This window comes from Neodiprion pinetum, chromosome 3 (assembly GCF_021155775.2).
Source record: "Neodiprion pinetum isolate iyNeoPine1 chromosome 3, iyNeoPine1.2, whole genome shotgun sequence".
Classification (NCBI taxonomy): domain Eukaryota; kingdom Metazoa; phylum Arthropoda; class Insecta; order Hymenoptera; family Diprionidae; genus Neodiprion; species Neodiprion pinetum.
Window position 1 is genome coordinate 39,178,534 of NC_060234.1, and position 143,209 is coordinate 39,321,742.

Genomic DNA, 143,209 nt, shown 5'->3' on the forward strand with positions numbered 1-143,209 from the left:
GCTTCAATATAAGCGGCGTGAAACCCTGAAAGAATGATAAAAGTTACCAAAAATATAACGCAATTGAACTGACACTGCTTTAACCGAGTCGAATATGGTGAAGGGTTTAATTTTTAAAGCCAATAACACTTCTCCTGACGTGAAAAAATTAAGGTGAAACAAAATGAATTTTATACGTTACTGCAGAAAAATACCTGCAGCAAATCATTTTTTCCCATTGAATAATCTATGTATATTCTCATTATCAATGACTGTGAAGAAGCGGTCTCGAACATTCATTAGAAGTGAGACAAAGAGACATCTGAGCTAAGAATCTCAAACTTTTTTTTCTCATGAATAACCAAGCAGGATGATGTCTGGAAGAGTGATAAAGTCTCTCCAAGTATTTCATCCTTATTACCAGGAACCGATGATGGTGATCATCCGAAGGTCGCAATGCTACCCAAGAATCCCGTTATGGCGTGTGCACAAGGCCGTTAGGCAGATTGTATTCATTAATGGTTGTCATACTGGTTGGAGTCAAGTTGTCACGGATTAGAAAGGACTTGGCGAGTTTTTGAACTGTTCTACGATAAATTTATTTCCTGGAGATTCACTCGCGCCACGAATATTTTTCGACGTGCAGAACGCCGTGCAAAGTTGTTTTCGACAACTTTGCTTTCATTTATTTTTATTTTATATACTCGTATATATATATATTAAATTAATCGGGAGTTGTTAATGATTGGGATATACCACTTGAATTTACGATCATTTAACGTTGTCTTTCGTATGAAAAATGAAGAAAAATATATCTCATCCATTGCCTCGGCATGCAAGACTACAAAGTAACAAGAAATAATTGAACGAGTCTTAAGTTATAAAATGGGCCGTTCAAATTTTGAGCTTAACCGAGAGCCAAGTCGAAAGTCGATATATAGTACTTTAGCTTGCCAAATTTTCATTTAAATTGTATCAGTGTACTTTAGTTGATATCCGGAACCTTAGCAGAAGTTGTTTAGAGATCCGTGCCCGATTTGTAATTTGTCCATTTCATGCAGCTCTTATTTGATGCCCTTTTTTGCTGCAACGACCGCATCGAGAGTTCGGCGACCCTGTCGATGACTTGGCAAGGACGAAACCTGCGCGTGGCATCGTACAAAAGCTTGACGAAAACTCGTCGGTATAGCATATAAAACTGTAGCGGTGGGAAATCAATTTCCGAAGTCGAAGCTCGGCGCTATTATACGAGCACAATTACGTGCGGTTAGCCACTAATGAAATGTAAAAAAAGACAACGAATAAAAAAGAAAAAGAAAAAGCAAAAGTTGCGCACCTTGCGGAACTTGGACTGACCGCCGATCGAAACGTAATGAATAATTCAACTGGAAGGAAAAAAAATTCGTACAGAAATAACGGCGATAAAATATTATAGGCGTGATATGTGAGGCTTGCGATTTAAATCAAGATTCGAACTGGAATTTCTCTGATGCAAACTGTGGCCTTATTTGCGTGCAGCGTGTGTACTACTTGGTCTACCGCAAGTGAATTAAGCGCCTATCTAGCCAGACAGAATTCGTATCACGCGCACCATCAGTCTGAGCGCTCTGAACATGTGTAGAAGGTATTTTTGTGCCCGTATGGTGCCTTTTGCATGTGCGTGAGCAATTCGCTTTGCCGATTTAGAGACTGGCCAGTCGGCTAACGGGAGGGGAGGGGCTGATGGCCCGCAGACGCGAACTTCCCCAAATAAGAGTAGTAAACCGGCGCAGAAGACGATCTTCGCAGTTCTTGGAATTCGAAACGAAACGCTACCTGACGACGAGAAGCGAAAGGAAATATTTGCTCTGTACCGCGTTAGCGCGGATACCGTGAAGAGAGCCGTTACAGATGTAAACACGGGAAGTTTGCCGCAGAGACAGCGAGTTTACAAGCTAAAATTCTCGGTCTCTAGAGCCAAGCCCGGGCGTAAAATCATGCCTAAACTATTCTTGCCATCGTCGTGTTTGGCGCGAAATAGCGATCGGTGATTGACCAGCTGCGGAAATGAGCGCAGAGCCGAAATTAAATTGCAGGCGTGTCAACGGCGGCCATCTTTCCTCTGGCGTCACCGTTCGAATATTTGACAGACACTTTTTTCCGTTACTTTCTACCTTTGAATAGGGTCGAAAAATACTTTCGTACACGCAAGAATTCGTGCTTCCAGGAATTTTGCCGAGATTATAATGATGAGCGTACATATTAATTTGGCTTATTCTTAATCGAGAATACGAGAAGAGATTTCTTACTTTCCTGCGAAGATCTTGTGATTGATTGATCGATCTAGTTTCAACCCTGTGTGGAGACGGAAGCGTATAAGTAATAGTGAAAGTGAAGATCCTGGATCTAAGTTACCGCTTCTTCATACCATTTGCGATGATCATCGGCGTCTAATACGGCCGATGACAGCAGTGAGTGAGATGATAGACGATGAATAGATCGATGAATAGCGCGACTAACTTTCTATCACATGACACCATCGATGAATATAAAATAAATGAATGTGAAAAAGAAATAAATAACTAGAAATTCGTATAGGTAATATAGGTACACACACGTATGCCTACGTGTGTGTAACAGTATAAACAGGTATATCCGCATGTCCCGCACGATACTATAATAATTTACACATGCGTTGATTAATAACCGTCGATATGTATAAAACGGAGGTGAGCACATGCATACATACGTGACCGTGCCACAATAACCATAATAATCAAGTATATACACGTACACCTATGATCTTCGGGATGAAAATATTTAATAAATGTGTTTACATCACTCTTCTATTAACAACAATTGGATACTTGCTTACGAAATTGCCAATTGACGTCATTGAACGTGTCTCGCATTCATTGCTCGGCAACCAATTGGGCAAGGAACATTCGTAAACATGGACAGATGCTAGATATGATTGCTGTTACGTTTTTCATATACAGCTGCTTCTACATCAAACCACCTTATCATTTGCTATCAGTACGTTTCTTTTCATGCTATTGTCAATCTCAAAATCTCAGATCTCTTCGTTGTGTAACATCGTTGGGAAAGAGCGATAAGCTGACAACTCCGGTGTGATTATCAATAATCAATTTCATTGGTTTTTCTTATTCCACTGACGTGTTCATCCCGGCACTGAACACTTACGTTTTTTTATGTTACAACTCTTATTTGCATGGAATGAAAATTTTGTAATTATATGAAATAACAAATCTCTAGTATTTTTTGTCTTTTCTTAAGAACGTTCGTTTATTACTAAAATATAATCGTTTCCACTAAAGCAATAATAATAATAAAAGTATAACATAAGTTATAATTAATAATTTGTTAGCTAATTTACTAATAGGGTAAAACGTGGCTATGTACAATACCGAGGAGAGTTTTTAACACGTGAAAAATTTTGCATACAGATATAAAGGGATGAAAAGATTCAGAGAGAGGTACGTCTAGATAGGTACAGGGAAATTATCTTTCCGTCACGAGGATTGTTTATACAACAATTAACTATAATAAGTTAATCTATAGTATATTTTGATGCAGGGCTTAGCCTATAATGGGGCTCATACCTCGCCTATATATATAAGATATTTTACATATAATAATATTCGTAATATAATAATAGCAATATAAATAAATGATAATTAATTTTTGTAGTCACGCTATAGTCTCTCTCTCAATATTCGCTTTATACTATACATTTAGGTATATTGAACCGTGTGTTATTAATTTGTTTCGTTTCACAATATAATATATTTCTTTCTATTTCTTTAAAATCGTATTTCGAAACGATATTGAATTCATCTATCATATTATATCTATAACGCGATTTTACGTATCTATTTATGTATATATAGATATTTATACACCGATTGTTCGATCCAGAATTGTTGAAGAGGTCACAAGCGTGAAGGTTTATCGCAAACTTGACTCGAATATCTCCTTTTATCAGAGCAATTATTGCCGGTGTACGGAATAATCTCCCAACTAATATACAACATTCGATCCGTACTCGTAGAAATTGACGAAAAAGCGAATTTAAGAAAGCGAAAAGACGTAGGAAAAGTGACACAAAAAAGACGATAAACCGGTATAAGAGAAAACGAAATCGTCCGCAGGATCGCTTACAATTATTCAACTATACACATTTCAATAATAGGCATTAAATAAAATTCAACGATAATCGAGTCGACAGATGCTTTGGGGTCAGACACTCGTTATTTTGCAATTTTAAAATTACCTAAAGTTCGGCAAACCGTTAATAAATCATCAACAAACACAGATTTTGTAAATTCAACTTCTTGAGTTATTCTAAAAGTGCAAAATAGTAATTTTTCTTACAAAGTTTGGATAGGCTAACGTTACTAACTTCAACTTCATGCATTGGGGATTATCCGGTACGCGCGAACCTCTTCGATTTATTCCATTCAACAGATATGTTTCGTTTCATCTCGTCATTTCATTAACATTGTCGTTTCGTTCAAATTTTTGTAGAATACATACACACACATGTATATATATATATATATATACATATAATATATATATATATATATATATCGTCGACGGTAAAAAACATGTCGTTCGAATTTTTTTAAAATACATACACACACATATATATATATACTATATATACATATAGTATATATATATCGTCGACGGTAAAAAACGTGTCGTTCCAATGTTTCCCACAGATCCATCTGTTATCAGGGAATCGTTCCCTGCATCCTCGGACAGATTGTCCGCGGTAAGGACTCGCCGCAGCCCTCGAGGGCGTTCAGTTCCATCTCCAAAGAATGTCCGGAGCGATTGCGATGAGGAACGATAGGGAAGCGAGACGTCGCGTCCGGATTCCCGGTCTTCTTCTTCCCTAGGTTCTAAGCCCGGCGCCTTGCCACGTGTGGTTTACGTTGTTGACGTTGTAGACGGGGCTCTTCGAATCTCCCTCGTCCTCGGAGTCATCGTCCATGTCCGAGTCGCTGTCGTCCTCGGAGTCCGACTCTGGAGGCGGTTGCGGTTTCGCTCCAAGCCTTATAAGCTCCCTCGCAAGCTCGAGGTCGCCGCAAGCCGCTATTTGGTAGGCGGTTATACCGGCGTAAGTAAGGGCGTCGAGACACGGGGCGCACTCCTGGAGTAGAAACTTCGTCACCGATGTCCGATGTCGCTCGATTGCCAAATGAAGCGCCGTCCTTCCAGCGAGCCATTCGCCAGCCTCCAAATCGGCCCCGTTCCGCAGGAGAAGTCTAACCAGTTCAACGTGGCCTCCGATCACCGCCGCGTGGAGACAGGTTTGTCCTGGAAACAGAAAATTTCGATATTGATCGTCAGTTGGGATGCTACATATCGCATGTAAATCAGTTCCGATATCCGCTAGTTAGAAAAGCCACTTGTGCAATTATATCGGAATTTACAATGTACATGAAATTCAAACTCATGTACAACATATGATATAAAAGATTTTGCAAGATCATTGTACATTCTTAGATCGGTATAAACCTAAACGTTGATTTACTCGATTGCAATTGCAGCTTCGTACTTTGCTTTTTCGCCTGTGATGTTGAACGTTACAAAATAATTTGTACACAATCCAGAAAGCAGGCAGAGGAGTTGAATTTCAAAAGGTTATCGACACATACATGTGCCGATTCATCATCGTCACAAGTAGGTACAAAGAATCGAGCGGACGTTATAACCGTTTATTCGCATATACCTTATACAGCTGTATGTATAATTTTTAAACGCCACGTAATGCCAACGTGTTAATTTCTTGTTCAAAGATTGATGAAAATATAACATCAAACTTCCACCGCATCTTTGTGTCATAAATACATACGTATAAATTAAATTAATTATCATACGTGTACGACTTTGATATTTTCGCTGATTTTCTTTTTTCTCGTTCAGAAACATTATACCGAAGTACCATGGAATATAAGAAATATATATATATATATATATATATATGTATATATATATATGTACATACACGTCAAACTACCCACATTACGTACACATCACAGCCAAGGAGTGAGAATGACTTGACCTAGTATAATAATTACATATACTAATATATATATATATATGGAAATATATGGAGACGATGGAAAAATTTCGAAAAATTAGAGGTATCATTTTTGACCGAAAAGAAAAACCAAAAAAATCTATCGGACATCAAAATCTAAGGAGGTGAGGTCCATGACCCGTTGGTTTGACGTAGAATACTCCATATACATAAAATTAAATGGTGTGCGGTTTCCGCAAACCGAGTGAATAATAAGAAAAAAAAAAAAAAATTCTTTATCCGCCGTCCCTATTTGTACGTGTATGTGAATGATATATATATATATATATTTTTTTACCTCCAGTCACGCGGTTTTCACAGACGTTCCGGAGCGATATTTTTTTTGCGCGCGCATGCGAAGTGCGAGAGGAAATGCTCGCTCATGTGTGAGTATAAATAGAGACAGGCGAGTATAAGAAGGATCGTCGATGCGTCGAGCGTGTGCAAGAGGCGGACGTTTCTGGTTTGTTGAGATAGAACAAGACGCAAGACGTCGGTCACATGCCTTAGCATCAACGAAAATCGGCAGTCGGTGGAAGGAAAAGTTGAAAATCAAACGCAGACTCGCGCACGGAGATAGAGGATAGAACTAGGAAGAATTAAGAACGGGCATGAGATGGGTGAGTCACCGTCGGAGAGGTTTGGCTGGCTGCCTGCGGTCCAAACTAGGCTCGCCCCGATCAAAGCGCCGCTAAATTTAACCACCCTGAGTTAGCACCGGTCGCAAGCGTCATTGGCGTAAACGATGGAAAATTCTTCGATCCGTCTCCCCCTCTATTCCGACGATTCGTTTTGTTCGATAATTTTCCTCGTCTTTCGATCGTCGTAAAGTGAAAACAATTTTCACTTCATGGAATTCTCCCCTATACTTTTATGCATTTTCTCCTCCAACTTGACCGCGAATTATTACAGTTTTATTTCGTCTTTCCCTGACTCGATATTAAAAGTTTCTATTTTTGCGTATCGTTATTTTCTCATCTAGAATGTTACTTTCGTCCGTAAATTATATTTCTTACCCCATATTTCAAATGTATTGGGTAATTTAAGCGCCCGTGTGGTAATTTACTGTTCTTTTCTCGACGACCTTGGGTAAATAACAAACTTCCAAGTTTATCGCGGTGATTATAAAATAAGAGCAGGTATCGGGTATTAGGTAGTACTTGTATACGTGTATACGTGTATCTGTATGTTTGTACAATGTACCTACATAGCAGCAAGTGCGCGTCACGGAGAATTGGCGCGATATAATACATGTATGTATGCACATAAAAAAACAATTGGTATATAAAAGTTTGGGAAAATCCCGCGACACCGAGACCTCGCGTTGATTATATACAACGAGACGTATTCTATTCATCTGCATGTTATGTACGTAGACGTACATGGTGCGAAAAAATGGCGTGTTATTTTCTTCCCACACTTTAATTAAAGAGACAGTTATGTATATGTATATAATATATACCGCAATCCGTTACATTGAATCACCACACACGTGACTATAATATAGCAGGTATTAAATGTTCGTCATTTTTCGTATTATGTGTCAATTTCTTTCCTTTCTTTTCATATTAGCAGAAGGGTTAATGAGATTGTAAGGAAGAAAAAATCTGATAAATTTTTAAGACGAGAGTGAAAGAGAGAAAAAAATAAATAAATAAAAAATAAAAAGTTAAATCAAATGCAAACGAGATGGAAGAAAAGTGTTCAAAATTTTCCTACGTATATTATACACACACATATTGGTGAAAAATACGTGGAAACGATCGCAGAGCTGTGGATAATAAAGGCGTTGCATACACTGATTGGAATGAGGCTGTTATTCCAGTTTAGGTGGTTTAATTAACTGTCTATAATACACCCCAGCGAAACGATCAGCAGCTGCATGGTATTTATATACATATATACAGATTGCAAAAGAATTTGTCTGTGACGCAAATGAAAACAAATATCTCAACTCAACACAACATATGTGTAATAATATTATATATAAAAGCTGTTATCAATAACGAGAACCACTTAACAAATATATCGAACGACTGACCACAGGATCGCACGTGTTATAACATATCACACATGTGTTCGTTTGTGTTTGCGAATAAATTGATTGCTCAATTATTTAGGATTCGGAATTACGTGAAAAACAAAAAAAAATATATATATATATACATATATACATATAATTAAGAAAGGAACGCGTCGTTCGTCATTATAAATTATTTTCGCCTCTGTTATCGATTCACGTTTCTCTTTTTTTTTTTTTTTCCGTTTCCATTTATCCGCACTTTCACTTTTTTCAACCATATTTCTTACTCTTGATTTTTTTCCCGCCGAGGGGATCCCGTCTCAACGTCTACGCCAATGTGGGATTTCCCGCGGCGAGAATGCCGCGGTGCGCAAATAGCCGAGTGAGTATTTTTAAAATATCAAAAACATCTGCTACAGGGGGCTGAATTTCTCTACCCGCTACTCCGTGATGTAACGGAATCTGGTTGTGAACGCGTGTCTTTACGCCCGCGATGAAAAATGTGCGCATTTCAGCGTGCACGGAAGCGAATAATCGGAAAATACAACTATTAGCCACAGAGCGAAGAGCTTTGCATTTTTCTTCCCCGTTCAATTCTTTCCTTTGTTAAAATCATACTTGCAACTTGTATTGTCAGTTTCAAAGGAAAAGGAATCACACGAGTCTTCATTTTATCGGCTGTCATCCTGTTTTTTCATACCCTCTCAAATTAAACCTTTCTTTCTTCGATCTGTCGATCCGTTGTTATTTTCACGGTAATTAATTTATTCATCAATTCACGGAGTCAAGAGATACAGGATGACCCTGCAACGAATTTGCGTATAGTCTGCAAGAATCGCGAATCGTGCAATATTGTCGCTGCGCTTTTGCAATTCTTGCCGCCATACAGAGTCGATTAGATATTTCCGTAGGACAAAAAAAATCACTGCAATGTAAGATGTAACACTTTTGGATAATATGACAACTCGGATGCATGCACGTATATTATAATCTTTCGCAATCAGATAAAAAGAACCGGGACAGATATAAGACAGTTTCAATAAATATGTTATTTATCTGCGCATGTAAACCTTTTATCCATATTTGACAGTACATATCTATGATTTACATTACTCGAGATAACGCAAATGAGGGAAAAACCCTGATGACAAATATACGGATTGAATTTCCCCCCACACACACACAAGCACGTATGTATGTATAAACAATGCCATACATATCTAAGTATATATATAACGATATAAACACGCTATAAATAATTTATATACATTATTGTTTGTCGATCACGCGTTTGAATTTTCCGACACATATCCTATAAAATACGTTACACAATTATTCCTGCGCGTATCGTAGCAGTTTTTTCGTCACCCATTTTGCCATCTTTTTTATGATATATATCGGACCGATTTTTTGGTATATTTATTATAATATTTATTAAAAAAATTTATACATGGATCGATATCCAGGTCTTTTTATTCACGTGTCAATGTGCGTTGTATTTAGTACGTGTATACATATATATACATATACATAGATACGTTAGTAAAAAGACTTGCATTCATTCATTACATAGAAAACCGCTGCTGAGGAAAGAGGGAGATTTAAAAGTGGGTCAAACTGTGTAGAATAGAGAGCATGACTAGCGTTATTCAAGAAGTCTGTAATGTGTATGTAGGTATATAGCGAAGCGAGGCTCTCCTACGACAGGTTAAAAGCGCAAGTAGATATTAGCCACGGCAACGTCTTACAAATCTTCTAACGACCGCAAACGTGAAGGAAAGAAAAAAAACAACTCTGCTTAATGGACAACTGCGACTGCAACTTGCTTCGCGAATTACAAACTGTAGGAAAAAACACATTCTTTCAAAACGTCGCTCATGCGCAAATATTATTCTCATATCGATACAAAAATCGTTATATCATTCATACAACATACATCCTTCATTCGTAGCAATTCAGATCGTACGTAGATTAAAGTCGCTATGTTTTAAATAAAATAGGAAATCGTTTGAACTTTGACGTGTTATTCAGTCATCAAATTTTAATGACTTCAATAATTGATTAAACGCACGTATACCGTATATAACCAAAAAAATGGAAAAAATATAAGGATATTCAATTATAATTTTATCGACAATTAGTCCAAACCTTTTCTTTCTTAATTTTTTAAAATAATTATTTCTTCCCGCAAGCCATTGCGGCGGTGTTAATCGAATGGTCGTATAACATAATGTATTATATCGTATATTACTGGCATACGGGTTAAGAACCACGTGCAGGTCGTCATCATAGACACGTGTCTCCGGGGAACTCGAAAATAGTAAAATTAAAAGTAGTATTTTCACCCCGCGGCGGCTGTGATAATTGGAATATATGCTCGATGCGAGTGCAGGTTGCATATTTACGTACGCATATATTTTACGACTGACTCGCATCAGCGAGAAACGAAAAAATAATCACGCGTAATCGAGGTTTCTTTCAGTATCGTTTAACCGTTATTTTTCTTCTCGCGAATATGTCTTGCAACGTGTTGCATTTATGTACTGCGAAATTTGAAAATATACGCGACCGTAAGAAAAGCGAAGTATCGCGTCGCAACGCGTTGTGATTTCTCTGGAATTATTAATGAAATCTCCTTGCATTGTACATATATTGCGTACGTTGTACCGTAGGTGTATATATATGTATATGTACAACTAAAAGTCAACAATAAAATAGAAAAAAAAATTACAGATATACAGCAATAATTATAATACAAGAACATGAAATTTGCTTTTCAATACATTAACCAAACACTGGCAATATCGACTGTAAACTGTTATATTGTTAGAGCTAAATTTCGCTACGATAAATTGTTACTATGATAAATATAAAATGCACGTGCTGTTAGTCTGTCGGATTATTTTTACAATTTTATAATTTATTTTTGATGTGCATTCTTTTTATTATTCCGTAATAATCAAACTTGTTTTTCGAATAATATTCGATCAGATCGCCGGCTATATTCCCTATTACATACCTTGATTGCCATAGAAAAGGATATGGTTACATCTGCAAGGTGACGAACCGCTACATTTATAAATGATGCACTATTTCTCTTAAGTTTCTTCTTATTTTACTCCAATATTATTCCTGTTTTATTTTTTTTCGTTTGTTTCTGTGATGTTGGTTAGTTACATACGCGACGTTCCGCTACGTTGCGTAATTTGCGATAGTTGGGTATACATACCTACATGTATTACATAAATGTAGATATGGATATTTACGTAAGAAATGTACATACATTATAAGATATATAAATATTATCCGTGTGTGTATATATATATATATATATATATATATTAAATTAATCAAACGTGACGATGTAGCGCAGCGTGTTACCGTAATATGCTTCTTGGTTCATCAGGATAATAGTTATTCAATTATATAAAGACGAGAATAAGCGGACATATTAATTTTAACGAGTAATAATTCATTTCTGAAATCCACGGGATCGGTATTTTATTAACGATAAAGAAAATGAAAATAAATAAAATGATAACAAAATCATCCGTCGTTGTGCAAATGTGCAAGTCACTCTCTCCATCGGACGAGTGCGTGCAACCGTTACATCGTTTATTCGTTCCTTAATTGACCTTTATTCAACTAAATTGCAACTGCTACGTGTTTTGTGTGTTATTCGAATGAAGCTAAGATGTGGTGAAAAAAAAACTCCATTTCCGGCTACAACCGACGGACAAACCAAAATTTAAATAAGAATGTCGTTTAAAAAATTTATAGCTGCTGCGGGGAATAATTTATTTATAATATAATGTGTATAATTTATGCAAAATCCCATCAGTTTAATTCTTCCGTTTTAGAAAAAAAAATAAAAAATTATAATTAGTCGGGTATGAGAAAAAGTGTAAATAAAATAATAACCAAAGTGAATTTAAGCGGAAAGAGAAGCGTGTGTTCATTTTTACAGTCCCGCATGGCTCGGGATTTACGATTAAATGCAGATCAGGCTGGACATAGCTTCTGTGCCTTCTGGCATATAACCCAGCGTAACCCTAACCTAGCCTAACCAGACGCGCAAAAATGGTGTACATCTATACGCATGATGTATTTAGTTGTGAAAAAGTCGAGGATTTCACCGGCAGATGTCGCTAAACGTTACAATCTTGAAGAAGATATCACATGATCGGTAGAATTAAATATCTCTACACATACGTCCACCGCCTACGTGCAACGTAAATATGCACTGCAAATATGTATATATGTGACATACTTAGATCGACGCGGTTGAGAAGTTTGCACGACGTATTTTCGCAAAATTGCAAATATATACAGGAAGATTATACCTTGTGCGGATATACGTACGTATACACAAAAGATCACGTAACCGTCGAATATATGTATACATACACGCGTACCGATCGTACGTATGGAGAGAAAGTTGGAAAAATTTTACAATCTCGCAAACAGATAACGATCGAATATACATACTGATTCGATCGTTACTCAGTCGAGAAATGTAATTCTTTAATTTCCCGAGAGTGTTTCCTAACGATTATTCAACCGTACATTTTTCCCCTCGACTTAAATGGTAATATTGAAGTTTGAAAGCATACGGTGTAAAACTTTCGCGCGCTGCCATATTTATCCAGACTTGCTTACAAGCGAAATAGAAGCCGCAGAACCTCGAGCCATCTCATTTTCACTCCACAAGTTGCACACTTTGGTCAGGATAGTCTCTAGGTACAATAATCGTGCGCGATATCCAACCGTCACGTTGATGAGTGGAGTACATTGCAAAAGCCAAAACTCGCGCGACAAGAGGATACAGTGGAATTACGACGAAACGGATGGTCAGTAAAGGTGAAACGGTTGCCGAAGGCACGACCGTCTCTTGAAAATCCCTTTTCTACCCGTTTTCTAGTGGAAGGTTTTCAAAAGGGCTGACCACGGGTGACCACCACTCCTCACTCGGTGCAGTCAATTTTCCAGACGTCCCGAGTGCATTCGAGGAGGGCATCCACGCCTCTCTTCGAAGGTCTCGACTCGGGCCGCCAACTTCCATATTCCATGGCTCGTATCTGATCGGTGAGCGTGCTTGCCCTTCGGACCCTGGTTATACCGTTTCAAAACTACTCAACGATCGTCCTTACATGCCGACGGTGAGACGGAGTGAATGTATTACCCGGCTTGACTTTCTCTAGATTTACCCGCAGACTCAAAACGTTCGGGCCCCAACCCTGCAGTCCCGAGTTTACGATGTAAAGGTGTTTCTAAGCCGCAACAATCCGCCTTTGTAGTTGCAATTAACTTAACAACACAATTATTTCCCGACCCTGGACAAACATGTCCTGCGTCAAATGCTTCGCGCGTTAGTTACGACGATCTAGCCTGGATAAGGTCGAGTATTGCCAATGTTACAAGAATTCCCTGAACCCGATGTGAGAATTAATCACGGAGAGATATATTCGCAGGCAATCGTAAAGCGGGAAATTTACGGCATTCCTAATTACTGCCACACCGAAAGAAACCGACCCAGTCAGGCGCTCTCAATATTACACACCTTGGCTGTACGGGCATGGCATTGGTTGTAATAACGGCCGTAATAACAACATGCGTTAAGGTGCGCGTAACGCTTATGCAAATGAGATCGAAGGCCAGACTAAGAGGCGAGACTGCGGCAAACTGGACTAACCGATTAGGAGATATTCACCGCAACGTGCCACGTCAGAGTTTAATACGTACCTAGGTAGGTACATCAATTTTTGACAGGATATCCGGAGTGGATTGAAGTTCGTAAAAACGTTAACGTAACGATGGATCTTTATTACGGGGAAAATCGCTACTTGCGGTACTACTTCGAACATATACATATGATACGTGACATGAATGTCATATTAAATTCCCATGTAAACAGTAAGAATTGAACAAAGCGAACAAGCGGTTAATTATTACATGTAGTTTAGAAATTTAACTTCTTGCAAATCATTCTCAAATTTCAATCTTACAGTGATTAATCATTTTTCAATTTTTCCTTACCTTAACGCGTTTTTTACACTATAACATTGAATCGGGGTGAGCAATAATTTTTGCAAAATAAATTTCATGGAATTCTTCTCGTCTGGATACTTTATATACCTACCACCGATTAACGATTCACGGCTCAAAATTCCGAAAGTTCAAGTTACGGCAGAGCAAAATATGTGTGTGTGTGTGTGTGTAATATTTATATTTCCAAGAACACGATTCAAGTTTCCTGCGAATTTCTGCAAGTTTACCATGAAAATTTTGAATGTTCCACGAGATTCCCAGGTCTTTCGTGTGAATGGCCGACCACGATGCGGATGTGAAACGCACAAACAACAGACGGACGAACAAACGTGGCGCGCATAAACCTCGGCAGAAATAATTGCAACAGTCCGATTGACAGGCGAAACGGTCGACATAATTCGATGCGGTGCAGCGATGCGAACGGTCTCGGATTATCCGCGGTATACCGACTATGTAACTATATATATTACACTCGGCGTCGCGAATTCCGCAGGTATTGTGTTTTACAACCGTCCATGATCTGTCCCAACATTTTTTGAGTTTTCTCACACCGACGATACGCGATTGCCTAAAATTGTTAACCCGTTGTAAACTTCGTCGAGTGGATCCCCCCGTTTTTTTTTTTTTTGTTCATGTTATAATTGACAAACCGCCGTCTCGTCTTTTCTCTTTCACAGGACCGTTGCTAATCCTCGGTTCCTTTCCAGCCTTTTAGGTTCCCATCGAGTGTGCAATTTTTACGCTTAAATGCATTTCGTTTCCACCGACCGCGTTGCAACTACACGATTTTTACGTACTTGCAACATTATCTCCGGTACGACAATTGCATCGAAAATAATTGTTTATTCTCTGGGTGTGCTGTGTGTGTGTGTGTAATTTTTTTACGCACTCTATTTTTGCACAAAGACTATCGACGAAAACGCGAACTAAATTGCTACTTATTCAAGTTTATATATACAATCTCATTCATTTACTTCTCGACGATTCAAATCGACCCGGATAATCTCAATAGGATAAAAAAACTCGCCACTGATGAAAAATCGTCACCGATTTTCTGCATTTTCACGATCATCCGAACAGACTTTGGCGATGAATAATTGTAGAAATTAAACGGATTAAAAAATTCTAGAATATTTTTATAAAGAATAAAACAGATCTTGAGGTGGTTGTTTGTCGGCTTCAACTGCAAATTTGGCAGTTGAAATGAAAGGCAAAAAAAAAAAAAGAAAGGAAATGCGAAGCAATCATTTACACGGTAAAACGAGATTCGAAACCTTGCCTCTGGACATTTTGAAAGTCGAAACTAAACGGCCGAGGCGTTAAAACGTGAACCACGCTTATATTGGTAAAAGGACTCGCAGTATTATTATCATACCCACTGCTGGGGATTCCCCAATAGCGTGACTTTTTATCACGGCGATATATTGGCATGATTTACAGTTCGTTGTCAGGATACAGCATCGTATTGCAATTACACCCACGCACCTTCTGTCGTATTATTATTTTGCGTCAACCCATCACATTCATATTCTTAGTTTTATAAAATTTAAAAAAGAACCGCACACTTTTCCATGCGCAAAGAGTTAATTAAGTGTAAGATAAGAAATCATTCGGAATAAATAATGCAATCTACGTCTGCTCTTCCTCTTTGTTTTCTTACCCTTACACTCAACTTGCGTATAGCAATGCAAATTTATTATACAACACGTGCGCACTTGTACATTTGTAAGTATATTAATGAAAAAAAAAAAAAAAAAAAGAAAAGAAAACAAAAAGAAAAACTTTTCGCCCATCTTGTTACTCGCGATTATAAGACTGAACATTATACGCGCAGATCTCACGTCATCATCAGGAAATGGTTGGTGTTATTTGAATTTGTTTAAAAATGTTGTTCCCGGCAATTTTTTCCCTACTCATCCTTTTTATCATCAATTGTTTGATAAAAACAAATGAAAATTACGTTAGTAGCTCAACTGGCACCAATAACGGATATTCAATGTATATAAAGATGAGTAAAAGGGGCGTCACGTCTGTGAAATATTCGTGAAAACGATATTGCGGAAGTCGTATTTCACATTAGCAACAAAACTCTAAACTTATCGATGCACAGTACCTTCTACTAATTTTAATAATTTTCGAATACTCGTATCGCGCATCGAACCTCGTTGTTTGAATTCATTTATAAATTTGTGTATTTTTTTTCAAATATCTACAATATGTTTATCGCGGTATCGCAGCATGTGTACTTCTTTGTCGTTGTTCTTCAAACTAATTTACCGTGTATCGTTTAATTTGATTCTCGAATTTTTCAATTCATGAAATCACGGAAGTGATTAATATATAGAACAAGGTGAAATTCAATCGAAATATGATTTCCTGGATGACGAAATGATAAGGTTACCGTTACGTTAATTAAATATATAATGATAAGTTCCGCGCGTCGCATCGAATTCATCTAAGATTCAGTGACGGCATTTTTCCTTTTACATACGTTATATACGTAGTACAACAACCATACCGTACACATATATTTATTCATTTATTTACTTATATTCACATATATATGTATGCACAAGTATAATGTAAATCTGAGTGGCAAAGTGAGCGAGTACTTAAATATATTAGCGAGATTAACGCAGGCATTTAAATTCAGAAACATTCAAACGGCAGTAAAAAAAAAAAAAAGAAGAACAACAAATAAAATAAATAGAAATTAATTTAAACACAACTCGAGAAAACGTTGTCGAATAAAAAAAACCATTCGTCTTTTAGCTCGGTTCTTTTTATTTTATTCTCCCTGTCCCCAGATTCATCGGGATGTTTAACGTAAGCTTTTCCGTTAAATAATATTATTATTAAAATAGTACATCGTCTTTTATTTAATAAACGACGAGCAAAAAGTCTTCAACTTGTCGCAGACACGACTTTGACCAGTGAACCCGTTCAGCGCGGTGCGGCACGAAACACGATTGTCGGAATTCCCCAACTCAAGATCGTCAATTAGCATGCGCCCGAGGCTGCCGTAATCGCTAGGAAAAACAAGGATATCTTTCTCGAAGCCTTTTCAGAGGCATTAACGCGCGCAACGCGAACTAAAGAGATAACGATGACGACGACGACGACGACGACGACGACGACGACGATGATGATGATACATCGCATGTGCATTATAATAAGACCTTACACCGGGTACTCAACGGTCTCAAATCTCTCCTTTACATGCAACAACAAAAGAGTATTAAAAAGAATGAAAAAAAGTATACACATTATAATAAGTGTACGTTATATATGAATGTATAATAAATGAAATACATGCAGAAATGCGTGACGCTTTCAAATCGTTGATGTAAAACAGTTTGTTATAATTCTCCCACCCATTATGTGTGATATGAATGTGATAAACACAAGACGAGTGGGATGAAATAAATTTTATACATCAATTAAATTAAATTCAACGACTAATGATTTTTTTTTTTTTTTTTAATATCATAAGAGCCGAAGGCGATACGCGATTTTGTATTTCGATCATATTATTTATCATAAGCTTCAACTCGTTACTCGATCGGTTTTCAAGCTCTATGTAATATGGGAGAATGGAACACACGCGATGTGGTATTTATTGTAGGGTAACACGATAGTGAGAATTTCTCATACATGTGTATAAACATATGGTTACCTATGGTAAGTAAATTGGAGAATAAAGTTTACAGCTCGGGTTATATCATATCACATATCTTACAACTACTAGTACACGGTATACGATAGGATAGGGGCTTGGAAATTCCAATGACTAAATTACAAATAAATTCCGCTTAACGATAGGCTACTGCGTATATCTAATATACTAAACCGACGTATGCCTGTATGAGAAAAGTTACATGTACATAATGCACGATGTATAAATGTTATCCTGTGTAAATCACGCATGTTCGTTTATCAGCTCTTTTAACTGTGTATAAGGTTATGCACTGCTGTTGCTTAAAATTCCCATCTTTAGACGCATTAAGATGAGCGTATATGTGAAAAATTGTGCGCCGACAAACTCTGGCAATCCGATGATAACGCGTTTTAGATTTTCACTAGACTTGCGGGTAAACTCCGATGATCAATATCGTCAATTTATTGCCACGATTTGCATTTCCTAATTTCTCGCGAATATGCCGTCAATTCAAATCTCAATAAGAATTGTTGCTGTTTTTGTCAAACTATGTACTAAAATATTTTCTGCACGGAATGCGTTTCGGATATAAACTGTTAATTCGACTAAATCTTCAGTTATGTTTACGATTAAAGGTGATAGTGTTCCTGTATAATTAATATCAGGAAGCAGGAATACAGCAATAAACTGCGAGTCCAGCTGATTGATTATCCAATTGAGAATATAATAATAATAACAATAATAATTATGGATGTAACAAATAAAAATGGTGATGGCTAATAATTTATAAGCATTCCTTACTAGACACACACGCTAGTCATATTGTAAAATTGATATATCCCAAATAGAAGGGAAGAGGATTCTCAAAGTCGAACAACGATCTAATATGTAAGCCTTGTAGCTGTGAAATAGCAGGAAGTCTGATATGTGCGGACGCTTGTATAGAACTTGCAGATACCCCCCCCCCCCCCCCCCCCCCCCCCCCACATAGCCGAGGAAGAAGAAATCTCGTTAGATAAATATCCAGCTATAATCCGAAAGGAGAAAAATATATTTTTCAAGCCAAATTGACGAGATCCGAGAAGAATATGATAATGTTTTTTGAAGAACATCACACAGCTTGAACTTATCATCGATAAGGAAGTTCGCAACTGTATCATTTTCTCCGAAAATAACGAATCGGGGAATTTTTGCTGATACGTTAATCGTCGAGGGTCAGTTTACTGAACTACATTACGACATTGCCTCATTCGTCATCGAAAACAAGTGATAAACAAATATTGATGACAGCTATATGCCTACAATTGTACGTAGTTATACGTATACCACGAAAATCTCTGATGAATCTCGACTCGTTTCTTATCACGCGGTTGATCAGATATTTCATGGTTGATTATACTTCGCTTTCCGAAGTTTCATATCATTAAGAAATATTCGTCAAAAGTCCTCCAATGAAAAAAAAAGGACTTGACATTCTTTTCACCTAAACCGTGTCATCGTTTTATCAATAATAAATTCCACAAAGAAAACTGGATAGTGATGAGCAGGTTGCTTAACGACTTGTGAGAAATATTCGACAATAGTTCACTAAATAGGTCGCAACGTATCAACATTCTTGATTATCAACAGTCCAAGTGCAGCAGCAGTCATATACGAGTGACCGCGTGTTTGATATTACTATAATAATATAATAACTAGGTGTATATATATATATATATATATAAATATATACAACGTATATAATTATACATAAGAAATCCTACACGTACAACGTGCACCGGCATAATTAAAGCGATGACGAATGAAAACAGAGATCATAACGATGTCGAACGAGAATAAAATACATAAGAAGAAAAAGACGTGCGGCGGAGATAAATTCTTCTCGAATGAACAATTTCAACGACACACCGCCTATCCGCGATTATTCACAACCGATCATCGAATCGGTTGCTACTGCCTGCTTTTCCACCAATCAACGATGCGACACGTGTGTACAAAGTGGCGAAAATTATACGGTTCTACCTTAGCAGCACAGGTACGCACCGACACAAACCTGTTCGACGTGTATATTCGTCGTTTTGCGAGCGTTGGAAACGTGTGGGGGGGATTTCGTCACGCTGGGGAATCCCCAGCATACGTCCTGAGAGCGATATAATAGCCATACGTGTAAGTGAAGAACTCGGTAATCGCTTATATTGAAGGTCTGATTTCATATGAAAAAATTTTCCTACGCGCTGATTTTGGCTATACGTGATAATTATCACGCTGTAACGAAGACGGAAGTTGGTAACCTGATTGTAACGATTCAAGTTTCGGTAGAAATCGTTGTTTCGCGATTTCAGGAATGTCTGACGTTGCGGTAAGTTATAATGAAGGAAAATATATTCATATTTTGAAAACTCAGCCATACCTCAGTCACTGTAAAATTGCGACAGAATTTTTTTTGCCCCCTAAAGCAGTTTCGCTCCGTTTTTCGATTTGCGGTTCACCTCGGGATCCACTTTGAGGTCGGACTTTGACTAGTTTCTACTGCTTTGACGTATTCTTTTTGCATCGTCATTTTTTTTTGTGCACATTATCGTACTGACGCTCCGTGGTTGTTATGCGATTGTGATTCAAATCCGTAATCTGAGAAAGTGACGAATATTCTGGGACCAATTCCGTCATATTCTTTGTTCTATGACTGACTCGGTTTCTGCAAATCAATTTTCTTTCTTTCTCTCTCTCAATTTTTCCTGTAAAGTTTGATTCAGAAACCCACAGGGGATTTCTTTGAAACGCTAATGATTCCAAATAACAGCACAATTACGCTTGTTTGTTCTGATTTGAAATTATAACACCACTGCCCTGCATTTTCATACCCTAATGTTCGAAATTATTTTTCAAGCATAGTTTTTATCGGCTCATGAGTAGGACAGAAATATTGAACTGGTTACGTGCTCGTAGATTGACTCATTTTATTCCAAGAACAACCAATAGTTCATCGTGTGCATAAATTACTGCACCGCTATAAATGAAAATTGACGAGACTGCTGAACAGGTAACAAGATCATCTCAAGCCTTAAAATGATCGTACACTTCATGTGTGCAGGAACAAATCCCGAAAATTGAAATACGAAAAAAATGCCATCGAAGCTCACCTTGATAGTTTCTTTGCTCAAGGTCCTGAGGTATCGCAGGTGCAGGTCCTCCAGGTGGTGCGCTTCTCTTCTCGGACGACGATAGAGGGTCGGTCAATGCTCTCGCACAGGTCAAGTCTCCCGAAGTGCAGGCAAGATGAAGAGGCGTGTTGCCATTCATATCTCTGAGGGCTGGATTAGCCCCCGCGAGAACCAAACTCCTAACAATTCTAGCCTGGCGAGTCAACACCGCTACATGCAGCGGCGACAGATGCTGATCATTGAGAATATCCAGGAGGCAGGGATGCGGCGCCATTTTAATCAGCGGTAACGCCACCTCCAGAAAACTCTGGCATATAGCGTTGTGCAGGTGTCTGTAAAGTCAAAAATTTTCATTATAAATAGGCAAATCTATTTGTGCGAGGCGAAAAAGAGAAGTGAGTGATGGAACATTTATAACATGCTTCGGACCAACAGATCTATATCTATATATGTATGTTGTCGGCTGCGCTGCTGAATATGCTTTCAGCGAATAAGAATTCTCAACGTAATAAATAACCGATAACTCGTGTGTTATCTTGATCAAACACATATTCTGTTATCTCCAGCAAGCGAGCAGCTTGAAAAGAACACTGCAGGCTGGAGTTCAAGTATCTGACACCTGCACCGTTCTGAGTTTTGAAGATAACAACAAATCATCGATCGTCTGCATAATAATATGCCAAAACCAGAAAAGTAAGTCAAAATACTTACGTGTCGCCGTCGTCGTCCTGCTCCATGTAGAAAGCCGTCCAATCATGCTGCTTGTGCTGCACTTGCCTGTAGGGAATGTTGGCGATGGATGGACCTGATTTGACGCAAGTAGGCTGCTGATGTTGCTGCTGTTGAGAAAGCTGCGTTGTTACAGGTGTGAGTTCTATAGGTTCGGCCTGGACCTTGCCTCCGAAGCGGTTGCAGTTTTGGGTTTTCAACGACAGCAGGCTGAGGTCGTCGCTGAGACCGAGGTCGACGCCGCTGTCGCCCACCACCATTGGTTCTTGGGTGACAGGGAGCTGTATCGACGAAGCGCTGTCGATCTCCAGATCGCCTCCACTGACGGTTAAATTAGTCCCAGACAAAAAGCCAGAATCGACGTGACCCGAGTCGAATCGTTCGCCGTACTTCTCTCCATCTGTAACAGTCTTCTCGTTTTTTTCACCACGCATAGAGTGGGACATTTTGACAGTCTAGACTATTCTCTTTCCGAAATTAAAGTGCGATGTCGTATTTTCTTTGATTTTCACTTCCCGCTGGTTCTTGGTATCGTTCACATGTACACACAAACACATGCACACACAACAGAGAGAGCCACAAACCACAAACGAATTGGGGCGATACGAACTAACTTTGAACAAGGCTTGATAATGGTAAACAACAAGAAAGAGGCGGTCGGTGTTTATCACTAAGTTACGGACGTACGTAGACGATGTCACTCCCGCACGTCACTCACACCACTCTTCGTGAAATTGCCCGACAGTCAACGGTAAACCGACAACGATTGAGATAGAGAAGGAAAACGCAGAGGGAGGGATATTAGCGCGATGGAATTCCTCGTGAAAATTGATGCCGCCTGGTGGGGGGGGGGGGGGGACAAGATGCGTACCACGTGGTACGACGGAAAACAAGATAGGATCGACGAAATTCGCCTGTCGAACTGTGTAATTAAACCGCGATAACTAGACTCGGGTTCAAGGTGAGAAACACCGGCGACCCTGATGATATTCAGTTTTTCAGTCTCTTCGTATTTTACACTCTCATTTGACTAACGTTTCTTTCCAATTACTGTTATTATTATTTTTATCGTTATTATCGCACAGAGTCGGTCGCAATCGCGTAGTTATTGCGACGATCGTTCAACATCGGGACAGCTGCGGTGAGCGATGATTTTTCGTGTGTCATAATAGGAATGAATGGAATATCTGCGAGAGGTCGGATAGGTCGAATTTCGTTAGGGTTTCCGTGTCAGGCACGTGTTCGTTCGATATGATCACCGATCGGATGTCCAGTCAGTCGCACATGTACTTATGCACGTCTGGGAAATAGGTTACCCTTGGAGTGAACTTCGCGGTCCTGCTTCCTCGAACACGGCGGGCACTTGCAGACAAATTTCGTATTATCGTCGGAGGTTGCCTCGCGATTTCTCCGCGCTCCTCGTCCTCGTTTCTCTACTTCTGACAAGCCTAAAGAATATCTCTTTCTCCTTCTGATTTTGCCAAAGGGCGTGCGATCATTCGTCGTGTCGAGGAAACACCTTCGTACGCACGGTGATCCTCTGTGTGCGCGCGTAATAGTGTGTAAGTGAAGTGTTGCTGGTTGGATTTTCGTGCGGAATATTCGGCCTTTATTCGAATACCTGATCGCCAACGACGTCTTCCCGTTTTCGTCGATCACGTGCGATGGCACGCCGCGATCACCAGTTTATTATCACTAACGCTGGCACACTTTCTCGTTTAAAACACGCTCCGTCCTCTGGCGCGTGTCGACTCGCCTCGCTTTTAAGAACGGACTGAACAATGGCTGCCCTCGCGACACTACCGCCTCTGACGGCCGAACGGCGAGGCTACGCCGATGGGAAAACCCTATCGGCCTAATGATTCTACCTGCTGTCGCCGCTCCCCGCCTCGCAGCGTTGAGGTATTCCGATATTTTACAAATATTACCAACACGAAGGCAGGAAATCCCCTTGCTCCGCGCCACCTCTGAATCGCTCGACTTTCGATTTCGATTGTTTTTTGTTTTCCTTGTAATATCAGGTAATATTCTTTCGCGTATCTTTCGGTTAAAACGCTTACCGAGCGAGACGTCACTTTTCTTAATGTTCAAACTGCAACCGCTTACGATTGCGGTTATTGGATTTTGCACTAATCAAAAAAGAGATTAAAAGTTAAAAGAGAAATCGGGGATAAATTTGAAAGAAAAATTTCAACTTAAGCAACGGGTAATATAATATAATTGCATATACCTTGTACACCTCTCGGGATTCCCCTTCCTCTGCGCAGAAATATACTTTTACTGATCAAAATTTATCTGCTTCGCTGGACCGTAGAATATATACCCGATATATTCACTTTGCGAATTGATCGGATTTTCTTAGGGAAGAATTGTTCTCGACGCGGATTTAATTATAACGATTTATGATGGAATTTTGCATATCGCAATCGTTTCAATTAGACAGTTATCAGTCAATTGGATTAAGTGAGGTGTAATATTCCTTATTTTATTTTTCGCACTTATGAGAAATTCGGTGGCAAAATATTTCTATCTAACAATAAAGTCTCCGCTTCCAAAACAAGATGTCTTCGATATAGCAATCGTTATAATTAGACAGTTACCAGTCAATTGGAATTAGTGAGTTGTATTAGTCACCCGTTTCTGATATCACGAAAATATTCCTTATTTTCTTTTCCACATTTACAGCGAATTCGATGACAAATTATTTCTATTTAGTAATGAACTAAGCTTTCAAAACAAGATATGTTTTTACCCTGTATTCGATAATTTTTTCAATTTACATGCTTACGTTACACGTATATGAAATTTTTAATTTCCAGTTCTGGATACAGTTTCTATAGTTATAAAAGATGTACGTCTCGCGTTCAATCCCGAGGTTATCGATATTACTGTACGTCATAGATACCACGTAATCGTGTAGTTCAACAAATCGGTGTAAATCCCCGTAAAGTATTCGTATTTTTAAAGGCTAGAGACATCCAATTATTTCTTCAAAAATAGACCCTTTAGATCCGGAAGTTCCGAAGTTGAATATCGAAGGCTGCACCGACTGTACATACATCTTGGGTATGCGGCCTGCGTGGGAGCATCGACTCGATCCTCTTACTTCCAGGCAGGAAACTCGTTTGCAACATGGAAGCGGAGATCGCACAATGGAATCCCACCTCTCAGCGCTTTGTTACACATGCAGAATATGTATACAGCATTATATGCATTCTGGTTCTCAATCGGCGCTTCGGCCATCGACATCGATGCAGATCGACGCCTGCATTGTCTTCGAAAGAAACAGGCTCGTTATCTCACATCTCATTATTTCCGTTCTCACGCCATTCATGTTGCAAGATTTATTCAACATCTGCTAACGTACAATTCATAGTTTTTCTTTCAAAGAATGTTGAATGAATGACTGTCGTTGCTGCAAAGGAGACTTGTAATCTTGAGGTTTTCAGACAGTTTGTACTTTACAGAATTTCTTTGTACCTTTTATTCAGATACCTAGATTGCACTAGTATGGAGGCAGTCTTACAATAAAAACCGGAATGTTGAACTTTCTCCTTTCTTTTTCTAGTTATAGCTGACCTCAACAACTGCTGATAACGATTTTATTTCGGCCGGATGTTTATCAGGCTGTAATCGCATGTTCTGTGCATGGGTTATGTTTTTTAGAACGCGTACGATATTATATATATGTAATATTAAATATCCCTGAGGGAGTTCAAGTCAAATATATTACTGTGACGAATATATCGAATTTAGATTCATGTGTTTGATTAGTCATCGAATCCTCTATTATCTTGCTTAGTAATCGATCGATTAGCTGTATATAAATGGCTAGGAATAATTCCGACCATTGCCAGATAAAACCAATCTGCGATCAATTGTACGAAACGTTTTCACGATGGTCATTAAAAAGAGTAAAAAACATTCCCTGACTTTTCCGTAACCAAAGTCAGATTCTTTCTCTGACTAAAATGTTAAGCAATAGTGCCAATACGAGTAACCAATTAAGTTGTCTATGAATAGATCGGTGTTTAAAAATGTGGTCACAACCTATTCACGGTTGAAGCAAAGTAATTTATATTCGTATATCCGAGCTTAAGTACAGAATACTACATTGTGTAACAAGGAGGTAAACTCGGTTTTTTCAGGCTGAGCGCAAGTTTGCAATATGAGTCGTGGATGAATTCGAAAACGAATATTGCAAATACGCGAGGCGAAAAGACCGTTGCCTCTTTGTTGCACACGATTTTTTATATAAAAAGAGTATGTCACGCCTTTTTTCACGAAGTACGAAATTGAGATTAGGGTCGCGTAACGCCAAATTTGTTCGCACAGTAAAGAAAAGACCACTTTTAAAAGTGTGGCCACCTCATGAAGTCAGAAAATATCCTTCACATGAAGATGGACGTTTTTGAAATCGATGAACTTTTTTTGTAAAATCAAGATCTTGAAAACACATTTTTATGTCATGGTACCAAAATGGTATGAGAATGCTAAATACAATTTTTTTTGTTTTTTTTTTGAATTTTTGTTATTCAAAAAATAAATTTATCTTGAAATTTATTTTTAATTATGATTTCTTGTAGTAAAAAATAAAATGAACACAAGCTCCTACTAGTAAAATTCGATTTTCTTTTTGTTTCAAGAGACAACAAATCAAAAATATGTCGAGTGATAATATAATTAATTTTACCACTATGAAACAACTGCCCGGTATAATATCGATATTTATCACGAGAGTAAGATTTCATGACTACGAGTATACTTAATATGAAGCTCTATTTTGAAACTAATAAAAATTCACTGCCAATAAACAATTGAAGGTTGATAGCTAGCTACAGATTTCGGAATAGAGAGATAAATCAGATTTAAAAAATTACCGATTGATAAGAACGCAGTCTGTTGAGCAAGAGCGTAAGCCAGAGCTAATAGAAGCGAAATTTGAAAATGGAAATTATCAATTTGACAATGCCTAATGACTTACGTCAAAGGTTATTTGTACTTATCACTAGTTTTCTGTGAAATAAACAATACTATGAAAGTAATATCGAAATATGACAAGAGATACGTCATTTTCCTGAATCAATAATGTAAATTTTATGCAAGGTTCTTGATATTGAGTTTTTATTATCTTTCTTTGAATTGAGGATCGTTTTCTTCATTTTACTCTTGAACTAAAAGGTAAATTGAATTTTACCAAGACGATGGTTATTTTAATTTTATTTTTCACCACAAGAAACCGTCATTTAAAATGAATAAAAATAAAATTGTTGCTCCGTATAAAAACGTACTTATTACGTAGATAGAATATGTTTATGGAAACTAGGGCATCCTTTCAACTTATGCTAACCCGTGAATCTTGTCCACTCCATTTATTATACATCTATGGGTGCACGGGGCTAAGCGAAGAATTATATACCCGAGAAGCAATTTTTCTTTTACGGAATTTATAAAAATTTCCCTCGTCTATACTACGAAAAGCACTTTATTTCTCAACACGATTTTTATTAATTAAATATGTCTATCACGCGATACTTTCGAATTTTGATTTTTCGTGGAAGAAGGTTAGTTTTAATCGTCCCGCCGGAGCATGGCACCGTTCATTTTCCCTGATCGATTGAAATATTCCCCGACTTTTCGTTCGTTTTCGGGTTTTCCCTGACGAGTGGCCACCATGGACTTCGCTGCGAATTAAGAAGATACAACATATTTGTTTTACACAAATAATTAGAAATAGAACAATATGTTATTTCCGAAAGTTAGCTTTGCTGAATTTATGAAGCATAGTAAAAGTTTGAGTACAATTTTGTTTTAAGAAACTACGTTTTTCCCTGACTTTTCCCGGCAGACTAAATTCCCTGACTATTCCCAGTTTTCCCGATTCACCCGGTGACTCGCCACCCTGTATGTACGTGATTTGAATTCACGTACGCGTCCGCAAGTTTGTGTAACCTTTATTTCTCCGTTGTTACTCGTCATCTGTAATTAGAACGGTGCACAAGTGCGTCAATTATGCGACATATGCAGTTTGGCGTAACGAAGCATGGCTTTCCTCCGATTCTCAGGGCGATGTCGACCTTGATTAAATCGAATTTCACCCCCGCTTACATTTGCTCGATAAGCGTGAATCGAATAGTAAACGCAATTGGGAAATCGCGTCGGTCAGTCTGTACAAGTATTCAATTATTCCTTCGGGCCTTACCGATCGTTTCGGCTTCGGAGAAAATCAGCGTCGAGGTTCCGGTATTCCTTCCACGGATTACATATAGTCACTTAAATTCTTCGCGAATCGATGAGTGGTAGTGAAATTTTGAGAGACACGCTCTTTCCATGAAATACTTTTGACTTGTCAGCGGTGTTAATTGCGGGTTTCTTGAGTCAACCGCAGGTGCATGTGTACATTAGAGTGGTTAAAGAAAATCGACTATTTTTTGCTAAAAAAAAGTGCCTTTATGGCGGAATTACGTATATAACATAGTACTTGTAATAATTACAAAATGAATTGGCTTAAGTTGAACATTAATCGAATAGCATAATATTATAGCGATTGAAATGCTTTACAAAGAAAAGCCACAACATTTTGCGGTAAGTCTAGTATTTTCGCCGTTAATCTCGAAAAAAGTGAATCATTGCATGATTTCAACTTTAACCTTGAATAACTTTTTAAAGAGTTTACTTTTTTTAAAAATCATACGACACCCTTTTGTATACCATTGAATTCCCTGGAAAAATATGTATCGAATATTTATGGACATTGCCTCGTTACTAAACTGAAAAATTCAGAAATAACTAAAATTATATTCTCAAGTTAATAAAATGAAACATTGCGTTCACGAACCACTAAATATTATTATTAAGGGCTAGAGTGATAACAGGCGTTTTATTTCCTGTTCCTACAACTATTGAACAAGTGTCATTGAAAAAAAGTACTCAATTTTTCTAAATCTATCTGCTTCCTCGCTGGTAGCCGTACGACGAAGATCTGAACGCTTAGGAATGTCTTTTAACCCTGATGATGGCTGGCTCGGCCCAACCGAAACGTCGCTAAAAGAAGCCTAACGGCTTTAAAACTTAACAAAATTTGACCTTCCCCGCCGAACGTCTCACTCATAAACCAGTCTAGTGTGCATTATGTCAGGCACGAATGGTTTTGCCGAGCCCCGAACCAAACTAGGGTGTTTCACCCGGTCAGCTAACTGCTATACACATGGGCCGAGGGTCGTGTGTTCGACGACTGGAGGAACGGCTACCGAACGAGGGGTTTACGATAGTCTCAAGGGTGCGTGGAGAAGATGGGAGGATGGAATAATTCAAGGTACAACGACTATGCCAAGGTGAAACGAAGCCGTCGGAAGTTTACGGAGGCGGAACAAAGGTGTCGGAATTTGTTGGAAGTAGAATGGCGGTCTTATAAATGATGGGGATTATTTGAATACTGCAATCCTGATCGTTTATAAAACCTTCATTCCAATTCCGACAAATTCAATACAACCTATATGAGTATTACATTACAGAATAATTGTTCATATTCGTGCAACGGGTTTTTTTGGTTTTTTTTTTTTTTTTTTTTTTGCCGTCACGCGAAACAAAAACTTTTCTTCAAGTAAGATGTGATCTTTATTCAACGTCCAAGGTCTGTCGATTAATCTTCTTGAAAAGTGAAGACTCTTTTCCCCCCGAGTTGCTAGAATTGCTAGAAATATGAAATTCCGAAAACGAAGTTTACCCATGTTTCATACTCTCTGAACTTGAATCAGTGAAAATTTAATGACTCCCAGTTACAGGAAAAATTCAGTGATATAAATAACTACTTGTACTTATACTTATACGATAAAAATGATAGAAGCAAAAATTTATAGCTATGATAAAAAATTTCGAAACTTATTTATCAACATAAAAAAGACAAATACAAACTTTATAAGCAATAAATGAATATTATTGTTATTTTTCTATGTAGACAGTCGAAATTTATTTAAATATAAACTCAAAAATTAAAAAATAAAAAATTCTCCTGACCTGCGATTAATCATTATGTTTGAACAAAAGTGATTTAAATTCGAAACTGAAGTTTCTTTAATTGTTATTTGCAATTAAACACGAAGCGGTCTGTACATCTCCTTAATCTCCTAATAAATGTGTCGATGAATTATATATTTATGTCTGCTGTGATCTATGTAATGCATCATCTCGAGTCTCACATTGTCACTACCAAGCCGATACTTTTGCGGTTTTTCCTCTGATGTTTCGTTTCCTGAAATCTAATACGCTTCCGATGATAATCGTATCTTCAACTTTGCACGTATTACGTTATCGCCTTGTGAACACAACATACATCGAACAATCCGATTGTTCGCATGCGCAGCATGGATTATTGTGATTTTTATTATTGTATCCAAGGTAACGTATCACTCACTACAGTCTTGAAGGTCTTGTCAGTTATTTGATCAATCGCGCATGGAAAATGCTTTTAAGTGCTACGTATAATATGCTAATGCAGGAATTTATGCACGCAGGTAGTAACAAAACAAAAAAAAAAACAAAAAAACGTAGAAAAATTTTGAACAAAGCTAGAATGCGAAACGATTTTAAGATGAATGTGGTAATGGAAATTTTAACGTTACTCCCAGGTAACGTTTTAGTTTTAAATATTACATGCATCGTGGAATGGATTTTAGGTATGATGGCGATACGTGTCATCGAATAAATATGCATCTGTGCAGATCGAACGGTTCATTTCTGAACCTTCGGCCCCACGATGCGTGGGTACAGACCTGCAGTTGGCTCCTTCCTAAGGCATGTTGCGAACTGTGTGTTCTACGTTTTCACACGCCAAAGCTATATATTATATCTGGGGAAAACCTGAGCAAGTTTATTGGTGCAACGGTGCATGAATGAAATAAGGTACTTATCTCTGGGTTTCGACAAACATCTGGAGACGACCGTCCACGTCTGGCGGAGAAACGTGACAAAGTTTTGAGGAGTCGATTATCGTTCAGTAAAAACGCGCCTGAGATAAACGTCGAAATTTTTCCAGGCTTTAAGTGTCTGTATTGTTTACACGCCCATCCTTAGAACGAGGCTAAAGCCATTTATAAACGACCTCCGTTCCTAGTTTAAATACATATCTAAAGCTTCACTAGCAACGCCTCAAAAATTTTATTGCTCATCGCGTGATGTAATTTTTCTCGATATGCAGTGTGGACTTCTACACACGAGTCGTTAAATGCATCATTAACAATAACCTCGCAACGTGAGATTTTTATTACTGATTGTCGAGGGTCGGGATTTTTGACCTGCAGAATCAGCGCCATTAAGTGCCAGTTTTAGCACAACTTGCGCCTCGGGCCAAGATTATATGGCACCCCTTTCCAAAAGGACAAATTATCAGCTTTCTGCTCGATCCATTAAAGCGGACATAAATCAACAAACCCATGTGAAAATTTCTAAGACTTTTCGTCAGCTTTACCCAGAGCTAACGACTTAGATTTAGAAAGTTTTTGTAGCTCCTTTTTTTATACTTTTTTTTTTTGCTTGTAACTTTCAAATTATTTTTTTGCTATGAGAACGAAGGTTGAACTACAGCTTTTGATGACAAAGAGAATTTAACGAAATTTCATTTTCCACAGATTTTCGTCAGCAGATACCAAAAGCAAATCCGCAAAATCGAATTTTTTCGCAATTTCGTTTACGATGGAAAGCGTTGCTGAGTTAATGAGCCTTGATTGTGCAATCGTTGATCGTAAGTAAGTTTTTATCAGTTTAAATTTTGAAACACTACGTTCTCTACTGCCTACGGTTAGGGGAATAGTAGCGATAATGAGGAACGCGATCCATACATTCGGATACAGCTCCTGAATATTACGCTGGCTTGATAACGGAAAAATGTTGTTGAGGCTTATGAGCTTATTACACAATAAACTTCCGTACGTCCGAATCGGAATCAACTGCAAGCTTTCGTTTTAAATTAGCACAAAAACTTGCATAACTTCTTTTCGTTCGAGGATTTTTTTAAGATTGTACAAAAAAGATCATGATTCTGAGAAACAGAAATAGCTCCCTGATCTACTTTTTCCTTTATTCGCTGTACAATTTCAGCGCTGTTTCATTTCCTCTGTCTTGTTAACTCAGATTTATATTGTGAAAGGAATTACTTGTACAAACATTTCTTTCACTTCTTAAAAACCACTAACAATACTGACGAAAAAAGAAATGCTTCGTTGTTTGAAAAACTACGCGAATAAGAAGAGGAAAAAGTCCTTTCTTCCTGCGTACAAAAAATATTGTAACTTTATATCGCCAAGTATATTGAGCAAATTTCAAACGTAGAATAATATACGATTTAGTGTTTGACTTGTTTTAACGATATTGTGAATAAACTTGTTATAAACACGAACGTACATAAATATCTTGCGACGGTCAATAAAAATCAGACAAATTATCGGATGAGGAAGTGAAGAAAACGGCCATTATGAAATCATATTCACCTTCGAAGTCCCAATCGGATCTGTCAGGTGCTAATTCGCTGGTATAATATACACTCGAGACTTGATCATTGGCGGAAACAACGAGTCAATGACAGCCGAAATTGTTCTGTCGTTAAAAATTTTATCACAACTGTAACCTCGCTCAAAGTTATAAGCACCGAATCAGTCAAACCGAATTGCACTTTCTGATTTACAGTCTTACATTAGCGTTACATGTAACAAACAAGTGTCATCTGATTATTTAAAGTACAATAAGTGATAGTAATATAAGCACAATTGGGGTCAAGGAACTTAATTGCTCTCAAATTTTGCCCCCCCCCCCCCCCTCCTGCCCCACAAAAATTAAGAACAAGTGCTTAATTTATGGCGCCATATGCCCCGCGTGGTTTCATCGTGAAATTACCGACGTTCGCGTCTCGTTTTTCCCAGCTTACATTCGAAATTCTAATTGACAGCTTAAGCACGCGTGTCAATTGAACTGGAAAGGTCTGCATGTTCTTTGGTGTCGGGGAATTTTTGGATTATTTGATAAGCCCGGGGTTTTTCCGCGTAACGTATTCCTCGATCTGCACATATTTACGCTTTATCGCGAATTTTATTATTCGTGAAGCAATACAATAATCAAACAACAGCGTTTAAAGAGCTGCAGTTTTTTCCTCAAAGTTTACCACTTCGCTCAGAAAAAAATCGAATAACTTCGCGCGTTATATTATGATATTAATTGTTTTGATTTATCTTTAATGTCTTCTCGATAAAGTCTGCGAAATTTTTTACAATTGGCAGATTAGTTGAAAGTCCCCGTGCGGTAAATAACCATTGCTGGTTTTCCATTTGAAATTATCTCTCATCGTTTATTTCTATGTTTTTTACAGTCATTATACAAGTCATAAGCTACAGCAGAGTTCAGAGAGGTAATAAAATGGCGTGTTGAAAAATATCTTTCAAGATTTAGAAAATCGTAAAATATGTATTATATCGATGATCTTATCATACTTGGCGAGTCCCCAAATCATAAGATCCCATTTTGCAGTTGCTTTGAACTCTAAACCTAAACTCTAAACCTCCTCCAGATTTTGCGACAGTTTTTTTTTCAATATTTATTATAAAGGTTTTGAGTAGCACCTTGAAAAAAATTTTTTAAACGAGCTACACTAACTGATACCTACATACAGCTTAAAATAATGACTCTGGATCAAAACTTACACGCATACATTCATTCTTGTTCCATATAGACAAATTGCTTTTATTTTTTGAGACAAAAGGCCAGTAGTACAGATAAGCGCGTATTAACAGAAAAAAAATCTTTTCATTGTCGCCGTTATGACAACGAGAAATTAAGGAAGTAGAACCAGCAAATATATTTGTGTATCGTATCTTAAAGCCATGTGATAAAAGAATGATAAAAATTTTTGTAATCTTTGCGGTTACCACTGCAACAATGAACTGTTTCATAGCATATTAATTTCACAGAATTGAAATGTAAACCAATTGACGTACCCTCATACACATACATATAATACATTGTAATAAAAAAGTACAATCATAGACAGAAAGATTCTCACCAACTGAAACACTGTGAATTTTGAGTCCTCCTGTAGATTTCAGAATTGAATCTGGCATTTCACACAACTATCAACAACCATATTGCACGTGGTTATACGCAGAAGTTGTTTTGAAAAGACACGTGTATCGGTAAACGGTGTAGTTTGAAAAATTAAATCGGATCGAGTCACTTTTTTCCGTAAAATTGATTTAATTATTCACGATATGTTACAGGACCGGGCGTATTCGTAAAGATTCGCTGCACCAGCGAAATATGAGAATTGTCAGCGACGAAGGCTGCGGAAAGAAACGCTTCCCTGCTGTCTCGCCAACGAATGCGACAGCGACTGGACCTTCCCCGAGCTATTCGACTCCATTCTTTACTGGTCTGCAGCACATATGCCATTTCCTTGTGCCCGCTATGTACGCACCTATTGGGCGACCACGTAGCCCCGGCATCACTCTAAAGCCGACGAACCGTTCGAACAACGGTGGGAAGAATTTACCGGGTAGGAAATTCCTGCTGTGGCTTCAGTTGGCTGGGAAATACCAAGAGACCGTACCCCCGGTAAGGGGACCCTCCAGTCTTTCGCACCCCCGCCGGAAGGGGCCCTTTTCAAATTTAATGCAGCCTGGTCGATGCACTTTCGAGCCTGCGCTGCAGTCAAAGTCTCTTTCTTACCTGCCTACCTCCTTTTCTCCCTTTGTCACTATCCAGTCGCCCAGCGAATTTCTGTATATTTCCTCGAGTTACGACGTATTTTAGACGGAGAAAGAGAATCGGTTGCATAAATCGAACAGCTGCGAATCGAGATATTTAGGCGAAGAGTAACGAATATAGGGTAAATAAATTTTGACAGAATTTGAATAATTGAATCGTAATCGGAAAATGTATTGCATACAGAGTGAACTGCTAACTACTAGACGTTTTAATGCGCATGCGCTAAAATTCAAGAGCAAGAGCAGTTGTTTTGTCAGGGCGACCAACATTTATAAATTTAGATGATAGATCACCCTTATGTATGTAACTCACGATATAACCTGAAAAATGTTGGTCACCCTGACAAAACAATTGCTCGTGCTCTCGAATTTCAGCGCATGCGCACTAAACTATTCGGTTGTTAGCAATTCACTCTGTATATGTATATATGCATGACTTACTTTAATACCTGACAGTTTTTCAAGCGAATTTCCTTTCCCGTGCGAAATGCGATCGGATACGGATTTATCCGTGCAGTTCGACGCAGTCTGTGAGTCGATCTAAAGTGCATTTTACGGCTCTCGCAAGACGTTTCAAAATTCAAGGTCGGGTATATATTTCGATTTTGTTTCTTCTTATATACAATCGCTTTGCACAGCTTCCGACGGACAGAGTAATGGCCACAGCGATAAATAAGGCGCAGCGTAATTGAAGATTTATTGAAACCTATCTCAAGGCCTGTTCGAGAAATAGGAACCACGAGAATCGTAAATATTCGTTTTGGGCAACTACAATTTGTCCGGTTCGTGAATGAATGTTCAAGATTAAATCTGTCGCCTTCAACACAGATTACAAGCGCGTAATGAATAATTTATATTCGTGTATTGTTTTCCTAAGAATATTCTGTACATAGTTGCACTGAAAATCGGGTAAAAAATTCGACGTGATAATGCGATGTAAATAATGAGTGTACAAAATATAAAAACTTAATTTTAAAAGCTCATGAGAATATTTATCATCGTATTATTACTATAAGTCCTCTGGTACTTATAGATATATACATGGAGACTTACAAGGATGAATTTGCTATCACGGGAGACAGAAGATTTTTATAAACCATCATCATACGGAATGAAAGAACATTTACTTAAACTTTATAAATTACAGCTCCAAGCGATTTATTCACGTTGGAATAAGTATAAAAAATAAAATCAAACTCTTGCGAAAGATTGTATAATTTAGGTTTCTGGCGAATGTGAGGCAATTCGGAAATTCACGAAGTCACGTGCTGCAATACACCTTGCCTCACCAGACCTTCACACTCAGCGCGTGGCAATAAGTACTGGCTATTTTTCTTTAGGAATATCACCTCCCCATCCTCCAGATCCAATTTTCCATAATCAACTAAACATCGTACCTGCAATTCCGCAAAAGTCACCTTGACGATAGGAAGAGAAAACAACCAACAATGGTCTTGCACAATATTTGGCAAGTCATGACTGTGACTCTGAAAGTTCTATGCTACGATAACCTTGAATAAATAAAACTCCCAAGGATTATCTAGAACATCGTAATTGCAGAATGTCAGAAAAGACTTAGCGGTTATCATCAATTATCTCCCCAATTAATTGATTATCCATCTCCAGTTCAACACAGGTTTACGCAATTTACTTTTGTGTACACAAAGGATTTAAAATTCAAAACTCTGTTACCTCAATGTAAAGCGACTTTGGAGGTGTAACGTCAGTGGCTAAATTCAGCCCGTAATTATCGCCAATGGATCTCATATAAGTAGCTAAAGCTTTGCTGTATGATGTGAACCACTGTACTTCTGGTTCGGAAAGCAAGGATTTTATTTCAGGTGGTAAAATACTGCCAAATTCCCACCGCATCTGCCTTATTTTCTGCAGCCTGTTGTACAGATATGCCAAAATGCATCTCTTGTTCCTGCTTATTGCCATGTGACGAACTCGCACGGAAGAATAGTTTGGTGGATCCGTTGTTGGATTTTCTCTGCGACAAATAATAGTGGTTAGTAGTTTTTCCTGCTAATAAATGTACAGGCATTCCAAACTATTAAGAATTACTGCACAGCTGAGTAAGTGTTCAGTTTACTTTCAGACTAATTATGATTTCCAAACCAATTTCAGATTTTTTAAGCAAAAGTTTCAGTAGTAATCACTTCGGAATAAGGTTTTCATAATGGATAAAATTTGCAGAATTTAATTTATGATTTAGCGACTCATGCCAAATTAGGACGATCTTTCTGTAGTCGATGACTAAGTTTTGAATAAACCCTGACGTTATTTCCAGGAACACTATTAAGTTGCTGTGAAAATTTCTCATGATTGAACATCCTGACCATGACGGTAATAAAAATGATTAATAATAACAGAAATGACGTATATTATCGGCGAAGTAAATAAAACAAATACCAACATATCATCGAAATTAGCTTGACAAAGAATTCGCATTTCTTCTAAAACCTGCCGGATACCGTCATCCTAGAATACAAGCAAATGTATAGCGCGTATTTTCATAACCTGAACCAATGTTTACATGATTTTTACGGAACTCAAGACCTGTTACTCACGTTAAACGGCGGGATGCCCTCAGCGGAACGTTCGAGTTCCTTTATGAGCTCCAATGCTTTTTCTCCGAACATAGTACAAGCGAATACTTGTTCATTAATAAAATGCAATTTTCTATTTGCTACGCGTACGCAGTCATTTGTTTACAACCTGTACGTCACATCAGCCGGTACAGTCAGTTTGCTTTTGCGTCAATTTTGAGTTGTACGATATTAAGTGGTTTCGTTGGCCTATTCTGTTAGATCAGGCCAATGAAATTACATTTAGTGTTGAATTGTCCCAGAAAATTAACGTAAAAGACATGCAGCCTATACTGTACTATACCGTTGACTGAAGAATATAAAGACGGATATCTCGGGGTAAATTTTTGTGATAGGTTTTCGGCGTGCAAGTGCTCAAAGTTGGGTGAAGTTTGCGTTCAGTATCCTTCGATCGGCGGATTATCATTTCCGTTTTTATATTTCTCGTTTGTAAATGGGAAAGTGAATTTGGCAACACTTTGTCGATTTCTGTATTTTGCATGTTACAGACAGCACGATCTCACCCAGAAACATCTGTTTAGACCGTTTAAAGTTACGTTATGTTAGGCTATTTTTCGATAATTTGAGGTTACGTTTCGTGTTTGGTGAATGCGGTTAGGTTAGGTTAAAGTACCAAAAATGTCGTTCCTCTTACGAAGCATTTTAACAAAACTTGAGGGATGTTCGGTGGGTCGAATCGCGAGGTTCAGTTCTCTGGTGACTGAAAACAACGATGCAATAGAAACGGAGCCAATTATTTCGATAAGCGAGGCGATACAGCAGGGGCGATTTTACGAAAAGCCGAAGCAAGTATGGCTAGAAAATTTGGACACGATTGAGGAAAAGAAGCTCGGTCTGATGATGCTGCATCCAGAAGTGTTCGGGGCTCATCCTCGCATTGATATTTTACACCAAAACGTGAGATGGCAGAGGATGTACAAATTTGTCGTAAGTTGAATTACTGCTTTCAAAGCAATGTCTTTTCTTATATTCACGCTACCCTTTGAATATGAACTAAATTTTTTTTACTCGGATTTTAGTGTTACGCTCACACGAAGACGAGAGCTGAGGTAAGGGGAGGCGGGCGAAAGCCCTGGCAACAAAAAGGCTTGGGTCGCGCTCGACACGGGAGTATACGTTCCCCCTTATGGCGTGGTGGCGGCGTTGCCCATGGCCCACGGTCACCAACAACGCATTTTTACATGCTCCCCTTCTACACCAGAGTCTTAGGCCTCACTTCGGCATTGACAGTAAAGTTCGGCCAGGACGATCTGCACATTGTGAATGATTTAGAAATTCCAACGACAGAGCCTGGGTACATTGAGGATCTGGTTTACCAAAGAAATTGGGGACCGTCCGTATTATTCGTGGACGTACCAGACATTATGCCGAAGAACATCACCCTGGCGACTGATGAGATCAAGCATTTTAATCTCATGCCAGTCTATGGTAAAAATTTCCTTTAGATAGTTTAATCCATGTCCCTTTGAAGCGCGAGACATCGCTTACAGATATCCATATTATGTGCACAAAAGTTCGGTCTTCTGTTATTTCTTCTTTTCCAGGCTTGAACGTTTACAGTATGCTGAAGCACGACACGTTAGTTCTCACAGAAAATGCTGCTCGAGAGATAGAGAGCAAAATACTCCTGCAGTTGAACAGAATGAATGATCGGGAGGTGACAAAGAAGTTCCGACTCAATCAACAGTGAGGCTATTTAAAAATAATTAGTGTTTAAATTGTGTATAAAATTATTTCTTAGAGAATAAAGGAGGCAGTTGTTGTCTGAGAAAAATTACATGACACAGTTCATTTTTATTTTGTCGCCTTTTTTTTTTACTAAATAGATCTGTGTGGTTACAATCACAATTCTGAATTAATCATCACTTTGTTTAAGGCTAAACTTACATCTACGTTTTACATATTTATAAATTGATTAAAATATCTTTTCCAAAATAATGACATTCTTTCCGTTAAGGATTTCGTTCTTTCGACAGGCATCACATATTCATCAGTTTAATAAAATCGTTGCAATATAGTTGAATAATTATTTAGTATAATACACGATATCATCATTTTTACAATAACGAGTGTGTTTATGTCCAAATTCATATAATTATTAATAATGATTAACGCGTTTAATTATAACAAAGAATCATGGTAATTAATCATCTCTTTTTTATTGCCGACGTGCTGCAGCTTTTTTTCAATATCGGCTGAAAAAAAACGATAATTTTCATTACACGATTGTTACGAAATTGCAAAATGTTTTATTACACAAATTCCGTGTACACGCATTACAAATCTTGTACAAGGTTCGAAAAAATGTTTCGTTTATTTTTAAGACGAAATTATGATTGTGAAAATCTGGGTTGGGAAACACAGCAGCATTTCTTCATATACTTATAATTCTCAGCGTATAGGTTTATATCTTTTCCTAAGATGTTGCCAATGAGCCTTCTAAGTGTTTGCTTTGCACTGGTCTCTTGTGAATAAACTTCCTTAAATTTAGAATTGGATTTATCACTGCAGAATACGCGACATGACAAAGATTCAGTTCTGTATTTTTCTTCAATTTTTATACCATGTAGTCGATGTCTTTTAAAGGCATCGGATAAAGTGAGAATTGATTGCGAGCTATGAGTAGTATTGAAATTACATGGCAATTTGAAATTTGTTGAGCGTGCTAAAACTGATTCAGAAACACTTTTCAAAGAATTCTGTCTTCTATCCAAGTCAGAACTCAGATTTGCATTATGCCTGACACAATCGTTTAAAAATTGTTTCTTAATTTTTCTTTCCTTTCTTCGGTATATCTTACGTTCCTTACAATCCAAAATATTCAGAGAATCGTACCAATTATCTCTAAAATTTGCACTTATTTTGCACATCATGTTATTTTGCTGAAATCCAAGTAATGCAGAAATATTAAATGAACACCATGGATATTTTACCTCAATTCACTCATGATTCTGTACTAAAAAAGACTTAGAAAAAAGGAGTAAGGGCAAACAAATTAGGAGTTACTTACCCGTGGATTTGGATCCAGTCCAAGCATTTTTTCCCTTACCGCCCACCTGACTCCAGCATGATTCTCCTCTCCAGGCAGAGCAAGCTGCTTCCATTCTTCTTTGTACTTTTGATACAGCGCGACTGGATCAGACTTTGTATTCGTGCAGGATCTATGGGACTCTGGCTGAAGTCTCCAGGGCCTTATAACTGGATAAAAAAAAAATCTAAATTATGATCAAGATACAGCGAAATAAGAATTATCCAAAATTCTACCAATGCAATTTAACTTTTTGATCGAGGTGAAATAATTCGCTCCTCACATGATTTTGGTCTTGATTGAATGGAGCTTCTCGATGGCGGTGGATTGGCATGAACTTCGGTAGTTTGACTGCGTTTGCAATTTTCAGAGATAACTGGAGCACTGCGAGAACTTGAAGCCTTTTGTCCTGTGGATGATTTGGCAGGGGCGAGATTTGTTTGTTTCAAATTTTGTTCAGATCTGGTGGCTCTGCTCCTCGATTTCTCCAACGATATATACTTTGTACTGTCTGTGGACGCGCCGGCACTGTGATTTTGGCTAATATTATTCAACCGATCGAAGTGACGATGAGATTCATTGATCAAACTCGAGGAGCTGGTATTGTATCCGTTGTCTGAATTGAGGCTATTTTGTCGAAACTCCTCAGCCCAAGAGGTGTGCGTTTTAGCTGAGCCAGTTTTCTTTGCCGGTATAACGTAGTTGTGGTGATTTTCCTTTGCTATTTCGTCCTCCTTGTCTTTGGGAAAACAACGGATTTTCACTGTTACTAATTTGCAAGATGAGTCATCATGAAACGTTGAAGATTCTGACGATATTGTACTTTCTGTCCGGCTGTTTAAACACCCTGTCTCAGTTTTATGCTCGCGCAGTACTTCTCTGTACAGCTGCTGCTGCCGTAAAAGGATTTTCTTCTTCGTATCCTCTTTCCACTGCTGTCGCTCCCTCTCTCTTATTTTTCTATGCATTTTCAAGTCTGCGTAAGATATAAAATTACATTAGATTTTCTAGATTTGAAGGTATAAAAAGCAAAAATGGATCACGGGGATGCAGCAGATTGAAGCATAATCGTTGGTATTAGACATTTCCAAGAATCTCTGAGACTTGTGCAGGCAGTTGTGTAGAACTATTCCAAATATTTATCGAATTACGAGAAAAGTACGTGATTTTAGAACTGTTTCAAAATCTAACCTCTCCCAAGGATTTTAGCATAAGAAATCTACCAAAATGAGGTTTTAATGACGAAAAAATTGCGAATGGGGTAAATTCTGGCATTTTCAAGCTTTAGACTATTCAAAGCATCGTTTGAATTGTACGTTACAGGTGTGTTTACGTGTAGAGAAATAACGGTTATGAATTCTTCACCTTTCATGAATGCCTTCAGTTGCTGTGCTGTTATTCCGACAAATCCGAGAGAATTTAAGAGGGACAATACTTCCCGAGGATCGTCTTTCTTGTCTGCCATTGTTCCAGCGATAAGTTATAATCAAAATCTGAGGTAAATAATAGACTACATCGCGAGCACGTGACGAGAAGTATCTTTCAAAGACCGCGAGTATCACGCTTCGGCTCTTCGCCACGACTGGTATTCGCTAAATTCGAGCGCTGCGATTGGCCGAATGACCCGCCATATTGAAACCTGCGCAGATGACATGCGCAGTACAAGTACAAATTCTAATTTAAATTTCATTCGAACAAGGATTCGAACGACCATTTTCTTTCGACTTCGAATATTTACGTATTTTATCCGACTGCTGCTGAGTTCGTCACAGTTTTGATTTAATGATTCGACTTGAATGACTACTGGATTCATAAATTGTCTAGTATCATTGCACGATTTGTTTTGAGATTAGGGTTCTACGCAAAAATATGTAGTTTTACATATCGATGTGTCCCGGGATGAATTCTGATAACATCGTGATGAAATTTCAGACAGTAACTTAATTGTTCCTTGTGTACTTTCATCCCGTTTAAAACGCTTTTAATTACTATTTTATCAGCAATTCAATACTACTGAATAAATGTAACTGTATAGAATTACGTAAAGATGTCCAATCCGTAGATTTGAGAATATTTTCAAAATTCAACTTCCGCTGCACTCATCGAAAACAGGATCGCATAAACGAAACCGTTGAAATCGTTAGTGAGAACAAAAGCGGAAAAATTTTTTTTAATAATGCGGTAACTAAATAGGAAAAGAATGAAAGTTCTGATGGATATCAGGCAACTACGGACAGTTTTTTTTTTAATTCAAACATTCAATGAACGTACGTTTGCATGTCTAATTTCAGCGATCGGTCGTCATCTGATAGTTGGCTGCGTGAATGAAACAGCCGTACGTGCATATTATAGGTATAGCTGTGCGATGAGTAGGGTGACCATAGTTTGAACGTTACCCATCAAAACACCGACGCGTACATGAATTGCGTGCGTTCCATTTAAAACACGGTCAAAATACGTCATCTTACGATTAGTTTATTCCCATTGATTCGAGAATGATCGGACCAATTGTTATAATCGTGCCCTGTCAATGCAATAATAATGGCAGAAATTGACATAATTTAAAGATCGGAGGGGGAAGTAATAAATTAATAATTGACAGATTGCTCGAGGGTGCGCAGAATCTCTTGTGCGATACCAGAGTGGACCCCGACTGACTAACAAATATAACCCAGCTAACCAACGACCCGCGTAACCTACTCAAGAGTTCGCAGATCAGTCAGCGTGTCTACCTCTGCGAGGGATGTCGTCCTCCGTTATTTTCCTTACCCTGGTCACTACGCTCTCAGGTTTGTGAAAAAACTTACCAAAGCAACGAACACATAGAATATACCACGCGACAAAGAAGTAAGAGACAAAAGATTTCTCACACATATCATGATAAAGTTGCTTTATATGCAGGTCAATACCGCATGAAATTTGAATTGCAACCATTTCTATGCGCTGTTCGCCGGTGAGAAATTACCTACGATTTTATCTAGGTGCCTTATGCATGTCGCTTCTTATTATAGACACCGAATAAATCGATGTGGAAGCCAATGTGTTTAGTTGACGTGGATTTACTGTGACTTTTTGTCCATTCGATTCTACTTTTCGCACTGCCATATTATCGGAACATTAGCTGAAATCTTTATTTATAAAACTTTATACGCCCCAGCAAGTGAAGTTACATAACCGTGTAAGATGACATTTAGCAAACCTAATATGACGCCTTACGTAGCTGGTTAGTAGCCAGCAGCTGTCTCGTTGCTTGTAGTTTTCTACTCAATTCAACGTTACAATCACGTAAAATTTACGTCACCATGTTACTATCGGTTGTATTTCCAGTACTTAACAATGGCATAACAGTTAGGTAACGCGTTGTGATAAACATGTTAACAGGTCCGTATGCTTTAAAATCTCAACTCGAATCTATCGCATAGGCATGATCCTGAATGTGGCTGTACGTAGCGGAGCATATTTTCTGAAATAAAATATCGCTTGCGGCTATTTATTGATAGCCAGTTTGGGTGTAAACTAGTATTTTCAACTCGTCGAAATTAATCAACAACCGAAAAAGAACTTGGTAATTCCATCATTTTTTAAGTTAACAGAGGTCGCCGTGAAACGAGCTTACGCCGTCAGTAACCATTAAATTTTACACGCTTGGATGAAGTCTCAACGCATTATAAATATGACGGATTAAACGACACGTCGTGATCAATGGGGCATTGAATTACGCTTCTGCCGCTTCTGCCGCTTCGTCGATCCAGTCATCTGGATCACAACAGGAAGCTTTTAGCATATGTCGTAGCTCGGCAGGTTCTAAATTGATTGATCGCCGCCTTGACCCGTTGATATTCCAACCTTGAAGATCTCTGAAGCGGTTTCAGAAGCTTCGACTAAACGAACCGGTGTAATTCGGTTACAGAATTGCCTCTAATTGAACTATTCGGGGTTCCAAGATGAATGTCGAGTACCTAATGTAGTAGCTCCTCCTCAATGGGTACCGGTTCACATCGTTTGACGTTTCAGGGATCTACGGAGCCCGGATAAAAGAACTCAATGTACCCAACGTGGTCCGGAATGGAACGGGGCCGGTAACTCTGTCCTGCGTATACGAGGTCAAAGAGGATGAAAACGGTCTCGTTGTTAAGTGGTTCCACGACGAAGACGAGCTCATTTATCAGTGGATTCCACCGAGTGAGTGTATACCCCACAATGTACCTATTCACAGCACGTACGTCCATTGAAAGTAGTGGAGTAGTGGAGTCACGAAAGTTGATTGAGTAGGCTCTTCAATTTCAACCTAAGATCCATTGACGGTAACAGTAATTTATACCCGTGGGAATCTGAAAGATGAAAAGGATGATGGTGTGGTCCGTGCAGGCTATCCTCGGTATCGCGATGCGGAATAATTCGTTGTTCTTCTTCTAGTGCCTCCGCAGGACATCGGCGTGATAACTGGACGGGCTGAATACCCCGAGGAGCTCCTGGGTCGTCCTCGAACGCACTCGATAATCAGACTAAAGGAAGTGACGATCGAGATGGGAGGAAACTACACATGCAGCGTGAGCACGTATCAGGAAGAAGAGATGAAAACGGCGCGGATGATCGTTTACGGTATAATAATTGACCGTGGATACGCGATGTCGTGATACATTAGAAGTAAATGAATGCCAGTGACGATCGTTTGCTTTTACGTTCCGCAGCCCCGGAGACCAACGTCACCATCCACACACCGGAGTTGAACGCCACTCACACCCGGCTGACCTGCACTGTTCAAGGAGCATGGCCGAGACCCTCTTTCGACTTCCGGATCGACGGAGCCTCGGTCGAAGGTCGCATGGTCTGGAACGGCATCGAAAACTACAAGAAGGACGGGTTCCTCATCAGGTACGACGCCGTGGTACCGAAGCCCACGGAACCGGCGCTCGTCGAGTGCGACTTCAACATCCCGATGACGGACTATCGCCGACGGGAAAGCGTCGTCTACTACCCTCGTTCGCATCGTTCCACTTCTACTTCCATTGCCGCCTCCACGACTCCCAGTTCTTCCTCTTCTTCGTTGGCGCCCACCTCGAGACCTCCTTCAACCTTGACCTCAGCTACCATCCACTCCGCAACGTCCACCGCTCCTGCTTCCTCCACTTTCGTCTCTTCCTCGCCCCGGACGTCAGAGCACGCTGGTCCCACCACGCCATCGACGAACCCCTCGGAACCAACCGCACGGATCGCTGTCAGCACTCCTACAGATGCACTGAAACCCTCGACCTAGTTTTTGGTTCACGCAGTATTTTGCTCCACGTTGAATTTTACCACCCTACACGTCCATAGGTATTACCAGATTTTTCTTTACCTTGCTGAGAAATCTTGCTCTCCGATCCTTCCTTGGAAGGTCACGATTTGTATATGTTTCCACTTCTCAAGTATCGGTAGTACAAAAATTTCTCTTTCATTTTTACATGTTGTTCCTCATATTTGTAACTACTGTAACAGTAAATAGGTATTCTACTTAATTGAGGCCAGACGAAAAATCGCACTTTAGTCACAGTATTTACCTTGATCTTTTACTCACTCTACATACTGATGTCCGCAGCGCGTATTACCCACTTTTTAAAAGCAATGTGAATAATCCAACTAATAGGAATATCGTATTACGTCATTGGATATAATCGCACGGACTATAATTTGCAACAAGATCCAAGCGTGGATGTGCAAAAAAACGAATAAACGCAGTGTTTGTGTTCGATTCAATGAATATCCGTCTAGACTTGAATAATCACCTTCTGTATAATTGTAGCTATCAAACACCGTGATCTGGTTCTACCTTTCAACGCATGTTCCACTTTTTCAGCACTGTAGCTTCGCGCCCAGTCTCGATCACGGAATGGTATTTTTTGAATTCACCAATTCAGAGGATTCGTAGTTTTGAGACATGAGCTATCTGGGAATTTGACATGGGTTTACCCACTTTCTTAACGTTTCAGACGAGTTACTCCGGAAAGAAGCAGCATACCAGAAGAACGATTCGCCGAAATCAGGAAATCCGTGCATCGCCGTAACGCTCCTAGCATTATTTCTAGTCGTATAGTATAATAAATTGAGTAATACATCATTGCAACCTGTCTAAAATTGTCAGAAAAAAGATCGACGTTGTATGAGGTAAGTTGTACCAGTTACCGTCCCTGTCCCAATTATTGCCCTCCTTTTGGTTGCATCTGTTTCAATCTTAGTTCTAAAATTTACCAAATAATAAATTTGTAGCGTCTAATCATCTAGCAACCGGCTTTAGTAATCGATAAAATTACAATTTGTGCCATAAATTAATAATTTTGAAAAAATAAGAGGGTCGATAATTGGGTCTAAACGTGTCAATAACTGGTACAGTTATCTTACCGACTACAACTTTCAGCTGCCATGTCATTGCGATTCGTAAATACAAAAGTTTCAACAAAAACTCCCGTTCCCCTTCATCCGGGTATTTACTTCATATGTTCACCGGTAAAATTGTGTCTATAAAAAATTCTGACTTAATACGGCGTGACTCGTCGATATTAATCTTTCCGGGAACTACACCTAATAAAGAGCTCTCCAGATCACAAGATATTTTTCGCACCTTTCTTCTTCACGTGGAGACGAATCCCACGCGGATATTACGCGAACGCGATGATACCGGAATCCTCTGTCGGTTGGCTTTCAGGGTTCGTCGAGGTGTGAACGGTGCATTCGTTCCAGTGAGCATCGTCGACGCGAAGGGTATACAACGGAGGGGAAAACCTCGGAATCCGGGTCAGCCCGGTACAATCTTACTTTTTTCACATTACATTATCCTGCAGTGTTCAAACACTCGTCGACTCTCTGACCTACGCGTGTCACACGTGCGAACGCACATCGATGCTCATAAGTTCTGGTCTCTCCCGCTTTTCGGTTTCACATGCCCGATATTCAGGTCACGGGTAAAACCCCTGACGAGTAAGTACGCTTTGTACACATCTGAAGTGATTGCTCCGCATACGATTGTAGCCAAACTATAACGTAGGTGTAATTTAAATAGTTAAATAATCGTCATGCATTGGCTAAATAATCACTCGCATCGTACGTACGATTTCTCAATTTCAGGGCGAGCCAAGCTGCTTGAGGTTTCGAGGGTGGACTTACATCGGATGCTCGGAGAATTGACGATCACGCCTTTTGAATCAGAGTTTCATAAATTTGATTGTCAAATGGTCTGATTTGACCTCCTGGAATTATATTTGCTAGCGCAATACTGACACGCACTTAGAACAGAGATCAAATATATGCTCAGACTAATTTCTATCGCATAGAAGAAATATTTTTCATTCACTCTAACCGTCATTGGCGGAAATAATATTGCTGAAGACATTTTAAACGGGTTTTCTTTTAACTGATTCTAGCTTTCGATTCGGACTGCTCGTCTTATTTTTCCTCAAGTAACTGCGAAAAAAGTTTGCTAATTCATGGAATCGAGACTGCGACCGTAATTTAGTGGTACACGAATGATTGAACGATGCGTGAAAAATTGGTCACGAAGGTCTTGAGGTATATAACATAGTTATTCAAAAATCATCAGTCACCTCTATGCAATAAAATTAAAACCGTGACCTTTCATCACTTAATTGAATGGTAAAAAAACATTGTATTTACCGGTTTCGACATTCATTTAGCCATAGGTCATTCGTTTTATTTACACATGAAGCAAGAACGATTAAGGTACTTGAGAAATATCACCTCATCGTAATTTTCGATGAGATTTTTATTCGTATTTTGTTTTTTGACAATTCTGATTATTCTGAAAGTGTACAAATGCAACTCTGAGCTCACTTCGTTAATCACATCTGCAGCGAATAACCTTGAAAAGAAATACCAGTGCCGCGTAATTTCCGTTCATTAATTCAAATTACATTGATACACTTTACCCAGAAGTTGATAAAGGTAATTGCGATTATATAAAAAAAAACACGGGGAAAGCCCCGAAAAAGATTAAATTTATATAAAAAAATTCCCGATTGAAGATAAGCGGTTTCACCGGGTAACCGCACTCACAATCAGTTTTACCCAACGCTGGGATTTTCCTGCAGAGATTCGTTAGAGGCTTTTTTCTAATCGTAAGAAGAACGGCGATACGATGATTGTACCCGAGTTTGATAGAAACCCTCCGTTTTACCGGATGCGAGTGATAACGGACCCGGAATACGACCAGGAAATGCTGCAAGTGATTAAAAACCGATCGAACCATTACTGGTCGGTAATCGATTTCTTTAAATTACACCGCATCTGCACATTAATTTGCACCATACAGTCTGTGAACGGATTTTTATGTATGTATTACGTAGGCGGACGGTATCAACGGAGGATTAATTTCTGGGGATTTGAATTTATTAATTTATGGGACTCATAATGATAAACGGACCGGAGAACAGCAACGCTTTATGGTTTGTAATTGTTATTTTGTCTTTCTTTATCGATTCTAATACCCGACTAATGGAATTCGACGTAACGATCGTTTACGACACGGTTCAATCGAATTTTACTCAAGCCGCTTTAATTCCCACCTCTTTGAAGAGAAAATTATGAATAAAAATGCTGAAATCATTGCACAAGAATCGTTTATTTAAGATCTCTTTGCAACAAAAGGTGGCAAGAGTGTGAAATTATGATTTCCAAACAGGGCAAACAATGCCAGCGAGAAATTTAATCAGTCTTCTTACAAGTTGTCAGATATGTTCATGCTCATGTAACCTTGTGTAAGTTATCAGAGCAAGTTTCGATTACCCTTTTCTCTAAGATATGCTACGAAGACGGCGGCACATCGTCATATAGCCACGATGGCGATGCTCGTGCATGCTGATCAGGAAGATTGTAAATATATATTGGAATTAAAGGATGCCGGTGCGGGGGGGGGGGGGGGGGGGGGTCGAGGGATGCTTTTCCATCATCGGCATCAACGGGGGTGAGAGAGCTCGGGGCCAACGAGCTGGTGGGGGTTGTTACCAGAAAGAAGAGCAACAGGCGATAAGCAGCCCCGTGGATTGTCATTCGCACCCGAGCACTCGCAGGACTGAACGCAGGTAAGTTTACACATCATATTTTGGGTGACTGTGAGAATCTGCGAAGAATCATTTGTCAGTTTTAAAGACGTATAATTTCGATCTCGGATTTAAACTGAAAGAAGAATCAAATCATCGATGAATTAACGATTTTTTTTTTACTCTGTTAGCGAAATTCTTTGAGATTCGTATAAACGATAAGTCTACGGATTATTATATATAGTGTCAATTTTTCTAATATAAAATTTCTACAACCTTTTTTTGGTCTCTGACGATCGGTAACGGTGTCAAGTCTCCCCGGCATAACTCGTACCTCCTCATTATAGGATTAATCATCGTATAACAAGATGAATTGCATTACCAAATTTTATCGTTCAATGCGGCGGGATTTTGAAATTATTTTTGAGAATTTTTATTCACATCTCTGTTATCACATCCTGCCGATTTCTCGGAGTTTATATTTATCTTTGCCTTTTTATTTATTTTTTTTTTTCTTTGTACCCAACACGTTACATAAAACGCATTAAAACAGATTTGATCGATCGTGTTGTAGAAAACACGTGATGCGTAGCTTGTTAACGTTGGATCAAAGAGTTCGAAATTACAATTGGACGAAGCGAATCAGTGAATAAAAAAATATCCGCGTACCCCGTCGTGGATTGTCGGTATTCCCATTGGCAGCGGATTTTCTTCAATCTCATGAAAAATTTTACTGATCTGGCTCCCAGTGATGATTTCATGAAATTTTCGGAAGCTATTATGAGTCGAATTAGCTGCATAGATTCTGTGATTTGCGCACATTTTCCAGAATCAGTATTGCCTTTTCGATTACAAACGATTGATTTGAACCGACAAAATAGATTAGAATAAACTGCTACACCCACGCATCTACGGACGGCCAACTAACAAGGTCATTAACGTCAAATGATGCGGTTACAATGGCGAATCAGGATTACATTACCGTCAAAACTGGTCAATTATGCTTGGAATTCAAATTCCTTGGTCGTTAAAAACTTGACGAATGGGTATTTTTTGGTGTATGTTTCAGTGTCTACGACGTGCAATCGACTTTTCAACCGATCAGCGATACCCGCGAAACCTGCAGAAACCAAAAAGATGGGTCGTCACGCGTGCGTGATCCTCCTGCTTGCTGGTAAGATTTAAAAATATACACTTACGTTATTAATCGAACATACGTAGTTTTATTGGAAGAAAGAAAAAACTCCGATCACGGATACGCGGTCCATTAGCGTTAATGTATGGACAATTTACAAATTATCTCTGCGGCCAACTCGGATCCGGAGAAATCGAACTTACAGACAATCAAATTCTCATTATCTTCGCGAAAAAAATAATGGAATAATTTAGCCAACATCTACTTGTTCGTATTGCAATACGAACAATTTGTCCGTGACTGGTGGATTTTAATCAATCATTGTTTGAAGGATAAAGTTGTTAATAATACCTGCAGCAATAAAAGAAAGAACTATTTGCTCGTTTTATCTAAAAATAATAGATATAACTAGCTTTTAATATTCGATTTCCATCATAATGAATCAACTTTGTTATACATGACGTGAAGAAAAAAAAAATTGTTTTGCAAGATCTTGGAAAGAGAAACGGATTAAGAAATTCTTTTTAAAATTCAATCGTAAAGTAAAATTGGATAAAAATTATCACAGGAATTTTAAATTTTTCATGCAAAATTTATGAAATTTGTTTATTCCACCAAAGCAGGAAAATCTTTAAACTTTTTCTCCAAACGCCAAATCACCGTAAATACGAATTAGGTATAAAAAATAGCAAAAGAAGTTAACAAGAGATGATTCAACATTTTATCCCATTAGCATTCCTATTTGTGACACGTTAATTTCTTGTTCGGAAACTTTCACCAGAATAATCATTTTAAAAGACTCGCAATTTATTTCAGTTTAAGATCCCTTTTCAACATTTTTTTTTGCACCCTCACTTACGTTATTAATACTTCGGTACGCACACAGCTGGCCATACATCTAAAAATTGTATATAATTTCTTCTGTGGCACGTGACGTTACAGTTTTCTGTTCCACTTCATTTACTTGTTTATTTATTCCCAATCAAATTATTTCGGTAAACGGCCGAATATTCAAGTATCTAAGGCGGCCTGAGTAACTGTAACATATATTTATACGTTTTTCATTGCTGCAGCAAAGTTTGATGTTTCAGAAATTTGTTGGAGTACAAATAATTATACTATACGCAAGATAAAACTTCTTATTATTGATCTTTGCCGAGTTTATTTACCGGCTCATTGCTCAATTGCGTTATTTTCGTATGATTACCATAAACGTTATTCTAAAGCTACCGCAGGATGGCCATAAATTTTTGGGAACAAAATTTCATGACATTTCCAGGTTTCCCAGGACCTAAAACCTAATGTTCCCCGACATTTTCTCAGTTCTATTAAGTTACTAAAACCTAAATCGTTCAGCTTATTAACTCTATACGCGATTCCAATTCAATTCGAATCGAAGAAATATATAATGTACAAAAAAGTCAGTTTAAGCCAATTTGTTTTCTCGACAAAAACGAGTAAACTTGTTACCTCAAAACATTATTTCTAATTCCCATGATATAAAACTGATATTTTCAGTTTATTCCATAACAGAATTAAAAATTCCCTTACATCTCCAAATTTTCCACGATCCCTTTCAAACACCCTGGTTTTTCCTGGTATGTGGTCACTCTGTACCGACGAAACCGGGAAAGATGAAAATTTTATCTAATCTATCGCTGTAAATCCTGAAAATATCATTAAAAAATTTACATCAATTATGAAATTTGTAGTTAAAAAATATCGACAAAGGGCGTGAATTAACGAAGCAGCGTCGACGCGCGGCATATTAAAAAATGTTGTTCCCAACGATTTCTTACGACTTTGCGAGATGATAAGACTACCGAAGGCAGGTAAAGCTCACAGCTACATAGCCAGGTATCGGTGAAAGCTCGGTGAAAAGTTGTGATTACTTGATTGACATTCATTAACAACGTCAAAGAACGTTCGTCCCCATACATAAATGCAACGCGTCGCCTGTTCACTCCAAGCAATCGCGCTTGTGAAAAACTTATCCTCGGTTCGTTTCTCGTAAGATCAGCAAAGAGTTATCCGATGGAATTCTGATACAAGCGAGTAAAAATTATTTTCGTAAAAGCCGAACCTCGACTTTCAATTTTGCCGTATACTTTTCAATTGCCTGAAAAAAATTGATCAATTCCGACTTACCTTTAATTGCAAGTCTTTGTTTTCTCCATTTCTCAAAGTTGCGATCCATCATGCGATTCTCGGACATCCTATCGTGGAAAATTATTTTTTGGTTTTTATATCGTTGCAGCTTGCGCGTTGTGGACATTCGGAGAGACACTTTCCTGCGACCAATGCGGTCGCGAGTGTGTCAACAGTTGTGGAACCCGACAATTCAGGGCCTGCTGCTTCAATAACTTGAAGAAAAGGGTGCCGGATGTTGGACTTAAGCTCTGGGTAGGCCCGCCGAGACATACGGGCCATTTACATCTCGTCTATGACGCATAGACTGAGGTGTTTTTTTCTGCTCTTCAACATCTACGAGTATCCCAGTATTAAACGATTCATTGAAACGACAAAGAGCTGATCAAACAATTTACGGGCTAATCTTACGACGAGATTCAATGTGATTTTTTCAACTTCTGTTAGATGGTCACTATTTTCCAAGTATTTCATCGCGTATCATTTTTTCATTCGCCTTGTCCTTTTTTTCTTTTTAATTTTCACGCACAGAGTTGTTTTATTTTTTGATAAAGTAATAATTGAAAAAAAATGTATTCCACCAATTCCATTATTGTGCTTGTTCTACTTTAAATCGCACATCTTGTATTTACTGTCGTTCAGTTAAAGACTTGCAAGATAAATTTTTTTACTTACTGTGTGATTAGTAATCTACAAGAATATGATACATAGTTTAATCGATAGATTATGAATAAAGAGAGTAATACAGTGATCGAAACCGTAAATCTGACTAACCACCCTGATTGTCATTGATTCGACAATGTTTCATATTTAAATACGTACTTCGTGATTCTAGACCGAGCATATACGTACAGTTTGTAAAATATGTATCATGTGAAAGAATGTATAAAATATAAAAGTAACAAATGGATGTATAATCTTCGAAAATATCGATGCATTTTGATGGAAATACGTATAATTAACGCACGTCTCAAATCAATTCGCGTACTTACTTACAAATTATATCAATGTACTATCAAGTACTTATTTCTAGTTGGCAGGATGCAACTATTACAACCAAATCCATAAGAATAGCAGCAGACAAAATTCGTTGAAAGTTTTATTATAGTACTTTTTTATTCCGCAGTAAGGAATTTTTTTATACACAGTTCCAACCATTATTGCATCAGATTATACAACGATAATAATATTAAGCAGGATTGATTTCTTTCTTGAAATGGATCGGTACAGTTTTAATTACTTTGGATTTTTTTTTTTGCTACGAATGGTTTTAGATCAAACCACAGATGTAAGTATAACAGATGTTTTATTTTTATTCATTTATTACACGAAGTTGTTGTTTTTCCGTATTCAGAAAAATGTTGTTGGCACAGTAATGATCGGTCGAAAATAAATTTGTGTGCTTGACTTACCAAATTATCTACATCATTCCCAATCGGGCATAGTGGTTGATACGTCGAAATTGTTTTTAAAAAGTAATCCAAGCGTTTTAGAAAATAATCCAGAATTTTCTCGAAACAGTTTTGATGGAAAATATCAGTTTCTTGAGAAGTTATGCAGAAATGTGCGATATTTCAGGAAACTTTACTATTCTAGATTAAAATTTGGAAATTACAATATTTCAGTTATGCATTTCAGTCGAGATACAAATATCACACATCGTCAAAGATCAGATGTAAAGATGAGTCTACTCTACTTTAGTTATTAAATTTTCTTTACGACGACTAGATTTTTCAATCAGTATTGTTTTCTTTATCCTGTTCGAATTGTCAGATTTAGTTTGTTTTTTCAGTTTCTTTTGAAGATTCTTTAGCTTTGCTCTTTCTTCTCGTCTTTTCATTTTATTCACACTTTTAGACGATAGTTCGAATAATTTTTTTGCCTGAGATTTGCGAATCTTTCTTTTCTGCTTTTTAGAAATTGGTGCAGAAATATCTACAGTCATTTCGGTTAGCTCCAACTTTTTCGACTTGGATTTTACCGACGTGCTTTCACAATTTTGTGAATTTCTTTCTGGAGATGATACGTTTTCAATTTTTCTCTTTAACTTTGATTTCTTCTTTATTTTTTTCCCAACATTTCCAACTTCTGTGCTGCGATTCTGTTCAAAGGTTTCACGATCTATTGACACTGAAAAAAATATTGGAGTATTTGCGATTGATTTACAGCTTCATTCTCAGTATGACGATAATTTGAATCAATAAAAAAAATAAATAAAAAAGAAACAGATCATACATCCGATATCGTCTGCGGTTGGTGGTATTGTATATTTTACTGCAGAAACTTTATTCTCATGTTTAGGAATTTCATTGTCTATTGTCAGTATATCGTCAGAGGCTTTAATTAGCATTGAGGATGATTCAAAGTCTTGGTCTTCAAGCTTTGAATCGTTTGGATCGTCAATTTGCGCTTTTATCAGGCCAAATATAGTTTCCTTTCCATCATCCTTCAATGGAACACTGCAAAACAATGCTGATAGAATTATAGGATATAGCTATCGAGTCGTTGAATGATGTGATATGATATACCGCAGTTCTATCACCTGTCTGTGACTTGATCGAGCCATGGTAAATCAAGCCAGTTTTTCAAATTCTCTGGAAGCTCACTATTCTCAGGAAGCCAGGCAGGGCCGATTTCCTCGAACTGATTGATGTGCTCGTAAATATTATTGTACCATGAACAGCATCTCTTGAGCAAGTACCTTGACAAAAACCTATGAAACCATTGAAATATCCAAAATATAATACAAACAAAATTAGTAAATCCTTGGATGTACACATATTTGCTGAACCGTCGGCGGGTCTTTACTTGACATCATAGAACCAACATGTTGATAAAACCTTTCCTCTGGCTTACCAAACTCTGCTTATGACGGCATAGGCAACGACTGAAATAGTCCAAGCATGTCCAATTGTGATTCTAGCATTGAAGAACCGTGCGGCTGATCGAGCGACACTTTCAACTCGGCACATGAGTTTGGCAAAGCCTTGAGTTCTCACTAAAAGGTATTCAACCATTTGCTTGGTTGGTAAGTTGATGGCGAGACTGTCAATCTCGACACAGTTTCTTATATCTGTGAACTCCTTTAGCAAGTTTATTTCTAGGTAATTTAGAAGGGCTCTGTTCACCTTCTCCATATTTTTCATACCCTTGTCGTTGCGAAATTTACTCTTCATTCGATATATCAATCGACTCAAAACCGCCGCTTCTGTGTGCAACAGGTCTTGCGAATTTAGATCTTTGATCGCAGCATCTAACGCTGACATGAATTTAGACAGATCTGAAATTATATTTATATATGTAAGCATTTGGCGAGGACTTAGTATAATAAGGAATATCATCGTTGGTAAAAAATGTTGAAGTGAATTAGTTTATAGGTTAAGTTGAAGGTAATGTTTTATATTAGAAGTGATTTCAAGTTTATCACCAATCGAATTTCGACTTGTGATCCATATGTTCATCGCTGGACGTTCCAGATTCTTTTTGTTCCACTGTATTTCCATGTTTACTTCAGAAATTGGACAATTAAATACGATATGTCAGTTGAAATACTTCGTTACTTATTCTACAATGGGCGCTGCCATTTTACTTTGACGCAAGTGATACTTGCGCCTGGTGAATGGCAACCGAATTCAGGGAGCGCGGTACATTTAAAGTTGACATTTTCCGCATCTTCCAGCAACATGTTCACTGTATTTCTTTCCCTCTGCCGAACAGTTTAATTTGAATACCGTAATTTCACCAATTTCGTCTCATCTTTTTGTATAAAACGCATTTATTAAATCCTCACTTTTCAATCAATAAATATGTATTTACAATTTTTTATGTACAATTTAACAGCATAACTTTAGAACAATAGAAATAACAATTAATTTGAGAGCAATGCCTATGGTTTGTATAGTTTTTACAATTGTATAAATAGTTCGTAGAGCGGCTCCCTTGATATATATGTGTGTATATATCAGACTGCGATGCACTTTATTGGCAATATTCGGCAAGACAAAATTGTTCGTTTTTGTTTTCCCATACTTACGTTTAGGTAGCTAATATGAAAATTGGAATGCAGAATCGAATTTATCAAACCCTTCATATTTAATTATCTGTGTGCTTATGCAGCTACTGTTTTTTCGCGAGTTTTTGAATTCTAGCTTTCAATCCTGTGTTGCCTTTCTTCACTTTCTCCACTTGTCGTTTTTCTTCGTATTTTTTTTTCGCCCGTTCCCGACGCTCCTTAGCTAATCGTTGCTGCTCCTTTTTCCATATGTCCTACAAGATGAATAAATCAGAACAATTCCCAGAAATCAAAATCACCGATCGAGCACCACGCTTTACATTTTGAAAACGTTGAACCGAATTTGCTCACCTTGAAGTCTTTACAAAAACTCAGCCACAGTACGAAAAAGTCATGGGGATCGGCCGTATCCAGTGTCGCACCCTTAGGCACGTACTGATAAAACTGCATAACAGTTTTGAATTTAAGTCTAGCCTCCTGCAAGCCTTCCTTTTCATTGGCAAGGTCGATTACAGCTTTGCCAAGGAAAGCCTCCATCTTCTCCTTGAAGGGACCCACGTTTTCGGGGTTCGAATCAGCAACCATTTTGTACTTAACGTTGCAAGCTGTAAAAGACAAAGTTTTCTTTGATGTTGTTTCGGTTGCGATGACAAAAGCTGACGTCCACTCACCTTCCAATTCCTTTCCAAGTTTGTCCAACTCCTTAGTCAAGTCCTCGAAATTGATGGTAGCGGCTGCTTCCACGTCGGCTGGTTCCGGAACTGGTAGCGGCAAGGGTTCGTCGAGGTTCTGATATTCCTCCTGTGCCAGTCTGGCCCTCACCACGTAGTGGAGCAAGGTCACGCCGGGTACCTTTGATTTGACGTCTTTTAGCTTTCCCAAAATCTCGAGGCCGAATCCGTCGGCCTGTCCGCGCATCCGGTTACCACCGTTCATGTAGTTCCCCAAGGTCAATATCAGTGCCATTAATTTTTTCAACGAGTTTGAATTCCGGAGATATTCGCAAATCGATCTAAGGTTCGTTAGTTTCGAAGAGAGGCTCGATATCGCGTCCTGGAACTCTGACTGGAACATCAGGCAGGCTATTCTCTCAGCAAAATGTGGTATGGATGATAATTGTTTGAGAAATTTTTCAGGCCTGTCAAGTGGTATTTCAGGATGGGCTTCTTCGTGAGCGGTTATTTCTTCGAGCTCTTTAGGTGACGGTCTCTGGAAAATATTTCAATAAGTTTCAACTTGCGCGGATCACTTGGATATTAACGGTATGAAATTTGAATCATTTTTGAAATGGGGTCAAAGTTGGGGTATGTTTTGGTACCTACAACTTCGTAAATTTGTTTTAAAGCCTCCAAGTTCACAACGGCCGTGTCGAGAGTGTACACAGCATTCTCTACTTCGGAGAAATCGACGTGCAAGCTTTTCTCCAGTATTCCAACCATTTTCGATCTTTTACTGTCTAATATTTTGGCAGGTTGAATTTTCGACGGTTTATCCGCCTCGTCTTTTTTCTTTGTCGGCTTTCGGTCGATTACTTGGCGTGAAAATAAGTCAGAAAACTCTGTCATGTCCAATGATTTTTCTTCTTCTATTTGTGCCCACAGCGGAATCTGTGTATAGAATTTTGTGGATAAATATTTTGTCACTTTGCAGCTACTATCTTTTACGGATAGATGATAATTGACTGAATATTAAACTCTCTGACTTTACGAGAATTCTGTCAAACTCGACGTTTCAATCAAACGATGAATGACGTATAAAGAAAAAAAGTACAATTAAAAGTATCCTTTCTTTACCTGCGTAGGAGAATCCGGACTAACATCCTGCTTCTGTGCCATCGTTACGGGTACCAGTATTCTCGTCCAATATAAGGGTTTCATTGGCACCACTGGACTCAACGGCTCTTTCCGTAAAGCTAACGGATGAAAATGAATATGAAAAACGAAGAGCGATTGCACAATTCCCAAGATTTCTGTAACGAGCATTCTCTATCCAAGTTGACAAGTTAAGACTTACTCGCTCTTCCCGGAGGATTCCATCCGCCAGCGGGAGGTACAGGAAAGGGCCTTGGGCTACTTCCTCCAGGCGGTGGAGGCGGTGGTATCATTCCCCCTGGAGGCGGTGGTGGTGGGGGTCCACCCATGGGAGGAGGTGGAGGTGGTCCCGTCATTCCTGGCATCGGAGGAGGTGGAGGACCCAACATTCCCGGCATTGGAGGTGGTGGTGGTCCCGTCATTCCTGGCATCGGAGGTGGAGGAGGACACATCATTCCCGGCATAGGGGGTGGAGGAGGAGCCGTCATTCCCGGCATCGGAGGTGGAGGAGGACCCATCGATAACGGTATCGAAGGTGGTTGAGGTCCCACCTCCACTTCCGGCATCGGGAGTGGCGGTGGCGGAGGAGGAGGGGGACCAGCACCCATTTCCGATGCTGTCAATTGTTCTCCATCGAACATTGAAGGCGGCGGAGGAGGAGGAGGTGGAGGCGGGGGTGGTGAAACTATCGGTTGACCAGCTGGAGGTGGAGGTTCGAGCATGTCAGGCATAGGAGGTGGAGGTGGAGGTTGAGTCACTGGGTTTTGAAGTATTCGATCGTCCTCCGGGCTTTGTATGGTCATCGATTCAGGCGCCGCCGAGTGAGATGTAGATTCTGTGACCTCAGAACGCAGGTTGTCGGACGTCTTGATAGTGGGAGATAGTGGCGGGCCAATGACCATGTCATTGATGGTCTCCACGATCGTGGATTGTTTGATATCATCATTGACAGAATCCTTGAGAATCAAACTATCGGTGGACTGCCTAGCATCGTCAACCATCGCCAAATTGTTTATTTCCTCAGTAAGCTTAGTCATATCCGCGCTAATCTTGGCCAGAGAAAAATCGAGATTCGTATTTTCGTTACTGGTTTCGTCCTGTATTTTCATATTGTTAAATCTTCTTGCCAGGAAAGATAATTCCGGATTATTCCCATTCTCCACCACCGGCTTCGTTCTAGGTACGGAAGTGCGGTCTTCCTTCGGTGACGAGAATCCTTGGGGACGATGCTCTTCGCTTGTCCACTGATCGAGCGATGTCTCGATCTCAGAAATCGGCGACAGTGTCAAAGCAGCTGGCACCCCGTCATATCTGGAGTCCTCGAACCTCTGAGAAAAGGACTTTTCCGAAAATTCAAGGGAGTCGTCAATCGGACTGGCTGTGAATCTACCACTTTCCACAAAGCTCTTTATAGGCGATAGCTTATCCGGTGATGTCTGCGTTGACTGACCAATCGCCAATTTCTCGTAGCCGTTTATCAGCCCCCGTAACCGACTCACCTCGCTCCGAAGAGCGCTCAGTTCCTCCTCAAGACGACGCATGTTTTCCGGGGACCAGCTTTTACGTCGCAATTTACCCGGGCTTGTTATCACCGGAATCGGGGATTCCTGGTGTGACCACTCGTACATCAGGTCTGGCTAAATACACGAACGAAATCATTCAGCGAAAACATGTCAAGTATTCAAGAAAAGGGTAGGTACTTCAACTGAATATAGATCACTTTCATACCGTGAAATTAACGTCCTTTGCGGCAACTCTGTCTGATAGTGGTTTAAGAACTCCAGCTGCAACCAGGTGGGCACAGATGGTGGAACCGAGTTTCTTCTGATCACCTTCCGTCAGCTGGTGTCTCAGGTGATCCGGTAGCCCGGCGACGAACCAGTTCATCAGGTGTTGTCCTGTACAGCGAGAAGCAACAGTGATTAGAAACGGGTTGAAAAAATTCATTGTTAGGCTGGCACGGAGGCCGATGAAAAGGTGAGACTGATTGGACAGTGACCACAGATCTCTTTGGAATTAAACAGCTGCTTCGTTGTTCGGTTTCAAACTTTCCGCTGAAGTTCTTACAACCGTTACAGCGGTTCTTGATGGCGCATCTAATACCTCGACTCAGATCGATTCTAGTTAGTAACAGTTTACGTATAGCGCCTAAATGATGCGCCTGTGTCAGTCCGACACTGTATTACAACACGAACGCGATACCGGTGAAAAGTTTATCGATTGACAGTCACTTCTCGAAATGAGCACTCGTGACTTCAATTCAACTCGTGCATGTTTCGTAAAAAAAACGGTACGAAATAAAACTTTTATATCAGTGGACAGTACCGAGGCTTAACTTTGATGCTTGTAATCAATTTTGTAAACCACGTTTGAACAATGGAGAAAATTGGTACCGCAGTGGGATCATCTTCCGGTATCATCGAATGATCTTTATATTTTTTTTCGCCTCGATTTGGTACAAGAAACTACAACAGGTCAACACTGAAGCTGATGAATTCATCAAGCAACGGTGTAAAACTGTCAAGTATGGTGGCTTTTTTACCTCATCCTGACGCCAGCCACGCCGCGGGAAACTCGTCGTTCGAAACAGACTTTTAACTGCTATAGAATCCGACCGTTTACGGCACTATGGGAGATTTGGGACACTGCTTGGACCACGTGACGCATTCGACTGTTTCGTGTAAACGTCACGTGCCCCCTGTCATATGTACCCATTGCTATATACTGACGCGTTTACTTGTGTGGCGGTAAAAGCGAACGTTATCCCGTATCCTATTACAATACCAACACATTTTTAATGCTTGCGTTGTTCTTTACACATGTACTGCCTTACGTGTCCATAGGTGAACAGGGTGGCCCACGCACAAAGACGTTTTTAGTCAACGACCATTTTTCGCTTGGACTGCAGGTGGGCAGGTAGTGTGGGTCTCTGGCTTGCCTGCGAAACATGGTTCACTGTGCCATTTCACTTTTACTGATTCAATATCTCACTGCAACAATGGGGTTCAAGAAACCGAGGTTCAAAAAGTTATCCGAATGATGGAATTTGTTGAAAAGGAAACGTTGAAACTTTAAATCTATGGAGGATCTGTCAATGCCCAAGATTACCCCAGATTCACCTTTCTTTTTAGATTTATACAGTGACTGTCGAAGTGCTTAGCGGTGAGATTTAGGCCAGTCTATTTCAATTCGTGACAAGACGATAATGCGGTTTCAACACTTTTATCGTTTATTGATTGATTTTACGATACGACCATGTTTCGAGGCGTAATGGCCTGAATAGCTTGGGGATAGTTGATGCAGACGTCGGTATGGATGTGTTCACGATTTATACTCTTAGAACACTACGGACACTTTGAATGTTGATTCCGAAGTGAGTCACGAAGAATCGGAGCTAACCATAAATTTATAACCTTCACTAATTATACGCTCAAAAAGCATTTGAGAAGTCTTTAATGAAAGCGATAACGGTTAAATCAAGAGTAAGAATTGTCATCAGGTGATCGAGGATAATAGTTGTGAGAACGATGAATGGTCGAAGACGGTGCTTCGGTGAATTGGATGGATTTTTGATTTAGCGGTTATACATATACAGTGTCATTGGAGCTTTACTCTTGATATTGAAAGATTTCACGTCACCGGATGAAAAAGGTGACATGATGAGGTTCACCAGAAGTTCAAAGTTGAGCTGACTTGAGGAGAGTGTATAAATACTAGAACAAGGCTGCGCAGCGTGTTAAAAAGATAGAAAAAAATTCCTACACCGACCTTCTCTGCTTTTAAAACCACGAGCGAGTATGTCATCGGTCATGATTATTGTGGTGAGAACCATGGTGATGTTTTTGGCACCGATGTCTTCAATGTTTTTGAAGAGTTTGAATTCCTGGTAAATTTCCCGCAGAATAACGTCCGACTTTTCTCGTAATTCATCCTGCTCTACTTTCTCCCCATTCTTCTTAGCGAAGTCCAGGTCAGCAGCTCGCGTTTTCGTCCGAAAGATTCCTAGGTTCCAATGATCCAAGAAACCGGGGTGCATCAGCATCTGTCTACGACTAACGCGAACGCGGTCCTGGAGAAGGGGCGTCAGCATAGTCGTTTCAACCGGCATCACGCACATCTTGTTGGGAAGCCCTTTCACCTTCATCGATAAAATGTACGTTCACCTCGAAGAGGTCGGTCGCTCATAAGCGCCCATCGCCAACCTCAGCTTGGTTATTAAAATTCACACAAGAGTTCAGATCGCACCTTTGAATCACGGCATCCGATGAGTGTTACAGAGGCGTACGCATGTCGGTGATAAGAGGAAATTCCATGAGTTTATCTCTCCAGCCGTATAAGTTTCACTGGGCTGACTTCGTTATCAAAAATTAACAGCGAGTCTGGCGTTCGGCTGACGATGAACCAGACGATGTTGTGCTACTGGGTAACAACCGCGGATGATGATCCGGCAGTTTGCCAATCACGGCAGTGTGATCGACGAAAGAGTGCAAAGAAATCGGGTAAGTTCATTGCTCCAGGAGTTTCTGAACGAACTTACTTTCAAGGTCGTACCGAGATTAGAGCTTATCACCGGTTGATTACATTCCACCTTATCAGTGACGTTTGCCCAAGAAATGGAAGGGTGTCATACACTGCACCGTTATTATGGGTATGTAGTACACTTCATGGAAGCCCTGTGTCACGATAAACATTTACGTGCACCGCACACACTCATGACCAATTTTTCACCATACTACGAATCCGTGACCAGACGGTATTAAATAACGACTCTCTAAGTCGTTTGCGTATTCATTTATTCAGTCTCGTGATAATTAAACACGTGACGTGTCGTGGACACTGTTTTATTGCTTTCCGAGGTGTTGCTCCTCGCCGTCTGCTGATCTCACAGACGCTCTAACGACACGTTTGGAAGAACTGTATACCGGCCCGCTAATTACTTAGAGCTCAAAATGATCAGCTTCTGCGACATGTGGTTCGGTACTAAGGCACACCCGCTCTGGCATAACGCTTATCAACCTGTTACCGTTATCAGACTGTTAAGATGCCGTTTGTTATTACAGACAACCTGTTCCAACTATATGTAGGCAATATGTGTCGACAATGACGGTGTTCAGGAAATGAAAATGGGGAAGATGCGTCAAATCACGTGGTCGGTGAGTATTTGTCGATTCTAACATCCTGATGCTCTTTTCTTACTTTTATTTTTACTAAATCGATTCACTCACAACTTGGCATCGGATTTCAGAAAAATACACGAAACAAGTATTTTCAGCCAGCGATTTCTTACGATTGGAACGACACGAACTTGAGCTCATTTTATTGTACGATTTGATCCTAGACATGAAGATTCGGAGAAAAATTTTGGTCTTTTTCAGAGCACAACGTGTTATGGAAACTTACCTTCAAATTTTTCGTACAACCGGAAGTCGAGCTTCTCCGGAACGAATCTGGGCCTGTTGTTGGATCGTCCTTCGACGGTGGCTCGGTCCAGGGTGAGGCTGGCCACTCGTCGCAGAACGTTGCTTTCAGTTGGTAGTGATTCATTAGCACTGTGACGTCGGGGTGAAGTTTCAGATGTTGGTGTCGCGGCGTTGAGCGTCGATCCTGAAATCGTTACAGACGCCACGTGAGTCCTCCTGGACTTCCGTTTGTACCAGACCATCTTGTCAAGTGGGAATGGGATAGAGAGGGATGGAAAACGGGATGCGAATATGATAAACGCGGGATGCACTATCCGTTTTCTTCCTGTCAGTCGCAGTCCAAGTGTCGGTTCGCGAACACAAATCAAGCAGCATGACAATGCTGGTTTCGAATTCGCTTCTTTATTGCTCAACAATTCAGTTCCATGGAAGACACACAAGACACAGGAGACAACGAAAAATTTACTACGGGGCTTGTAGCACCGAGGAAACCGACGCGGTGCTACTCCATCAAAGACCAACAAACGACTGATGTGTCAAGGACTGTTTTTATTTGCACATCGTGACGACTAGGGAGGATTAGGGTAAGCTGCGAAAATTAAGGTAGTTGTGTGAACTCGGTGAGTAAGCCTGTACCGGCAGATAGCGATCTGCCCACCCTTACCTTCGACTTTGCCCATCAATCGTATCCAAACAGAGGACGAGTCATTCGGGCATAATATTTGAACGCTTAGCTTCGGAACTTCGCGTGTTTTCCTTGTGGAACGAGATACACATGCACTTGTTCATTAGCAACAGTTGATGACGCAACGGGCTCAAAGTCGATCAATTACCATAATTTCTTGCTCGTCGTCAATTCATACGTAATCTCGTTTAATTGAGCAAACTTTTCTGTTGAATCTAAAGAGACGTAATGTTTAAACAGAAACTTCTCAGACCGAATGATAAAGGAAAATTGGTGAAAAAATTGCGCGTATGTTTGATAATTATTAATCCGTTGAAAGCTTCCGTTGAAAGTTTGTGATTGATTGATGGAAGAATTAATAAATGGATGTCTAATGAATGATTTTTTCAATTTGATTTAAGCACACCTATGAGAACTCTAATCAGGCAACATAAATTATAGCTTAAAATACCGTCGGGCACGAGAACTTTTACTGAAGCAAGGCACCGTTTGCGTCGTACACTACGTGGAGCGAGGTTACAGGTCACGATAAGCAACAAGTGTGCTGTGTCCATGAATGACGGAACTGTTGGATGATATTGGACTTGTTTTCAATGCCCGAGCAATAACGCGGCCATAATCGTATCTTTGTTGGAGATTTCCGCAATAGTTAAACGAACAGTTTAATTGATTAAAAGCAATCTACATCTGGAAAAATGAATTACATATACATATACATATTCAAATTGTAAGTCATTTGGTTTTGTCTCGATTAAAGAGTTAAAAGGAAAAAAGAAATAGGTACGGAGCGAAAACAAGAAAGAGCAGACGTTAATGATTTTCTGACAAGTTTGATTGATTCTCACCGTTGAACGATCGGCGGGTAATTAATGTATAAACATATAATAATCATCGATGCGTCGGTCACGTATGCGAAAACAGTTAGCAGGCCCGCGATAACGTCAGCGGCGAGATTCGAGTACAAAAAGCAGGAGGCAATTATTTTTTATAAGAGCTTGCTAATTAGGCGAGAGTTGAAAAAGCCGTTCCTTCCTAACGGATTTTTTCACACGCGCGGGTGTAACGTCATAACATTCAACTCATCTCGATCAATGCACAAGTCTCAGAGTATTTACCGCACGTCGACTTATTTTTTTCACTTAAGAATGAAACCTGCACTGAGAAAAATTTCATTTGTTATTGTAACTAGAAAAATTTAGTAAAACAGGTATCGTTGAAAAAACTGTTTGAATATTGTTGGCATTATGAAAAACGAGGTACACGTAACCATTTTGCGCTATTGTCGATCCTTTTTTGGTAATTGCAACGCCAAATTAGTTTGTTCGGTTTACTCTACTGTTTTAGTTAAATAAGGCTTTAACATAAATTTATTCTCGCACAGGCATTAAATTTTCGCAACAATTACAAAAAAATATAGTGACAGTGATCTTAATGAGAAAGAATAGTAACAGATACTAGATTGTCCGGTAACAGCTAGAAAACAAATTTTGATTTTCTACCTAGAACCATATTTTTCGATTGTGGTAAAAAATGAAAATAGTTAAGGACTGAGCGGTAACCGGAATAAAAATTTCTCTTTGTGTGGAACGAAAAAGTCGCGTTCTGTAGAAGTCGAACAAAAGCTAATAGAGAGAGAGAGAAAAAAAAAATACCTTCGACGCAAATTTGCTAGGCACGCCTCCTGGAACGTAACGATCATGCTGCTGCATAAGGAATATCGGCAATGAGGATGTTACCCGCAGCGTTGGGATCGTTAGAGTTTAGAGTTTTGGACCGTTATAAGCAGCCGTTCGCTTCGCCAGAGCCTCCGGGCACTTCTGCCGATTGCTTTAGCCAGGCCATCATATTCGTGCTACGGAATCAGCTCCGTTCATCGCAGGCTTACAACCTTTCGATCGCTTTGTTTCCCTATTTTATTATCGGCAATTTATCTTACGAAAATTTGGGTTCGAGGAAAATTGCGACTATAAAAATTAATAAGCCGCATGAAAAACTCGCTCGTTACAGCACGATTCGAAAACTCCGGCGGCCAAATCCCCCCATAAAAAATCGGAAGCCATAACAATTGACGCTGTTTTGATCGGCAGAGGGGCTGAAACGTGGGTGGCAATTTGGCAACAGCGCGTACTTTGTTTCCGGTTATTCTGGATTCCGATAATAAATTAATGGAGTATTTAGCCTCAAATTCGCCATTTCGTTCTTTCGAAGCGTATGTAAAGTCAGATTAACTCTTCAGGACTTCGTTTCTCGATCGAAGTTGAAGGATCGAACTTTCAGGTGGATAAAAAATCATCGTTGTGGATGACGGGCCGTAATTGTAACGTAAAAATTGTACTTCTCAAGGATTTTGCACCCCGTGTGAAATCGATGAAAATTGATACTCACCGTTGACTCGCTGCGAGGCTGGCGGGAGTTCGATTTTCTTGTGCCTGGCGACGGTGAATCGGGTTCTAGTCCGGTCGTCCCTGTCATCGGCAGGCAGGGGATGCTCGTCCCTGACGGGAGGCAGGGATCCCGAATCTGCGACCATGCCGCCGGGATCGGTGAAAACGCTGTCGCTGGACGATGACTCCTGGCTTGGCGGCGTGGGCACATCAGGGGTAACCAGACTCTTGTTCGCGCGATGCCACGAGTCCGTGACCAGCAGAGGAGGCCCCTCCGAGCCGACGCTGAGGGACGTGGGTGGGGGTCCCACGGGCCCCGAGCGGTCCCAGGGGTCCGGGGGAAGCGAGGATTCGAGAGGCTGGAGTGGGGGGACAGGACCGGATTCCGGAGGAGCCCTGACATCGGGGTGGAGGACGTCCTTTGCCTCTTCTTCCTCCTTCTCGTCACGCCGACCGTCTCGAAATCCGGGATTTTCCGGTGAGGCCTGTCAGTGCGAAGAGAAATCGTACGAGCGTGAATGGTAAATGGCGAGTGACGGTTCCTTCTTGTTCGCCTTCTTTTTTTCTTTCTCAAAGTGGTACTAGCATCTGGTTGACAGAGGCAACCGTAGTAAAGTATCTTCGCCGCACAATACTAGCTCGCACAGCTTCAAACTGTTCTACATTACGCGTATACAAACCTATACCAACGCTACGCGTGATGATCGTGTAGTCTTTTTAACCATCTCGTTAGTGTACATAGACCAAAAAATTTATCTCACGGAAATCTTGACTCGTCCGCATTTATACGCTATATGTATGACAAAATAATGTATAAACGTACCAATTTATATACGGCCTGTGAACTGATGTAATTGCGAAAAGAAGCTTCAATCTCCAGGATACGAAAATAGAATTGCGTCAGGGAATTTCAAATTCGCATCTAAATTTTAATCAATCGAATTGAACTAACGGAGAATTGATTTTTGAGTAAAGTGTAAATCTCTTTGAAAAAATAACACTAATCCCTGGTCCGATTTGAAAGATAATACCTGGAGTCAAACGAACTCGTAGACTTGATCGCAAGTACTTATTTGCTTTAGTACGTTGAGTTTATTTTCAACAGATATAGTACCTATTTTTTCTTGTATACGTATAGCTGTTCCCTATCTTGTTCTAAAGTTCAACAACCACTGATTGCGTACGAAGATCATTCTTTCCAGTGAGTTAATTCAGTCTACAGTGAAACACACTAATTACAAGATACACGATCATGTTACATGTTAACTATATTTAACACGGTAAACGAGGTAATCATCCAATGACTTTCCTCCGCTCGTCTGTACGGTGTGAAAAATTTATGCTCCCAACTTGACCAGAATTCAAGAATATTACTTGACAGAGAAAAACGCTAGTTTACGGCTTTTCTTTGTCCATCAATTTGCACGAAACAACATTGACTCGAACTCTGTGCAAGATGAGTGACTCCGGCATTAAAAGAGTGCGATAGTTTGAACCGTTTTTTTTTTGTAGCGTGTAACAAGTGCGCGATTCTCTAGGCTTAATCGTAAGTTTTTATGAAATAATGCAGCGAGCAAAAAGCTGTCACCAATCATCCTAGAGGATATTCGTGATCGAATTGATCGTAAAAGAGACTCACTTTCGGTGCCTTCTGCTTTCTGCCGGAGGTCTGGACCTTCTCGAAGGCGACCTTGTGACCGGGCTGGTCCAGCTCATCCAGACTCTGGGAGAGTTTCGACGTGGAATCCGGGGCTCTGCCGGTTTCGTCGTTCGGTCGGTTCTTCTTCTTCCGTTTGGCATCGCTCTGCAGATTGCCCATTTCGGGCGTTCCTCCGGCGATGCCAGCTACCCTGGCGACTCCGGCATCCCCGGCATAGATTGCCGCTCTCAACGAGTTTATCCAGAACCGTGCTATTTCTCTCAGCTTCGGTCTCGGAGGGCGCGACTCGATTCTACGAGCGGCGTTTGCGCACTCCGATTTATCCCCGCCGTTACTGGCGTCGTTCACGTCGCTCGATAACAGAGACATGCTTCCACTTATACACGCTGCTTTCGTCGTGTTGGTTTCACCTTCGTCACGAGGCACGGCGACCAGCTGTCTTTGACAGTTGATTTCCTGATTACATTCGCCTTCTCCTACTATTTCACTCGCGGTTCCAGCCTCCTCAACACCTTATCGCGCTTCTTCCCTGCCTCGGCTTCATTCTCCGCATCCCGATGCACACGGTTCATCCATGTCCATTGCATCGGTTCACAAGCTTAAAGCACATGTTATTTAATCCGGAATCGGTCGCGTCAATCGTTAAGAGAGTAAAATAATCGCAATACTTTCGAGTGTACTTACCGAAGTAACGTTGATTTCGGGACATGTGGAACGTTACGTAAACGTGATCTGATCGTGTTGATATTCCTTAGATCGAGCGTGTTTAACCATTGTAATTATATTAACTTTGCTCAGCCGTGAAGAGAACGATTCCTGCCTCATTCCCTCCGGTTGGTGTATTTTTGTCAGGACGCAAATGCACGGGCTCAGGCGGAACTTCCGCCACACTGTGGTAGTAGAATACGACAAAAGCTAAACCGGACACGAGGCCGTGACACAATAGAGCTGTAATGCTGCTGTGCTCACTGACGTACACAGTGTTTATCGACGAAATACGGAAACGGACAAAGATCGCGTTGATAATGGCTTCGGTAAATATACGCACGCCTTGACGTCATCCTCTTCAGTAATTCACATTGCTACGACCTTCGCAGGACACGCCGACGATGCGGATGAGGATTTTTAAATTACAGGAAAGGAGCAAGTGTGCGGACGAAAGTGCACAAGATCAGTTTCGGGATAAAAATTGAGTTTTCTCAGGTCTCAAAGTTCTAAAATAAATTCTTTCGTATTTCATTAATTCACCTTCTATATTTGTTCTCTATTTTTGAGAAGGTATATATATATTTTAAGTATCAAATTATCGCTGGTTCCAAATCTTGATCCTGGTTGAATTAATATTTTAACGAATTTACTGCAACTTTGTAAAAAAAACCTGAGAAACACCGGTTCAAAAGTTGGTGAAATTAAGCGGAGCGATCTTTCTTTTTACAATATAATTTTGAGATCGCGCTATTCGCAGAAGTAGCGATGTTCCTTAAATCGATTGGGTTACGATGGTTCAACAACCTCGGGGTTTACTTTTCATCTACTCGTACCAGAGGGTGAAGAAAGCCGATATCGATTAAGACATCGGGCCGTATAATTACACCGACACGTCAGTTATTTGAACGAGAAAACTGTGTTTTATTTTTTCTTCATAATGAGCGGGAAATCTGTACGACATGAACGTTAACCGTGTGAAAGCTCCTCCATCTATCGGTGCCGTGAGAGAGTAGAAAATTGTTTCACTGGTTCGTTTGAATTTGAGTCGACCAAAGTCTTTCACTGAATTTTTGTCCACGGTTAAAAATGTTTATTCACACTTTTCATTCAAATTTTGAACGGAACTGTTTCTCCGCCCGAGGATTGAAGTGAAAATAATTATAAGCTCGTATTAATTTTGATACTTGTATGCAAAATTGAATAGGAAAACGGTTCGTTGGTTCGCCGCACCCGGCCCTGGGCTTTATTTTCTCGCTACGATGCTTCTTGCCGAGCAACCGCTGGTCCGTTGACCCAGGTTTACCGCACATTGACTACCGCTGCCACCCCCAGGAAGCCTGCAGTTCAGAGGCCGGGTTGTTCGTACCTTTGCGTGTAAAAGCCGGCGCGCAGGTAGGGCTACACATGACACACATGCGAAGGTAGATTCTTCTGTATCCGTGAGGACAGGTATAAGTCGTAGTAACAGACTCTCTGAAGAAAAAAAAATTCCCTACCAATTTTTACGACTTGTAGGAACTTGAGTAATATTTCTTAGGTACGAGGCTGGAGTTAGCAACGTTAAAGTGACGAATAGTTGTACGAAAAGTCACTGTTTTGTAGCTTTGGAGTAAGTTTGAAAGGGTTCAATTTACAAAATATGAATTTAAAATTTCAGACAATATCGAAGTTGCGAAATTAACGAGTTCTAATAAATGATTCGAGTTTATCGATTCTTTCCTTCTTCGAACCTCGTTGACAAATCTTTTCAGACATTACACACAATTTGAAAGAAGAAATTAGGTCAGTACCCAATAGCTGTTTTTCTTGTTTCTTATACGATTTTTTAAATTTATTCTATATTCGATTAGATATTTTCCCGATGCGATTATTCACCCCGCCGAGATGAAATCGAGATTCTTGAATTTACAAATCATTGTCGTGCGAATGATCGTAGAAACTAACGTAACGAAACAATTGTTCTACACTTTTCAACGAAACTTTCAACATTCCTCAGTAATACCTTGAGGGACAATCTTCTACGTGGATAGTGCAGCGTTTTTTAGATTTGCCGAGCCGACAACAACTTAGCTAGGTTTTCGTGCCGGCCCGTTTCCGATGCCTGCGCAGCTTCACGATAGCGAAATAAACTGAAGGCTCGCGGGTCACTCATGATAATCTGGAACGCGGGTGAAAGGGGGCCCTATTTTCTACCGTAACAGCGATAAGATCCGACCGTGTCATATTTTTATTGCGTAACAAAAACGTCGTGGAACAGACGAACGCGAAATACGTTCTTTGCTGTTAAGCGTGGCGCGACGCACGGCTTCAAACCTCGATTCGGGGTCACTGGCGCTGCGCATTTTTACAGAATATTCCTCGCCGACTGTTGAGCGACCGTCGCGCGTCGAAACGACGCTCGGCGTCCCGACGCGGTTTCCTCCTCGATACGCAGGCGTCGGACTCGACGAAGCGCTGATCGTGAGCGGCGTAATCAAATTGTGGGAACCACGCGCTCCGCTATTTTCATTGTTAAAAGCCGCTTCCGGAGGAAATAAGAAAGGCGTTGCACTGCAGGCCCCGATTATTGCATTCGTACCTACCTGCACGCGGAAAGATTCTCACCCCTTGATACTGATGCGATTTTCATTTGAATTAACCTCTTTTTTGTCTTGAATAAAACCAAAGCAGGTTCCAAGCTCAGGATACTACATTCTAAAATGATTGAAATGAAATATTGATTTCGATACGAAAATTTTTCCCTTTTTTGTTTTTAGCAACGTCTGGTTTAATTTCGTTGATCAAACGATCACGTTGTGGCGAGAAATTTTCATCTAACAATAGCTTACAACGAAATAAAAGTTACGTATTCTAAAACCGTTTCGGTACGTTTCGAAATCGTACATTTTTCTTTGGTGAAAAACAATAAGGCTACGCTGAATTTCGTTTGGTTGTTGTTCTTTTGAATCGATAAAAACTGATCGATCCGTGAAATATAAATACCCAACCAAAAAGTGAATGTCATCTATCGATTTGACTCAGGTTTGGATAGTTTATGGTTATTGATTTATTCTGAGCGAAGTCTCACCGGATTCTGCCTGTAAAAAAGTTTTTCTCGACGGGCGGGCGACAATCAACTGAATATCGGTACCGTAAGACCGAATAGAATCTTGCCAAGAGTCCTCGTATTTCAAGATCAAAATTCAACATGGCTGACCGTGCAGGCAGCTGACGATAACGAGTTAGCATCATCAGCCGGAACCGAGATGAGTACGAAAAAAGGGAGGAAAGATAAAGAAACAGAGATCGGAAAATAACAGATTTTTCAATGATATGCATAAAAATTAACACATGGATGCGGGTTTGTGAAAATATTGAATTTCCGAATTACCGTGAATCGATTATTTATTACTCGAGGTACAAATCAATTTTATATGGAAATATAGATAAAAAGGCGTGTGAGAGCTGCTCCAAATGTTAGGTAATGTCATGGAGTCGATAACGGTAATGATAAAAATAAAAATAATAATAATAATAATAATAATAATGGATTAGATTATGGGTAAAAACTAAAACTGTCTCTTTATCATTTATTTATATTGCAACATAAAATTTGTACAAAATAATAATTCATAATATTCATTGTAATAATGACAATAATAAAAATAATAAAAAGTAAGAATAATATTAATAGCAATAAAAATAATAGACAATAATTAATATATAATATGATGTCTATGTATATACAAATTGAAATAATCGATGATCCAGACACGCTCCAATATCGGATGTTCAAATATTGAACAAAATATCAAATCATAAAATCATTCGGAAGTACATAATACATTGTACGTATAATCACTATAGGGTCGAGATTTCGCAATACGATATATCTATTCATCTATCAGTTTTGCTTTTCCTCGTGTTTTCATTCTCTTTTTCTTACGTCAATTAAGGAGTTTAACAGCTGCTGCGAAGGTTTTCACTCTTTGTTTCATTTAAGGATATCTAAAAATTTAAATAACTCATTCGAATTACGCGTTTTACGTTGTAGTTAAATATTTTTTTTTTTTTTTTTGATATATGTAATATACGAGTCTTACAGCGTAACATGTTTTTCTGCCATTCTGTCATTCCGTCTTTGTTTTAATTACTATTATCATAATATATATATGTACATATTTCTCAGGGTGTTTTTTCTATAAGTGTAGTTTTTTCGTCTTATCTATATTCTGTAAATCATTTTCTATTTAATTAAATTTCAAATTTCCTCCTAACTTCAAGTTTGCGTTCGTTTTGTTTTTGTTTATTTTCATTTAATTTAATTTTTTTTTTTTCTGTTCTTTACAAGTGATTACGGGGGCTTTTCGCTCGGCCGACGTTCGTTTTACCGCGTTACCTATCACACGAATACGTTGCGCTTTAATTCGTGTATTCACACATAGACTCTATATATTATACAAGGTTTCATTTCTCTTTCTTCATTATGCAAAAATATTTCAACTATCTCTTTCACGCTTCGCTGCTCGTCCACGCCCAATTTACTCGCGTTTGCTTGCACGCCTTATACTTAACGTAGAGCTTGCAAGCACGAACCGCACATGCATACATTGCCCTCATCAATCATCGCGTTGCACGTCTGTCTGATTCTCATTCATACCGTTACACCCGAACGCACACATATACATATTTTTTATACTTCATTATATTGTAATATAATTATATCATACAAGAGTTGTTTTTCATTCATTTTACTTTGTTCACAACTCGACCTCCGTCTCCTCTTCGTCTTCTTTCAACGCCTTATTGTTATACCATCGAAATAGATTATAAAAAAGAAATTTCCGTTTATTTATATATGTATATTATAATAACGAAATTGATCATATATCGGATAACGATCGACTCGCGTCGGCCAGGCGATCGCCCCGCGGTGTCGTTTATGACGTATACAATTAGATAAAATATGAGAGTTAACAAGGTAAATTTGAAAACTCTACAATATAACTATATTCACGCGTATTGCTGGGAATCACACGGGGCTGGGATGTAAGGGTCGAGTGAGCTGGACGAGGGTCGTGTGTGCAACTTCAAGGGTTGAAATTTTGAAAATCTATAGACGATTAGAGGAGGTAGGGAGAGCAGTGTCGAAATATACCGAAGATCGTGTACGTGTAATATACTATTTATACAGCTATAACGATGCGTGTGCGTCGATTGATCGATAAAGTAGGTTTCTCTTCTGAGTATTTTATTTCTTCTTGTTTTTTTTTTTTTATATTATAAGCCAATAGTATTATTGCCTAGTGAATATCGTTATGAGAAACAAAGATCTTGAAAAAACACAAATTCAAAGACATCCTCTCGACTACGCATTTGTCAGTTTGTGATAAGACGAGAACCCGATGCTCGTATTTTTCTTACTTTCGCATACCTTTTTCAGAAGACTTTCACGGCGGTAAAGTTCCAAACCAATTTCTAGCATTCGATTTGCATGAATTTTTGATCACTGCTTTTTCAAGTTGGCTGCGAAAATATTATCCGTCGATTTGTTAAAAATTTGTTTGGGAAGTTTCAAGTATAAATACCGGCACCGAGTAACGTTCTTGTATCTTCTTCTATGCGTCCACGTATGAATATATAAGAAAAAAATTCATTCCCCGTAATGTAAATAGCGAAGAATATATAATAATAACATTATATGAGATCACGTGTTTCAAAAAGTATCACGATATAATCTTTTTCTAATATTTCGTCAATTTGTTCCTACGTACCATTCGTAATACAACGGTGATTCAAAGACAATAGAAATTATAATGTAAAACAATAATTCTCTGATTTTATTACCTTACTTTGTTCGATTTTTCGGAGTAATTATAATACATCGCGATAATGGATAGAAATTAAAAATTTTTTTCTCACATCGATGACAACGTAAGGAAAACAGAGATAAAAATTTCAATTTCAATTAATTTACCATATGTCATGAGTGTTGAAGATTTCCCAACGGAAAAGAACCGCAAAATTTTTTTTAAAGTAATAAAATGAAGTACGAAAACGGTTTGTACTGAATATAACAGTGTTTCGAATACTTTTTTCCAAGCATGTGTCGACGAGCTACGTTTCTTCACACTATCGCATAATGTGTTAATTAATTAATTCGGGCCGTAGCAAAGCGCATGCAGACATGCGTGTAAATAGAAAAAAGAGAGAAACGGAGCGAGAAAAATAGTGAGTGAGACACAACAATCACGCGCATATATATGTAAAATGTTGGGAGATTTAGTGAAAATTTTTTTATAGATTAAGTATAAGTATACGGTTTAAGAACACATTGAGCCTTAATTGTTAATTAAGTATTATCCCTAATTCCTATTTATACTCTTTACGTAATAATATTTACACAAAATACTTTGAAATATATATATAATGTGGTACACGTGTGTAATATATGTATAATATTCAACCGCGTCAAGCGAATGATTCAGAGTCGGTATGGCTCGGAAAATTCGTTTTCTCTCGTCGTTTAATCGTCGTCTATCTCGAGGAGACAAGGAACAGGAAAATTCCATCGCTTCGGCTCGAATTAATCTCGTACATCGTGCGTAAGTGTAAGTTTGAAACGTGTTGTATAAATGTCTACGCGTTTGTAAATAGGTACTATATGTATATATCAGTGATCGTGGTTTAATAAGAGATCGTGTAATAGTTTCGTCGTAGCAGCTACCGTATTCGTATTAATTCGTAATAACCGTATTAATATATATATATATATATACCTATATGTTACATATACAAACACTATATTGCCCACATTCAGATACATAGACTGTACATAATCACGTGACATTGATAAATACAATTTTTTTCTTTTTCTTTTACTTACACATCCATTTACTCGCGGTAATTAACTTTCTCGCTTTGTTCGCAATAGCATATTTTATTTTATTCGCAACGAGACCGCGATCAATCAATCAACCGATCGATCTGCACAATCATTCCTCGAATACTTTTATTCACAGTTATAATCTCACAGCTTCGCTCACGATATAAAAGTATAAAATACACGGGATTTTCACGGATCGTTGCGTAATTGCTGGCTTCCAGAAATTTTTCATTCTGACGGGGAAATATACAGGAATAACGATTATGAATGATAATAAGAATACTAAGGATTTTACATGCTGAAAATTTCGGGCAAACTCAAGATTCTGGAGTTGACTTTGCCCGAAATGAAAAAAAAAATTAATCGGCCTCTTTGTTTTACGACAAAAAAATCGAACAATAATTATAGTTTGAGAAGAGAAGTCAAAGTGCTAAAGACGCGATTACACGCATTTGTGAACGAGAAGAGGCACAGGAACCGGAAGTGAAGGGTTTTACGGCGAGAACTTCGCTGATACCCTCTCCAATAGCGTGAGTAAGTCACTTCGAAACTAACTGGTTGAGCAGCTTAGCGCTGAGTCTTGAGAGCTTGCGGGTTGTTCACCTGAACCGCGGTCAAATCTTTTCTCGATAGACGCTCATCATCGTTTTCTCGAGCACGACTTCTCTTTTTTTTTTTTTTTTGCGTCTAGTCTGTGACCCGTGAGGCGAAGCTTTTTTTTTTGTCATCGTTCTCGCTTCATGTTTTTCAATTTTCAAAGGCGCGTCTGTATTTCCATTGATATTGTCGCAGTGTTATGATAACTTTTGAGTATTCGTTTGTCTTTAAATCGCAAAAATAGAGGGAAAAGAGCGTGTGGAATTTAGATACATAAAATATGGATTAGAAGCCAGCATCGCAACAATAACGAGATAATCATATTTTCGATCGTTTGATAGAAACTAAATTAAAATATGTGTATGTATGTATATATATATATTTATAATATCGCCTCTGCTTTGGCAGTCTTTTCATTGTAATAGTTATATTTATATAGGTAGGTACTTCCATCGATATAATAATTTGAATTAGGTATAGTTAATAATCACTTTCATATCAACGCGCACCAAGTTTTATGTATAACGTATAATTTGTTATCTTCCAACGTGTTTCCGACATTGCAGCCTCAATTCTTTTAGTTATATATACATAGGTACGTGCGTCTTCTTCAAATCACAATCAATTTTTCGGCTTAATTTGTTAATTTAAATTTATATTCTTGTTTTTGAATACGATACGATATAATTTATGTCACCGAAATTATTCATTGTTGATTTATTAACATGTTATTTTATTATCGGGAGTGCGCATCGAAAACTTGTCAAATTCGAGACAAATTCGTTTTCGAATAAAATGCAAGAAATTACCAATGACTTTGTTTCACATTCATTTTCTTTGTTCAAAAATTAGCTGAGGATTGAGATAAGGAAAAGAGAGCGAACGAGTTGTTTCGGAAAAAAAAATTATCACGAAACTTTACGATATGATCTGAAACATACTTGGCGTAAGACGTACATTTTTCAAAGTAACTGTTTCGCATCAAGAATCCGTGCTCGTGAAACTAACATTGAAGCTTGAAAAAGCAATTTTGTTACAAAAAATAAATCGAGAAAGTTTTGCGCGCACACCCCCGACACCATGGTGTATTGATATTATTATGACTCATTACCGTGCGAACAACAGCTCATCATTAACAGTAAAATAGTTCATCGTTAAGACATCGTCACAGTGTTTTTTTATTTACCCCCTTCTTTATGTCTCCGATTTACTACATTTAGATATTATACATTTGTTTCTCCTCCTTTAATAATTCGTTTTCACTATTAATATTATTACAGGTAGACTTTTAACTCCCTCATTCGCGTTAATAGTTTATCAACAATAAAACCAGTTCAAAAACGACGACGGTGAAGAAAATCGATATTCACCGTCGATCAATTAATTAACCAGTTACTACCGTCGTGCAATAAAGAGAAGAACAGTTTTGAAAACAAAAAAAAAATAAAATAAAAACCACACTAACCACCCCATCATCCTTCCTCCGATCACAACTGTTCCGACAATATAATAACCCGAAGTGTCTGTATACTATTATCGTTCTGCTGCAGCACTTTCTTCTGCCCCTTGAACGAGACTCTCCCCTCCTCAAGGCTCTCTATGGCGGTGTGTTCGCATCCTTCGGCCTCCGCGCGTTCCCCTTCGGGCGCACCGTCGCTTCCGGGCGTTCTGGGTCCCCCGTTTCCGGTCCCATTGCTGGTTGGTGGTGGTTCGTGGGCCTCGATGACGTCGGGAATGGACAGCGCGGCGGAAGACGCGAGTCGGTCCCCGTTTCTGGGCCTGGGACTGAGCCCGCCGAGCGCCTCTCCGCGCGACTTTAATTCCGACGGCGTCGGGGTCCGAACGGGACTGAACCTGGCGACCATTTGCTCGACGTGTCGCGTCGGGGGCCCGTCCGGGGCCTGGACGGCCGGCTTGCCTCTCGAAACGACCCCGAAGCAGCCGCCCCCCTCCTCCTCGGCTCTCGTCTCGGCGTTGCCGCGCTTCTCGCGGCCCCTCAGCCGGCCCAAAGTCATTGTCGAATTCGGGCCCCTTTCGGCTCCCGTCAGGTGGCGCTCCTCCGTAACGGGCCCCGCTAGCCGCGCCTTGGCGTAGGCAACGCGGTCCTCCGTCGATGGGACCTCAGATACGGACTCGAGAAGGCCCGAGCGATCGACGCGCCGCGGCGGCGTGGCCTCGAGGCGATTCGGGACAGGCATCTCCAGCAGGCCCGAACGGTCGACGCGTCTGACGGGCGTCGGGCCCTCCAGCTCCGGGCCCCCACCACCCAGCTGCAGTCGTTGGCTAGCGAGGCTCGCGAAGTACTCCGGCGGCGGAAGCGCGTGCCGCGAAGAAGACTCCCGCGGATTCTCGATCACGATCTCCATCTGGTGCTGCGGGTGCCGGGCAAGGAGCTGGGGGTGGGGGGCCCGCTGCTATAGCCAGGTGGTCCGCGGGTTTCGCGGGCCGGTGGGCTGTCCTCAGACGATTATCTCCCTGATCACCCGACGGCCGCGGCTGTTCGGGGTCGAGTATCCGGACTCCAGACTCTCGTCGTACGAGAGACTCACGTGCTGTGGCGGCTTCGCGTCCTCGTCGAGACCCTCCAGGTACGGGTCCGGTAGACCCGACACGTCGTGGTACGGGGAGTCTGTGCGAAGAAATAAGAAAATGGTTTCAAGAAAATCTTTTACACCGTGAAGAGTGACGGGAACGAGGGTTTTCGGTCGCGACTCAAAAACTTCAGCTTCGAGAAGTTGCGTTCTTAAATCGTGGAAACTTCTTTTTAAAAAACCACGTCTTCGGGTTCCTCTGGATAACGATCAAATTTCGAGTTTTCAACGATTTGTGGTTATACGATATTGCATTTAGAGTCTTTCAATTTAATCGTCATCTGTAGGAACGTGAAGACGCAGCCTCGTGAAAAAATACTTTGACGGGATTTCAAGATTTTGATAGACCGATTTCGAAAGTGATATTTTTTTGCTCAACTTTGACGGGGGTGCTTTGTGACCACAAAGGAAACCGCGCCGGGCAACGCTGCTCGACGCGGGGCAATAGTGGATCGCTTTTAGCTTTCTCTACGAATCTTTTGCTACCGATAACCCGTGCATATCGGGCTATCGGCTATTAGGATTCGACGTTCCTTTTATCGTCCGCCTAACGAGCTTCGTCTCCTTCCCCTTATCGATCTCGCTTCTTCCGCGTTCCGCGTCGTTATGCAGAAAATGTCAACGACACTGAGTTGGATATACCTCGCGATAAGACTGGGGAACTTAGCTTGGTTACAAGACGGCAAGACGTGAGGCTTTTCGAAATTGTCAGTGACGTCTAACGCGTGTCTCTCGATTTTTATTTCTTCAATATCTTCCTAAGCGTTCTTTTTGAACTCCGTTACCCAACGTTAACAACATGTCAAAATGCAATGTAGCGTTTATCTTCAATTATGAATTATAGATACCTACCGTGAATTTCTCTTCACTCGTAAAAACAAAAACGAATTACAAAAACACTTCGATATGCCTTACACAGTGCCAGTTTATACAAGCTAATCCTCAAGAAGGGTTCAAATTTAGCGTGCAAAGACCCAAGGGACGGCTTTGTACGGTCGATAATTAAATAGCGGTAATTTCTGGGAGGGGTATCAACGAAGCTCGGCATTCTTAAACGTGCTCTTTGCTAAACGGGACTTTGGGTAACAGGTAGGTATTCACGCCAAAGTTTTCTGCGAAACTGGCCGTTCAGCGCCAGGAGGTAGGCAATCCAACTCACGTTTAACGTTTGTACTGCCTTTAGCGAAAACATCGAAGTCGTAACTTGGGTCGCTTATCAGCAGGTGCCGATCGGGCAGTTTCACCGAAGACCCCCCCCTCTTGCAGATACGGTAATAAATTTGAATACTGACCCATGTGCTTCTTGGACTTGACGACAGCCGCGTAGGGATCGGGACAGAATTCCTGTCGGCTGGGGTTGTAACTCTCCCTGTAATCTTCGTGCTGGGTGAGATGAGGGTAGGTCGCGTAGTCAGGGTCCGTGGTTCCGTATCCACCGTGTTGCATCGGGTCGTAGGGAGGATTTCCGCCATTCGCAGCTGCCCGTTTCATCTGCCACAAAGAGTCCTGGGAATTGACCGAGCCTCCGTTGTTCGAGTTCGAATAGCTGTTGTCCATGTAGCCCATGTTCACTCCTGCAGACATTGACGTAAAAGCTCGATTATTATGGCTTTCGCACACTGACCCGGATCGTTAATTAGGGGAAATATGGATTAGCGAAAGCTTCGCTCCATTTGGCCAACCGGCGCCTGTGTGATCGACTAATTGTAAGCCTAACTGTTTTTGAAAGTCTCATATACGAACCAAAACTTTTACATTAATCAGCGAGATTTTTCGCTGATTATGTATAAACGCTGCGGATTATTATCTGCTGATGCGTTCAGTTAAGAACCGTGAAACCCGTTTGGGTCGAATGAAAAATTCAACCTCCAAGATGTCTGTTTCTACCTAACTGACAGCTCTCGAAATAATTATTGCAGAGAGGTAGAAGCGGTTACAGCTAAAGTATCGATGAATTTTTTCCGCCCTGATTTGTCTGTTCGTAGTTGAGTGAATTGGGAACTTTTTTACGACCTTAGCCTGCGATAAATCACGAGCCGAAGGCTGTGCGTGCGGTGAATTATTGGTCGCGATGAGTGACGCTTGTAACGTTGACTAGACTATATAGTTTTTTTCACCACTAAAAATCGATGAACAGTGGTCACGCGGGCCTGGCAATTAGGGGCAATGCCTTTGACAAGTCCGCGGCCGCGTATCCATTAGCTGTCATCAGTTTTCCCAATTCATAGTATCACGTTTCATCCGTGTGTGTATTTAACAGTCTATAGTTTACCGCGGAAACGGTGAACAAGGGCATCGGGTATATTGAAAATTTCGACAATCCGAACGAGCTTCTGCCGGAAACCAAACAAAACTTTCGCCAAATTACTGCAGGCTTTGTCACAACCGAAACAAAGCGTGTTTCTCACCGGCGTTTCACTTTTTTTAGCCAAGTATTTATAGCAGGGGGAAATTAGCGTAGGTACAATAATGTCGGTTGCAGGTGATATTTACCATTCTCACCGTTAATGTTGTGGTTCGGCTGATGGTATCCGTAGCCGGGCTGAGCGTAGGCGGGACTTTTTGGATCCTCGAGAGCCAAGGCAAGGTCCAGGCTGTGTTCGAGGGCCTTATTCTCGGCGTAGTACGGCGGCGGAGCCTGGGTCTGCTGGCCATTTCCGGTGACGAGGCTGGGCCTCACTCTGGAAATTAAATAGCAGCGTGTTCACGGTTGGTAGAAAAAGAAAAATTGTCGTGCATTCGGTCCTTGCGATTTCTGTCGGACGAATGGTTCCATGTTTCGGGTCGAATTCCCCGGCCGACACCCAATGAAACATGGAGCAAACGGTGCAGCAAAGTTCTAAATTATCGACCTGACTAATTAGAGTTTTCACCCCGGCTTAATTAATTTTAATTAATTTTAGTCACGCAGACCACACGCGGACCATATTTTCAATTACACGCACTTTGGGGTTTTGGATGAATCGATTTTTCTCACCCTTTTATACGTTGTGTTTCAGTTATTTTCCCCGTTATGGGAGAATTTTAATTACAAATTATTGCACCGGCGGCAGCGATTGGAGAAGAGTATTTTCCGTAATCCTTTTTTTATTTGAGCTTGATGACTGTCGGAATCGGCGTAAAACACGATGAAGAATTTTCTCATTTCCATAGGAGAATCTACCAAATTTTAGAATCCTGGGATTCAATTTGATTGAGTTGAGCGATCGAAAATGTTACGAAGTTTCTCATTCTCCGTGAAGGAATCTTTTCGCATAAAAAGCTCCGAACCTTCGAAACAAAACATTAATTCTTGGTATGCATCGTCGCGGGGACTTCGATAATTGCTACTGCGACTAAAAAATTGAATCGAAGACGGTAAATTAGCCTAACGGAAGCGCCTCATATATCATTTCATTACACAGCCTTCAACGAAGATGAAAATTCGATCCGAAGCACATCAAGCGAAATTTTCACGAATTTTCTCCAGGAAAAGAGAGGCGTGGACGAGTCATTCGGACTTCAAAAGTTAGCCGGTAAAGTATCCACTCGGAAGCATTAAAATGGCTCGTAAAACTTGTGGAGGAACTCTTCTCACCGATGTTGGTCAGGTGAAAAAACTGACAAGTTTATGCGTTTTCCTTGCCCTAGTTCAACTCTTTATTATCTAGGCAAAGTAGCACTCGCATGCAGCCTGGAACTCGGCTGCACGTACCCGGTTGGGCAGCTATCACGTTTGCTCGTATCCAACTATTCCCACTTATATGCGTACAGTTCCACGTCTTTCTACCGCAGCTGATCGTAAAACGTCAGATCGAGCCGAGATGATTGGTCGATCTGCACGGGGCATCAACGAATCTTACGATGCTCGTGCTGACCCGTATGATTTTATTATTTGAACTTTAGGTGTTATGCATACCGCACGGTATTGTGAAAAATTTAAACAATAACCAACGAGATGTAAAGAAGCGTTGGAAATTCAGAAAACACAACGTGTAAAAAGAAAAGCAAGTTATTTGCACAGGGCTTGTTTGGAAATGAAATTTTTCAGTATTACAGAAAAGTGTTTGGTTGAAAACAGTACAATTTGTACCAAGAAATTGATGGTTTTTGCACAATTGGAAGAGATTAGATTTGGTCTGAATTTCTGGTTGCAAACTCTGTTTACGAGATGAGGGAAAGACGTTCGTATCCTTAGATTACATATTACTTCAATGGATACCCAGTTTCAATTTTAGAAATTTTCAACCGTAACCTCGTTGGGGGATAACAGATGGTTTTTACTTTTCGAAATTGGTACTTCGAAGACGCGTACGTTCAGGGATTTGAAAATCCAATCTCCCTCACATAACGCTGTCATTGTTCAAGTCAGGAATCGAACGAACGGCGTATGACAATGAAGAGGAAGGAAGAGGAAAAGAGAGAGAGCGGGGGTAAAATAGAAACGAAGTGAAAACGGAGAAAAATAACGGAAAACTAGGGCATCGTCTATAATCCGTGTAACTATACACGCGAGTGCCGGTTCTTATACCGATGACCAAAGAAGAGCGAGCGACGCGGTAGGTGAGCCATGAAATCGATGTCACCGCCCTCGGAGAGCAAAGTGAGCGTTCGTTGCACGTCTGCAGCAAGTCGAGAATTCACTAGCAGTGTGAAGTGTAAATATGACAGAGAGAGAGAGAGAGAGAGAGAGGGAGAGAGGGAGGGAGAGGATGCATCGAGGCCATACCGAGCGAAATGTGTTTCCATTTTAAACCGAGCTTTCTAAGCTGTCGCAGCCGCCGAGTGAATCCCGTCCCGAAGCTCCTGCATTTACCGCTCAGTGGCCGCGTTGATTGCGGGCCTCCAGGAATCGAGGAAATCTATCAGGGTAACGGGGGAAAAATAGAAAATCGAAGGAGAAAAATAGAAGCCGAGGAGATGACAAATGAAACTGCAGGTCGTACTACCCCGAGCGATTTTTCCTGCGCTATATTTCCGATCACCGAGCTTTCTTCCCTGAGACAGAGCGGATCAGTTGCACTCGCGGAGTTTGCCATCCGTCCCCGTCTTCCGACTCCGTCGCTTTTCTTCTCGATCGAGAGATGTACCCGCGTCTACATTTTTAACGGTAAATGCAGCATTCCTCGTTTATATTTATATCCGGTATTCAGCAGCACGGCGCAGGAAATGTTTAATGTTTTACTCGGTGATACTGGACGAGTGGTGTGCACGCGCCATTATCTTTGTTCGAACATCTCGATTTTCGCTATTCTTCGCCATTTCTTTCAGGGGATAAGGCGAGAGTCTATTCTCGTTAACGCGGGTAATTACAGAATAAAAATAAAAGAGAGAAAAGAGAAGAGGAAGAAAAGTATGATCACGGAAGAAGGTGCAGGTGCTCGTTAGTGGCAAAAAATTCAACTCATTAACTCGTTTAAAAATGCTAACTTATTAACTTTCCTTATCAAATCTACATAGCTAATCCGTGACATCAATAGAAACAGAATCGCCACCCGAAAAACTTTTCTCAACGGCATGCGGCTCAATTTACTTCTGCTCTGGAATTTTCGGCAGCCTGTGCAATTGTGTTTAGAAAATTTTTGTACATACGATATTCTGGTTAATGAATGCGAGTGCAGATTAGCTGTAAAATGCGTTGGATTAGATGGGCAGAGATGCGTGAGACGGTAGAGAATTGCAAATAATGAAGGATTTTTTTAATCACTCTTCCCGTACGCTTTGAAACCATTTTGGTTTTTGATTTTTCAAAAATTCTTCACAGTATCAAAGAGCATAATTAAATATACTCGGTGTTTCGATCTCAAAATCACTGCAACACTGGAGTTTCTTGTTCAAATATTTCTTTGAAGATGAAAAGAAAACCTACTTATGTTCGGACACTCAATTTTTTTTCTCGGACACCTCGTCACAGCTTGTATACCTAGCCATGGGTTACGAGGTGAGGCAAATTAGTCGACGGTGTGTTTCACGCATTTGCATACAACCCGTAGTTACGATGAATAAATGATTATTCGGAAAAAGTAAAATCAGTCAATCAGTCATACGAGCCGACGATTTGCCGACTCTGTTATTTTATCAGGTACAAATAGAACGGGGACAGAGATTGTGCCAAAATAAAAGTCAAGGCAGTAGCAGAGGTCTGGTCTCTACGTATAATACGGAAGTGGCACGCGATCGCGGAAGCACGAAATATGACGGAATCGTCTACTTTGTATACGTATACCAATGCTTTCGGAAGGTTGAATAATTCAGCGAATTTTCGTCGGCAATCAAATCAGACTACAAAATTCAACTTCCTCCCTCGCATTCGAATCTCGAGATACAATTTCAGCCGCACGCGACGCACGTTATTACTATGTATATCCCGGGCGCAAACTTCTAGATATTTGGATATTTCTTCATTTCATTCATATCGTGTCCGCCCATTTGGATAAATTCAAAGTAGGGTTGGGTAAACTTACGCGTTCGAGTCCATTTCGTAGTCCTTCGCTTTCGCCGCGTGCTTTCGTCGGCATCGACAAAACAGCAGAAGCAACGCTGCGAACAGTAGGAAAACTGCTCCGCTTACCACCAAAGCGATCAACGTTGGCGTCGCCAATGTGCCGGACTGTGCAATGTAGGACGGACCGACTGCAAAAGCAAGATATTGGGGATCAGGAAGAGTCATAGAGAGTAGGTACAACTGGTTTTCGTCAAAAGTTGTAAAAATCGCCTTGCAACTGGCGAAAGATCGTGAAAAGGCCCGCAACTACTCACATTCAGCGTCGGTGTACTCTCCGCACTTCTGGTGATCAGCTTTAAGACACAGCCTGACCCTGACGCGAGGAGATTCGTTGACGGCAGCATCGAGGTCGAGAATTCCATCGCGCATGGTTGCGTCACTTCCGAGTACCTCGAGCTGCCAGAAGGTAACGAGCCTCCAAGTGTTGGCGGATCCCTCGGATTTCTCAACGGCGGCAACGAGGGCCAGACAAGTGGGCCCGACGTATATCTTGAGGGACCCGTCCTCCGGGTCGTAGCTGACCCTCTGGGGCGACGGAATCTTCGCGACGGAGGTGGTGGCGCTTATCTCTTCCGAGTAGTCGCTCTCCCCCTTGGCGTTGTAGGCCTTCGCCTTGAACGAGTACGTCTGGTGCTGGTCCAGACTGGTCACGTTACAGGGATTCGACCCTTGGCAGTCCGTCTCGAGCCACTGGCCGGCCGGTCCTCTGGGTGCCGCACAGTCCGAAGCGACGACTTCGTCGCCTCCAGCGGCTCGCCGGTAGGACACGAAGTACTTGGTGTTCGGAAGCCCGCCGTCGAAGCCGGGTTCCCAGAGAAGGACTACGTAGGAAGGGCCGACGTCCATGGCGCTTATCTTGGTCGGTTTCTCCGGAGCACCTTTCGGCTGGAGACGGATGGTGGAGTTGATGGTTCCAAGGCCGTTAGCGACGCGGCAATTGTAGTCACCGTAGTCGCGCTCCCGGATGTCGGTCATCCTGAGGATGGACGTGTAAACGTCGTAGTTGTCGAAGGTGGTGGTGATCTCGTAGTGACCGTCGCTCGACATCTGAAGCGGGGCCGTATTCGTGCCGAAGCTCCATTGGAATTCGGGCTTGGGCCAGGCCTGGACCTTGCACGCGATTTCTGCGGTCTGTTTGAGATTATAGGCGACCTTGTTGTGCTGGTGAACGGCTATCGGCGCGTGCTCCACCTTCAGCATCATCGTCGACTCGACTTTCTTCACCTCGTTCTCAAAGACGCAGGTGTACTTGCCTCGGTCACTGGGGATTATCTTGTCCGTTTGCGGACGAGAGTAACCCACGAAACTCAAGGTCGACTGCACCGTCGTCAGGTTGCTCCTTCCTCCCATCGGCTTCGTGCTCACGTCGTAAAGACCCGTCCCTGCAGTTAGTTCCTCGTCATCCTTCAGCCAGTGGACGATCGGTTCTGGCTTACCTTTCGCTGTGCAAGACACCGAGAACGATGACTCTCCCACACTGTGGTGAAAAATTTATACGTTAGTGGGGTCTGCCGTCGAAGATACTATTATTATCTGAATCTTTACTTGACCCTAATAGGTCACACGTAAGTAGAACCGCATAACGGTCACACTGGGTGATATTCACCCCAAACGTGATATTTTGCTTCGAAAGTGAGTTGTAACATTCTAAAAAAAAAATTTAGGTATTGTTTAAGAATCGCAGAAAAAGTATTCTCAGTTTTCGTAGTCAAAATTGATTGTTTAAATATTGTCACACATCGGGAAACTTGAAGAAAGTGCGAAAAATGTCAAAAAAAGGCTTTTATTTCCCATGAAGAATGGCGCCAAGGGGTCCATTTCAACGACTAAGAAACTGTACGAGGAGTTTGAAAAATGTTTGGCGTGAGATTCACCCCCAGTGACCGTTTACGGTTAACAAAAAAAAAAAATGGGCAAGCTTCTGAAACTATAAAATACCACTGGGAATTTATATCCATCGTGGTTACCACACGACTCTACTTTACGCAATTACTTGGAGGACTAAAAATTGCAGTGAGGCAATTAAATATTTCCACTGAACTGCAAAGAGGTTCACAGAATGGAGCAGAATTTTTTGTGCTTTAAATTGTTGGGATCATTATTGACGATGTTTGTCAAAAGATAAGCTTTGAACGAGTGACGAGAACCTGGAGGCAAGATACGTCTTGGAAATATAGACGGCCGACATTCTTTGAACACAGCTTTCCAAAGTTGCCATATTAAAGTTACTACATCAACTAAATCCATAAACCAAAGAGTAAACAATCGGTACTTGCATTCTCGTAACATGGGGCTGAAGTTTGGTAAGAAACTTGGGTTCCTGGTGCACGGTGAGTTTGACGTAAGCGGGTTCTCCGTTGCCGATTTCATTCATGGCGAGACACTTGTAGGTGCCCTCACTGCCCAGATGAACGGAGTCGATGACGTACTTGGGTCCGAACATTTCGCCAGATAGACCACGTGGGCTCTCGCCCTCCTTCCACCATTTGTACTGCGGCTCGGGCCACCCGGAAGGAATAGCCATGCAGGTGAGTATTACGCGGGATCCTTCAGCGGCGACCGGAGAGTCCGGAGTGACCCTGGCTGGTCCTGGCTTGTGTCGAACGCGAATGACGACCGAAGCTGATGCAAAATGCTCCTTGAACTCGCCACCGGTGGGATGGATATTGTTGACGGCTCTGCAGGTGTAGTTACCGGCATGGTCAGCGGTGACTCTTGTCAGTCTAAGGATGTTGCCGGACTGCCGAAACTCCGGGCGACCTTCCCTGGACCACTCGATGCTCGATGGTGTCGGATTTGCGGACACGTTACAGTGCACGGTCAGGGTGTCCTCCACGTCGGCGTCGCGGATCGAGCCACCTTCAATGGCGACCGTAGGGGGATAAAGGACGTCCAGGGTGAGTGAGTTTTCGCCTTTGCGTTCCAGCCCGTTGTCGGCTTGGCAGGAATAGGTCCCTGCGTCTTGTAGTGTCACCTTTGGTATCACGTGGCGGAAGGTCGTCGCGATGAAGCTGCTGTCCCGCATCCATCTGACCGAGCCGACCGTCGGTTTCGAGTCCACGTCGCAGACAAGGGTGGCGGTCCCGTTCGCCTCGACCTTGAGCGGGTTCTCAGGGCCAACCGTGACCCGCGGGAAGTAGTTGACGTTCAAGGTAACCGTCGCGTCCAGGGTGTGGCCCTTTGACATGGCCCGGTTCCAGACCGTGCACCGGAAGTTCGCCCGATCGTATTCCTTCGTCGGCGTAAGGACCAGAGTCCGCTCTTTGCCGAGGGGCTCGTTCCTCCCAACCTGGTACCACGTAATTTGGGGTTCGGGACTTCCACCTTTGGTGTTGCACTGGAGTTCCAGCCGCTTGCCTTCAGTCGCCGGTGGCGATATAGGCGAGATCACCGGAGGACCCGGCGCCCTTAGAACCGTTAACGTCGTCACCTCGTAGTGGAGGTCAGCCCCGGTTCCTCCCACCTTCACTCGGCACTCGAACTTCCCATTGTCCCTCTCGTAGGATACGTTCCTGATCTTGAGGTCGTATTTACCCTCTTCCGGCTTGTTGAACAGCTCGTAGTCGGTAGCCAGCGAGTTTTCGCTCACCGCGACGTTGTCGTGCTGATCGTGCGCGTGCCTCAGCCAAAAGTACGTGGCTTTTTGACTCGGTGGCGTAAACCGACACGGTAACAATATCGTCGCTCCCTCCTCGGTGTCCATTTGCTTCTCTTCCGCTGCCAGTGCCTGCGTCAGTACTGTAACAGAAACGGTTACTGGTGTCAATTATCACTCTACGATTATTCCTCGAAGTGCATTTGCAGTGCAAAAAAATTCAGGGTTATTGGCCGGGCTTAATGCATGTACAAAAACGCCATCCAGCAATCACGAGCACTGTACAAAGAGGACAAATTATACCGGCAAGAGTTTAAGTTTCAAAAAAGGATCAGACAATCCAACGCAACGACTTAAAGTGGACCACTACAACCAGGTAATCCTGACCACAGGCAGTAAACTACAGATTGTTCTTAACTCCTAGGAAGAAATCACGAACACCCTATAAGAATGATCAGAGACATTAACGATGGTTTGGGCTTTCTGAAACACGGAGGCAAAAAACGATTCATCAGAATGCTCAAGTGGTCAAATGCAGTGCCCGTCGCTGTGCGTTCCCTCTCGAAAGATGTCAAACGGTCAGACCGAATGACCACGTGCGCTGCCATCTCCCCTCTCGAAGCCATCTTAACAAGAAATGTTCAAAGAGTCCCTCTCCCCAAGAATCGGACTTGTCGCCTCTGGGATGTCCCGTTGATCGGGAAAGGCGATAATTCCGAGTTAGCGATGGCCCGCGGGTGTCGATGCGCGGATCGCGAGGTGGATCGACGTATCGGGTTAGGTGAATGTGGGTCGGCTTTGGGTCGGTTAACAGTAAACAGTCGGTGAATGCCTCTATCTGGTTTTTCGAAGAGGGGAGGCCATTGACTGTTGCCGCGTCTCGTCGAGTTGGCCCGCGTTCTTTTCTCGCTTCGACGTCGGCGCGGAGCGATTCGCCGTCGCAAGTGGCGCTACGAACCCCGGTTTCTCAAGCCTGCCACAGTGGGACCTGGTGGGACCGCTCAGTCACCGGAAGAGACGTACTCCACAGCCGTCTCCGGCCGACTGTGAGAACTTCTTTTTCTAATGACACGCTTCGTGGAGCTCGGCCCTGATCACAGGTGGTTTGACCGCCGATTCGATTCCCATCAGCTGGCGAATGTCTCGGGTATTCTACGGTGGGCAATCGACTAGGATGAGCTACGGCCATCGCCCGCAGGGTCCAGCGGGAACCAGAAGAAGAAGAAAACGAAGAAGAAAACGAAGAAGAAGAAGAAGAAAAGAACTAAGAAGTAAGAAGAGGACTCGAGCTTCGACGGCTCATCAATCGTGTTGCACCTTCGTCCGTGGAGAGTCGTGGGATTGACGCATGCGACGACTCGCCTTCGGCTGAATATATTCAACAATTTCAACCTCAAATTTTGCGACATGCAGTTATACAGTTTTATAACAACGCCTCCGTCTTGCATCAGACTCCAAGTTAAGCGCTTTGCGCAAGGCAGAGCCATCGACTAAACTATTTTCTCCCACCGTCCGCTACCCGAGCTTAGTAGATAGACGCAGCTCGTGTAATAATTCAACGTTGCCGCGGAACCATGCGGGCAGGAAGAACCGCGATGACTCTCGTTTACCAAGCTGTAAGTGAAACCATGAGCAAGTGCTGCTGCACTGGCTGTCCGGCGGTAAATTAAACTTTTTCTAACCACCGGGACACTTTCGGAACGGTTTATGTCCCGCCTTGCACCACCGCTGGTGAATTCCGCCAAATTGAGTCATAGTCGCTTGTTTTACGCAAGCTTTGCAACAGAATTTGTCGCCGTTTGTATGCGAGTTGCTTTGTGAATTACGACGAAGAAATTTTGAGAGCACCCGCTTAGAGCGATTGTTCGGAAAGCTTTGCATGGGGAAGATTTTCCTCTGTCTTCTTTGAAGGGTTTCTCAGCTTTTGTCAATTTCTTTGCACGGTGGCAGTTTTCTTCCCCTTGGTAGTTAGGCTGGTATTCGTGTTGTATCTGTATCTGACAAACGGTAACGAGTCGCAGCCCGGTAATCGCTTGAGGGTATCAAAAGCACGAGCTTGCATCGAGTCGAGTCCTCTGCCTATACTTTACACCGACCAGAGAAATATACTTATATCGACTTTCTCCGTTTCCTTCACAGGCTGGATAATATAGGTTCTATAAATAAAACCACCGTGTATCGATTAAACTATATTACGAATTTTTTCATTTGTGTGGATGTACTCACATCCATGTATATACGTATCACTCTACATCTGGCCGTACGTATTTATTTTGGGGGTAGTTACATATGTACTGTATTTTAAATATATACACATACATATGTATATGTGTTCGATAAAATGAATATGCTGACCTTTTGTACCAATTCTGATACATATTCGTATTTCGACATCGGGGATTTATCGGTGGGCGAGTATAACTCGTCGAGTCGATTTCGTACTTCGCGATAAGGGGTGCCTCAATTTTATCAAATTTTATTCATTCATCGTTTCGGAAATAGAAGACGGTCTTCTCGAATTTCAATCTGTTCGTTGAATATACGAGATTTTCGCGAGCTTGAGACAATAAACAAACGGGAGCCACGTGCCTCAATCTTAGGCACAAATAACATTTGTTTCGTTAACATGGATGGATATTATTATGCATCTTTATTATTTTAGTTTAAATTCAAGTGAAGTTTGAGCAAGTTAGACCCGCGCGAAAACAGATTTAAATCCTTGAATTTACTCAAATTTTTAAGATGATACGTATAAATTTCCTCGACTAAATTTGTAGACTATACTATTGGACAACGATTTTATCTGACTAGTTGTAGGAACTTCGTCACTGATTTTTTTATTTATTTATTTAGCATCTGACTTTACAATGAAAATGCGTTCATACACGAACAATGACGAGTCGACGTCTAAGATGGCGCAAGAACATCGCCTCGTTATTTTGATCACTGTAGTCGATGGATATTTGTGACGTAGCAAGACGGTTTTTCCGTTCACTTAACCCTCCGGGTTCATTACTGGAATTACTTTCTGAGAAGCTAATTCTGTTCTCGCCATGTAACTCTCATGACTTTCAGAAAATTTGGGCCTCAATAACACTTGGAAGTATTAAACCGAATGACTTGGCGCAGTAATTTAAGAATACTCGCAATATAATGAGACATACACATTATAAATTCTATTTGTAAGCTGTTTCACTTCTGAGAATGTTAATCGTCGCATATTTTCGAAATGTATCATGAATTTCGAAACGAGCAGAATTGTTTGCTCGTACGGTTACATAACTTGCGAAGTTGATCTCTTCGAGGAAATACATATCGACTTTCATACGTTCCCTATTTCTATGACATGGAATTGTTCCGAAGAGTCTTCAAAGGACTGGGGATAACCTTTTCTTGACGTATCGACATCGATTCATAAATTCTCGCAACGCATTCCTCGACATTTACCGTATCATCGTAGAAACGTGTAAGAATCCTTGGAAGCTCTAACCCGTTTTAGATATTTAAAATCGATAATCGTATAATTCAAATAAAACGTACACAGCAGAAGATCAAACTAAAAATGCTGCCTCATCCGATTATTTTTCCGAAAGACTCTCCTTCTGTGGCGTCATTTAACAACAGTTTCATCTCCTTTCCCCGAGCAATGACGAAGCGCTTCTTCATCTTCCCGCAGCTTTCCCTTATTCATCGAAATCGTTACCGTTGCTCGAGCTCTGGTTTCCGGCGAAAAGAGAACGTCTTCGGTTCGTGTCAAGGGTGCGAAATCTCTCGACGCCGTTCCGTTGTATCTATCTAAAGCGATTCTAACAACGAGTGACATTACCGAAAGTTTCCTCGTCCGATTCGACTTTTCGACAGGCCTGAAAGAGACCCGAGATGATCGATGGCTGCAGCTGCATCGCCGAAACGCGAAGCCACAGATTCGTTGCAAAAAGTTTTTTACACCTGTCGGTGCGGCCTTCGATCGGATTGTTTAACAGCGAAGATCTTACGCGCAGGTGCCAGTGTGTATAATAATAATTGAGGACGGCGATCAAGCAGCTTCGTCGCAGCTCGGCGTGGAGGGAAAGAATTCTTGTCAGTTGACGTCACTCGTACAACACTCGGTGTGCCAATGCTTTGGTAATAATTAACGACGTGCGTGAGGTGACAACACGATCTCCGGGAGTGGAATTACTCGGAAAATCGACGGCTGAGGATATTTATTAATTAGCAAAGATATTGCGACGCAGCCTGTAGCGGATTACGTACGAATATTAGTCGTAGCAGAAATCGTTCCGAGAAATGTCGATCTCAAGTGAACGGTGCACAAGCGAAAAGAGAGAGGCGTGTGTAATTGTGACACAAGGCCGTCATTTTGCTGCATGATGCATGGATCGGGAGATCGAGACGGAGATTTAGATACGGGGAAAAAAGTGGAGCGGCAAATTGGCGGTAGCCATAACGAGCATTGTTTGCCCGCTGTGTAAAGGGTAAAAATTAAAGCGGGTGAAGTTGGTGACGTTACTGTGACGATTCACCGTTGTTTCGTAATTTCACGAATCTCTGAAACGCATTAAATTATAATCAGGCAAAGCGGTGATTCATATTTTCAAAACTTAGCCACTTCAGAGTCACTGAAAAATTGAAAAATAGTTATTTTTTCCCCCAATGTTTCGTTACGCTAACGCTGCCAACTTCAGCCCCATAAAAGTAACATACGGTATCGACTGCTAGTGAAAACCGCCGGGTCAGATATGGCATATAAGTAATTCACGTGTGCACGAGTCGCGATGGTTGAAACTTGTCCCGTGCATAACATGCTTCTTTACTTGTTTTTCTTTCTTTTTTTTTTTTTATACTACATAGACCTTTTTTCATAACCCGTTCCCTCGATACGTCGTCCGTTTGAATTTCTCCTGTTCTGCGCGCCGAGGGACGATTATCCCGAGGGAAACTCGACGCGTGGTTCGCTTTCAGGCTGTCAGATAGCGCTGCGTGTTCGTTTCGGTTATTCTTGGTAGTTGTAATACCGGCAGATGAATTCGGTTTGAAAATTATTGAAAAACTTGGAGGAAAGTCGAAATTTTTAGCCTTGTCGCAGGTCTACGGGCTTGATGGCATCGTTTAATTTTCAGTTCATCGATCATTGCAGGTTGATAAAATAATTCTGCCGTTGGAAAAAACGTTTACTTTTATTCAGGAAAAACTACTTGATTACACGTGTGTGTAGTTGGAAGTTTGAAGATTTGATAAATTGATACGATTTTGACATGCACGTATTTTCAGAAGCCTGGCTTTCTTTCCCAGAAGTGAAATGAAACCCCCGTCTAAGTATAGAGAGAGAAAAAAAAAAAAAAAAAGAATCGAGAACTTTTTCGCGTATCTCTGTAGAAAGTTCTTTGAATATCGTTGCGCGTTTCGAGATACTCGAGCGACGTTTTCCTTCCGCATACGTCGACCTTTTCAATACGAGCTTGTGCCAACAAGCAACGATGGCAGGTGTAGATACTCAATAAGAAAATTGGTAAATACGAAGGATGGAAAATCTTTGGGAAAGACTTTGGGGCACGATTTTCCGCGAGTATAAAATGTGTGTATAAATACACCCATACACATAATACGCGTTACACATGCGAGGTGGATTATTGTTTCAGCGCACGAAGGCGGGTACCGGTTGATTTTATCGACGAGTGTCGAATCGCCTCATTCGTACACGTCGTCACGTACCGCTGTTTACGAAAACGCTACGCTACATATGCCTGACCCCGTTTTCTTAATTCCACAGAATTATCGGTACCTTCGGATTTTCGCCGTCTCCGGCTTGAACTTGCATTTGGCGCAACTGGCACGGGGAAAGGTAAAGTCGTCCTGTGTCGTTAGCCGGATAATTCGAGCTGCATAACGGATTGTCGATTTACGAAACGTGTGGAAATCGGTGACGACGAGGGAGTGAAAGCACGACGGTTAAACGTCGTAGTGTACGAGCCAAGATAACTGTTGTAGGATCACTCGGGGACGACTTGTTCGATCTAGCGGTAAATAATATGACCATCCTGGCGTAGTAAACTGTGCGATATGATGTACCGAGAGTACGTAATTCGCTGCAGGCATTGCGGTTTATGCGTAATCGCCGTCGAACCCATGAATCGGATCGAAGATTTTTCTCCCAGTTTACGAAACGCGCTTTTTAAGCAGCTCTAACTCGCCTGGCGATTAAGTGACGCGAAATATACGCAAGCTTTAATCGGTACCAAAATGTTGGTCAGATAACATTGAAACATTTGGCGGAATTGCAGGACACAGACACCGAGTGGAAACTTGAGAGGTAAATTGTTTTCGATACGTTATCGCGACGGTTTTAATTCCGAGCTGCACGCAGCTTGTATCGTGATTTTTGATCCCAAGGAGGGGATAAGGCGGCTCTAAAATGGAGGACGGAGAACGTGATGCGAAAAAAAAGAAAGATATTTCAAAGCGCGAAACGAGCTGCCGAAAAATCGGACCCTGGATTTCGAGCTACAAGACTCTGCGAGTAACTATTTATATGACAGTGCTAATTTCTGTTTTATTTTAGTTTTCGATTCCGTTTGGTTGCCCGGATCGCGCTGCTTCGAGTTTTCCCGATTTCCAATCTCGGAAAAGTTTCGACTCGAAGCTCGATGTTTGATTCCTGCAGACTGTGCAGCGATTACCTTGCACCTAAATATGTGGTCTCTGCCAATTTTCCGCCAACTCCTGCGCTTTTATTTCGTCCCGAATCGAAGTTTCACCGCTCGAGTTGCTCCCAATGCAGATTGCAATTCGTTCGGCGATTAGCGGGCGCTGCAACGAAATTGGAAATACGCAGAAACGGTGCAGGATTTGGCGATGTTTAGCGAAACTCAGGTAATAACGTGAAATAAAATTCCTCCGTGCCGAAAGCGCTCATCGTCGTGCAGGAAACGCTCTTCCGTTTCTTTGCGTTTCACCTGCGGTTGCAGATACGTGACGCCAGTCGCATTTACGTGACAGCTGCCATGACGTGGGAGTACGGATCTCTGATTCAGACTATTAGGATAGCTGCTCGGGTATAAGGAAATCGAGAGCCGACGTGACTCACAGTCGCCGAACAACTAATTAAAACTCGGCGCAGTTTGAACGATTTCAAAAATTCAACGCAAGACGCGTATCTGTTTTTGCATCAAGAAAATTGTGGAGGTGTCGGAAAAGAAGATGTAACTTTCTCCCGTAAATCGTCTCGATTTTTATTCAAGTTAAGAAAAAAAAAAAAAAATGGGGTTTGTTCAACATGAGCTAGGGGATAAAAGCCTGCCACTTATACTCGTGTAAAACTTTAATATCTGAACAAGTTTCCGTACGTTGCTGATACAAAGCTGAAGCTAGCGCGTGTTAAATTTTTTGGAAATAGAAAAATGCAGTTCAGCTCTATCCTGATAATTCTATAAAAGTATTGGGGATTCATGGCATTTCACTAAATTTTGATTTTCGGACCTTACTACCTTATTCGAATGAACGTTATAGAGCGTTTGGCTGCTAATTTATGAGGATGAAGTTGGTAACGTTACTGCAACGATCCATTTTCAGGAAAAATTGTTGTTAATTCTCATTTTTGCGACTTTCCGAAATTTAGTAAACCACCGTAAACAAAATATACACTAATTCCGAAAAACCAACTCTTCGAAAGTCATCCTCAAGTTCCTCAAGATCGGGATACTAAGAATGGTGATACGAATTTCCAAATTCTCCTCCCAGAATTTGGAATTTCCGGCCAAACTTTCTATTTCGCTTCCCCCCCCCCCCCCCCTTCAATTCCCTCCCTGTTTATCAGAAAATGGGCTTCTAGACGGACCCGTCCTTTTCGCAGGCTAAGCCCGTTTTTCAGGGCTTTAACGGTGATCCGGTCCCCGGTGACCCGGGCACGTTGGGCACGTTGGGCACCCCGGGGACACGAGGGGCGGTCTCAACGACGGAGCATCTGCCGACGATACAGGCGATGCATGCGGCACAAAGAGGATCCCCGAAAATCCTGCAGGATTCCGTTTACCCCCCAGGAAAAAATGGTTAGCCAGATTTTTTTCACCGAGAAAGTAGAGAGTTTCTCCATTCCGGGTCAGTACAAGTAACGTTGAGTTTTCATCGACCAAGCGTGATTGAAAGCTCAAATTTTTTTCGAGCCTGTACGATAATTTGCCTAGAATTCGCTACTTCGAGCTTTGGTACAGGTCATAAACGAGAATAACTTTTTATTTGTCAAGCTTGATCGGTCGAACTTCAAGGTGCGCTATTTCGAAGCCGCTCAAGTTTCAGCAAGTCGTTAAAATTCTGATGCGAGAAAGTCTGCAGAACGGCTGGATTTGTAGAAAGTGGAGTATAGTTGTACGGGTGGTCGAATTCGCATTGAATCGAATCGAGGCTTGGCGGCCATGGAAATTTTCATTCGCTGCTCGACGTTTGATTTCTGGTTAATTTCGTTGCGTTTCGTTTCGCCCAGAGGCCGAAAAAAGTGGGAGGTGTTTTTCGGAGTGGGAGAGAGAGAGAGAGAGAGAGAGAGCGGGAATGTTAACGATTGCCGTCCGTCTGACCTTTTCTCTCTCTTCGCTTCTTCGCCGATTTACCGTCAATTCTGACAACTCACCTGACAGGATGAGAAAAACTGTGGAGATGGTGCTCCTCCGACTGGAGGTAATCCCGGCCATGACGTCACCGCAGGATGCAGCAAGTTGCGCGGGAAAAATTTGAACGAAGCGCGATAATCCGCGTGCACCAAAGTTGCCCCGAAACGTAGACGATTACGGGGGATGAAACGAAAATGTCGGAAAGCACGCAGCGTTCGTTCCGCGACTCTCACCTTAAGTTTATCATTTTGCTTAGGAAATTTCGTCGTCAACTTTAACAAGCAACTTCACCCGCACCTCGAACTGCACTCCGGAAACTTTATCACCGTGCATGAAATACCCCGAGCACTCCAACTCGATTCCTATATATTTGAACGATTTGTGCGACCGCTGATTTTTTCTGCGGATCAAAAACGTTCCGCATCGAAGAACGGAAATGACGAAATTACATTAAAGGCCACGATTAATCATCGTATAAAAAGATACGACGAAAACTCAAACTTTTAGAGTTCACCGCTCTGCAGGCACCTCCGGTCGTGTAAAAACGGTTTCCGGTCGCTCTTCACCGGACGTAACCGAAAACCTCTGGCTCTTTGTCACTTTAAACCGCAGGTCGAACCAAACTTTTTATTCACGTAAAGGTGTGCCGTTGCATTATACATGTGTATCCCAGTGGGTGGTGTCGCTTTCGTTTTTTCTTTTTTACTTTTTTTGGTTTCTATAAATTTTTTATCATCCACGCGTTTTTTTTTTTTTTTTTTTAACTAATGTTTTCACGTTCCCGCGGGTAAACTTTCCAGCCGTTGTTTCATCCGTTTCCGTTTCGGCTTTACACGTCACCTGCACTTGAACAGTTGAAGCGACTGCATGCGCAGCGATGATAAAGTGTAGCAACGTCGCAGCACTCGCGAAACGGCGACACAATTTCAGAAAATAAAGAACAAACAAAAAAAAACTTAATAAATATACAGGTTTCGGAAACACTTTTCACTGCAGGCAGATATTCCCTTTTTGCACTTTATTCTTTCACTCAAGAAATACAATATTTTACACACTTCGTTACAGGGTAAGTTTCACCCTCCTATAATCGTTAGTTTTTCCACGCAACGTATATTAAAATATTACATTAATCGAATAAGTTTCGTCCCTTCCCTTCGATAACTCGGTGTTAAAAAATCCCAAACGCACGTATATAAACTACGTACGCCACTCGATATAACGGGTGAAAAATCGCCTATCACCGCACAACTAGCGAGCGGACTTTTCAACGGTCGCTCGCCAACTGAACAGAGAGACGCGTAGGCCAGCCGATCAACCCCCACCAACCCCTGGCGGGTCCCCCTTCTCCGCCCCCATAATCCCCACTACTCGTCGTGTGGAAGTAACCGCCGCCGCTCGTCGTCGCGACGCTTCTTTTTTCACCTAGCGTGCAGGCAGCAGGCGCGCACACGCACACGCCATGTGTGCAAACACACACGTATACACGACTGCATAAGCAGAGACGAGTTTTGTGCCATGCGTGCGATACACGGACACAACGCGACAAGCGGGATTTCGGTGTGCGTGGTTCGTAGTTTGGGCATGGGTCGGTGGTCCCCCTCCCTCCCGCCCTTCCTATCGCCCCGCCGCCCCCTCTCTTCGCCCTTCGCCCTTCGCCCTTCGCCACCTTGCCTCTGGAACCCCCCACCCCTGGCACTTTGGCCCTTCGAAGGTGGCAGGTGGTTCGCTTTTCGGCCAGGGGCCAACTGTTTTGTCTGTCTCGGCCTTCTCTCCCTCTCCTTCTCTCTCTCTCTCTCTTCCTCGCTCGACGATGATGCACTCGTCGACGGCCTCAATTTTTCGAACCTGAAATTATTTCACCGCGAGAAGAATCTTCCTTAGGTAGGTAGATATATGCTGTGCAGCATCTGTGCGCACGCGGCTGCGGCACGACCGATACCTCACCTGAAATCGTTTTGCGGACGGGTTGGGCGAGGATCTCGTTTCTTTTCTTATTTTTTCATTGTTATTTTCTTTGGTTCGCGGGTTTATGTACATTTATCATCCCCCCCTCCCCCTTGCCCCTTTTCCCTTTATTCTTTTACACTTTGGTTTTTAATCGCTACGCGCATCCAGCCGATACACTGGTATCGGGATTATTAACTCATCGATCGTACCCAGGATACATTATAAAACTGTGTACAAGTATATGTACCCCACGGTGCTCGAAACTTTCAAGTAATTTCGCGTTGATACTGTTCTTCTTTATCGTATCTTTTGGCACGGATTTTTTTTCTTTTTTTTTTTTATCGGTCGTTTCAAATTTCGCGGTTGGTGATGATGAAAAGCCGAGGTTAAAAAAGACGTACGGACAAAAATCTTTTTCTATTATACGAATGATCCGATTGAACCGGTTATAAACAGTCTTGAAGTCGATCACTGTAAGGGTGAAAGATGGGAAAAAAGTAAAACATCGGTGCTTGATGTTATTTTTATTTTTTTGTCCATTTTTTTAAAAGATTACCGAGTCGAGTATTAGCGGAATATTAATTTTATCAACTCATTACAGTTACTACAGTTGTGGCTTTAATCGGCCTTCGAAGAGCGTTAACTCGTTAAACTTGTTCTATCGGAGTCTCGCTTCGGCAGCCAGCGTACGACAGCGCATTTAAAATTTTGCAAAATGAGACAAGCTTATTGGATGCTCGCGTTGTCTGCTCGAGGCTCGCGGTAAAGTTCGAGTCTGCGTTACACGTAATGAGAATCGCGAGAGTCTGCAGGGTTCGGAGGAAAGCCACTTATGGTTGCGGCAAAAGTTCTCCCTCGAGGAAGCGTCTCGCTGCACGATATAACCTGCTTTTCATGCCTGCAATGTGACGTCGACGCTTCGGATCCCGTCTAAGTCGGATAAAGGCGCTGCCGGGTTCCAAATTCACTCCAACTCTCCTTTCGCCCTCTGATAAACCCCCGTAACCACTCGAAGACTGCCGAAGTCGCCTTCGCAGGGTTCCTTCGAAGTTTGGAAGCTACTTTCGCGAAGGATTCTGCCAAGATCGATCACGGGACGTTTAAAAAAATCGATCTCACAAATCGATTTTTTAAATTGCCTGTTTTAAATTGCTTCATTCGATCTTTCATGCTTGGAGTACACGATTAGTTTATTATGTCAAATTAAGATCGACTCGCGATTCTGTACTTTTGATCGACGCGGTGCACGCAAATTTTCCATGAGATTTGACGCTGCGTGATTGAAATTTTGACAGCTGATGTCGCGGGCTTAGAGTTATTTAGTTATTTCTATGCTTCGGACTTCTTCAAGTTCAGAAGAGATTCGAAGTATAGAAAATTCAAAATTCAATAATTAAGGTTAATTACAGAAAACGATAGTGCAAAATAATCCGAATTCTAACAAAATTTGAATTTCCACGTTATAAAATTCTATAATCTCTGCTTTTTTAAAAATTTGATACCGTTAACTCATTAATTTCTAATTTTTAATTTCATTATTCTAATTTTGTCGATTCCGTACTTCGGTTTTTCATTCTTCACCCTTCAACATTTTCGCTTTATTTTCTCTACCTCGCTTTTCGAAATTTTGAAATCCTACGAAACTCCATGACGCTTGATCAAAATACGTCTCTATATTACGTGTAGAATCGTCAGAATTCTGACCGTTTATATTTTACCTTTCTATACTTTGATCTTTATGCATTTTTGAAACCTGATATTGTGACTTTCACTCTGCACTGCGGTATTTTATACTTCACTTCAGGGCTTTCGTTAACCACTCGTAACAGAATTTTCCATATCACCAGCTGCTCTCGCTAATAATCACGATTTAAATCATAACGATATTTCGGATCGATCCATGCCGAATCGACGTTTCATTGGGCTCGAATCCTAATCGAACAGATTCTCGAGGAACCGATTCAGAATCAATCCAAGAATTGATTACCTCGGAAAAATGGAAGATCCACTTTACGCAGGTAGTCGGCATTTCGATTACCTATACGTCGGTCGACTAGGATTACTCGTTCGCCATGCCTGGCCGCAGCGCATCTCTCTGCTTCCCAGCTATAGTGTTCGAAGAGCAAAAAACACCTTTCCACTCGGCTGCTTCTCCGAGCTGCAGGTGTCCGTCTTGGGTCCGTCGACAGGTATCGGGCCCCGACGCGGCGACGCGCGACGTCCGTTCTTCCAGGATTCGTTGGAAGACCCAGCCGGAAGAGCGCCCTGCTCTGTCCTGCCCAAGTTCGAGATAACTCTTCGTGGACTAAACGCCTTCTTCTTCTCGCTGAAACTTTATTAAATTCCGTCCCCTGTTCCCATATATTCCGGGTATTTTCCCGCTCTTGGTCTTCAGCGGTATTAAGGGACGAGGCAAAGGGTGAAGGAGTTTATTAAAATCTCACTGACGCCGGGAGGGGGGCTGGAATCGCTCGCGGATCACGTTCGGCTAAATCGGTTGCTGCAGGGGGATGGTTTATGCCGCGTTACCGTGTATTCGCCGCTTTTCATCTCTCATATATTATTCATGTGTATAATTCTGAACAGTATATACAAATATCCGCTGAAATACTCCCGCGCGGTTGTTTATACTTAGGTACTTAGGTACTTACTTTTTTGCATAACAGGATATAAAGTGTTTCAATAAAATCGCCGCGGAGATTCGAAGAAATTGTAATCACTGGGTCCGATTTTTGGGATCAGATCAAGTTGGTGGGTTTGTTATTTGTTTTTTGAATCAAAAAAATTCTATTTTCTCACCGACGCAGACTCCCCGATCAGCGATAATGAGATTATTCGAGGAAGCGAGCACCCGGCCGAAATTTACAAGCACGATGGAATAATTCTCGAGCTTTCGAACGGGGAACCGAATCGGGATAAGGTGAAGCGTCAGCCGGCGAATTCACGCGTTTTCCTAATTAAGGCCGAAGCGCGAACGAATCGTGAACGCCCCTGCACGTCACGCAAAGGCGAGGTAAGGAAAGGGAAGACCGGGATCGCAAACGACCTTTTAACTATCCAACTACCCCGGCCGGTCCCCTAATTAAAATGTTAACTTACGCAAATTAAACCAAACACTCGACGCAGTTGCAATCTTTCGACAAGTTTACTCTTCTCTTCGGGACCGTGAAGCGCGGTGCTCGCAGTTCGCCACCGCGTGACAAAAGCGACTAAACCCAACAACTTGGCGCGTTCGCCCGCAAGCTCGAGCTTCGGGGCGAGAAACTTTCCCAAAAGCGATTCGGTCTACGTTTCCGAATTATCAAACCCCCGAGAGAATCAATCGCCTTTAAGGGAGGTGCGGTGCGATCGACAAACGGCTGCCGAAGATCGTCACCTGCGGGTTCTCAGGCGATGCTAATTCCCGGTTCCAGAAACCAGTTTGCATGATTCGAAATGCCGAATTCGGGAGGAGCGGCGTTTCGGTTCGGCTACGCGACGACGATATTCAAGGACGAAGGAGACGCGGCTCGACGGGCGCATATCTCTTTGGTTCACCGAGTGTTGTCCCTTGCCGGGTTGAAACCGCCCTGAATCATTAATGGGTCGTCTCGTGTACCGAAGCTTAATTACCTCCTGGTGACAGCTTACGCAATAATTATGCACGCGTCTTCGTCCCGGATTTTGGCCGGCAGGCAGGCGCGAATTCGCGGTTGCAGGGATGGCCGTTTGATCGCCCCTTTGATCTCCGTATGCACCCGGGTGCCCGTGCTCGCCGTTCTAAACAAAATAAATCCCGGGAAAACACCTCCCGCATTTACCGATTGAGCCAAAGTTTAAGTTTGCCGAGCCAAGTGGGTGAGTAAATTCCTGGATTTCACGAGTGCGCGGATATCGTTCTTCGAAAGCTCCTCGTTGGCTGGACGAACGGTGGTTTAAGTTCGGCTATTTCCAACGGCACTTCCGTTGGTGTAAGTAAGCAGCGTCATTTCCATCTACCGCACGAATTTGTGATCCGATTTCTCACCCCTTGTGGACACTCTCACGTTGCCCTGCCAAATTATGGATATTCTTCGCGGCTCGTTCGTTATCTTCTTCTTCTTACTTACTCTCGCCCCGAGTTACGTACGTTCGTACGATGCTTAAACCAAACACCGTCTGTCACGACGGCTTTCAACGAGCTCGTTGAATTTTCCCAAAATCCGACGTACCTTCCGACCACGTCCCGAGGATACGGGGCTTTCGAAGAACAGCGCCAAATCTCCTGCGGCGAAACTCTCCCTAGTCTCGATTTCTCTCCTCAAAAACCCATTAGCGGGAGTTTATTTCGATACACGTCTTCGGATTATCGCAGAATTTTTGAAAACTCTTGCCATAAGTCGTGTGTTTTGCCTTATTAAAAAAACTCCAAAATGTAACCGATCGACTTTTTTGAATACATGAACACAAGTCGCGAAAAGTGATTATGGTCCTTATGATGGGGGATGACGAGTCTCAAAAGAATTTTCAAGAGGCTTCGGCGGGTGACACGGTGACCCTTCGTCTCCCCTTTTCTCTCCCTTTCGCTCTCCGAGGATCGGAATCCCCCGGTTGTTCCGGATCGAGCGAATTACGGAACTTTTCTAACGACCGTCACAATTTGAGGCTCGTCAATCTTCGATAATCTCACGTCGCGTCTCGAGGGCGGGAGCCCTTCTCACCCCCTCTTATAGGGTCGCTCCTTCGACCTGCGGTGCGGCGGAGAAGTTCGTTTAGCATTACAATATCGGGCCGAATTGGGCCGCTTAATTTCACCAAATCCCGCTGCAGGCTGCAATCGCCTAAATGCGCTTCTCGTCGTGGGCGCGCGAATAAAAGCAGCGCGCTAATATCCTCGGGATATAAATATGGAAATTTTTCCTCGGTCCTCCAACGCAAATACAGATCCGGAAGAGAGGCGAATTCAATGCCGCATCATGCCTCCTGCGTCTCGTTTCAATTCCAAAGCAACGCGCACAAGATATTTATATACGAGTTTACGTCGTTCGACTCTTAGGTATATTTATTCAATTTTGTCGGATACGTGCGTATTTTTACACGCCGGATGTTCTTTGGACGCCTGCAGAAAATTACGAGTTGGGTTGACGAAAATTCTCGATCGCTCGTACGTAGGGGGCGTGAAATAATTATACGCGCAAATATTCCGTTTTCGAAAAAACGTTACGAAATTGTTTGACGCAATTTTATCACGACGAAAAGGGGATTTTCGTAAAGGGACGAATTCACGCCAAGATATATCGAACACTCGGAACCCTCGTGTGGTGGAGGAATATTTAGTCCATACAGATATTTCATCTTTTCTTTCATATCGAAATACAATAAAGAAGGCAGGAATTTTTCGTTGGCTACAAATATTTTCAATGCCATTTAATTTTCATCGGCTATTACAGCCGACATCAAATAATTAAAATCGTTCCTAAAAGATTCATCACCCAAAAATACACGTTCAAAAGTTCGGCGTCTAAATTTCGGATCAGTGAAAAATGGAAAGATTCCCAACTACCATTCGAATGGGTTCAACTGCACCGCAGGCGTAAGTCAAGGGTCTTCAGTGATACGGATCAGCGTAGGTATAACACGTGCAGAGCAAAGAGTGTAAAGTACCTGTTAATTTCCGGTTTCGCTTCCTGGACGACGGTCTATAAACGTCGTTTGAGCCAGGCGAAAGCGGTGTAAGGCACACACGGTACCTGAGCCATAATTAATTAATTAATTAAACATAACCGGGGCATAAATACGCTGCGGCTGGACGGTGGCAGAGAATAGCAAGTCGCGAGTTGCGAAACGCGTGCAATTACCGCTGTTGCGTGAGCATGGAATAAGCGAATGTACAGGGTGAGGAAAAAGTATCAAAGCCCCTAGAAATCTCGCGGGGTTCGGTGAAGAAAGAAAAAAAAGAAAAAAATCACCAAGGTTAAATCTTGGGTAATTTTTAACGAGGGATTGAAATGGTGACCTTTGATTTGACCTCGACTCTCATCTTTTAGTTCATTTTGAGATTAGCTTTGATTTTTCAAACGGGAATCCCAATATTTGGTGCCAGAATCGAAAAGAGCGGGAAATTTTACGTTCCAATATATGTTAAGGTCAATGGTCAACGTGGCCTCTACGGATCAGACAAAGGTCAAAGTTATGCTTGGTAACAATAATGGTGATAATTTTTAAGATCCGGATCTCACGCAAGATGTTTCACGCAACTTTTAAGATCCAATCGGATCGTCCTGACCAAGACTGACAACTTTTGTGTGAAAGATCTCGCATGAGATGTGGATCCTTAAAATTATTCGCGTTATTACCAAGTTACCAAGTATACTTTTGACTTTTATCCGACCCGTAGAAGTCACCTCGATCCTAGACCTTAACACATCTTTCCCATTCCCATGTTCTCGTTTGAAAAATCAAAATTGATCTGAAAAAGACGTCGAGGATGAGGTTCGAGTCAAATCAAAGGTCACCATTGAATTCCTTGTTAAAAATCACCCAGGATTTAAACTTGTTATTTTTTTTTTTTGTTCACCGAACCCCGCAAGATTTCTAAGGGCTTCCGTACTTTTTCCTCACCCTGTATAACCGCTCTTTGCGAGGTCGTTCGCCATCCGTGCATTACAGAAGTGGACGGGCAGGCGGCTCGGAGGTAGAGACAGAATTGACTCGCACCGTTCCTGCGTAAATCATTAGCCTAATACGTGCGTCCCGCTGAGAAAAGGGCCGAAACTGAGAGAAGCCAAGTTTTGGACTGCCCGTTCGTTACCGCGAGCTGCCAGGGGTGAAGGTTAGGGTCAAACGAACCAACTAATTGCCAATTAGTTCTGACCGCGTTGCTTCGAAAACGAGTCTAAGCAGCCCTACGCTTATCGTTCCCGTTATATATCCGGACTTGAAACGAATCGTCATTGTAAAATTTTCGCAAATAGGGATCGCTACGAAAATGTGATGAAAATAAGTATTTGGTCTGATATTTACCGTCACCCTGCAACATATTTTTCAGGTTTGAAAATGAAGTACACACTGAGAGAAATTTTTAGTTCCGGTTACCGCTCGGTCCTTGATTATTTTCATTTTTTACCACAATCGAAGAATATAGTTCTAGGTAGAAAATGGAAATTAGTTTTCTAGCTGTTGACGGAAAGTCTAGTATCCGTTACTATTCTTTCTCATTACGATCACTGTTGCTATATTTTCTTGCAGCTGTTGCGAAAATTTAATGCTTGTGCAACTATAAATTGACGTTAAAGTCTTGTTTAACTAAAAAAGTAGAGTAAACCGAACGAACTGATTTCGCGTTGCAATTACCAAAAAAAGGATCGACGATAGCGCAAAATGGTTACGTGTAACTCTTTTTTCGCAATTCCGACAATATTCGAACAGTTTTTTTAACGATACCTGTTTTACCGAGATTTTCTAGTTACTGTGACAAATGAAATTTTTCTCAGTGCACGCTCATGCACCGTAGACTGTACGTAGGTATTAGTAATCCACAATTGCTAGAAAAGTTTCTTTTCCTTTCAGTCACACATCGGGTCCTTGAACTTCCGATATTGGTTGAAGGTTTCTGGGTGCGATGGAAGTCGCTTCGTCGGACAAGCCTCGCGAGTCTGCAGTATTTCCCTTTTTTAAATTCAGGCACACGGTACCGACTCGGTTCCGGCGTCACTATTTCCGGTATTTTCATGGACACTTGTACAAAGTATGGGTATAACGCGTCTAGCTGGGACTGGTTTGAATAATAGGAGAGTGGTACCGGGGCATTTATATTCATGTATGTACACCGCGGCGAGATGTAGGCGTATTAAAAACCCGAGAAGCAATGGAAACAGGTACCACTTACAGTCTCGCTGCGCAGGTACTTCCACACGAGCTAAACAGATTTTACCCCATGGTCGGGGGCCGGCGCTGATGGGAACGCTGCTGTTCTTCCACGTCGACGACTTCCTTGTTCAGGTGGAATACAAAGTTCTGGTTGTAATATCCGGAGAAACTTTCCGACCACCTTTAGGCGACGAAAAATACTGTATGTATATTATACGTTCGTGTCCGTTCTCGTCATTTCTTAGAGGCTAATGCGCTTATCCTGATACGAGAAATCGCGTAATCACTGCTGCCTGGAAAGAGGATGAAGAAATGTCGCTCGTGTGGGTCTACAGTGAATTAATTCCGTCTCACGAGAAAATTAACCTAGTATAGTTTTGCGACTTTGACGTAATTATAATGATTCGATGTTTGCTAGCAGTGCGCAAGCGACTTGGAAGTCGATGCGAGTAGCGAGAGAGCCGGGATAATAAATGGCAATCCGACGATCCAGAACTATGCTGAAACTGGCAAATCCATTATCAGCGATGTTTAAACACCGTTTATTCCGCGAAGAGGTTCAGAGACGAGCGTTTGTACCAAGCCTGCGTGAGACCGACGCAGCGCCGCGCATCAAATGCAATTTCAAAGTAATTTCATCGCTACCGCGAACAGTAATTATTCCGACGATATACCGCGGCTTGTGAATGCTCCTTTTTTAATTCTCTCCGTCCTGTGAGTATTGTTTTTCTTCCCTTCTGTATTATTTACGACGTTGTTAAGTAAAGTTAGCGTCAAGTTTTAATTGAAAACCGATACGCGAGCTCTGTCGATATGTTTTCCGCTCGCGGGTTGCGGGGAAAAAAAATATCGCTTTTATAGCCTCTAATCTCACAGATAAAGATCGATGAATGTGCACGCTTGGAAAACCTGATTTCCTGAAAATCAGCGCCGAATCAAGTCTGAATCATCTGTCTGAAGCTGCAGAGCAGCTGGGAAAAGTTCCGAAGGCTTGAGGGGGTAAAAATGAGGTGTCACTCTAGGCGGAAATAAGAGAGAAAGCGGGGCTGCGAGTCGAGTTGCACACCCGTCACTCGAGAGACAAAACAAATTGACAATTTTCAGGTCTAGCCGTCGCTTTTGCCGCGTGTGTCCCAAAACCCGGGGGTGATCAACCCCCAACCCTTGCAGTCGGTGGCTCGACCAATTCCACGGATAACCGCGTCTGCAGGTAACGGATAAATCCATTATCGGGGATTCCCCCTTTTCTTCTATCGAAAATCGCGCGTGCCAGACTCGTGACAGTTACACGGCTGTACCGTTAAATGGGTTGTGTGTGTTCTTTTCTTATTTTTTATTTATTTTTTTTAATGGTACCGCGGTGCCCTCGTTATGTTCTTATTAAATCGATTCCGTCTTCCCGACCGCGATTATCCGACCCAATTTGGTCCGTATACATATAGTTATACGAGCGGTATCCGAAACGTGGATGAGAATTCGGTTAATAATGAAAAAAAAAAAAAAAATTCCGTCCACTCTTTTTCGCGTTAAAAGTACTAATTTTTCAATTCGCGAATAACGCTTAACGCGGTGACGAGTTCTAGCATTACAAGGCCATTGTCTGACGGATAGTCGCGACGTTAGTTACAACTCGAAGGATTTTCGCAGCGGTAACTGAGCGTTATGTGACTTGGAGAACGAATGCCGCAATATTCCCGACACATCCGCGACATTCTGCTAACGCGCTTGAAAAAGCTAATAAAAGCATTCCGTCGTGTTTGCGCGTTGAGAACGTGAACGGCGAGTTTCGCATTCAGGGGGGGAATGAAATTTTTATTTTATTTTCCGCGTTACCCGTCCTCCCCTCCCTCCTCCCCTCCCCCATGTCGCCCTATCTTTTCTTTCACGGAATGAAAAATGATAACCTGAAACAATCGTCGTACGTGTTTTATCAACCGTTCGTCCCACTTCTGTTCACAATTTCTAACTTAACTCTCGACCTTCTCCCATAAGACTTCAATATTTTCCGTGTTGCGAATTTCCGCATGCTTCGTATTATACGGATCGCAGAGACCGACCCACTTTATGTATTTCTAATCAAAGCTACTTTGAGACATGCATGCTGATCGTCCGAAAGACAACGTTACGCAAGACCAGAGCTAAATATTTAAGTCCGTGAAATTTTCCTCAGCTAAAATTTGGACGTTAACGTGCCAACTTCCACGGTGTCAATAAAGATGCTTAAATTCACGGTAAAAACTTTTCGGCAACATTTCAATCCACGCGATAAGGTATGCAGTGTCAAAAACTTTTTAGAAATCCGAAAAAATCATTACAAAGTTTTCGCGTTCCCACGTTAACATCGTACGCACACAGATATAAATATTTGCGAAATAGCAAGGTGAAAAAAAAGTGTTAAAAACGGCTGAAAAGAGAGAGAGAGAGAGAGAGAGAGAGACGGAGAAGAAAAAAACAAATGGCACTTACAGGCATTTTTAATTCTCTTTTTCAATTAATCCGAGCAACACACGGCGATTCAGCGCGGTTAAGCGCTGTGTGCAGAACTGGATATTATTACAGTATCGCAAGAGTTGTTAACGACAGGGAACGAGTCTAGGTAGGCAATACATTTATGTGGGTCACGCTACTGTGCAGGAAATGTAGCAGCAGAGTCAGAGCGGCGAGCATTATAATACGCGTAAAAGGGGGAAACGAGGGGGAATCGTGCGGGCGTATTTATTTACCTTATCATTCGGTCCGCAGGTATCGCGAAGCGAAACGAGCTCTAGGTTTTGATACCTAACGAGCTCACGTGCCCGTTACGGCGACAACGGTCAACCGATCTGCACGATTTCATGCAGCGACGTCGATGGATCGGGGGAAAATGTGACGCCGGGTGTTTTCGGACAGGTCCGAAGTTTGACGCGATTAATGCGGGCGTCGCGATCACCGCGTGTTAAATAATTGGAGTTCCGACCGTAGTTTGAAATCACACTGTAACGAGCCAGTTATCGAATTCAGTCCGCAGTTGTCATGCTAATTTAATAGGAATACGAGGGCCCCAATTGCCCTGACGCATTGTATAACGGGTTACGTACACACCCGGGGTTCTAACAATTCTTGCTACCGAGTTCGGGCGAGAGCTTTTTGCCCCCGTTTCAATCGGCCGTGTGACTCGTAGTAACTCGGATTCGAACTTCCTGTACCCGGGTCGCGTCGCGCTTTGACCTGACCTTCTTCGAAGCTGGTCTCGGCAAGAGTTGGAAGGGGAAACCACGCCGATCGTTCTCCTCGATTTGCTCGATGACCGCAGTCGGCGAGGTCGAGAAGCCCGTCGGGGTAATGAACTGCCGATGCGATAATGAACCGAGCTCAGCTCACTCGTGAAACGCCGGAGGATTGACGGACGGATCGACTTCAATGCGCGTCACTCGACTCAACGTCTTATCTTGTACACTCTTGCCGCAAACTGAACCGTCCTCGACCGGAGCTTTGCCTCCTCGAACAACTTCGAAAGCTTGAGCGACGCCACTGAGCTTAATTTCGGGGAAAAGAAAGGCCCGAAGATGATGCTGGCAGTCAAAGTTAACAGACAAATGCACTAAACTTTTTACGAATAGAATAATTTAGTCAGAATTGACGCCTGAGATTCTCTGGAAGTAGTATTAGCTGATCTTCGTGAGGTTTGATGTAATTTTTACCGCTTGGTTTGATTGCCTTGTTTTTATGAAAATAGCAAGCTTGGCTGATAACTCTTGCTGCTACGCTGTTAAAAATCATTGTGAATTTACTACCCATTTACTGTACAAAAGGGTTGTCCATTTACGAAATCAGGCTGCTGATTTCAATTACTCTGTATTTCTCGTAGATCTACTACGAATGTTTTTGATTTTACTAAAATTTATAGGAAAAATTACGAAAAATTAATTTCGATTCACTAAATTGTGTAGTAAATTAATTGTGTTTGTAAATCGAATAAACAGTGAATATATGGTGCATTCGTTCTTCCGTATCCGAATAAGACTTCCAATACAGTGAGGGAAGTACCATTCAAAAATATTTAAGAGGGTAGTTTCAGCTTCGCAAGTAACACTCTTGGAAGACTTGTCCTTCATCCCGGATGATTTTTGCTCGAATCCTCGGTCAAACACTTCTATTCTATTCAATACTGGTACAAGAGTCCAACTGCCTCCGTTTGTATCTGCAATGCATAAATTTAGTACTCTCATTTTACGCGACGAACGTTCGGAAGACCGGATTGTACACATTATCCATTAAGATCGTCGATGCGATTCGTTGCGGTACGCTTGCAAGTCTCTACGGGCTGTTAGCAGGTCTGAAAAGACTGAATTAATACGCCACGACTGACGGGTCGTAAGAAAATTCGTGTGAAATCTAGTGAGAATATCCTTAAGGGTCGAGGGTTGTCTCAACGCCAACGTGCGAATTAGTCCGGAAAGCAATCTCGGAAAAAATTTGCCTAGTTTAAAGCGATGTAGGAAATTGTCGCGAGTAGATGGTATTTAATGGATGGTGGACCCGACGTCAGCTTTAAGTTTAGGGTCAAGCCGGATTCTGTCGAACTCGCGGGTTGAAGGGGTGAACGACTCCTCGCCCGTGTCGCGGACCAAGAGCCCGGCTTTCTCGTTTCAATCGCTTTTGGACCGCCTCCAAATGTCTACGTGCATCATTCGGGGGTGGGAAAAACCCTTTGTTTTTCACCCTCTTCATATTTTGATCGGCGTCGATCGGCGAGACGGCGACATTTTCCGATAGCAGCTGCAGCCGAAGGTCGATTCGGTGGAACCGCGTTGGATGCATGGCTAAGGGGGATATTTCGATAGGGAAATTACCCAACTATGGATTCTTCTCGCCGCCGCCGGGCAAGTTTCGATCAAATTGGAAATCTTTTCAGCCTCGAGCCTGCGATACCGTCAGCCGACAGTAAACGAAGTTACTAGTTTCCTGTACCTCCTAGTCTCGTTCCTAGTTTCTACCCACCGCTAGTTTATACCACTTTTCGTTACGATCGTCGTGCAAGTTCAGGTGACAGCAGTTCCCGAAGTCCTCGTGGTCTGCATTTAATTGTAAGGATTTCAGTGGAAAGTTCCGATCGCACCTAACGACGGGAGTTGCTAATTACTGCACAACGATCAATCCGCGCAGATACTTGATTATACATATTTCCGAATTATACTTCGTTTCGTGAAAGTGAAGTTCGCCATTTGATGATCGATGGGGTTGGATATCATCAAGGTATCACCTGCATATTTATGGTCGTAACGGGAAGTTGTGGCGAAGGTAAGAAAAGGTGGTTAAATCCGGTGTACCGATTTTGAGAAATTTGAACGGAACGACGGCGGTGGTGACTCGGGATTATCAAAGAGGCTGGTGACAGCAAAAAACGGAAGGCTGATGATCTTGCGGTATAATTTACGGCGCCCGATTCTCCACCGGCAGATCAATTTTCCGACGATAAAGGATTTCCCCAAACACAATCGCTGACCCTTTTTTGCTTATTAGTGGAGTCGGTGCAATGTTGAACACCCACGACGAACCGACCGGTTGAAGAAAGCGGATCGGAAAAAAGTAGCAGTGCAGCTACGTTTCGGAACCGAGAACTCGATTCCACTCTGCGCTTCCTTATTCACCCTCTTATACTCACAAGTAATTTGTTATAGTAGATTAAAAACTAAGCGACGCTTATTTTTTTCTATCTGCCATTACACACTTTAAGGGGGTGAAACCACCCTCCAAACTAAGGCATGTCAAGGGGTGATTTGGCAGTTTCACCCGCAACGACAAAATATTTTTTAACCAATCCAACTGAAAAACTTTTCTCGTAACAGCAAATAAAAAATGTAATTTTTGCGATGATATAAAAAAAAAAAAAAAACCGACAAATCGCCCTTTGACACGCCTTACTTTGGAGGGTGGTTTCAACCTCTCAAAGTGTTTAATGGCAGATGAAAAAAAAAATACGCTTCGCTTAGTTTTTAGTCTACTATAACATATCGATTGTCAGCTAAGCGAAACCAGCGAAGCCATCCTTTGTGGATAGAACGCACGGAGAGACGAATGGTACCAAGTTTAACACAGTTCGATGCGCCATAGCTGAGCGTAATTAATTGTGCGACTACGGTTCATGGCTGCGGAAACCGGTCGTCCTGTTATTCGTAGGTAAGTACCCAGGCGGAGATTTCAGGCGTTCGCATCGCATGCGGAGACCAATCCGAGCTGGAATGACCGGGTATAACAGCTCTACATCGCTGCATGGACGGTTCGAGATCGGGTCACGTGCCTGCCATATCCGGTCGGCGCGGATTTTGAATTTCCTGAAGGAAGGAGGGGGAGGACAAGAGAGACGGAGGTGATGCTTGAGAGTTGGTAGAGGCGCGGGTGGAATTGCGTGGGATTGGTCTTCGTGGGACGTTTCAATTTTGCATTTGGAATTTGGCTTTTGCGGTTATTCGAGGAACCAACGATTTATAACGCACGTATAAGAGATCGCGTACAGTCGCGTAGGAAAATTTTCAGCACCCAGATTTATAAAGAAATCCTCCATCATCCAAGATGTGATATTGAGTTGAAATTGCGTTTGGATCGCGTCTTTCAACACAGTTGACAACAACGTAATTTTGCACAGCTAAACATTATTGCATAATTTTCTGTTTGATTAGATTAATTTCATCTATTTTATGTACGTTACATTGAGCGCACATAATTGAAGGCGCGATCAATTTTTTATTACGCTTGCGAGTTGAGGAACGGAGAAGAGAACGAAAAAAAAAAAATACGTCAGGGCGAAATTAATCGAAGGTTTGAATAATAGATTGAACCTTTGTTCGAAAAAATCTGTAATCAATACCGGAAATACAATTTCGTTTTCAATAGCTTGTAGCCAATTCATCTGCGGAAGAAATAATTTAACATCCATTGAAATTGGATAATCTATGCGATTAACGATAGTGAAAATTTGTAACTTGTATACAATTTTGACAAAGTCTTTTGCAGCTCAAATTCACAATTTCTTTTAGTATTTTCCCACATGGTTCGATAAAAATCGCCTCGATCTACTCGAATGGTGCTTTCTAACCCGACGTTTAATTTTTATTTTATTTAAATGTTCGTGGGTGTCATCCTTGGCATAACGACCAGTCGACGTCACCTGGCGTGGGGTTTTTTGTCACAACCGTAACAATAAACAACTCAACTACCAAAGATCGTTATCCAGCGTACGATTTCGGCGGAGTTTCAGGGCATATGTTTACACGTATAATCATCCAGACGTGTAATAATCCCGAATTATTTGGCAAAGTTGTTGTTTTATAAAGCGGCACGCGACGTTTAACCCGTCTGCAAGTTCATTTGCTGAATTGGCTTTCACGTTTCGTCAACCGTATCAGTTTCGCCCCATGCGAATGTCTATACCTACGTATAATACACGTACGTATCTATGCCTGCGTACGTATATAATATATATATATATATAGAGGAAGACACGAGAATCGGGAAAACGTGCACGCGTGTGTTTTTAACCCTTTGAATATTTTCATCTATTTTTTTCCCGCACCGTCCCTTTTTCCTCTTTGTTCGTCGTTTTCGTTCATTTTTTCCGAACCTTTCTCTCTTTGTTTGAACGCTCCGACGCGCGCTTATTGCAACACGAATGCTGCACGCCGGTTGATAACTGCCCAGAGGCTAGCACGAGCCAGAAATACTGAAACGGGGTAAGGAGCGGTAATTTTCAGTACGAAACACCCGAGTCAGCGGATTTTAGCCCCAAATAACGGACGCGTTCGTTTCCTCTTTGTTGCAAAAAATCTTGATAATTTCAGGTCAATAGAAAAGTGATGGAGAAGTTTTTTGAACGTCGAGTACGGTACGATGCAGCCACCCTAATAATCGACTCTGGAATTCTCCGATCGGGTGTTCTAATTTGTCGGGGGATGTTGACGTTTAATCTACTCGATTAGGGGTTGAACCGAGGCTCGATTTAAAACCGCAAAAATTCTCCACCCGTTTTAATTACAACGCCACTTTTACGCGCTCCGTATGCACGCGTACACTCGGTGGTCGGTAATAAAGTAATTAAAATTCTAGGTGTACATTTGACCACGCGGAGTTTTAAAATTGCGGAGGATCCTTTTTCCGGAACGTTGACGCATCCTCGATCATCCGCGGACGTTTCAATTACTTTTTTTCCGATCCAGGGAGATCGCGGGGTTCGTTTGGACGGTTCAATTTTGCAGTGTAACATTCGTTAGGTGCGTCAGGGACGCCGCTAATTTTTGACAAGGGAGGAGAGACGCGGCGTTCTTCAGATCGTAAAATTGATCAATTTGGAAAACAAATGCCCGCTACCTCACAGCGCGGTGGCTGCATCGCTGTGTGGACCCCATTATTTTCGAAGGCGCCAGCCGTCTGCCGAAGGGCTTAAGAAACCATAATCTTCTAAGGCCTAAATTACACCCAAAATGGCGCCCGGGACGGGCTTTAACGGGCCAAGGAACGAGCCTCGAATTCCGTCTCTAGAAAAAGCTAAAACTCGTTTTTGTACTTCCACACCGGTGTTGGACGAGGACTGAGAGAGTGGCTCGAGAGTTTCACAGCTTCTTCCATTCCTCTTTTCCTCCTTTCTCTTGCGCCCCCCTGCCGTCCTCTTCCTCCTCTCCTCCTCCTTCTTCTTCTTCTTCTTCTTCTTCTTCTTCTTCTATACCTACTGCTTCTTCTTGTCTTCCGATTCTCCCTCTCGCGCGTATCATCCATTAGCACGATATGTGTACGTCTTTCTGAGGTAGAAATATCTCCTCACGGCTTCAGCTGCCTCGCGGAGAGTAACTTCACTCAACGTCGTCGTTTTATAACAACTCACCATCAGCTCCAGGGCTATTGGTGAGATTCATGGATACGCACTTTTCGAAATTACCATAAAACGCCTGTAAGTTCAAGCACTTCTTCGAATCAATTCAAAAATTAATGACCGCCCCTATTCAGCGGTTTTCCAAATTTTTCATTTCGAAGGACTGTAACGATCAGTTCAATCACTTTTAGGTGAATTACTGTTTCTTCGACAACCAGATTTCAATCACTGAGGATATATCAATATTTGTCACAATGTTCAGGCGATAGAAGAAAATGTAACTACCGTCAATACTAAAGTGATAACTAGGTGTTCGAATTACAAATTTTTGGTTTCATTGGATGTAGGTTTTTGCAGTCAAGTTTGCTCTGACGCGATGTTTCCGAGCTGAATTTGTCAACGGTGGAAGATTCGAGTGTTCGAAATTGTCCCAGTCAACGTTTTCGCGGGTAATTCCGGTTATGCAGGACCGTGAAGTGAAATTTCTGAAATAAGAAAAGATTGCAAGAATACTCGGAGGATGCGACGAAACGGCGAAAAGTCCTACCGCGCCCACATCGATCATAGGAGCACGGGATTATGATGCCAGCCTCAAAGCTTCTGGGTCCATTTGGGTCCCCGGGTGAGGAAACGCGTGTCGGCTGTCAATGGGCCGTCACCATCCGGCGAAACGAGGGGCGGTACAAGGTATATTTTTTCCATTTCCTGCAGCGTCGAGCTAGGAAGTTTAACGTATCGCGTTGTCCGTTGCTCGTCGGTCCTGCCGCGCCTTGAGCTTCCTGTCACTCGTCGAGTCCCCCCTCTCTTCCTCTTTGCTCCACGAAAAAGCTCCTCTCGATTCGATCTTCCGTGCCACGACTTAGGAAACACTCAGAGAGACCCATACCAATTCTATCCAGGAACCATTCCTCCGAGTCACGCGATGCATTAAAGCGATTGGAGGAACGGCTCGCTCAGCCCGAGGGCTAGCAGATGTTCGGTTGGGTCCACGAACGGTCCCGCGTCTCGGGCCAGTCGGAGGTTCGGCAACGTCGCGGCGACCGCCGATCGCTCCTTCCTTTCCCTCACGTCCCGGCATACCTGGCCCCGCTACCTGGCCCCACGAACCGGCTACCTGTGGTTGCAGGCGACGAACCGGCAACGTCGCGAATGCTCGGCTCCAGGCGGCTGCCTGCGTGTCAAGAACCGGCCCCGACGCTGCCATTGTCTGGGGCCCAAGAGCGGGACCCTATACTTCGTTTGCCGTTACTTTGGGCCTACACTGCCTTCGCGCTCTCTTCGAGCCGTATTCCAATACCGTCAGGCCAAATGTCACAGCCGTAATATGCGTGCGTCAATGGTGAAAGAGGCGATGAGGTCTCTTACGAAAATTCGAGGTACGATAGCTGGTTGTACATTAATTTATTAACCGGCGAACAACCGTCGCGTTCATCAACACGTGAGCATGCGGAAAAAAAACTTGGACGGTATTATCGAGCATCATTAATATTCGATACGCGGTACAGTAAAGAATCCATCCCACCAAGGAGCGGTTGTGTACAAGTGTCGATGTCTATCGGCCATCTTGACGTGAGTAGGAATCAGAAAAGAATACCCGCATTTGGTGAGCATTTAGAAGTCAAATCTGTTGGAATCGCCGTCCCATATTAAGTTGCGAAAAATTTTAACAGATGGTTTTCATTTGTGTGGCAGCTTGGAGACACGGATCTGGCGATACTCACGACCATCGTAATTTGTGAGCTTCCACAATTCAACGCATTCATCTTCGTTTGGATCGATTCGTCCCGAGAGTCACTCATTCGATCAGCAGGCATAGGTACAGCATCCATCGGAGTTCCACTTCCATTGGCATGGTTACACCGGACGTAGTTATTGAACGGTGTTAATCGAGCACTCTGGTTCAGAGTTGTTGATCCAATACTGTACACTGACACCGTCAACCTGTAGCACCGGCTACGTATACGTATTGTGTACACTCGGTTTATGTTGACTCTGACAGAGGTGATAGGCGGTGTTGATTTGCACCATTCGCGTAGTGGGTGTAATAATCTCGTCAAACAGAATTTCGTTGGTTTGCTCGAGCCCGAAATTTCTCTGGCTTACTCTCACAGGGATGAAAAAAGACATCTCGTGCAGTTTCCTAGGGTCTTCTTTTCTAAGTACAAGCAAGACTAATGATTTTATTCGTGTTCAGCACACTCGAAATTAGCTTTGAAATCGGTACCGGTGTTCGGTTTTGTTATCGCCCGTACTTTTGAGGCCTTGGCATAAGCAGATTGGTTCTCAATTGTGCGTTGAAGCTTCTTACATGACGGCAGAAATTGGTATCTGTTCAGTTTGCGTTCCTCGGCGAAAAGGCGACGTATCGTCGAACGGAAGTGAACCCCGTCAAAAACCAGAGTATCTCCGAGATGCTTCTGTGCGAAAAAGCTAGATTGGTACGTGTCGGAACTTTGGCAGCGGGGTTTGCGGAGGATTACCACGAGCAACAAAGAAGTGGAAGCGGAGCACAACGCTCCGATGCATCAAATCCGGGATAAACCAGGTCTGGAGCACTCGGATCGGGACCACCCGAAGAAGTATCCGAACTCGAACATGTCAGGTATAACGTAAGCGGAGCGAACAAAAGGCTGTCCCGCGCACGCATCGATGTCTCTTCTTTCGCAGAGAGGATTGAAAAAGGGTTCCATTTGAAAATAGCATCCGCGAAGCTGGCCGCACGTACCCAGCTGCCAAGCAGTCCATATACCTCCACCTACACAGCACCATTGTAACTTGATCGAATTCTCCTTCCGTACACGTGCTGCGGCTCTTGGTAAAGGGGCGAAAGACAGAGTGGCATGGGAGAGACGCGATGTGCACATGCGGATGAAGATAGCGGAGGATACCCGAATTGTCATGCAAGAACCGCGTTTCCTGTCTGACGATTTCCATGGGTTTGATTTAAGACCTTCGGAGGCGGTTGGAGGTCCTTCTCTTCTATTCGTCCTGCGGTCTTCGTGCCGGTTACCAAGGGTACTTCGATACCAGCTACCAGCGCTGGAATAATCCAGGGAGTGTATTTTTTCACTAGCAATCCCGATGGGGCTGTTGGCACAGAGCTGTTTGCACCGTGCGGTCCTTCCGCCATGCCAGCTCGCCTCGGCATCTCTTCGTCGCTCGAGGAATCCGTCTGGGCGACCGGCTGTCGCCTACCTAACGAACACAAGCCAACGTGGAACATACACTCAAGTATAAGAGACGCGGCATCTCTGGAGATGTTAGTCCGCGTTACCGCTCGCCGCTGCACCCGGAGAGAGAACTGCGACGAGTTTAAGATAATTCTGTTTTCATTTCGGCCTCGAATATTATGGTGCTAACGAGCATCCATTGTACGGAGAACCGTCCCGACGCGACGCTACGACGATACACTGTATATGTATACATTCGGGCAAACAAGGGGGATCTACTCCATAATATTTGTGACAGGTAATCAAAGACGCTCTCCGGAACGAACCCGCTCTCGTTTTGATACCGTGGACGTGTACTCCGTCTTGTTAGTTACTTTGATGGCTCGATTACCTTCGAGTCCGTATCATCCGCGCAGCCACTTTGATTCGTATTGCGTCTACCGAGTGTGCGGTTTCGCTACACGTATCGGGTTCAAATTTTATATCTTGGCATGCTTCCCAAGCTTCACCCCCTTTCGACATGCGTTATCACTGTCTTTCGTGGAAAAACGGGCTACACCAATGGCGATTGTCTCCTTCTCGGAAGAAGATCGATGCGCGTCCAGAGGAAAGATTCAATATGAACAATCACGCGACAATCGTTCAACGATTGTAAGTTACAGGAAGAAGATAAAAGAGAAATCGAACCGTGATGTGTGAATTTCAATTTCGAAAGGTCGAATGACAATGTTCCGAACTATTTGACCATCGTGACGTTTCACTGGTCAAATTCATTGGTACTCCTACCGTTACCGATCAGTGCTCGTTCACTGATCCAGGTTGAAGGAGAGAACAAGCATGACGAGCGGTGATAACTGTCACGTGACTCGAGTGTTTCATCGTAACATCATAAATTTACTCGTTCACTCCCGGCTTTGTGTTTGACGATGATCGCGTAGTGTGCACCTACCTACCTGCATTTATCGTGTCTCGCTGGTAGCAATTCCGTCATATCTGTGCAACGACGAGTGGCATAAGTAGGATATAAATTTTCGTAAGTACGGGTATAGAGGCGATCGAATCGTTGCGGATGTCTTCCCAGCTGGGTGACGGCTGCGGCGAACCAAGGCACGTTGCTCCCGCACTACGTGAACGTTTCTCGGGTTACAAGCCGGCGACCGGGCGATAACGCGAGAGTGCGATATGCAGAGGGCCGTGTACCTACGCATACCTATGTACTGTACTCCACCATATACCAACGCTATACGCCGTCCTCCTCGAGTTGAAAGTGGAACGTTGGCGAGGTGAGGTAACTCGGGAGAGTGAAGCTCGAGCTCTCTCGCCCTTCTCTCTCCTTCACTCTCAGCTCCTCCGATTCGTGCAGCTACCAACGTCTGGCTGGCACTGAGTCAAAACATTCCGTAGGTGCTCACGGTCGGCAGCCCGCGGCCCGTGCACGTTTACACACCTCGCCCTCAGGCAGTACCTAAATTTAGGCCTCAGGCCCAGGACCGTTGAACTCGACCCGACCACCGAGAACAGCCAGCGAGCTCGCCAGCTTGTTGAGCCGCTAAAGGCGGATCACCCTTACACGCATGCCGCCAACGCAACCGATCCAGGTACTGCATTCGAGACCAGAGATTTCGTCCAGACCTTGAACGATGGTTCGACGGTAATGATCTGCGGACTGTTTTGCACGTTTAGATCGAGAGGAACAGTTGGACTAATATTCCAGTATCTGATCACTTTGACAAACGTGTCGACAGTGTGTGAGAAATCAGCGAAGGAAAGATCTCTCGAACCTGTGACGTTACGCGTTGAAAAACACTGTTCAAACCGTACCGTTAATCGTAATATTCGTTGACTTCTAATTGGAACGTAATCAGATGCGGAAATAAAAAACTTTACGTGTAAGGGAGAATGAAGTTGACTGCGATAGTCTCGTCACTTGTTTACCACGTTCGATCGACGATGGTCGACGAAGTTCACAGAGTTTCATTAGCAGGCCTGGACGTTGATTTACGCCATTGAATTTCATTATTATTTTACAAAATTAAGTTTCTTCAGAGAATTATAATAACTTGGCGGGATTTGTGTTTCCCCCTCTCCGCTCGTTAAAGTTAACTCATACCGGTCCCCCAGCTTGGACCGAGACTACGGCCTGGCTGCACGGAAGCTCGTGTATATTAACATTTTTATCGCCTAAATGTGCTGATGAGTTATTTCGTGGTGGGGGATTTATTATTCGGGGCTTATTCCACACGGTGAAATGTAATATCGCGAATGAAAGGCGCGGTTGTTCGTGTAGCGACCGTATCGCGCGGGCAGCTCGTTGACGGATTGTAAACGACGATAGATTCAGCTATAAGAAATATCGTTTTTTCTCCATTCTTATACTTCCACGGAGCACTGTCTAGCCGCGTATCCGATGCCCTAGGTACGCACACGAGACAGGCGTTGATTGATTTAGGCCGCGCGACGTGCGCGTTAATCGGAAAAGCGAGAATAGAAACTGGGGGAGAAACAGTCACGAACGTTTCGTATACTCCCGAAGGAATCCAGACCTTGGAACGTACTTTACGGTATGCAGGTCTGGCTCCAAATTACCGAATACACGGGCTACGGGCTGCAGGCTCTCAGATTATCTTTAACCTTAATTAAAACGCGCCACGATTTCTGTTTCATTCTCAAACAAGGCATGAGCTTGCTTTTTTCCTCAACTTCTTCGTTGCCGGCAAAAATGTAAACGAGTTTACAAATGCACGGGGCGCGTGCCTGTGTGCTTCGTCTGTCGGTCGATTCAGATCACGATACGTACTTTCTACTCAAGCCAGACAACTGGACGATGAATTTCTTGACCTCTAAAGCACAGCTCGCCGCAATTTGGAACACCCAGAATATCTTGACTAGAGTTTTTTTCTTCGTCTTCTTCTAATGATGATGAACTCGCTCCAGTTATACGCGCTCTGATTTATTCTCTAATTTGAATAGCATCAGCAGAATGAATGGTATAGTTTTGAAGTTCTTACAGTGAAGAAACGACTCTCGCAATTTTGGGCACACAAGTGTTACATCTTCTTGGAAGATGAATGTACCAATAATGGTCTTGCTTCTGATGTTTCCAGACTTCGTTTCTTTTTGCTATGTGTGCAATTCCATTAAAGTCATCCTAACTTCGACATGGCTGTACAAAATTTGAACGCGAACTTCTGCGACGAAAACGAGTCCACCAGCCTATCGGTTACTAGAAAAATATTCAATTTGATTGTCGGCACTCGTTCCAATCCAGGCTTGCACGAACGGAACGAGAATACACAACGCTATATTCCAATTGAAATTCAGACGCTGCTAAAAGATATCGAAAAGTCCCATCGGACTTTGGTTGGATCCGGAATTCAGCCGGGAGATCAGAAACCAGCGTCATCTCTGGAAGTGCAGGTCCTTTTGTCGGAGACAACATTTAGCCGGGGGATCAGGAACCAGCGTCATCTCAGGAAGTGCAGGTCGAATAATCTAGCACTTCGAGAGACTCGGTTTCTGAACAGAATCAGACCTTCTCCTCTGCAGCGGGCCGCGATACATTCTGCCCGACGAAAGCTTTCACATCTGGGATCTGGACCGCGGGTTATAGAAATGCTCCGCATGCACGTCGCGGCTCGATTTGAATTTCTCTTCATTCGTTTGTACGGCGAGCCCGGCCGACCGGCTGGAAATTTCTTGTGGACCGCGACCTCGTCTTCGGTTACACGGATGTCCATGTGGGATGGTGATCAGTCGAAGGGGATTACAGTGGCGGAATCTTGGGGGATCCGAAGGCGACGCACTCATGCATCAGTCGCCCCAGGGGTGAAGGGGGGGGGGGGGGGGGGGTGATTTTATTCTACCGAGGGCATGATAATAATATCTGCACCGTGAAATTTCCTCGAGGCTAGGTTAATTCGGAAAAAGGAATGGTAGAGAAAAATTCCACCGAGACGATGCCTAAACGTTCGCCACGCACGATCGAGCAGAGCCACGCGATCGGCATAGGGTATTACAATATTACATACAAGGCCCTGCTTCTACTTGAGACCGCTTCGAAGCTACCGGGATAACAGACGGCAGCCATCTTGGTACCCGTCTATACCACCGAGCCGAAGTGCAGCCGAGTGTGCGAGGACGTCGAGAGGAGTGGGTGTGGGTACTCGGTGTAAAATCTTGCCTGAATGGGAGAAGCAGCGAGTCGATGGTCCTAAACGCATGTGAAGTACCGAGAAGACGAGAAAAGCGCAAAGCGAGCTCGGGGTCAATGCGTGTTCTTATGACCGTGAAATACTCTCAACGAAGAGTACGCAGCCAATGATCCTTGTCTTTCCGATCACGCGATAATGCCAACAATTCGAAGAGGGATTTTTTTCCACTATCTGGGATCGACAGCTCTCTGACTTGCATGATTGTTCGGCAGAACTTCGTAGCAATTCACGCCCGATCGTTGATAATTATACACTAGTCGAGTCGGGGAGGTTATGCAACTGCCCAAGAGACACTGGATTTTTTTATCCATGAGACCAGAGCTGTGATGCGACGACGCTGAGTCGGAACCTTTTCTTTTTCACAAGCCAAGCTGTCCGTGGAGGAAATCCTCGGTTTAAATGATCGAAAAACCGGGACTGGCTCTTCGAAGTCAAAATATGAATGTCACGTTTTTATCGCAGATGGTGAGAGGTTGACCCCGGGTCTAAATTGGCGGCGTGATGTGGCTTTGGTGCTATTTTGAGTCGTGCAGTTGTATAATCCACCGGCATATTTTATCTCCGGAGTTGGTTTGCAGATGCTCAGCTCAGAGGCCGAGAGATGTTGCTTGACCTTCTTGTTCAGCTTCCTCATCTTCTTTTTTCTTCTCTTTCTTTTCCTTCTGTGCATTTCTTCCCCTCTTCTCTTTTCATGATCTCACTTGAGCTCGGCGGAAGATTTGTGCCGCGATTTGAGGTCAGGGTTAGGTTGGACTGGCTTATCTCCCATCTGACTAATTGGATTTGGTATTGTCGCAACTTTGGACATAATTGTGCGGGGGAGTACAGTTGCTATAATAATTGCCGTGAAGCCGGTATAATATACCGACGACTCAAGTCTCTTTCCGTGAATATATATTCATCAGCGTAATTTCAAACGTTGCGCTTCTCCACTCTTCGCTCAGGCTCCCAGCTCTCTAATTAACAAATTGACCAAAAAGAAACAACGAACCAAGGCTTTTACCCCATGACGAGCCAAGCTGCCGAGAAGACCGCGGCTTGACTCCCCGACATTATTCAACCTCGAATGTTACTTTTTCGTGGAGAGCAAGTATAAAAAACAAACATCGCTTAAATCGAATTTACTGAACCAAGTTGGAAACTTCGATGCGTACGGTTTGCTCGATAGTGTATTTTTACTTGAATCTCACGTAGAAAATCACGAGCCCTTAATGAAGAATTCACTAAACAAATTTTACCCCTCGTCGTCCATAAGATGGTTTAATTGACAATTAAGGAAGTCATCGTCGAGCGCAAAAAACTGCAGCAGGATGTCTCGTCGGAAAAATATCATTAGTAACGACGCAATGCGATACCGAGGTATATTCGACGTATGTATGATACAAGGTCGTCGCGACCTTGAAATTTCTGCCAGCCGGTCTTCTCGACGTGCGGGACGTATAAACCGGGAATTTGAACTCGATCAATCAACGTCCGAGGATTTTACCACTACATTGGCTGCAGGAAAACTTGCGATCAATCGAATAGCGAGGGAGTAGAAGCTTGCACAGAGATCAGGGTCCTCTTCTGTCGACGCAGACATTTTAGTACGTGATAATTTCCGAGCCATGCAGACGGGTGCCAAGGAGGACGGTGAAACAGATACGGTTGCAGAGCAAACTCAGCGATCATCATCGCGTGAATCCTTGGGGAAAAGCTACTTAGTAACAGCTCGAGATGACGATGAAGGAACAAGATGTCTGAGCGTGGAAAATTCTAAAAACAACGAAGAGAAAAACGAAGGAAAAAAGGATCGAGGAAGGGGGTCGAGTGTGTTTGCGAAAGGAAGCAGCCATTTGACGCAATGCCGACTGGGTTTCGCGTCCTCAGTTCCGGCGGATGCGGGTGTCAGCTTCTCGGCGGAACATTCTGAGCTTCGGGTGAACTTCGGTGGTCGTGACGTAAAGGAGTGCAGAGATTTTCCCGCGGACTTAATGGAACTATCACGCTTCCGCGTGACCGTGGAAATAAGATTCCTGCTTCCGTAGGGACATGACGGATGCTGTGGTACGAACCAGGGTTGAAAATCGCGACAGTGATACCGGGGCAGCGTGCAAGCTGCCTTGCAAGCTCATTCGTGCCTCTGTCTCGGAATATATCTTTTCTACACCTGCGAAAACAGTACAGGGTTTATCATATGCCGCGTGAGAAAGGAGAATAAAGTAGACGGAATTTATGCCGTGGTAACATCATAATGTAGGCCAAGATTTTCGCGTATTAAAAGCTACGTTGTGAAATTTGGACGCGGGGCTCATTTTCATCTTCACCAGGACACGGAGCTGCGGATAACTCGAGTTGTTTTCACGACGTGATTGCTGAAACACTGTCTTAAAAGCGCCTTATGTGACCCGAGTCCAGGCACAACGAAGCCTCGAAAAACGTATTCGGAGAATTTCGCTTCTAATTAGCTTGCGATCTAGCGAATGCTTTCGAGATGGAACGAGAAGGTTTGAAACAATACTAGGAACTGTTTTTGTTCAACACTTTTTTTCTTCGGCACTGGTATCGTTGATTTCTGTAAAACGAGAGCAGCGGTTATTGATCCCGCTTTTTAAAGTGGGATGAAAAAAAAGTCGAAGCTCTCATAGCGCCGGGTAATCTCTGATATGCGGCGATGCGTGTATATCGTGCAACGTGCCGCGGCACTTGGCTCGTTATTTCCCGGTCAGAGTCCGAGGTGATAATTTAGCGGGCAGCCTTCGGGGCGATCTTTGTGCCTCCGGAGGCCCCTGAGAGGGATATAAAGAGGCTGAAATACGTTTTCGCAAAGGGGATCACCCGCCACGTGATGCGAATTTCCGGGGGCCGGAAAAAGGGCCGGAACCGCGACGCTACGGGCGTCGTAAGCCGAGCGCCGCGGCAACGCGCCGAACTCATATTCCCGGGGCGAGGGAATGCGGAAAGTTAAAACCGCGCAGGGATAATCCTGCGAGGCGTTTTCCACGTCGGGCTTTCCTCCGCCTTCGCCAACCCGTGGAATTAAGTTGCCTCCTTCGGCGGAAACTCTTTCAGAGTTGTAGTTCCGCTTCCCCGGGTATTGCGGTCTCATAACCCAATAACGACCCGATCTCATTAGCCTCGAGTTTAACAAAGTAGGTACGAACCTCGGCGTTCCAGGTAACCGAGCAAACAATATATGTATACTCAATTTTGAACACCGAATATAATAATATCGCGGGGCGTTTTGCTTCAACGGAAAGAGCGGCGAGGCACGGTTACGCGGCTCTAAGAATATGAAAACGGCTCGTTACTCGAATATTGAACTTGAAATATGGCGGCGAATTTTTCGGCCGGACGTACAAGCTGCTTCCGGAATTTAGCTGAAACCTACTTTGAGCGAAACCGACTCGTGCACCCCGCGAACTTATTCGTCGTTTGCATATTCAGAAGGTTGCCGAAGCTCGACGTCTTAATTAAAATAAAACTGTCCCACCAAAAAATCCTTGTACTCAAGGCACCCCGGTTCGTTAAGGATAATCCCATTCAAGATGAAGATGTAGGTGAGGGCGTGCGCACATACTCGATTAAATATGTCGCCGAGCCTCCGTGTGCAATTTTTCGCTTGGAAAACGGGTCAAGTTAACCACTTGCGTGTGTAGAGGGTGTACACGAATACACCTAGTACGCCTAGACGGTTGGGCGGGACGAGTAATCGAGCAACTTTTCCGCAACGTAGAGCCCGGCTCTAATATATATTATATGTATATACGTATATACGTTGCGAGAGCGAGACGGATGGCCTCGAGTAGAAAGGAGGAGCCGACTGCGTTTGTCTCTACGCCACGCAACGGTGCTCGGGGTAATCTGAAAATGCGAAGGACAAGTTAACCAGGATGAATAAAACTCCTCCGAGACAACGCCGTATTACGCACTGGAAGAACGAGCACTCGGTCAAAGTCTACACGCTGAAAACTGATTACGTGAGTCATAAAAGACGCTGCCTAGAATCCGGTAATACTGTAAATTTTTAACGGTAAGAAAATAATTGGATCGCTCTTTGAAAGGTGGAACTTGGATCGATTGAGTGGAATTTTTACTCGTCGACACGTATTGTTCAGTTTTCTTGAGGGGTGTATGATTTTTCTTTTGAAATTTCATTTTCATATTCTATATATATTCAAGTATATACGCAGTAAATTTCACGTCGATCCGACGAATATTATCGAAGTTACGCGCACATTTGCAAAAACGCCCCGGAGCGTTTGAACGTGCTTGTGAAACTTTGAACGCGTTTTTTTCAAAACTATGTTTTCAAAGTCGGTGACCCAGATTTCTCGGAAACGGCTGAACCGCTCAGTATCAAATTTTTACACAAGCTTTATCAATGCATTTTAAACGAGTGACAACGAGTTTGTTACCAACAGTCGGCACGACGCTTTAGCAGGTAAAATTTTTCCTCATAAATTCATCCAAGCAATTCCACGTCGAGCAAAAGGAGCCGCGTACGTGCCGGAAAAGCCGAGAACCTGGCTGCAGCGAGTGAAATAAACAAAGTACAACTCTGGGGAGATTATAATATTTTCCGAGAGTTTGGGACGAAGTGCCATTATCCCGAACACACTGGGTTCCTGGCGAATGCAGGACGCCTGTTTGAATAAAAATGTTGGGTAGCCTTAGGCGGCTCAGGTTACTTTTACCCCGGCATATCCCGAGAGGAGCACGTACCTCATACCTTATACCTTGTACCTTATACCCAGGTATACCCGACGTGCAGCGTTCATAGATTACGCTAAATCCACTCATAAATCCTCGGGGTGCAGGGTTACGTAGACGTGGAGGAGCCGCGCATCTATCCTGCGTGTTTTGGGTCGCCGAGCATCGTCCTGGCGGGCTGAGGGGATGAGACGCGGGGGCGGTAAAGAGCTTGCAGGAAATTCGCGCAACAGGTGGTGCCAGGAGGGCCGGGGAAGAGATTGGTCCCCTGCAATCCGTCCACACTTTGGAGGCTACCGATGCACCGCGGATAACACGGACCGTTTCCCTCACGTTTTCATTCAGGAAATAGAAAAGCTTCGGGTTTAGTCCGGCCAGGATCCACGACGAGACTCAACGCTAATTGAAAGCTCTTTGCGAATCAAGGCGGTGTTACGAGCACGAGTAATTCGCTGGAAAAAGTCGGTGAATTTCCCGAATTCGTAGCTCCGAAAATAATTATTCGATTCGATTCGACCTTCTTTTCCTGAAAAGTATGGAAATCGAGTTTTATGTATTTGCATACTTTTTTGCGGGAGATTCAATTCAGAGGACGGTGCGTTTTCCGGTGCCCACGATATATCTGAAAAGTTAATCGAGCCGTTTACTTTAAATTTTGAGACATTTTTGGGCAGAATACTCAGATTTTTGTCAGGATTTCACGTTCTTCAAACGTGATGGAATAATTTCCAAACGTTCTTCGAACTGTCACATTTTTCCTATTGCTTTGAATAATTTGCTTGAAGAAATATAATCGAGGAGCATTTGCCATTAAAACATCTTTGGCGAACGATGAATAAAGTTCTATAAGATAAGTCGTGCAGAATCGATGTATTCGAGATTCAATTCCACGACGAGTAAAAGGTTACCCACGAGCGATGATTCGAAGAAGCAACGGCGGTATTTTCTCTTTTTACGCGTAGCTAATTCTTACCTGCCTACGCAATTCCTTATTGGCTTGTAATATCACGCTCATGAAGTTAGGCAAGAGCCTGGCCAACATACGTAATGCACAAAGGTCAGGAAAGTTAGTAAATGTAATTTAAATACGTCTGAGGCAATTTTGTGGGAGGATTATCACGATTCTCGATACTTCATGGTACACCGTCCGTAAAACGATGGGGGGAGACGGAAAGAAAAGAGAAAAGAAAACTATCGGTTCAACGAAAACGAGCATCGTTGATGAGCGGGAACCGATCTCAGCTGTAATTTTTTGCCGATCATCGAAACGCCGAACCGTCGAAGCCTTTCCTCGTTACTTACATTACGCGAGCATGTAAATCACGCGGCTTCTCGAAGCTGCAATTCAAACAAGTAGTTAGAAGAAGTCTTCCAGCGACTTCCCAAAGCTTTTTTCCCCGATAATTTTACGCGACGCAGGATCGATCGTCTTCGGTGTCTGAGAATCCTTCGACCACATCATCGACCTCCGTTTCTGACGCGGCTCTCTCTCTCTCTCTCTCTCCTCTCTAAATCGTCGCTCGTTCAAGTTTTTCCCCGTCATTCTACGGGCGTGCCGACTCATTTCGACACCGAGATTTATCGAAAAAGCATTGTTCGCCGTTAATGAGAAGCCGGAAAAAAGTCGTCGTCGTTATCTTACGGAGCGTAGGTACCTTGCGACCTCACCTCATCGCCTTATCGTTAGCAGGATTTAGTCATTACTCGAAAAACTTGGGTACTCAGAAGCCGGAGCCGACTGTTCACTCGTTGTATTGTACGATGAAAGTAATGCCCCATCGATTGCACAGAGCTTAATACAGAGAGTCCTCAACGCGCTTTTGTTCACTGCAGCTTCGATCTTCATCGACTCCTAATTCCACCCTCCAGATAAGGACCAGTCGGAAAATTTCACCCTTCGAATATAATTGATCACGATCCTGATCGGCGGGCTTTGATATCGCGCCGTTTTATCGCGGCTGCAAAAATCGCGAAGTCACCGCCTCTTCCACTCGTGTATCTAGTACCGCATAGAAAATAGCCGCCACGCAGTGCGTACATTAAAGTACCTACATGAGACCTTCGTCGCCGCACACAATGGCTCGAACATGTTTTTTTTTTTTTTTTCCTTTTTCTCCTTCTTCTTTCTCTTTTTCAAAGATACATTCTCCTCTCTGCACCGCGTTCACTCGCAGCCCATTGTCTCGATGCTAATTCGAAGCGAGGCTTGTCACTCGTTTCTTACACGGGGAACCGCACCCACACCGTCTCATAGACAACGATCGTTATTACCTTCCGCCGCTTATTATTCATCAACCCGCTGTAGCTGGACGTCCACGTCATCCGGAACAGAGATACGTACCTGAAACAGAGAAAAAAGCATCTCGTTATTCTAGGAAATTTGAAATTTCCGCTTCTGGATTATGCTTGATCAATTTTTTTTCTTTTTTTTTTTTTTTACCGATTTCGCAGATCTGGGATCGAATCGCAATTGTGCGGAGTTTAGCATCCCATAACTTTCACGGTCCTGCTACAATAAAATTTGAGGCATGCCACCCAATCTCGACACTTGACTTCGTCTTCTGTACGACGCTGATTGTAAAAGATGGTAAAAAGCGCTTGTTTTCTTTTTCTCGAGCCAAGTTCTGTGCGATGAAGATTAAAGTGCGTCTAATTGGTTCCTTTGGCTATAAATTGCCTCGAGTCTTCTCTCTAGGCTTGTGTAATAGATTCAATTCACCCATTCGACGACAAAGTATAATCGTTTCGTCTCCAACAGGTTTCGTTCGGCTTCCGAGATTATTTTCGAAACTCGGACCTCGTTGACCGAAAAGAATTAAAAAAAAAAAAAGAAGAAGGGAATTACAAAGCAGAGACTGGTCGAACTAGCAAAGCCTGCCGAGATCCTTGAGCCACTCGACACTCGGACTCGTGTTTAATTAAATTTAACTATGAATCACGGATCTGACCATCGTGCTCGCATGCGGTACTGAAGCCGGGTCCGAATGTGACGATTTTACACCGAGGCTAAACGCTTTCCACCAAATTAACGCCGAGCATTTACGCGTCAATTGATGCCGAGCCGTACAGCTATTATTACTAGCGTGAAAGTAACGGTTAGCAAATGCAACCGCGGTTCAAGGGTGCAGCGTACGAGAGGAAACCGAATGTATTGTTTCCGTATAAATCCGACTCACACCACAGGGCGAAACAATCGTGGTAGCAAGGGAAAAGAGGCTGGCGCAGAAAATTTCTTTTTTGCATATTTAGCACAGCCGACTAGTGCGCGCGATATTAATTTGTGGGAAATAAATGGTCCCGGATGTGTAATAAAAGTTCACTCGCGACTCCTCGACTCCGTCAGATTCCGGCTATATAGTCGTTATCCGCAACTTTCTTTTTTTGCGGTATTCCGAACTGTCGTCGCCGTGTTTAAACGTTTCGATGAAATTAATTCCCTGTACAATTTCAGTTGAACGTTGAACGGAAGGACAGTATCGGATAATGTCACCGAGAGACGGAGACAAGGTGACGAGGGTGATAAAAATTCGATAACCACTGGCGTCTCAGGACCATTACGTGCGGTAATGTAACATTGGAGATATTGGCAGGGACGTAAGCCGATAATAATCGGATCGGTTTTGTGGAAATGCAATTATACGGAACGTTGACGGGTTGAGGAGGCCGTGAAATCGGCTGAAAATTAAAAGTAAAGACCGCGTCTCGCCGAGGCTTAATGCATTTGGAATCGCCGATTGGAAAGGGGCTGGAGACTCCAATTTTCACACGGACGAGGAGACGAGAAACCGATGGACGAGCCTTCGAAGGGATGGATTAAAATCCTTGCGACTCGGGCAGCTGGTTGTAATTCAAACTTGTTCGAGATTCGGTGCCTGAGATCTCACACCGTGGTAATGAGTTTATCTCGCGACTTGCGCGCGATTAACCGACGGATTTATATCCGCAGGAATCCCAGAATTTCTCTCCTTTTGTTCCAGGATCACGGGATAGACAAAGAGGCTGTTAAGGCTACTTGGAAAATAATTGAATTTCCCAAAAAACTTGGACCGCCCCGAGCGGTGAATCACCTGCGGCGAAAATTCTCTTCTATTCTTCTGTCGAGCCAGAGAAATTGCGTATTATATCTACTTGTAAAAGATGTAGCAGCCTTCTTTTTTCCACCGGAACTCTTTATTACACAGTTTTTGAATTATAATTCGAGAAATTTGTTCAAGAATTTCTAGACGCTGTGTTGCTTTGCGATTTTAAACAATTGCTATAACGAGGTTCACGGATTTTACTTCAATTTTACCGTCGACTATATATTACTGCGCGATATATTCGTAAGTATAGTTCCAATTTCATTAATGCGTATGACTAATTGTCGCGCGTTTTAAATACTAACATAATTTTAACCCAGACGTAATAAAGTACGGAGTTATTTCTTTCACCACGACATCTAGCAGGCATAATTTATTGAACAACGAGTAGAACATTTTTCAATATTGTTTCATGCGTATCCAGAAATAATGTACAGTTGGGTATTTTTTTACATCAATTCCACATTGCCCCGTATAAAAATCCATAAATATTCTGAATATTTTGTATGGTAATGCGAAACATGAAAGCCAAAACGAGTATAATTTCAATTTAAAAAGCTTGTTCAACTTTTTTACCCTTTTGCATCATCTCCCACTCCAACTGGTCATTATCTCTCAGATTTATTCAAGTTGGTATTTCCTTTGTAGAAATACCTTATACGTATTTCGCATTCAAGGTTTTACATTTAGAACCTCGCCAGAATAACAGAAAATCTTGTTAGAGTTTTGACTTTGGTGATCCCTTGAATCTTGTTAAAAATGGAAAAAAATTTTTAAAAAAAATTAAAAATATTTTCAAGAGCAGTTACGAACTGGCGAAAAAAAGGAAAACAAAAAAAACGCATCAACCTCTAAGACCGCGTACGATTAGATGAGAAAACGCAGAGCGTGAAGTTTGAAGAAAATTGCGTGCAGGGTATTAATTGGACAGAAACCAGTACCCATACAAATCTTATTGCATAATTCAAAGTTGTGGCGTAAGATGCAAATTTCATACCGAATTTCGCCCGGTGCCACGAACAATTTCTAGATACTTTTACGTATAATAAACAAGCCCAGGCTCGAGAGAAACGCAACTCTGACTGCGGTTTCAGAACTGGTATCAAGAAGCTCGATGAGAAATAGCGATAAGTAGATTTACGCACGAATCCGGGAGCTTTCGAGCTCAGAGTGCAAAGACCTCGTCGTTTCGTCAGGATCAAGTTCAACTTTCATATCTATTTATAGAAGTTGCGCTTAATGAAAACCCCGGGATTGCCTTTGATAAACCTCGCGCGTCTTTGGGGGGAGAAATGTTTCGGATACAGGAACGAACCCCACGTTTCGAAAGAAATGCCTGCAGCTCGGGAATTGGAAAGTTCTCTTCGGGATTCGGTCGGTTAGCTACCGCATCTCCGACTTTCGAACGTCGACGAGCAATCACCTCTTCGACCACATGTTCTTGAGGACGTGGAGGGCATCGGGCCCTCTCGCATCTGCAGACCCGTCACACCGGTCCCAGGGACTCATTGGCGTCGAGACGCCTACAATCCTGCCTCGATTCGACGACGCTCTTCGCCGCACTCTGGGAGTCGGTGTCCTTCGCGGAAGAAACGAAATGCAATTTCGAGAAGGGACTTTGCGAATTAACTCTGGCGAAAGTGGAGACGACCCGAGTCGAAGTTTAGCGTCTACATATAACCTTAACGAGGTTCGTACAAGCCTAGTTTGAAGGAAACTGAACTAGAAATCCTACGTTGAACCTACGACTCCTAAAAATTAAAGTACTTTGACGCTATCGGTAATCTATTGAACCTATTTTGACGCTATTCATTCCTCCATAGATGATATATTATTACAGCGACGTTCAAGTGTTCGCGATTAATAATCCAAGAGCTGTTTCTACAAGCTTTAATAACATTTGAAAATTGAGTATTGTATTTCGACTGTATTCGTTCAACGTTCTTACGAATACGAAAGCCCTTTTAACGAGATGAGCTTCAAGTTAATATAGATACAAAATTCAAAAATTTATTATTGCAGTGAACTGTACTATTCCTGGAGGGTTAGACGAGGTTCTGAACAGAACCTACTTTGGGCCTAAAGTTGGTAAATCGGAAAATAGGAGCTCCTGTGTAGGATTTGAAGTAGGCGCTAAATTTCGACTTGGGGACGGTTTGGAAATCACGTTGCAATCGGACTTTCCAAAAATTTAATTCTTCGCATAAACGAACAAAATCAGCATCGAAAGCGGGGCCCGAGATTCGTTAAACACTCGTGTTATTTTAATATAATCATCAGCAACTGCGGATAAATACGGATTATTCCAACTTGAAACACTGTTGAAACAATTTTTTCAATCGACTAGATAATCATTTGATAACTTCAACAAGAAAGTGGTATGACAATAGAAACAAGTGTGATTTACTTGACGCAAGAAAAGCTTCGTTGATTTTACTCTACACGTGTATTTGAATGAAAGAGAATTTTTATTCGATACTGAGAAACTATTTCATACTTGACAATTCACAATTACTATTATATATTACAGTAACGACTGTTCAATTGTGTGATAGAATTCTTATTTCTCTTTGACCAGTGTCTCCGATTTTTCATAAAATCCATAATCTTTCCTGACTAAATTTTTATTTCAGCAGTAAAGATTCGATGTGACTCGAGCAGAATCGGAGCTTAAATTTTTCGCTCCTTCTTCACCCTCGCCGCAAAATGGCTTCTTAATCCGTTCGTACGGACGATTTTGGGGGTAATCGAGCGACAATTCGTTCAAGGATTTATCCGGGTTGAATTTTTAGGACATAAATAATCCTCTGGAGAATTCCCGGAGCGTGTAGTCGGTGACCCCGTAGGTCATTGTAGGTCGGGGAAAAATCTGACCCTCATATATTAAATCGCGTGAGCGGTGAGCGCTGCTGCACGGGCAGGTAAGTTTGGAAATCTGATTTTTATTCACTCTCGGAAAGATCCAACTTCCGGGACAATGCCTCCCGGCCACGGGTCAGCTTATCAAATCAAACTGCTTTTCTTCGGGGGTGTTATTCGCAGGGGAGTTGGATCGTTTTATTCCAACTTTGCACCGCGTCTCTTGACCGCGCGATTGCGATCGGCTACGAGTCCAGCATCGAGGAGGACTTTATCCCTAGGGCAATTCTGAATCTTATCAACCCTCGACGTATCCTGTATAGTTGTTGTCAACCGGCGCGATATAACAAGTTTCAAATCCATTTTCCTCGCTTTTTCAGTTTTTTCTTTTAAGACACCCTTGATTCTTTCACTTCGTATCAATCTTTAATAGAAAATCGGAACAACAACAAAGGTTCAAAGATGTTCTTGAGAGTAGCGGTATTGACTATAATCTATTACACGTTACATTGTATGCGCGTCATCGCGAAAGTTTTGTCAGTTTTAGGTTAATCGGTAACAAGAAGCTTGGCCGATGATTTCCAGAGAAAATGACGACGGGAAACTACGTCGAAAAATCGATGTTTGAAGATGGCACAACTTTTGCGACATCGTGTTTCATTTTTCAGGAACAGAGAAACATGAGGTTATTTTTACTAAAAAACTTGAAACAAGTAAAGAAAATACTATTCTGTTATCACATACTTATGTGTATAGATGTACCTAAATTATACTCGGAAAACCGAAAGCTCATCGTTTTCGAAACAGCGCAGGATAATACGCATGGGAGTGGCGTAACAGGGGTTGCCTGTGAAAAATGATTGAGAAAGAGAAAACGGTGTGAAATAAAAAGGGTAACAAAATTCCCTATCCGAAACACATGGCGGGAGAACCTAAATGTGAAGAGAAAAAAAAATGGGAAAACCAATGTCGTAGGTGAAACTTGGGGCGCTGCGAAACGACAGCGATTGTTCCGAACTAAGCAGGCACCTGCGTTTTTCATTACATAATCCAGAGTTTTGTATCGTAGGACACACACACACGATGTAGAATATAAGGAAGGAAGGAGTTTTCGAACAGCCCGACGTATCCTTTGGGTTACGAGCTTACGATTCTCGACGCAAGCTCCTCGAATGGATACCTCGAAGGACCATCGTCCTGCGATCCCGGGGCAATTGTGCAGCCTCCGACCAATTTCGACCCTTATATATTACCGGGATAAAAGTGAGTCCGATCCATCGATAACCCGGCAAGCTGTCCGACTCCTGTTTCGTTATTTCCCATTTTCCAAGAGGGCGACGCCGCTGCCACGCTGACGCTGGCGTAGTTTCGAAGCCGGTTTACAGCGGCGCTCCTCCTTCCTTCGAAGCCCGTTACCTTACCTCTCGTCGCACACGGAGAAAGAAAACCACGGACACAAGTAACTCGGATCACGTTTCGACACGAAACTCCGTGGAGTAAGGGGGACGGCTCTTAAGCCTAGTCCACAGGAATATTTACGTCCCAACGGCGATTCATCGCCGGAGCTTTTATCACCCACCCTTATCCACCCCGACTACCCTCCGGCATTTTTCATCCCCATTGCGCGACGGTCAAGCCGCGAAATTACAGTCATCCGGGGCTCAAGTCCCGGATCATTCGAGTCTCCGGGTATTTTGCGGACCGTGTGAGACGAGCCTTATTGCCGTGATCACTCACCTTCCTCTCCCTCCCTCCCTCTCTCTCTCTCTCTCACTCTTTCTCTATCCTTTCCCCCTCCCCCGCCCCCCGCCGGCACCGTTCACGTTTTTATAGTACTATGAAAAATATCGTAACCATCATCGCCTCTGTGTTTAATTATTCCGGTGCTCGAAGAGAGATCCGAGACTTCTACGCGAGACGGGATTTCCTACGTGCGTACGCCCGAGTTCGAATTCCCTTTACTATTAACGCTCACGGCTTACGGCTTACCGATGGCCTGGCCTCTTTCTATAATACCGAATGAATGGCGCCTGGCGTCGTAATACGAGGTCATTGAGCGCGTCTCTTCGACGTACTACTGAAATCTGCATACCTCTTTCGCATTCCTTTTACTCCGATTCACCGAACGCCGGAGCTTGTTTTCTTTCTTGAGATGTTTTGAGGACGGGGACACGTGACGATTGTTTAACTAAGAGTATTTACGAGAATCCATTCCAGTTTTCGTAATGCGCGTCGTTTCGATATGGAATTTATTTTTTTTTTATCACGTTCGCTTTGAACGAATGTCAGGAACTGCTCGTTGCTCAGCTGTAGGAGCGATAAATTACTACGTACCCACCAATTATTAACTGAATAAATTGCGAAATGTAAGCTTAAAACTTGTCTTACGAGGAAATAGATTGCTGACGAGAAATCTGTTCGGTACATACTCGATATTTATTCAGACACAATATTTATGCAGACTAAAGGACATTTTTGACAACAACGACACTATCATTTTACGATAAATACCGAATCGCCTAATTTTTTCTTTCCACTCTCAGATTCTCGAATCGGGTTGCGAATTTCTACAAATCTGATCTGAGGTCATGCGACTCGAAAGGCGATGTATAATTCTCGTAAAACGAGTTCCCGTGAATGACGATAGCGTCATCGGCAGATGATCTGCGCGACGATCGAGGCGATTCAAAGTCTGATTTACAATTTGCCGAACAAGCTATCGTCGATCAAAGTTCCTCCGAGAACGAAGAAAGCCCCTCGAATGCCGCGGATCGGTTTTTCCGTCAAAGAACCGCCGTCGCGATCGTGAGAAAATCGGAGTACCTGAGCATACACGCAGGTATATCAGAGGAGTATTTCAAAGGATCTTGAGTCGGATCCCGTCGCGTAGCTCTGGAAGAAATAGCGACACTGTATTCACCGGCGTACCTGCGGGGATGATTTCCGAGAAGCGAGATAAAAGGAGTGGGGTGGAAGAAAATGGGCGGGTAAAGAGCGGCTTGTTTGCGGATGCAAAACGTCCTTAAATTTGTTAGCCCGATACAAAGTGAAAAGAAAGCTCCGCGGCCGTTCGAAGCGCTGGAAATTGTTATACTGACCGTTTTTGACGCGGTCGAAACGTTCGAATAATCTCCTGCAAGGGAGAATCGTTAGGGGATCAGAATAAACAATTCTCGATGCATCGAGGACTCCCACGCTTCGTTCCTGAAACCGATCCCACGTATGATCGCCCGCATCGAGGAAATTCCAGATCCATCCCGCAGGACCTCGAATCTCGAGAAAAGTTTGCCCGAATCTGGCTGGTGTGTTGACACGCTTTTATCGTGCTTGCGAAGGGCGGGAATGCAAATGTGGAAGGATTGGAAAAAGAAGGCTCCCGACACACCGAATCCTGACAAGCGCAAGAATCTATTTGAGAAATTTTTTGAAGTGTAAAAATTATTGAAGTACGTTATAAAAAATCAGTTGAAAATTGGTGAAGGTCTTTACCTTCTTAGAGTAGAATCTTCGGAATTAACAAGAATGACAGCATAACAACAGCAAGCGACACATAAGATCTTGATAATTCTAACGATTCTACGTACTTTCCCGTAGTTTTTCACAAACTGACATCCTATGAAAAAGACTTTCGGGGTTCTGTAAGCTCGATATTCTTACCCTTCCATTTTCTAGCACTTTCCAAATTTTCACCCCCACGGCACAGGAATCATCCAATCACGGGAGTAACGGCATGGGATACCGATACCACCGTGCAAGCGAGTCGTGCACCAGGATTTCGGCCACTGTCTGGGATTCAAGAGAGGAATCGGTTGACACCTTTTGTGGCAACACGCGTCTGCCTTCTTTTCGGCGCAGGTGCGCAGCGGCCGGGCTGGGATATCGAAATACGCGATGCGGTTCGTCGAACAGGTTTGCCTGAGAAGATCGGGGGGTGAAGAGCGAGAGAAACGAGGGGAGGAAATAACGAAGGAAAATAATCGGAACAGGTTCGTTTCACACGCTGCACTCAGCTGCCCGGCGTTCCTGCGTTGCGGGCTTAATTCTTACACAGTTGCGTTTTTTCTCCGTTAAAGGCAAAGTATTATACCTACACCGATGGTAATTATCCCCAGCATTGACTATTTTGGATTAAAAAAAAAAAAAAAATCGGTAGATCGATCGATCGAGGCGAGACCTCGTACGCGAGCAGATTTTTCTTGATCGTGACGCAGCGTAGGAATTTCGAAAGAAGAAATTGACGAAGTATCTGAACCGAGGTAACACCTTGAGGATCAACCCTGTATCGCGATGCATTATTATAGGGGTGCATTGACGAAGGGGTGGCGTTATTGTTATTCATTCCGGGGGGACAACTTGTGGCGATCCACGGGCGTAATTAAATATTCGTGCACCTTGTAGAATACACACGTGTATACACGCCAAGATCTGGATTACCAAGTGCCGGAGGTTGTCGCGATGAAAGGGGTTCCAACTCCTGATCGCTGATCCGAGCCAGTTCCACCTGTTACAAAATGCGGGTATCTGCGGGCGGATGGGTTCTGAACGTGAGCGTATTTCCCCCTTTGTACTTCACACGCACACTTTCTTTGTCTCCATTCGTTAGTCCAGTGGAAATTTAATGGGAAAAGGAATAAGGGCGAAAAGAAGAAGAAGAAGAAGAAGAAGTGAAATTATTTTCGAACGAGACAGGCGTCGGATATGATAATTTGACAATTATAATAATAGCTGGTACTCGCGGAGCAGGAACGGTATAACAATTCATCAAGGTGGTATAATAATAAACGTACGGAGCGTAGTTTGTAATTGTAACGAAGCACGCGGCTCATGATCCCGGGGTAGAAATTACTGTATTGGCATCTGGGGAGTGATTTCGAAAGCTAACCAGTTTGGAAGAGTTAACGAAGAAAAGCACGCCCGCTGAATGACTAATAAGGTTGGTCTGTATACCTATGTAGACGTATAAACGTTTGTATGTACATAAATATATACACGTATATACGTATACGTATATAAAAATTTTTCATCGCTGCGTGCGAAACGCTTAATGCGGATAAGCCAATTAAGTAGATGTATCAAACCTATGATACACGTATACATGCAAAGAAGAACCACGGTATAATTGTCTACACCGATAACGGTAATGATAATAATAACACTAAAAAGCAGTCGCTCGTTTTCCCGGAAAAATTACCCAGCCGCTCTGATTGGACGTAATTTTTTTTGTCGTCCTCCTCCTCCTCCTCCATCTCGTTCCGCTTTTCATTACGGTTTCTGGTTTCAATTCCCTTCCGCTACTTAGCGCAGGTTTCAGGTATTCTCTCCTCGAGTTCTATCCTGAAAGCTTTCACTCAAAAATTACTTAAATTCCGAAACGAGGTCACGCGTTAGGGCAATATCGCACACACAAGGTATCGGCAACAGGGAATCCACGCCAAGAGGATTGAAACGAGAGCGTCAAAGGACGCGGGATGTTCGGGTCCATAAATTTACGGAAGTGACGTGCGGCCTTCGCACGTACACACGCGTAGAGAGAAGTGCGGTTGGGACAACGGATACCGAGGCCGGGGGTCAGGAGTAAAATGATCTGCGAAACAGGGGAAATAGCTGCAGTCGGCCGAAACTCGACTGGATCCGAAGTATGGTGGGGGGAACGAATTACCGGGTCAAAAGGGCGCGGGCGGGGGTGAAAAAGTTTGACCGTTCAGGAATGAGTGAAAAAGTCCGGGAAAAAGGGAAAAACGAAAATCGAAACAAAGGGAGGGGAGGGTAAGGAAAGGGCAGCGCAACGTGAAAGGGAAAAAATAAGTAGCAACGAGCGCGAGAGGATCGAGTGGCAAGGGGGGGGGGGGGGGGGGGGGAGAAAGGCGCGCCTTAAGCTCTGTCCTAAGGCCCACACACCCACTCGTTTACCGAGAAACGAGACAGGCTCGCCATTGTTGTCGAGAAAACCGGGACGCCGGGCGTCAGAAGGCAATTCAAGGCGTCGCGTCGCCCGAGATGCAGCCGTGCAGCAGCCGAAGAAGATGGAAAATGAGGGGAAAAGGAAACGGGAAGCGTCGCGACGCCGACGAGACGCGGTGCAGTTCAGGAAATCACTGCCTCTTACTTTAATCTTCCGATTATCTCGTATTACCTCGTTAGATGATATTGCACCGGGAATCGAGTCAGACGGTTCGCTTTGTAGATAGGTACTACAGAAACCGTTCGACTCTGGCACGTACCTTCCTACAATCGCCGCCACTTTGCTGCTATTAGTTACTTCCCGTAATACGTGTAACCTGTACCTTTCGCCTAAATGTCCGGAACACCGTGCGCGGTCCGTTTAACCCATCACCGTTGATTTACTCGCCGCATAATGCTGCCCGAGTTCGGCGATAGGCCAAAAAGTAGTTTCGCAGTGAACGAAGAGCACCTTAAGTACCTTAAGCCGAACATCTTGAGGGTGGCCGCAAAATGGAGATCCTTACAAGCGAAAGCTGCACTGAGAAAAATTTCACTTGTTGTAGTAACTAGAAAAATTCGGTAAAACAGGTGTGGTTGAAAAAACTGTTTGAATATTGTTGGAATTAGGAAAAACGAGGTACGCGTAACCATTTTGCATTATTGTCGATCCTTTTTTGGTAATTGCCACGCAAAATCAGTTTGTGAGGTTTACTCTACTTGTTCAGTTAAATAAGCATTGAACGTCAATTTATTGTTGCTAGAAAACTAATTTTCATTTTCTACCTAGAACTGTATTTTCCGATTGTGGTAAAAAATGAAAATAGTCAAGGACTGAGCGGTAACCGGTACTAAAAATTTCTCTCAGTTTGGGTTATGCCGACTTTGGTCCTTGTTTGATGTTACTCGGTTTTCGGATGAAGTTGGAAACTTAATTCCATGAATCACACGCGAGGCTGTTTGCGTGATAAAGCAAAGAAATCGATTCGAGTAACAAGTTTCGGTGACTTGAAAAATGAGAAAATGTTTTTCCGTTTCCCCGTTGGGCTGCTTTTTGTTTGTCTTAATTCGTGCGGGTATTCCCAGAGATGAAATTTTCGTCTGCTCCTCTGGCGCGGGGCTCGAGCCTCGGAGGGTTGAAAAAGACGGTTAATTTCCCTCGGAGAAGGTCCGCGGAAGTCGGGTCGAAACTAAAGCGGTAACTCGTCGTCTCGTAAATATTTGAAGGAGACGATTAATCGCCGGGTATTTTTCTCTATCATCGCATACACGATCCGAGTTCAAACATTACGTTCCTCTCCACGGATAACAGTTCAAAGACTAATGCCGCACGCTTCTTTTATTCTCGTACGCACACAAGCAGTTCGGAAGCGCAATATTTCGCTCCTGGTTGTATAAAGCAGCGGACGGTAAGAAGCTTTGGTCAACTATGATCACGTAAAGGATAAATACTTTATTTATTAAACTCACATAAGTGCGACGGATGTGCGTATTTTATTGCACATAAAATGGAAGATATATTTCGTCGCCGTAATCGCATCATGATATTGCAGCTCAGGTTTCATATTTTTGCCAATTTCATTCGTGTTTTTTCTTTTGATATTCATTCCGTTCAGCTGTGGTGGATTTTTTTCCAATACTTTTGTTTGTTTTCTCTTCTTTCTTTTACCAATATATCAAAAACCTCCTTTGGTACACAGTTATAGTGATGCGAGGGTGAAATAACTGCAACCCTTCGATCAATGTTATCTAGTCCGTGCAATACTCGAATGATAAAAAAAGTGGAACCTTTATGGTTGGCGAAAACAAAAAAATTTTACAATTAAATTATTTTTTCACG

General features: G+C 42.2%; 8 protein-coding genes and 3 long non-coding RNA genes across 15 annotated transcripts; 5 read left to right on the forward strand and 6 right to left on the reverse strand.

Annotated features, from left to right (window-relative positions):
• Positions 1 to 3,234: 3,234 nt before the first annotated feature.
• LOC124214956 (NF-kappa-B inhibitor cactus-like) lies at positions 3,235 to 34,069 on the reverse strand. Its single transcript, XM_046617751.2, has 4 exons — positions 33,739 to 34,069; positions 21,675 to 22,092; positions 20,943 to 21,295; positions 3,235 to 5,307 (listed from the first exon to the last, which is right to left on the reverse strand). Exons 1-4 carry the CDS (start codon positions 33,794 to 33,796, stop codon positions 4,883 to 4,885), a joined length of 1,254 nt encoding a protein of 417 aa, XP_046473707.1. The 5' UTR covers positions 33,797 to 34,069; the 3' UTR covers positions 3,235 to 4,882.
• Positions 30,463 to 35,416, forward strand: LOC124214962 (uncharacterized). The gene is made up of 3 exons (XR_006882241.2): positions 30,463 to 30,593; positions 31,319 to 31,431; positions 33,953 to 35,416. It is a non-coding gene; the product is annotated as an uncharacterized lncRNA (long non-coding RNA).
• A 127-nt stretch (positions 35,417 to 35,543) lies between these two features.
• Positions 35,544 to 37,442, reverse strand: LOC124214960 (DNA replication complex GINS protein PSF1). The gene is made up of 4 exons (XM_046617758.2): positions 37,012 to 37,442; positions 36,858 to 36,922; positions 36,131 to 36,431; positions 35,544 to 35,835 (listed from the first exon to the last, which is right to left on the reverse strand). Exons 1-4 carry the CDS (start codon positions 37,081 to 37,083, stop codon positions 35,692 to 35,694), a joined length of 582 nt encoding a protein of 193 aa, XP_046473714.1. The 5' UTR covers positions 37,084 to 37,442; the 3' UTR covers positions 35,544 to 35,691.
• Positions 37,221 to 38,827, forward strand: mRpL4 (mitochondrial ribosomal protein L4). The gene is made up of 3 exons (XM_046617757.2): positions 37,221 to 37,977; positions 38,070 to 38,478; positions 38,595 to 38,827. The coding sequence occupies exons 1-3, from the start codon at positions 37,669 to 37,671 to the stop codon at positions 38,738 to 38,740; spliced, it is 864 nt and encodes a 287-aa protein (XP_046473713.1). The 5' UTR covers positions 37,221 to 37,668; the 3' UTR covers positions 38,741 to 38,827.
• Positions 38,820 to 41,660, reverse strand: LOC124214957 (putative uncharacterized protein DDB_G0291608). 2 transcript variants are annotated; one of them, XM_069134078.1, is made up of 5 exons: positions 41,444 to 41,660; positions 40,902 to 41,054; positions 40,362 to 40,817; positions 40,061 to 40,248; positions 38,820 to 39,245 (listed from the first exon to the last, which is right to left on the reverse strand). In XM_069134078.1, the coding sequence occupies exons 1-5, from the start codon at positions 41,541 to 41,543 to the stop codon at positions 39,198 to 39,200; spliced, it is 945 nt and encodes a 314-aa protein (XP_068990179.1). In that variant the 5' UTR covers positions 41,544 to 41,660; the 3' UTR covers positions 38,820 to 39,197. The 2 variants fall into 2 exon arrangements, with proteins under 2 accessions (XP_068990179.1, XP_046473710.1); XM_046617754.2 differs by having other exon boundaries at positions 40,362 to 41,054.
• A 1,047-nt stretch (positions 41,661 to 42,707) lies between these two features.
• Positions 42,708 to 46,662, forward strand: LOC124214469 (uncharacterized). The gene is made up of 5 exons (XM_046616745.1): positions 42,708 to 42,867; positions 44,093 to 44,260; positions 44,495 to 44,680; positions 44,770 to 45,394; positions 46,048 to 46,662. The coding sequence occupies exons 1-4, from the start codon at positions 42,822 to 42,824 to the stop codon at positions 45,333 to 45,335; spliced, it is 966 nt and encodes a 321-aa protein (XP_046472701.1). The 5' UTR covers positions 42,708 to 42,821; the 3' UTR covers positions 45,336 to 45,394; positions 46,048 to 46,662.
• Positions 46,663 to 46,743: 81 nt separating this feature from the next.
• Positions 46,744 to 49,142, forward strand: LOC138190670 (uncharacterized). Its single transcript, XR_011176699.1, has 3 exons — positions 46,744 to 47,032; positions 47,180 to 48,322; positions 48,415 to 49,142. It is a non-coding gene; the product is annotated as an uncharacterized lncRNA (long non-coding RNA).
• Positions 49,143 to 53,679: 4,537 nt separating this feature from the next.
• LOC124214602 (nucleolus and neural progenitor protein) lies at positions 53,680 to 55,964 on the reverse strand. The gene is made up of 5 exons (XM_046617031.1): positions 55,818 to 55,964; positions 55,247 to 55,670; positions 54,933 to 55,103; positions 54,626 to 54,849; positions 53,680 to 54,520 (listed from the first exon to the last, which is right to left on the reverse strand). The coding sequence occupies exons 1-5, from the start codon at positions 55,891 to 55,893 to the stop codon at positions 54,078 to 54,080; spliced, it is 1,338 nt and encodes a 445-aa protein (XP_046472987.1). The 5' UTR covers positions 55,894 to 55,964; the 3' UTR covers positions 53,680 to 54,077.
• Positions 55,965 to 56,153: 189 nt separating this feature from the next.
• Positions 56,154 to 69,644, reverse strand: LOC124214190 (formin-2-like). Of its 2 annotated transcripts, XM_046616354.2 has the most exons (11): positions 69,047 to 69,644; positions 68,342 to 68,960; positions 66,704 to 67,187; positions 63,614 to 63,817; positions 59,942 to 60,111; positions 58,416 to 59,850; positions 58,196 to 58,314; positions 57,725 to 58,009; positions 57,074 to 57,611; positions 56,754 to 57,007; positions 56,154 to 56,656 (listed from the first exon to the last, which is right to left on the reverse strand). In XM_046616354.2, exons 2-11 carry the CDS (start codon positions 68,729 to 68,731, stop codon positions 56,507 to 56,509), a joined length of 4,029 nt encoding a protein of 1,342 aa, XP_046472310.1. In that variant the 5' UTR covers positions 68,732 to 68,960; positions 69,047 to 69,644; the 3' UTR covers positions 56,154 to 56,506. The 2 variants fall into 2 exon arrangements, with proteins under 2 accessions (XP_046472310.1, XP_046472312.1); XM_046616356.2 differs by lacking the exons at positions 63,614 to 63,817; positions 66,704 to 67,187; positions 68,342 to 68,960; positions 69,047 to 69,644 and adding an exon at positions 61,982 to 62,567.
• On the forward strand, positions 62,611 to 65,018 carry LOC124214191 (uncharacterized). Of its 2 annotated transcripts, XR_011176622.1 has the most exons (4): positions 62,611 to 62,712; positions 63,274 to 63,366; positions 63,589 to 64,236; positions 64,720 to 65,018. It is a non-coding gene; the product is annotated as an uncharacterized lncRNA (long non-coding RNA). The 2 variants fall into 2 exon arrangements; XR_006882093.2 differs by lacking the exon at positions 62,611 to 62,712 and having other exon boundaries at positions 63,019 to 63,366.
• A 3,671-nt stretch (positions 69,645 to 73,315) lies between the features above and the next one.
• ed (echinoid) lies at positions 73,316 to 99,072 on the reverse strand. 2 transcript variants are annotated; one of them, XM_069134122.1, is made up of 7 exons: positions 97,823 to 99,072; positions 87,884 to 89,345; positions 85,862 to 87,084; positions 85,567 to 85,735; positions 81,626 to 81,804; positions 80,416 to 80,697; positions 73,316 to 79,161 (listed from the first exon to the last, which is right to left on the reverse strand). In XM_069134122.1, exons 1-7 carry the CDS (start codon positions 97,881 to 97,883, stop codon positions 78,992 to 78,994), a joined length of 3,546 nt encoding a protein of 1,181 aa, XP_068990223.1. In that variant the 5' UTR covers positions 97,884 to 99,072; the 3' UTR covers positions 73,316 to 78,991. The 2 variants fall into 2 exon arrangements, with proteins under 2 accessions (XP_068990223.1, XP_046473824.1); XM_046617868.2 differs by having other exon boundaries at positions 81,617 to 81,804.
• Positions 99,073 to 143,209: the final 44,137 nt, after the last annotated feature.

What these genes read in the sequence shown, in the direction of transcription:
- LOC124214956 (XM_046617751.2), bottom strand. Translation starts at nt 33,796, where the DNA reads ATGCCAGATTCAATTCTGAAATCTACAGGAGGACTCAAAATTCACAGT. An exon ending in AATTCACAGTGTTTCAGTTG is followed by an intron (nt 22,093 to 33,738) that starts GTGAGAATCTTT and finishes AGACTGTTACAG; the next exon opens with ATGGAGAGAAGTACGGCGAA. An exon ending in CAGGACGACGACGGCGACAC is followed by an intron (nt 21,296 to 21,674) that starts GTAAGTATTTTG and finishes TTGACTTTACAG; the next exon opens with ACACCTGCACAACGCTATAT.
- LOC124214960 (XM_046617758.2), bottom strand. Translation starts at nt 37,083, where the DNA reads ATGTTCGGAGAAAAAGCATTGGAGCTCATAAAGGAACTCGAACGTTCC. An exon ending in AGGGCATCCCGCCGTTTAAC is followed by an intron (nt 36,923 to 37,011) that starts GTGAGTAACAGG and finishes CTTGTATTCTAG; the next exon opens with GATGACGGTATCCGGCAGGT. An exon ending in CAAAGTCGCTTTACATTGAG is followed by an intron (nt 35,836 to 36,130) that starts GTAACAGAGTTT and finishes GCGGAATTGCAG; the next exon opens with GTACGATGTTTAGTTGATTA.
- mRpL4 (XM_046617757.2), top strand. Translation starts at nt 37,669, where the DNA reads ATGTCGTTCCTCTTACGAAGCATTTTAACAAAACTTGAGGGATGTTCG. An exon ending in AGAGGATGTACAAATTTGTC is followed by an intron (nt 37,978 to 38,069) that starts GTAAGTTGAATT and finishes CTCGGATTTTAG; the next exon opens with TGTTACGCTCACACGAAGAC. An exon ending in TAATCTCATGCCAGTCTATG is followed by an intron (nt 38,479 to 38,594) that starts GTAAAAATTTCC and finishes CTTCTTTTCCAG; the next exon opens with GCTTGAACGTTTACAGTATG.
- LOC124214957 (XM_046617754.2), bottom strand. Translation starts at nt 41,543, where the DNA reads ATGGCAGACAAGAAAGACGATCCTCGGGAAGTATTGTCCCTCTTAAAT. An exon ending in TCAATCAAGACCAAAATCAT is followed by an intron (nt 40,249 to 40,361) that starts GTGAGGAGCGAA and finishes TTTTTTATCCAG; the next exon opens with TTATAAGGCCCTGGAGACTT. An exon ending in GACTGGATCCAAATCCACGG is followed by an intron (nt 39,246 to 40,060) that starts GTAAGTAACTCC and finishes GTTTTTTTTCAG; the next exon opens with CCGATATTGAAAAAAAGCTG.
- LOC124214469 (XM_046616745.1), top strand. Translation starts at nt 42,822, where the DNA reads ATGTCGTCCTCCGTTATTTTCCTTACCCTGGTCACTACGCTCTCAG. An exon ending in CCTGGTCACTACGCTCTCAG is followed by an intron (nt 42,868 to 44,092) that starts GTTTGTGAAAAA and finishes TTGACGTTTCAG; the next exon opens with GGATCTACGGAGCCCGGATA. An exon ending in TTATCAGTGGATTCCACCGA is followed by an intron (nt 44,261 to 44,494) that starts GTGAGTGTATAC and finishes TTCTTCTTCTAG; the next exon opens with TGCCTCCGCAGGACATCGGC.
- LOC124214602 (XM_046617031.1), bottom strand. Translation starts at nt 55,893, where the DNA reads ATGGAAATACAGTGGAACAAAAAGAATCTGGAACGTCCAGCGATGAAC. An exon ending in CACAAGTCGAAATTCGATTG is followed by an intron (nt 55,671 to 55,817) that starts GTGATAAACTTG and finishes ATATAATTTCAG; the next exon opens with ATCTGTCTAAATTCATGTCA. An exon ending in GCCGTCATAAGCAGAGTTTG is followed by an intron (nt 55,104 to 55,246) that starts GTAAGCCAGAGG and finishes ATGGTTTCATAG; the next exon opens with GTTTTTGTCAAGGTACTTGC.
- LOC124214190 (XM_046616354.2), bottom strand. Translation starts at nt 68,731, where the DNA reads ATGTCTCTGTTATCGAGCGACGTGAACGACGCCAGTAACGGCGGGGAT. An exon ending in CAAAGGACGTTAATTTCACG is followed by an intron (nt 59,851 to 59,941) that starts GTATGAAAGTGA and finishes TCGTGTATTTAG; the next exon opens with CCAGACCTGATGTACGAGTG. An exon ending in TAAAACAAATTTACGAAGTT is followed by an intron (nt 57,612 to 57,724) that starts GTAGGTACCAAA and finishes AATATTTTCCAG; the next exon opens with AGACCGTCACCTAAAGAGCT.
- ed (XM_046617868.2), bottom strand. Translation starts at nt 97,883, where the DNA reads ATGGCCGGGATTACCTCCAGTCGGAGGAGCACCATCTCCACAGTTTTT. An exon ending in CAGCCCCATGTTACGAGAAT is followed by an intron (nt 87,085 to 87,883) that starts GCAAGTACCGAT and finishes TTTTCACCACAG; the next exon opens with TGTGGGAGAGTCATCGTTCT. An exon ending in TACGAAATGGACTCGAACGC is followed by an intron (nt 81,805 to 85,566) that starts GTAAGTTTACCC and finishes TTTAATTTCCAG; the next exon opens with AGTGAGGCCCAGCCTCGTCA.